Raw genomic sequence first — 144,179 nt, 5'->3', positions numbered from 1 at the left:
TGTAACTCTGCCTCACTTAAATACAATTCCCATGCAAGTCAGGACATCACCTGTGATATCACTGATCATCTTTGAATATAAAGGACATGCAACATGTTTCTTGAATTTACAGTGAGTCATTAAAGATTAATCTTCATACTGGAACTGTACAGATAGAATTAGGCTTTGCTCTAGGGTAACTACATAGAGGGTATGCTTCCTCCCCCCAACATCTTCTTATGTACTAAAAGCTCTCTATAGAGAGCTGTCCCCAAAGGATTTTGGATGAGGTAAGCTGCCTCCTCCCTCCATCTCCATGATGCAATGTATAATTGTCCCCTGCACCAACTCCCAGATTAACCAACAAACCCACTCCAACTTTCCTTACAGGAAGTTTTGGCTACTTAACAGACTCTAATCTTTCTGCAGACACATTTGGAGAGAAAAGATTCAGGTATGAAGTTAATGAAACAACCATTGTTATAATAATTTGATATATTATTTAATTTAATAATTATGATCATTTGAAAATAACTGATTGGTTGATGAAATTCAACTACTTACCTATTCCCCTAAGCCTCATTACTTTGATACAAGGAAAACCATATTTCTTCTCCCACCCTTCAATATCATATGTAAATTTCTGGGTTAAGCTAGCCTTAAAGCAGAATTTTAATGGTAACATACTCCCTCAAAGAAGAAGGAGGAGGAGGAGAAGAAAGAGGAGAAGAAGAGGAAAAAGAAAAGAAGAAAGAAGAAGAGGAAAAAGAGAAGAAGAAAGAAGAAGAAAGAAGAAGAAAGAAGAAGAAGAAGAAGAAGAAGAAGAAAGAGGAGGAGGAGGGAAAACTACAACACAACAACAATAACAAAGGCAAGAACAAGAACAAGGACAAGAAGAAAAAGAGGAAGGGGATATTATTTTGTCCCAGTACCCTGGATTTAAATTTCTCTCATTTAAAGCAATGGATATAAGCCCTGCCAGTGATTGCCAATTAAGGTACTCAGAGCTCAATGTGTCTTCAAATTAAGATGAGTGATAATGCTAAAATATTTGTGATTAAAACAATAATAAACAATGCTATGAAATAAGAAAATAAAAATAAAAATTACCTCTTCTTCATTCTCTAACCAACCTTGCCTCTCACCTTATTCTTAAGTTATTTTAGATATTTATCAAGATGAGAAATACTCTTGTCATAATCTCTTCCCTCCCTCCACACTACCAAAATGATTTTCAAAGAGTTAAGGTCCAAATGCTCTTGGGATTCTTTAAGAGCATCTCAGATTTTCAAAACTTAAAGACATGAACCTCCTAATGGTTTAATTTCAGGCATTACAACAAGCAAATAAATAGATGAGATATCTGGGGACAAAAGGGCCAGTCCAGCAAGCTACAAACTATTTGTGAAGACAACACTGAAAGAATATGGTATATAAAATTCATCAAAACTAATAACTTCTCATTACCATAGGATATTTGGATTCAGGAGAAGACTGAAAAGTATACATTGATCATTTCACTTCTAATTTCTCATAAAAGCCCCAAAGCAGGTGAACTTTTTTTTTTTTTCATCTTCCTTCTAAAACCTGCTAATCCCTTTGCCTCCACTAATTCATTCTCCCCATCACTTGCTCTCTCCCCTTACTATAATTTTTTTTAGATTCAAAATGTTCTAATTTCTTAATCACCTGGTCTGGTATGATCCCCCTTTCCTTCAGTTTTCCTTCTTTCTCCCCTGAGAGATATACAGTACATCTATTTCTGGCAGCTAGCCCATATCTTTCATTGTGAACACTGAAACAAAGAATTAGCTAGGTCTGCTGTTTCTGAGAGTGAAATTATCCTGAGTCTAAATGAGTTTTTATTCCTGAGGTCTTTGCAAAAATCTGCTACTTTCTTTCTTATTTGCAATTATTTTTTACAGCTATAATCATTACTTTTTTGAAGGTATCTGTTTTTCAATCCCATTTCCTTGATCTGCACAATTTTTAACATTCAAAAAACAGGGAAGAATTTATCACTCTGTGAACAATTAGAAACAAATGCATTTTCAGTGTCCCATGTCAAAATAACTCATTTTTTTCACTCATTCAGTAATATTTATTGGTGTAATAACACCCCATATGACTTTGTAGAAAGTACAAAATCACATTAGAAGAAACTTACTTCTCTAATTCTTTGTAGCTAATCCTTGAACTAGACTTCCTGGCCCTCTGTAAATTCCAAGAGTTTAACTATTCAGCTATTCCAAGTTTATTGTTCTTGTTGTATCTACACTAGATTGCCTTTGAATTTTAGATCCCAGAGACAGTGCTGGTTAGACTCAGAATTGCTTAGAAAACCTTCCTGGGCTTTCTTTTTGTAGTTTTCTTTCTTCTGTTAGCTGTGCTGGGGATTATTTTGTGCTAATCATTGATTAAGGGAAGTCTCTGTTCTTATTACTGACTCAACAGATTACATCAAATGCAGAAATATAGGCTTGGTTATTGTGAAAGTCTACTTTCTTTTCATCCAATCCACTTCCATAGTGCCCAAGAAGGTCAAATCAATTCCCACAACTTCTGCTCAAGAAAAGCTGCAGAAAACTTGGCGTGAAAGAAGTTTAAGCCACTAAAGTAAATGAGTTTTATCTTAGAAATGGAAAACATTTCTATTTGTTTTGGAAAGGGGGGGAAAAAGAGCATTCTTGAAGTAAATTTTGTAAATCTGTTCAATGATAATAAATTGTTAATCAGGGCCAAGAGATCACTTTCAAAAAAAACTGAGCTCTATGAAATTCATGAATATAAAACAAGAAGACAAAATTTCAAATTGCTACTGCCATCTGGAAAGCAAAATAAAGAGGTCAAGGACATCTATGGACTAGAGAAATGTAGATGAGTAGATAAGATGAATAGCTGCTCCTTTTTTTAAGGCTGTTGAGTTTTCTTAAAATCACACAATTCTGGACCTCTTATGGAATGTCTTATTGATCATTATTGATAATATCATGTGACAAAAGGCTACATATGCAAATGATTTGAAGTGTAGAAGGAAAATACTAAACTTTAAAAATATACTCTAAGCAGAAATAAATGGAATAATTTATTTAGACACACAAAACTAATAGCATACTATATATGTATATATGATAAAAGTATAAAGTCTCACAATCTCTTTTATGTAACAAATACTACCCAGATTTTGATAGTCCTAATACAATAAAACTGAAAATATGTATAATTGTTTATCCTTTATGATCAGTTGTTTATCCCGTGTTAAACAAATATTGTGGAAAGAATAGATTGGAACAGGCTTCAAAACTCTTCCTTGGATGATCATCAACAGAAACAGAGAGAGAGAGACAGCAGAGCTCAGAACTTGGACAGATAAAACCCAACAGAAAAAACCAAAAGAAACTGACTAGAATTTTAAATCTTTAACAATGAACAGCAGAGCAGTGGGATTATTTCTATAAATGCAAACCTGATGCTGCAAAAAAAAAAAAAAAAAAAAAAAAAAGCCTTAAAATTTTTCATTCCAAAAAATAAAATATATCAACCTGCCTTCTAGGGAGATCCTTAATGATACATGTGTCAGAATAATATATGCATGGATATATGCATATATATATATATATCATTCCTGTTGGAAAAAAAAAAAAAGCAAGGGGGAAAGCATGAAGAACATATAACATATGGCATTCCCTATCGCCTCAGCTGGTGTTTGCCATTTTCTGCTTGAAACTTTCTTAATTTTACATCTTCTTTTCAGTCTCAATATACTAGACATTTTAATCAGCTTTCAAGTTGGCTGTCTCGATTCCTACATTTGCTGCCTTTGCCCCCTGCTAATCCTTTTCATTATGTTACTATACTTTCTCATATTAAAGAAGAGCTAATAATGACAATATCCAGGGTGACTTCATGAATTAACAATAATGACTATATTGTGAAATATCTGACAGGGTAGTTAGGCTCAAATGCAAAAGGCAATAAAATAAAATGAAACTCTTCCTAATATTTTAATCAGGTTGATATAGACAATAGGAAAGAGAGAGAAAGAGAGTTCATTAAGTGGAATGGAGGTAGGGATATGCTGGAGCCAGCTCTAACCTACTCACCAGAGCCAATTGTTTAAATTTTCAATGTGACCATTTAGACCAGTTTTAGCAAACTCTACAAATCATGATTTCATTTATTATTTAGTTGATCGTTTAGACTTAAAATTATGGAGTAACTGTAATAATACAGAATAAACTTTTAAAATGTATTAAAGGTAAATGTTTTTAAGAGGTAATTATTTTAAGAAGAGGGAAAAATCATTCTAATTCATATAATGAATATGTTGTTTGTTATTTGAAAAAATAAAGCAGTTTTCACTTTTTTTTTTAGTACTTCAGGAAGTAGGGCTTTAGATTAGCCCTTCTCTTTCCCCTCCTTCCTCCCCCCCCCCCAACTCTAGAAGATAATAAAAAAAGTTGTTATGGTTATAATGAGCCACATAATAGTAATTACTTCCCCTTTTCAGGTTCATATGTGTTGAGCAACTTGATGATAGATAAGGTTGGATGACCTCCATAAAACTCCTTGGGTAAAGTAATGTGTTGTTCATGCTCTAAGTAATATTAACTTCTATCCTAATTCTCAATTGTAAGAGTATCAAGAGAACTACCTATAAATATGGGCAGCTAAGTGGCATAATGGATAGAGTGTTGGGTTTGGAGTTAGGAAGACCTGAATTTAAATCCAGTATTAGACACTTACTAGCTATGTGACCCTGGGTAGGTCACTTTATCCCGTTTGCTTCAGTCTCCTCATCTGTTAAATGGCCTGTAGAAGGAAATGGCAAACCATTCCAGTAGCTTTGCCAAGAAAATCTCAAATGGAATCACAAAGAATAAGAAACAATTGAACAACAATGCCTATTATACAGGCAATGTATAATATAATGTCTGTAATACCCACTATTTTAGAATCAGAATTTAAAGTGAGAAAAGAGAGTGATTTTTTTTGATATTCCTCATCCCTTCTTAGTTCATAGGAGCACTTAATCACTTACATCACTCATAATTTTTTATGTTCAGAATATCTTTTCATAAACATTAGCTCATTTTATCCTTACAACAAGCTCATGAAATAGCCAGCGTGTAGATTAAGTATTCTCATTTTGCAGATGGTTACTGAGGCCTAGAGAAGCATCCAGTCAAATTCCTTCCAGTTTAATGATATTTCAACTATCACATACTGCCCAAAACAATGTCCCTACCAAGTCCCAAGTTCAATCATTCTTCATCTCTCTGGCAGCTACTGCATAACAGGAATAATAACATATTTTAAATATGCTAATATATTAATCATCTCAGTAATAGCAAATCAATAATATACTAATTTATTAATCACATCAATAATACCATGTTAACATGACTTGTAGAATTAATGTAAATAGAAGGTAGAGCTGATTGGTCAACTCTCACAAAACAAAAAGGTTCTCCAGGGAAGCAATAAGGTTTGTTTCCATGCTCCACTAATTAGGCTGAGAATTGGAGAGCAAAGACCCCAGCATTTTTCTGGCTTCTTTAGCACATGTACTTGAAAATTCACCTTTTAGTTTCTCTTGAGCAACACCTTAAGGACATCTCTTCCAATAAGTATAGATCATTTCTCCACCTTGAAAGTACTCGGTTTCCCTATGGAGATTTTATAGACAGCAATATATTTCTTTGGAATATAAAAGAGATCCCAAGAGAGATAAAACAGACATACACATTAAGATGTACTACATGCATGTCCCCTGGCAAATCAGGCTAAGTGTTGTAATAGACAGGAGAGTAAATCAGTCACCTAGCTTTGTCACTCTAAAAGTCCTCAGGCATTGACATGCAACTCAGAAATCAACCAGGATTTCAATATGAGAGTAAAAATCCATGAGAAAGTGAGGAAGTGTCGTCTAGAGGAATGATGGAGGACATATCCAAGAACTCACAATCTAGTTTCAATTCTGTCCTTAGATCTCTTTAAAAGTCTCACTGGAAATCTTTACCAATTTACATTTATAACCTAAATATTGCCAGCATTTATTACAACTATAAATCTTCCAGCCAAGTAAATAGCATGGTGGTGAGGAAACAATCAAAGAAAGTTAAAATAGTTCTAGCTTATTTTCAAAACTATGCAATTTGTATTTTAAAAGAAAATATTCATAAGAAAAGAGCAGTCTTATTACTCATAAACTTTTGTCAATGAAAAATTCATTTTTCCACAAAAACCAATGAAGATAATATTCAAATTTGTAACAGCCGTCAGATTTGGAGGCATCAGAATAAAATCAGTAAGCATAAGAATCTGAAAGCTGTATAAATTCATTGGTATTAAGAATTCTGATTAACAAATGAAATATGCATTGTAAAGACAAAAAGTCTTTATGATGAAAAAAATGACTTGTACTCACATAAAATTCTGCCATTTTTTCTTAATTGCCATTGAGTTAAGTTGCCCCAGAGAATTATCAAGAAACCAAAATTTAAATAATTAGGGACCACAATCTGTAACACTTGACAGAAAATTATTGTAAGAGAAGTGTTTTCAAAAATCTAAGAAGGAAATTCCACGATGAAAGTCTACAGCATTGGAGTGAGGAGAGCAGAGTAGAGAAAGAAGCAGTGAAGTTAGATGTCAAAATATGTATTTTGCATTTCATAAAATTTATTGACCTTATGGAAAAGAAAGTATTTAGTAGCTAGACAGCAATCTGAATAGATGTTCGTAATCCTTGGGAACTTTACAACTCTTTTTACTATAATATTATTTAACATATATTAGGTACTATATATACTAGATTAAATTATATATATAGTATACCATAGTAATATATATTATATATAGTACAGTATAGTATAAATATAAATATACTAATAATAATAAATTATAATGTATAGTATAATATGTGATATATATTAAATAATAACTGTAAATAAATGTGTAATATAGTACTTTTACATTTAGTAGTATATTTGTGCTTATACTATATATGTCATATTACATATATTACTATACTATTCTATATTCTGCATAGTACACTATAAATATTATATATATTATTATAGTATATTATATTATTATATACATATAATATATATTATATTATTTGGTATAATAATACTATAATATGATTTCTATTCAGTATTTCCCACCAATATTATTATTATTGCTGTATTACTGATTAAAGGAATAACAATTAGAGCAGTAGGATTGGATAACTCCTATAAATATATATATAACTATAGTTGGTACCTTAAGATTTACCAGTGATACCTGGTGTTGGACCCCTTCTAGTGATAAATGTTCCCTGACCCTTTCTGTTGTAATCTAGTTAGTTCTCTTGCATCTCCTCTTATACCTCTTCCTTAAGTCACAGCCTGGCTATACCAGAGTATTCAACACAGAGGGGGAAAAAGCTGCCCACCAGTAGGTTTAAAAAGAGAAACACCTTTTGTGATTACTCTCAATCTATTAAGGATATTGAGTTTTGGGGGCTTCTCCCTAGAATTTTCATGAGGAAATTCATCCCCTTTTTCCCCTATCCTTCATCTTACCAGTTATAGCAGCTGCTCATACATGGCAGCAAAAACATTTACCTGTCTAACCAAGTCTCAGACTATAACTCAAGCCCAAGATTGTCTCTTCTATTTTGAGTTTCTTCCCCTAAGCATAGGTTACTGAAAAACAATCTTACAATGAATATTCCCACCCTTGGTAGCAAACTTCTGGTTGGAGAGGTCAGGAAAAAGAAGGTTGGCTTTCTTTGATTAAACTTCTCAGAAGAGATGACCACTACTAGGAGAATGAGTCAAAGCCATTTCCTGGTTTGCCAAAAGATATGAGTTGCTTGGACAGTGTACAGAGTTGAGGTGAGGATAAAATGCCAGCTCAGCAGCCCCAGGAGTATTTACCATTTTAATGTTTTAATTATCAACCACCTAGAAGACTAAAATGGGAGTAAGAAGCTACTGTTTCATATTTTAAGCACATTTATGAGTCTGTGTAGTATTGAGGAATAAATAGCAATCCTATACCTGATCTATATTATATAAAGTTTAAAAACATTGTTAATCCATTTCGAGAAATTCTATATATGAACCAAATTAAACTTTAAATAATTTATATCAGGATGATAGGCAAGAGGCATATTGAGTCAGAGAGTACAAAAAGAGACTGATTTTTCCCTCTTTGGGGCAAGGATTGGCCCAGAATGAAACCTGGTCCCACAGAACCCTAGGGGTAGGTTTCTTCCATGGAAAAGGATGTCTTCATCACTTAGAATTTACATGGAGATAAAAAAGAATGCTAATTTTGGGATATTCTATTTTTCCAAACCCAAATCTCAAGCCTAATCTGGGTATACCTATCAGATAGAAGGAAAATGGTTGAAAACTGCTCTGTCCTCTGTATGTATATTTCCATGAGAAAACTATCCTAGTTCAGGACCTTACTACCTCTTGCCAAAAGTATTATAATACCTTCCCTCCAAGTAATCTCTCTCATTCAATTTTAATTTTATAAACATTTAAGTCTCAATCATGTACTCACTATACACTAGGGATATTAAAATGGGAAACAATATAATCCCTGATGTAAATGAGCTCATGGCCTATTACTGAGAAATTTGACATGTACATTTAATAACTAGAATAGAAAGTAGAATGTGGCACAGGGTTAAAAGAATAGTCCAGATAAAGTACTCTAGTTAAACAGAAGGATAGAGTGAACACTTTCAACTTAGCAGAGGTAAAGGTGGGGAGAAGGTAAGTTAATAGAAGACTTCACACAATCACAGGATTGAAAGTAACTGTAGAGACCATCTAGTTCAATCTTTATCTACATAAGTATCTCTACCACAACAACCCAATTAAATTGTGATCCATCTTTTATTTAAATTCTATACATCTAGTGAAAGATCACAAAAAAGCCCAGAGGAAAAATATAATGTGATACCTTTCAAATCTAGAATTAATTGAAAACTTCATAAGGTAACAATAAACTACAAAATAATCTTATGCAAAATATAAAAGCTTTTTCACAAACAAAAATAATTCAGTCCCCTAATTGAAAAAAAAATTGCCTCAAATAACTCTAATAAAAGTTAGATATCCAAGATATATTTGGAATTCAAATAAATATATAAAATCAAGAGGCACTTTTCAATACATAAGAATTCCAAGGAAATGAATGGTTTTCAAATGAAGAGATAGAAATAACCAGTAAGCATAATAAAAAGTTCCAAATCACTAATAATACAAATAAAAATTAAAGTATATCTGTTTTCTTATTTTGTGCATCAAATTATCTAAGATAATAAAAATTTAGAAACAGTCTAGGTTAGAGAAGTGATGAAAAAGGAACATTAGTATATTAGAAGTGGGACTGGGAATTGGCCCAATCAAACTTGAAAATTATTTGGAACTATGCAGAAAAGCCACGTATTATTTATGCTCTTTGACTCCATTATCTCACTAGTGGAAGAATATGCCAAGAAAGTCAATTACAGAAAAACAGAATGAAACAGAAATGTTGACACTCTTTATAGTAGCTATAAGAAATAACAAATGTGAAAAATCAGAGAAAAAAAATTTGATAAAAGAAGAGGCAGAAGAATGCTATGAATAATGATTACTATAAAATAAGTAAATTCAATATGGAAAGAAAAACTTTGGTGAATGTGTTGGTCAGTATTGATATTGTTCTTTAAAAGTTACAGGATACACCTCTCCTTTCTATTAACAATCCATGAAGTATTTTCAAGAAGTATACTTTGTAGAAAAGTTTATTTGGGTATTGGACAAAATGTAGCAATAAATTTGAAATAAAACCAAACTAAACAAACAAAAAAAGATTCTGGAAACAGCATAATGCGCTGGAGAGAATGATATAGACCCAATTTCTAGTCTAGATTCTGCTCCTAACTCATTCATTATATGGGCAAGTCATCCAACATTGCTCAACTTCAGTTTTCATCAATTGGCAGAAGCTAGGAATTATAGACTGAAATATTTCAATATGTGGAGAAAAAAGAGGAAGTAGTTTCCAAATAGTGAGGAGAGGAAATTCATTTAGAGAATATGAAGAAGAAAAAAAAAAGAGAATATGAAGAAGAATAATGTGAAATCAGGTAGAGTGGAGACAGATTTCCATATGGCAAGACTTTCACATTAGGAAGATCACTGAAGAGGGAGAGCAGTGTTCTGTTTCTTCTTTATACCCCTGATGTCTAATCTATAGCAGATGGATATAGCATCTATAGTATGCAATAAATGCTGAATTGAATTTTCTCCTTGACAATAAAAATGAAAGAATGCAATAGGAAATAATAAAAACAAATCTTCCTTCAGCCTTTCTTTGGTTATTGCTGTTTGGTTTGGGGTTTTTTGTTTGTTTGTCTTGCTTTGTTTTAAGTGGGAAAATGCCTATGATAACAGGATAGTGTCAATACTGGGCCTCTTCCATGTAAAATGACAATGTTATATCATAATCTTGGTACACTCAAAAAGAAAATAATATCCATGTCCACTCTTCTTGTATATTCAAGGAACTGAAGAATTTTTCATAGGAAAGAAAGATCTTTCTACTACAGTTACTTGAGGTGAAGGAGCAGATTGTAATATTATACACCAGCCAGGTCTTGGAGGTGGAGAAGAACCATCTTTTGAATAGTGTAAAGAGAGTTTTAAAAAGTATGCCAGATTAACCCACCCCACAATAGTTTGTTTTGGAAGCTAATATCTTCTGTTCCACTTCCTGCCATATGTTTCATTCCCTGCTGGCTCAGCACTGAAGAAAAATTCCATCACTGTGGCCATATGAAAACTAAAGTTACCTACTCAGGTGTTCCAGCTGTTACCTGCAATATCCTATGTGATGATGGACTGAAACAGATTTTGTTTAAAAAATGATCAAATGAAAGTCAGTGCACAGAAGTGACACATTACAAATTGATGGAGAAGTACATCTGGCCCAGAAAAATGAGTCACTACAGGTGCCATTGATGAAATGACAGATCAAGAAAAACAAGAAATTACTTTATTAACTAGTAATGTCAAGTTTCCAGATAATACTAACTATATCTATAAGGGGCTAAAAATACATTCATACAATTGGTCAATCTAGAAATATAAGTTTTAAAAAATCATTATATGTAACTGACTTTTAAAAAAATAATAGCTTCTTGTTTTCAAAACATATGCAAGATAGTTTTCACCATTCATCCTTGCAAAACCTTGTGTGTCAAATTTTTCTCTCTCTCTTCCCCCACTTCCCCTAGAGAGCAAGTAATCCAAAATATATTAAACAGGTGCAGTTCTTCTATATATATTTCCATATTTATCGTGCTGCTCAAGAAAATCAGATCAAAAAGGGGAAAAAATAAGAAAGAAAACAAAAAAGCAAGCAAACAATAACAAAAAGGTGAAAATACTATGTTGTGACCTACATACTAACTTTTTTAAATTAAACCAACTAATTGAATTAATTAATACAATTATATAGAACCTTTAGTGATTATGTAATTATTAATTATAAAGTAATTAGAAATTGGGCAGGAATTATAATAATTAGTTAGAAAGGTTAATAATTATGTAATAATATCTTAAATTTATAAATATTTTTATATTTTTCAAAGAGTTTTCACATAATACCTTAAATATTAAAAATTAAAGAAAGAGGAGATATAGAAAATGATTTAGAAGAATATGACAGGATCCTTGCCATGTAGGCAGGATTAGTGTTTCCCAATGTCCTGACACATGCTGTTAGGGTTTTTTTCTTCATAGATATCAAGGAAAGACAGCAACTGATAAGCACAAAGAAAAAGAAAGAAAAGAAAGGAAGGAAGGAGAGAGGAAGAGAGGGAGAGAGGGAGAGAAGGAGGGAGGAAGAAAGGAAGAAAGGGAGAAAGGGAGAAATGGAGAGAGGGAGGGAGGAAGGGAGAAAGGAAGGAAGAAAAGAAGGGAGGGAGAAAGGAAAGGGAGGGAGGGAGGAAGGAAGGAGAAAGGAAAAGGAAGGAGGGATGGAGAAAGAAAGAAGTACATCTTAAAATACAGTGAACTTAGAAGATCTACAAACACATCTGCTCCAATTTTCCTATATTCCTATCCTACCATTTATGTAGGAAATGAAAGTCAGTGTGTTCCCACTTTAAGAAAACTCAAAATAATAAAATCCCAAGCTGTAGTATTCTTTTCTCTAAAATATATTTGTTCTCTGAGAGAAGATTTCTTGGGGGGCTTCTGGAGACAGCCTTAGTTTCAGTCCAGTTCAAAAATCACCTCAAATGCAGCCAGGAATTAAAATCCAGTCCTTTACTGTCTCTTCCAAAATAGCCCAATAAACTTTCCTTGGTTCCAAGAGCTCTTGTTGCTAGTCCTTTGCCTCTGCCAGCTTCCGCCTCCAACTCTCTCTGAATCCTGGCTCTGAATCTTCTCTAGTGAGCTCCTCCTTTTATATGCTCTTTTAGAGGTATGAACTCAAAGGTTGACTCCTCCAAGAGTGGGATTGTGGGAGCTGTGACTTATGAATCTCCTCCACTGAACTTGTGAATCTCCTGGACTTACGAATCTTGTAGAACTCCAATGAGTGCTAAATACATTAGTGAGCTAGAGACCTTGTTAAGTACCATGCTAAATTAGACAACCAACTTATCACTTTGTAAGAATCCTAACATCAAGCTATAAAACAGACATATTAATGGCTTTTTTCACCCTAAACTCTTCACTTTACAATAGGATTTAGAGTCAGTTTGTCCTAGTACATATATGATATTATTCAATGAATAAAATTTTGATTTAGGTTCATTTTGCAGGAACTATTTTTGTGAAGATTATGGTATTCTTGTATCAACAGCCTGCAGGGCAATTTTCAAAAGAAGAAATCAAAACTAACAATAGTCACATGAAAAAATATTCTAACTTACTACTGATTAGAGAAATGCAAATAAAAACAAATCTGGGAAACCACCTCGCACCTCTCAGATTGCTAATATAGAAAAGAAAAATGACAAATGCTGGAAGGAATATGGAAAAACTGGGACACTAATGAATTATTGATGGAGTTGTGAACTAATCCCACTATTCTGGAGAATAATTTGGAACTATACCCAAAGGTTTATAAAACTCTTACCTCTAACCCAGAAATACCACTAGTAGATCTGCATCTTAGGGAGATAAAAGAAAAAGGAAAAGGACATATTTGCACAAAATTATTTATGACAGCTTTTTTTGTGGTGGCAAAGAATTATAAATCAAGGGGATACCCCTCAATTGGGGAATGTCTGAACAACTTGTGGTATATGATTATGATGGAATACTAAAAGAAATGAAGAACAGGCTGATTTCAGAAAACCTTGAGAAAATATATAAACTCATGCAAAGTAAAATGAGCAGAACCAGAAAAACATTGTAATCAGTAAAAGCAATATTATAAGAATGAACTACTTTAAAAGATTTAGCTACTCTGATCAAGACAATGATCCAAGACAATCCCAAGCATCCATTATGAAAAATGTTATCTACCTCCAGAAAGAAAACTGATAAACTCTGAATACAGGTTGAAGCATTCTTATAAATTCTGTTTTTATTGTTTTATTTTGTTTGTTTCCTTTTGAAACATAACTAATATGGAAATATGTTTTGCATGACTTCTTAAGAATAAATCAATATCAAATGTGCATTCTCAAGAAGGGGAGAGGGGTGGGAAGGAGGGAGAGAATTTGGCACTGAGATTTTAAAAAAAGATTGTTTAAAAAAAAAGGTTTTTTACATATAATTGGAAAATATTTAATAAATTAAGTATAATTTTAAAATAAATACCTAATAGGATTCTTCCATTTGTATCTAGATTTCAAAATAACATTGCTCAAAAAAGGTCATTTATGTTTTTATCAAGTTTGAGGGAGCTCTTAACTCACTGGTACACTATTATCCTCAGGGATTAAGAGCCACTCCCCAAGCAGTTAGAGAAGTATCTATGTGAATAATAGGATCTGACATTTATATAGCACTTTTAAGTTGCCTATCTGCTTTGCATACATTATTTTGGCCTTCATAGCAATCCTGTGGAATAGGAAAGACAGTTATTTGGAACTCCATTTTATTAGACCAGAGAACTTTGAAGCTTAAGGAGATTTTCCCATGGTCAGTTATGTATTAGATCTCCTCTCACTCTAAGACCATCATTCTTACCATTGTGATGGTATCCACCATTATGGACTGCATTAGCCTAAGTGTATGTGCCTGATATAGTGCCTGGCACATAGCAGGTTCTTAATAAATGTTTATTTATTGATTGATTTGAATAATGACTAGAACAGTAGATCTGGAATCAAGTGACCTGGTTTCAAATCCTGCCACAGACAATTCTCATCTCTATAATTATTTAGCCTCTCAAATATTCAGTGTTTTGGTTTTGTTTAAATCTCTAAAATTGGAGACTTTATTATTGTTCTGTGGGAAATGATGAGCAGGATGCTCTCAGAAAAACCTGGAAAATCATCCATGAATTCAAAGTGAAATATATTGTGTACAAATAGTAAGGTTGATGTAATATGATTTTGTGGTTCCCTGATTTTAGGAGGGGCTTCTGTTCTGGCAGTTAATCAGGAAATCTTGAGTCTTTTGGTTTGGGAGTCTGCCTCAGGAAACTCCCATGTCCAATCTGTCTGATTCTGAATAGACTATTTCTCAGTTCATTGTTGACTGATGATCGATGATAGAAGCTGGATAAAATGACTCTCCTTGCTTCTGTTTCTTTACTGAATTACCTTACAATTCAATCTGCTTTGTAATGGCACTACCATTACTTTCAATAAAGCTTTGTCCCTTGATTAGGAGATGGATTCAAGCCTACAAATTCTTTTGAGACATCTTATGACACCAGTCTGGGACTCCAAACTTTTGGGGTCCCTCCCTTTCCCAACCTCAAAAAGGTTGTGGGATGATTAGCTGTGAATGACTGCTATTCTCAGAATACAATGATCCATGACTGCTCTGAAGGACTTATGATGAAAAATGCTATCTATATCCAGAGAAAGAACTGATTGTGTCTTATACCCAGAGAAATAACTGATTGTATCTGAGTACAGATTGAAGTATATCCTTTTTTTTAACTTTATTTTTAATAAGGGTTTTTTGGGGTGAAACAGGGGAAAAGCTATGTTTTCTTTCACAATATAATGTTTATGGAAATGTTTTGCATAATTTCACATGTATCTTCTTAAAGAGGAGTAGGGGTGGGGAGGAAGGGAGAGGATCTTGAACTCAAAGCAAATGTAAAAAAAAAAATGTTTAACATGTAACTAAGGAAAATAAAGCCATTAAATATATATATATATATAAAAAAACTGGAGATAGTTGAGCTAATTACATCACAAGACTGTTGTGGGGGAAATACTTTGCAAAAAAAAGAAAAATTTCTTCACATACAACATAAATGTGAGTTGTCACCATAAGTATTACCCCTCACTTCCCCCTGACTCTTTTTTTTTTGTAGTAAATAAAATATAAGTAGAATCCTAAATTAAAAGATACAGTTTTACTGTCAGAATTGAAATGCATGTTTTTAGTGAAGCTGGTATTATTGTAAATGAATAAGGAATAGTTTCTGTTTATCTTTAGACTTTATGGAATCCTATGGGTTTTCACTTTTGTTCTTTTGTTCAATTTATTAAATGCAAAAATATTCCTATGGGTTTTGAAAATTAGTACATGCAAGAAATCCAAACAATCAAAAAATAAAAACAAAAACAACAACAGAATATACCATGTTTCACTTGCTATTTAGATGCCTCATCATAGAATAACAAGAAGCCTGAGTTTCTATAGCATTTGGATGAAGGAGATCCCCACTTTCTCAACCTATGGCTGGTGTTGTTCTAGAGAAAAAAAAGGATACAGTTTCTGTCTATCTTTAGAGCTTGTGAATCCTATGAATATTCAGCAACATATATATAAATAGACATTATGTCAACAATACTTTTCTTATATGATTTAATTTTTGGTTTTTTTTCAACTTATTAATGCAAAAGTATTCCTGTGGCCTTCAAAACTGAACAAATCCAAGAAATGTAGCCAATAAATAGATAAAACAGAAGACTGTACTATTATTTACTAAAGTTCCTCTCAGATATTTCATCATAACATAGAAATAATCCTGGGTTCCCGGACGACACAACAGTGGAGTATATCTGACAGACCTTATCAAGATGGAAATGCTTTGAATTCAAATGCTAGAAGAGACTCATCATAAGTGTAGCGGTCTAACTAAATATGGAGGAACTCACCAGTCAGAAACTGGGCCATAAGATGATTGCCCAAGGCAGTTCATCATGAAGGGAGGGGTTGTGATTCCAATGAAATCAGATAACTTTATAGCTAAAACATGGAAATTCTGCCACAAATGAGACTATTTTATTTGTTGAAATACTAAACTCTTGCTTTAATATTAAAAAGCCCTATATGAAGCATCATTCTTGGTAAGCATTGTGATATTGCTTAAGGCTGTGTTTATTATAGACTTAAAAGAAAGATTTTTCTCTCTTTTAAAGATGGTACACTACCCCAGACACTGAGAAAGCCTGCTGAAGTTGTGTCTAATAAGGCTGGCAGCACTTCATTAAATATTTATCACTGACCAGATTTACTGCTGCTTTTTTCCCCAAAATATATTCTAATAATAGTATCTCTTCCTGATGGGCATGCTCAGGGACTCGGATTTGACCAACACATCAAAAAGAAGAATGCCATTTAAAGGACAGCTATAAAAGCACAGCCACTTTATATATCAGAACACAGTCAATTTGATAAAAAGAGAATTTTCAAACTCTAAAATGGCCTTTAAAGTTGATCAATCGGTCCTCAAGAAGGAGTTGAATACCTAACAGGGTATCCAATACTATGCTAGGTACTGAAGGGGTTACAATAGAAGTAAAAAACATAGGCCTTGACCACAAGGAATTTACAATCTAGACTATATTTATGACACCTGAGATAAAACAGCATTGTGCAGTGCTGGGTGTGTGTGGGGGGGAGGGGGGGTAGTATTAAACTTAGGATTCATGAAGTTCCTTATTTACTATATTAATAATTGTAGTTTAATAAAATTGTTTTCCCTTATAATTTTGTGTATTATATTCTATGTATTTAAAAACACCCTGAGGAATCCAAAGATTTCCCTCAACTGTCAAAGGAATATATATATATATATATATATATATATAATTTGGCAAATTCTACAGATCAGGGCTTGATTTATTAGTTTATTGATTTCTAGACAATAAATTGAGTAGAAAATGTCAGTGATGTAGATTAAACCTAAAAGTGTACCACATATACATTTTGTTTTCTGGAGAGTCAGTTGTTAAATATTTACAGCCCACCTTGGGGTCCATGGCACAGAAAAGGGATTAAGAATTCCTGATCCACAAAAAGAGAGAAGTGCTGTTGGAATCACAAGACCTGGGTTTGATATGGGAGTTCTTTTGATTTGGGACTTGTCACTTGGGACAAGTCACTTAACTCTGAGCTTCTGTTTCCTTTTCTTCCAATTAGGGATAATAATATTTCACTACTAATCTCTTAGGGGTTACATGAAGAGCAAATGAAATAATTTATATAAACTGAGAGTCCTGGCTCTGGAATGGAAGGCATAGGTTCAAATCCTATCTTTGATATTTCCCTCTTATATGATATTAACCAAGTCACAATCTCCCTGGGTGGCTTCTGAGGTCACCTTGATGAACCCCATCTAGATTCTAAGGGCTATATACACGTAAGATACTATTATTATGCCTATAGAGAGATGGTGATATGGGGTGATTAATCTGGTGACTAGTACATTTGTTTCTAGTTCCATTTTTAACCTTTTACTTAATCTTGGACAAATCTTTAACCTTTATGCCATAGTTTTCCTGATTATAAATTGTAAGTAAATAATGCCAGTCTTAGTTATCTGCTTCAGTAGGTTGCTATAAGTAGAGACAAATTGATGATAAATCTCTGTGAAGAAAAGGTGTTATTAAAATTCAAAGAACTATTATTAGGACTCCATGCAGTTTTTTCAGAGGATGGACTAAGCAACAGATGGGGCCTAAAAAACTCACATGAATTATTGTTATTTCCCTGAATTTTTCCTCCTCCCACCTCTCTTGTTTATTATTTATTAAAATTATAGCTCTAACCTACATAACAAGCACACCAGAAGGCGTCTGTGCTTGGGCTGCATTTTCTAAGAGACAATTTGATGCTGGCATTTCAGATTTTATAATCTGGCTGCTTCTGAAAACATGGTAGGTGCTTACCAACAAGGCCGTGGCTACACATGGACAGAGTCACCTGTGTGATATACTTTGAGGGACACCCAAAAATAACATCTTTTCCCCACCAACCTGCCACTACCCCTAAAATGTCTACCATATGTCCATCCTTGGAATGAAGGCATCAGTGACTACATTTAAATGCAAACATTATCTAGAAACATGAAATCTACAAATCATCATAATCCAAGTTAACACCTTATCATAAATGAGTTTATCATTAACTAATCCCCTAGCATAAAACTAACATATTTTTAAAGAAGAACAGGTCAGGAAAAGTTTGGAGAATATGGGGCGTGGGACCATGTTTTTGCCTGGGAATGGGGCGTGGACACTGGGAAAAGTAGAAGTGTGCTATAAAAATGGTAGAAAGAAGACAAGAAAGAAGGATAACAAAAGTAGGGAAAGAATTAAGAGAGTAAAAACAAGGACTATTATTTCCTGTCTTCCTGTTGCTTTATTCTTATTTCTTTAACTTTCTCAGAAAAACAATTATGTCTTCCTAGACAAAACAATTGCATTTTTCACTGTACATGTGCCTTGACAGCCAATTCACTACACTGAAGCAGTTTTACATTTAAAGAAAAAAACTTAAGATTTAAAGGAAGGGAAATGTCAAGACACTTTTACCTGAACTGGTATTCCCTAGGCCTGAGAGGGAAATGCTGCTTGCAAGGCAAATATCTGAGGAACTCACTGTTGCTGGGCAGAATGCAAGAGCCAGCCTGGAACACTTCGTGCCTGTTTGTTGCTGCTTTTGTGTTGTTCCCAAATAAATGGATGCTAATTGAGAGAGAGTGTGGTTTCATATTTTATGACACTCTGGGTACATGCTCGGAAGTCTCATGAGAGCTGCTTTAAATTAAAGCTAATGTTAAACTCTGCTTAATTAGCATTGCTGTAGCTGATTTCACTTTTTCCTGTTAGAAGGAAGAATGTGCTATGTTACAGTTTCCCTGTTTTAAAATGCTAAAATATATGATGGAGGTGAGGAAGTGATTTCGTAACTGAATGACTTGCTGGCAAGAGGGAATCAGGCAGGATGGCATTTCACTAATTAAGAAGCATTTGGGAGTAACCAGATGGGAGGAATGCATAGTAGAACACTATCTCTCTCACTCTCTCTCTCTCTCTCTCTCTCTCTCTCTCTCTCTCTCTCTCTCTCTCTCTCTCTCTTTCTCTCTCTCTCTCTCTCTCTCTCTCCCTTTTTCTCTCTTTCCCTTTCTCTCTTTCTCTCTCTGTCTCTGTCTTTCTCTCTTGCTCCCTCTCTCGCTCTTGCTCGCTCTCACTCTCTAGCTCTCTCTCTCTTTCAACTCAAGACAATGGAAAGAAATTCTCCAAAGGACACCATCTTAGGAATCTTTATAAATTAGATGAGTTGGCATTTAGTGGCAACTTTCAAAAAAGAGTGAATCAACCATTCAAACCCTCAAGGGCTCAAATTAAAGAAGGGTAAGAGCTAGAATCAGTGTGGTATGGGTTTACAGGACTGGCACTACATTGGCTCTTCTACTTGACTATGATACTATGATGGAAACTGCTGAGAGGTTTGTAGCCACTGATTTTTCTTCAACTATTTCTGATAATTAGTTGCCATGGCTGTCCATTACCAATTGGCCAGCCTTAAAGGGATAATAAGCCTTTTTCATATTCAATGAAATTGGACCTTGAACATTTTGATCAGTCAACCCATAAACATTAAATGAGTGCTTAGTGTATACCAGATTTTGTACTAAGTGCTAGGAATGAAAGAGAAGGCAAAAACATGGTCTTTGCTTTCAAGGAAGTCCCAATTTAATGTGTATGAGGTACATGCAAATTATTATGTACATGCAATCCATATATAAAGTATAAATGGAAGCCAATCTCTGAGAGAAGAAGTGTAAAGAAGAAATTTGGAAAAGTCTCCTGGAGAAGGTAGAATTGAAATGAGTATTTAAAAAAAAAACAAACAAACAAAAAAAAAAAAAAAAAAAAAAAACAGGAGACAGAGGTGTGGTGATAAGAGCATTCCAGGCACAGGGAATAAGCCAATAAAAAGAAAATGTCAAGAGATGGAGTCTCACATGCAAAGAACAGCAAAAAGACCACTGTCACTAAATTTTAAAGGGGATTAAAGTATAAAAGGACTGGAAAGATAGAAAATAAGTATGTTGTAAAAGACTTTGAATACTAAATAAAGGATTTTTATATTTGATCCTGGATTTAATAGGGAACCACTGAAGTATATCAAATAGAAGGGTTACATAGTCAGACTTAATTTAGGATACTCAGGCAGGAAGGACAATCCAAAGACTACAATAAGAGTATAAGCATAAGATGATGAAGGCCTGCACCAGATTTTTGGCTTTGTAAGCAGAGAAAAGAGGGCATATACAAAAGATGTTGTAAAGGTAAAAACCACAAGACTTGGCAATAGATCAGATAAATGGAGTTAGTAAAAGAGAGCCTGTATGACTGGAGACATGGTAGTGCCACTAACAATTTTAGGGAAATTTAGAAGAGAAAGGAAGGCTTGCCTGGGGGAGGGGGAGGAGATAATGGGGGACTGAGATGATAAGTTCTGTTTTGAACATGTTAAGTTTGATATCTAATTTGAAACATGCAAAAAGGTCATTAAAAATATAAAATTTAAAACTGGGAAAACATTTTTACAGTCAAAGGTTCTGAGAAAGGCCTCATTTCCAAAATATATAGAAAACTGACTCAAATTTATAAAAAAAAATCAAGCCATTCTCCAATTGATAAAAGGTCAAAGAATACAGACAATTTTCAAATAAAGAAATTGAAACTATTTTTACTCATATGAAAAGATGTTCCAAATCAGTATTGATCAGAGAAATACAAATTAAGACAACTCTGAGATACCACTACACACCTGTCAGATTGGCTAAAAGGACAGGAAAAGATAATGACAAATGTTGGAGGGGATGTGAGAAAACTGGTACACTGATATATTGTTGGTGGAGTTGTGAAAGGATCTAACTATTCTGGTGAGTAATTGAAAACTATGCTCAAAAAGTTGTCAAACTGTACATACCCTTTGACCTAGCAGTGTTACTACTGGGTTTATATCCCAAAGAGATCTCAAAGAAGGGAAAAGGACCCACATGTACAAAAATGTTTGTAGCAGCCCTTTTTATAGTGGCTAGAAACTGGAAACTGAATGGATGTTCATCAGTTGGAGAATGGCTGAGTAAATATGGTATATGAATGTTATGGAAAATTGATGTTCTCTAAGAAATGACCAGCAGGATGATTTCAGAGAGGCCTAAAGAGACTTATATGAACTGATGCTAAGTGAAATGAGCAGAACCAAGAGATTATTATATACTTTAACAACAATAATATATCCTGATCAATTCTGAAGAATGCAGCTTTCTTCAACAATGAGATGATTCAAATCTGTTCCAACTGTTCAGCAATGAAGAGAATCAGCTATACCCAGAAAGAGAACTATGGGAAATGAGTGAACCACAACATAGCATTCCTATTTTTCTCTTGTTGTTTGCTTGCATTTTTGTTTTCCTCCGGTTTTTTTTTTTTTTACTTTCCTTGTAGATCCTATTTTTCTTGTGCACCAAAATAATTGTATAAATATGTATACATATATGGGATTTAACATGTATGGGACTACCTGCCATCTAGGGGAGAGGGTGGGGGGAAGGAGGGGAAAAGTTGGAACAGAAGGTTTTGCAAGGATCAATGTTGAAAAATTACCAATGCATATGTTTTGCAAATAAAAAGCTATAATTTAAAAAAAAGAAAATATAAAATTGAAACTCAGAAAAGAGTTTAGGGCTAGAACAAAATAAATCAGGGTATCATCTTCAAATAAATAATAATTGAAATAGTATAGAGGGCAAAAAGGAACCAGCAGAGAATAAAGTCTTAGGGAACACAACAATTAGTGGAAATGATAAAGATGAAAATCAAGTCAAAGAGCTATTGGGAAGTTAGGTAAACAAACAGGCAAGAGTAGAGTCCTGAAAACCAGGAAAGAAGAGAGTATCTGGGAAGAGAAGGTGATCAATAATATCAAAGGGCATTATAGTAAGGTCAGAGGTGAGAATTGAAAAAAGGTCATTAGATTTGGCAATTTGCAGATTGTGGGTAATTTTTGGAGACAGCTGTTTCAATTTAATGATGAGATGAGAGATCAAATTACAGATAATGGGGGATGGGTACTGGTTTATGTTTATATTTATGTTGCACTGCATAATCTCAATTGAGAGTATATAATACAAATGTGTAGTGAACCCAGTCAATAGAGTTTCATGCCTTTTCCCTGGGCTTCATATAACAGTGTACAAATAAAAGCAAAAGTAGAAGACAAAGAGTTGGAGTTTGGCAAGGCTGGATCAGTACTAAAACAAAAGGACAAGAGAATATAGAAGATAGTTTACAATGATAGCATAAATGAGCAAATCTCATCTATATATAAAATATACATACATGTATATACATAGCAAAGATGAGCAAATATCATCTATTTATAACAATGTGAACCCCCTACTTCAAGTGGTTGAAATAAAAGAGAGAAGTTTAAGCAATACAAGAGTGATAGCCTGGAACAGCATTTATATAACATCACTGGAATCATATCCGAAGTCTTTCAATTTGGTAGTGGTTCCCAGAAGTTCTGTTTATATCCTTGAAATCCAATGTCACTTTGGAAACATGAAATATTGAAAGGTTTTGTGGATTTCATACATATGAAGGAAAAGTCCTTGATAATAATACCATACAGGATCTTCTTTGTTTCCCTTAAGCTCATGCCTTCTCCCTTAATTTTGCTTACATGCTTCCTTCCTTCCTTCCTGAGCACTGTGCCAATGTCATTCCTTTAGTGCACTCTATCTATCATTAATTCTGGTGCCATCATTTGTACCACTAGCTTGACTCCTATTCAGGAGTCTCTCAGTGTATATACAACAAACTAGTAATAACAATAACATTTACAGAGTGCTTTAAATTTTGCCTAGTATTTTACATACATCATCTCAATTAAGTCAGATAGCTTAATGCAACATTAAAAGTGTTAGATTTAGAGTCAGAGGATCTTAGTTTGAATCCTGCCTCTCAATTCGCCACTTATGTGTCTTTAGACACTACTTACCTCTCAGGGCTCAGGCTCCTCACTTATAAAATAATGGAGAACCAGATGAACTCTGAGGTCACTTCTAACTCTAAATCAGTGTTATCATGCTATCTATGCCATATCAGTTAAGATAAACCTTCTAAGGATTATTATACCCATTTTACTTCTGAAGAAACTGAGGATCAGAGAAATTATGTGACTTAATTATGATCAGAACACAGATTTCTCCTGATTCCAAGACCATATCCTTCCCTTATCTAAAACAAAAAGATAGTTTTTAGACTAGCCACCAGATACCAAAAACTCTTCATGCTCTAACACATGGCTAGATAAAGGGATAACATTATAGGTTCATACTTGTATCAGGAACACCAAAAAATAAGAAAAGAAAAACTTTACAGATAGTTTAAATAAGAGGCCATGCTCACAGACAAACACAAGAGGCTCTGAGGTTGACCATAGTTCCCCTGAATACTTCTCTCAAGCAATGTCATTGTCATCCCAGAATAATCAGAGGATTATTCAGCTCTCAGATACAAGTCAAAATATACTTGGATCTCTTACTCACAAGAAGCCAACAGAAAATGGGTACAGAGTTGGGAGAACAGGTGTGTTTTCACTTGGAGGAAGCAGCGAGGGATATGAAAATGACTTAGCAGCTGGTGAAAAGAAGATTGAAGTTGTGCCAGGCAAAGGGTGGTGTTTTTCCCCCTAATTATGCATAAGCCTTCATTTCATTGATCACGTTGTTCTCTTCTTTCTCCTGCTAACAGAATATGAAATCTCTATAACATCATTTGGGAAGTCCAGGCAGATTACCAAGGCATTTTAGTGAAGGACTATGCATGCCTCTTTAAAAGCTAATCTTGCCATTTTCTCAGATTTGTAAACCATGAGAACCTTAGGGATTTTGTTTTTGTTTTTGCTTTTTTTTAATGAAACAAAACTGAGATGAGATCATTAATGAATAATTATTATTTAAATTTTGCTCTAGTACCATTGTAATAGTCAAGTGTCTTAGACTTAAAGGTAAAATCTATATAAGTGAACAGGAGTTGAAAGACTATGTTTTATAAATGTGTTACAATAGAATAATTGGCCTAGAAGTATAACTCAGAAATTAAATTAAAGAGTTGTTGAAGGGTAGATATTGTGTAGGCCTACATAATACTAAAGTAACTTTGCACTTTTATATTATCTAAATTTATTTGCATTACTGGTCATCCTGCCATCTCGGGGAGGGGGTGGGGGGTAAGAGGTGAAAAATTGGAACAAGAGGTTTGGCAATTGTTAATGCTGTAAAGTTACCCATATATATAACCTGTAAATAAAAGGCTATTAAAAAAAAAAATTATTTGCATTACTTTGAACTTCAATTTCCCTAAAGCAAAAGTCCAAACTTCAAAAGAAAGCTGACAAAGGAGACAAATCAAATTCAAATTCCCCCTATACATCTTGGGACTTTATAGGGAAATATGCCAGGATAATTGTTCCTCTTGCCAGCATGGTGGTTTGCTTGCCTTTCTGTAACCCATTCATTGTACTCTCTGTCATAACCAAATAAGTTGTAAGGGAGAAACGAAATTTCCAATGCAAAAGAAAAAAAAGAGCAACTGTTTGAAAATATGTTAGTGATATCACTGGCCTCTCCATCAATCTCCTCCCACTCAGCAAGGCACAGACTGCTAAGTGGTGCCCCAGCCTTCAGGAAGAGAGGTTACCTTCTGACTTTGCAGTTTCTGGTTGTGAACCAACATTACACATCTTGAAACATTGTCAGAAGCTGTATCAGCACTAGGAGCTGGGAACAGCAGCAGCAGCAAGAAGCTTCCATATCTCCCTGTTTGAGTTTGAAAACGTCAATCATTGTATAGTCTCAAATACATTGACTTGCATACTGTTTGGTAACATTGCTATGACAATGTGTTTTAAATATATGCTTAGAAGGACAATTTAAACATGACAGCAGTGAGAGTCAAGACAGACCATATTTTCCTTGCTGAATTGAGTATGCAAGGAAATCCTCACACACTGCCAGTGTTTTATTGTCATTTCTGTAATCTTCTATGGCACAAGAGTTCAATGGTGTATGAAACTGACATTGCAAGCCAAGTCATTTGCTACTGAATTTGTCCTTGAGGAACATGCATCCAGGCTTGTAGCATTGCTTAAAGAATAAATCCTAGTAGCAGAAAAAGATGAGAAAGGTTATCTCCTAAATGACCAAGCAACAAACTTCTCTGTTTTGTGGTTTCCTCTCTACTATTTATTCTACCTACACTAAATGGTTCTCTTTAAATCTATTTACTCTGAAATATTATACAGAGCACCCAACTCACTTAACCAATTATCTGCTATATATACAAATATCTGCTCAATACATAATCAATAAAGATTTATTATCCCAGCTATTCCACCACCTTTGAACTATTGTATGCTCTAACCAAGATCCCACTCAGCTCCCTCCGTGATAGGTCAGCTTTTGTACATTTTGCTGGGCTCAGGCTCCCAAACTGCTTTTTTCCTTCTCTAGGCATGTCTCTCTGCAACTTATTCCACCCCCTATTCTTTCTAGTTTCCATTTCCCCTCATATGTAATCTTCATTCATTAGAATGTGAGTAACCAGAGGGCAGGGATTGTCTTGCTTGCTTCTATTTTAATCCCTAGTGTTTAGCCCTAATGTCTGTCTCATAATAAGCTCTAGTTATCTGTACCTTTCTTGTTTACCGCTCAAGTAGAGACTATTTGTACTGCTTCTTTATTTAGATATATACCACATGGCCCTGGGATATCTGAGACAAATACCAAAAGACAAAAACACTATGTTAGAGACATCACTTAACTATTACATGACCAAAGGAACATCACTTAGCTCTCTATGAAGTCTTTCGTGTGCTTATAAAATAGAAATAATAATGCTTATGTACTCCTTATTTCAGCAGCCAGATGGCATAGTAGATACAATGTTGGGCCTAAAATCAAAAAGACCTGAATTCAAATCCAGAATCCAGTATCAGACAGTCACTAGCTATGTGATTTTAGGCACTGTCTACCTTAGTTTTCTCAATTAAAAAAAAAAGGAATAATATCACCTGCTTTCTAGATCAAAAAAAAAAAAAAAAAACAGATTTCCAGATCTTGATCAAATATCCAGATATTTATAAAAGTGTCCCGCACAGTGTCCAGCATATAATTAAGCACTATATAAATACTAATTTAATCTTTTCTTCATGAAAAAATTTTGAAAATTAAAGGAAAAAGAATACTTTGAAAAATACTTTTAATTTTTAGATGATTTAGATGACTATTTAAAATATACTTTAAAAAAAATAGTGATCTTCTATGTGTTCTAAGCCTTTATTCATTGATATCTTTAGGGAGGGATCATTAGACCTACAAAAATTAAGGTATATGTTGATACTGAAATGTTGTTATGTTGAATAAAGCAATGAAACCAATTCTATCTATCTCTATCTATAGAATAATAGCACCTATATTGCTGAACTCACAGAGATGTGAGAATCAAATAAGCTAATAAATAACAAATTATGTTATAACTGTAAAAAATAATATGTAAATGTTTAAAAAAAAACCTTGATTACTAAACTTCTAGATTTGTTTAATATGGATAGTTAATGTTATTTTAAAAATAATGATCACTTTTTCACATAATCTTTGAGCAATATTTCTAAAGGAATTCAATAAAATCTGTTCATTTTGTGCCACTTATTGGATGAATGGGACCTCAATTCGTGGCTTCTTGCTTTATCTCCTCCCTCTTAGTAAGTAGTGTTAATGGGAAATAAAAAGTTTGTTCATGACTGAAAGAAAATCTTTCATTCATTACTAGCACAGTACTTGTAGCATCAAAGTTCCTTCAAAAAAAAAAATGGCCTTAACCCAGAAATGTGCTAGAGCCAGTTAGAACTACTTTTCAAGAGCTGATTGTTAAATTTTCAGTATGAGCATTTGTATTTCATAAAACTTTACAAATCAGCATTTGCTTCATTGTTTTGTTAATTGTTAACAATGAAGATTAAACCCAAAAGGGTGTGCCACATACATTTTTTCATGTAAAGCCAGTTAAACATTTGCCAGCATATCTCTTTAATAAAGAATCTATAGCAGAGCCTAGGACTGAAAATTTCTGCTCATGTGTAGCCAGTCTACTAATTAGAATTTCTATGTTATAAAAGCCAGAATTGTTAAGACAGCATGATACAACAGAAATAGTACCAGTATTGGAGTCAGAAGACCACTACCTATATGATATTGGCCTTAATTTCCTTAAGCTTCAGTTTCCTCATTTGCAAAAACAAAAGGATTGTACTAGATAATCTCTGAGGGCCCTATTGTTCTAAGAAATAAGCATTTGTTGAGAGGGATGGTTTAATTTGTACATTTGTTGTCTAGGAAGAGTGGTGGAGGAAAAGGAGGAAAAGGAGGGAGAAAATTTTGGAGCACAAGCTTTTGCAAGGTTCAATGCTGAAAACTATATTTGTATGTATTTTGGAAATAAAAAGCTATTATTAAAAAAAAAAAATAAGAATCCTCAGACAATACAGAAGGCTTGGTAATCATGTCCTTTATGATAGCCTTTTATGTTCCCTGTCTAGATCTCTATAATCTATTAAAGGTTCAATTGGATTCTCCAGTTCTGGCAACCTGTAGACCAGGGACATGCTGAGAGATTTTTAAAAGTAAGCTAGTAAGGAAGGGTAAGATGAAATGCAGCACATTTCATTTTTAGTTTAATATTCATTATTAACATTTTTGCCATCACTTCCTTATGCCTAGACAATTAAAAAAAAAATAAAGCTAGCTCTGTTTTTATCACTTTTATGGATTTCTAAGGTGTAGATGCTCACAATGAAAATTTAATGATTAACTTTGAAGGGCTGGTTTGATGGCAACATCACGTGAAGACTCTCTCTTGACAGATGTGGTGATTTAAAAAGTTCAAGAGGCAAAATTTCTGGTAATTTAATAATTTTATTAATAATGCCAGCATTTTAATCAAAAGATGATCATTTGGCAGTCTCTATTAGACCAAATACAATCATGATGGGGCTAGATCATGGCTTAAATATCCTTTTCGAAAAGGCAAATTCATCTGGGTAGATTGATGATCAGTTAATGAGCAAATGAATATTACAATGATGAACTAAGAGTGACATAACCTCTGACCTTTAGGCAGAGAGACTATCTCTACAACCAGACCACCCCCAAGCTTGGGCAATTTAGACAAAAGTATTTGACTTCATCCAAGTTTGATTGAATGGCATTCACCTTAGACTAGAAATTCCTTGTAAAGTTGGATGGGATCAAACAGAAGAGAAGATTAATTCAACCTTCAGAGACTAAGGTCTTGGGGAAAAAAATCATTCCCTATTAAATAAGTATTTCTCTCACGAGGAGAAAACATTGAGTTATTTGATCCATCTTTCATAGTCTGGATATTTGTATCTTTTTAGATTTTCATGAAAAATAGAAAAATCCTGTTTAAAACCTTAGATTAAAAGTCACATGTACACTTACCTTCTCAAACATTTTCCTCACTTATTTTTGCATAGTCAAGTTTTGTTAGATATTGAGTTTATCTGGTAAAAAAACACACAAACAAAAAAGATGCTTTTATCTCTCTGCTTTGTCTCAGAAAATGCCTTCACAAAAACATTTATTTGATTTAGTGAATAGACAATTACAATTAGCCTCCCTCTAGAGAGCTTAGTCTTACAACCTTGACTGGACAAATACAGAGAGAACTGAAGAAGAAAGGGAAGTTCTCTCCCACTTCAGACAAGTATACATTTAAGTGAAGAAATATGATACAATTTTTACTTACACCATCAAAATTAAACCTCTATTTAATGAATTCTACTGAGAGCAAAAACAGCTCTCACAAGATAAACTCCACAAAAAATTTTAAAGGTCAACAACAATTTCATCTACTGTAGATGGGACAGTTTGTGTCAATATTTTATCTGGATTTTTTTTCAGGTCAGATATAAAGAAAATAACACCATATTTGAAATGGAATATGCTGTTAATTGTATTAGTACAAGCACACACACATACATACACATGAACATACATGAACACACCTACACAAAATGTATGTTATATTCTCATTCTAATTAAGGCAATCCTATACGAAACTGATATTAGTCTAATAACACATATTCTAAGCCCAATTCTTACATAGTTATGTTTTTTTAATGATACTAGTAGCCTTGGATATGACAAAGCTCCCTCCAGAATAGAGAAAAGGGCTTCTATTAAGATAATAACAAAGCATCCTCCACCTTCCCTGTAAACTAACTTTCTCTTTCTGTTTCTCTCTGTTCCTCTCTTTTTCTCAGCTGATAAGAAAGAGTCAAGTCTGAAGTTGGAGATGAGGGAATTCCAAGATTATGAACCTAGTCTCAAACAGGCTACATCTTCTACCTGACTGCTTCCTATGTCTCTTATCCTTATCCAGCCTTAGAATGGAAAACGTAGTCAATGATAATTATATCCCTCTGGTATTTATACAGTTGTTTTATAGAAAAACATTGCCTTTTTAATTCCTAAACCTTTTGTATAAACAAATATTTTCTTTTTGCAAATGTTATTAGGAATAAACATTCAAAAACTTTCTGACCTGGTAAGGAACAGCAATTTCAGCATAATATTAATAATAGATTATATTCCCCTAGTGCTTTTATCCTTTACGTCTAATAAGGCACTTTACATATTTTGTTCCATTTGATCCTCACAACCACTTTATGAAATAGGTAGTACAAATAAATGTTCCATATCTCTTTGAACTATGGCAAAACTATGACCAAGGGGTTAGGTGACCATTAATTCTTTATTTTTCAAGTGGGCATTATTCATGATAAGGAAATAAATAAATGATTCCTAATATAAAACATACTTTTTAATGTACATGGGTTTTATTCAATCTTATTGTTCAAGAAACTTTTCTTCTTGTTGACATAACATGATATTCAGCTGGTAATTTCCAAGTAATTACATGAACAACCTTCTTAATATTATATAGTTATTGTTTCCATAAATTCCCTTCAAATAATACATAATTCTTTATTTAAGAGGGAAACAGCAGTGTAATGGAAACACAGACAACTTGGGTCTAACTTCTGGTTCCACAAATTACTAGAGATATGAATCATGGGCAAGTCATTTGGTTTCTCAGGGCCATGGTTATTAAACAAAAGGCTAATGATGCTTCAGTTTCTTAAATCATGGTTTTTGTCTCTCTTCATAGTAGTTGCATCACTGACATCATTTGATTATCTTACTATCATCTATTACCTATTTACCCAACCAGTGAAATTAGCTACCCAAGACTTTGATGCCAATTGGAAAGGGAAACTCTATGTCCTATAACTCTGCTGAAATCCAGTCTTTTCCTTCAAGCAAAAGCTTAGGCCTGAAGTCTTACCAATTCCTTCAAATGATTATAATCTCTCCTTCCCCAGATTTTCTTTTGGTATTTTATGCAGATCCTTCCTTTGCTCTAAGTCTTATAATAATCTATCTTGTATCCTAGTCATTTATGTATATGTTTTACCTCTCTTATTAAATTGTAATCATCCTGAGTGCAGGAACCATATTATTTTTCATAAGAAAAAATGTAAGAACATATGATGGAAAGAAATACATAATTAACAATAATGGTGGGGAAGATAAGTGGAAATAACTCAGCAATACATAAGTTAGTAGAATGATAGAAAGCAGAATCCAACCATATGATGTTTATAAGAAACACACTAAAAACATTAAAATTCACATAGAGTTAAAATGAGGGATACTGTAGAATTGATTGTGCTTCATGTAAACTCAAAAACACAAGAGTTAGCAATCATCTCAGATAAAGAAAGTATAAAAATTGTCATGGTTACCAAAAATCAATAAGGAAACAACATTATACTTCAAGGTACTATAACAATGAAATTATATCAGTATTTAATATATTTGCATCAAGTGGCATAGTAACTAAGATGTTGAAGGAAAATTTTAATTGAATTACAGGAATAGGGTAGCTAGACTATAATATTTGAAGACATCAATGTGTCTTTCTGATTTACAGAAATATAAAAAATAATAGTAATAAGTTAAAGATCCAAATAGAATTTTAGAAAAGCTAAATATGACAAATCTCTGGTGATTTCAGTGTATGAAAAGAAATAAATAAACATATTTTTCAACAACACATGTCACCTTTACAAAAATTGACCATATGTTATGGTATAAAAAGCCCACAAATAAGTAAAGAAAAAAAAATATTAAAGACATTCCTTACTGACCATTGCACATTAAAAATTATACACAGTAAAGCATCTTTGAAGGAAGGATTCAAACTTAAATCAATGGATTTAAAGTGATTTCTATCAAATATTCAAGGAATAATTATCCAATTTTATATGGATATTTGTTAAAATAAGAAAAAAATATCTGAGCTTCTTCTGTGAAATAAATATTGTCTTGGTACTTAAATTGGGGAAAGAAATGTCAGAACAAGAAAATCATAAGTTCAATATATCTGAAATATTTTAATGCAAAAATGTTTTTAAAATATTAACAAAAAGGCTATGACAACACATTATAAATATTACACGAAATGATCAGGCTGGATTCATACCAGAATTGTACAGATGATTCAATATTAGGAAAATTATAAACATAATAGGCCATGTTACAAATAATCACCGTCAAAATGAAATATCAATCGATATAAAAAAAAACTTTTTAACAAAATACAGCAAACTTTTATATTCTAAAAACAGAAAACATAAGTATAAATAAGCCTTTTCTTAAAATGACAATATCTATATAAAACCAAGAGTTAGCATCAACTTTTCTTGATGGAAATGGAAATTCCATTAACTATCCTTTCAGTAAGGTCACTGGTATAACAAAAATATTTTGCTATTATTTAATGTAATTCTAGCCGCAATGATATGAGAACAACAAAATTATTAGTTTTATAAATATGACTTTATTTAGTGAACCCTAATAATTCAACTTAAAACACTTAATAACTTCAGTAAAATAGGAAAAAATAAAACAAACTTACCAAAAAAAAAAATCTCCTGTATTTATACATATTAACAGTAAACCCAGCAAAAATATATAGAAGAGTAGTACATCTTCAAAATTATTATAGAATACATAAGGTACCTCAAAGTCTACTTATCAAAATATATAGAAATTATATGTATACAACCATAAAATTCTATTTATAGAAATTAAGGAAAACAAATAGGAATTATTTGCTCATACCCAAGATGTGCCAATGTAATAAAAATGGTAATACTATTCAAATTAATTTTCAGATTAAATGCCATAACAATCAAACTACCAAAATATTACTTTAAAGAAATAAACAAAATAATAATAAAAAATTAACTGAAGAGACAAAAGGTCAAGAATCTCAAGACAAATGATGAAAAAAGGAGAAAGGACAGGTATGTAGAAGTAACATAGCTCAACTGTGCAGTAATTATCATAAAATAGTAATCAGGAAAACTATTTGATGCTGTTTTTTTAAAAAGAGATAAATTTATCAACAGAACAGATTAGGTATCTAAGAATCAGAAGTAGTTGAGCATAGTAGAACAAATGGAATAAAGACTCACCACTCAACAAAGATTGCTCAGAAAATTGGAAACCACTGTGGGAGAAATTGAACTTGAATCAATAATTTATGCAATATGTCACACTAAGTTCAATATATATATATATATATGTGTTCTAAATATTAAAAAGTTATAGCATAAACAAATTAGGAACATTTAAAGAGTTATCTTTCACAACTATGGATGTAGGAAGAGTTGTTGATCAGCATGGGATAAAGAAATAGACATTTCAAATGGATAGGTTTCCTCTAGGAATATGGATACTATACCACTAGGTTTATATATGTTTAGCATTGATATTACTTCATTATCTATGGTATCCTTTAACAAGATGTAGTTTCCTTAGTATCTCTTTTAATTAGATCTGTTTTTGCTTTTACACTTGAAACAGATCTTTTCTGAAGTCCATCTAAGATATCTTAAGCTGGAAAATTATTACACCCCCAAAATTTGTGGGTTCTGTCACTCCAATATTCGTTCAGAGACTCAATATAGTGTTGATTCTGAGGGAAGTTGGGGAGAGCTCAGGCAATATCCTGTCTACTCTCTACCATCTTGGCTCCACCCCCAAATAGTTTTTAATAACCTGACTTGGTAAGGTTTTTATGCAAACAAAAGCAAAATGGTTAGAATTAGAAGGGAAACAATTAGCTGGGTAAAAAAATCTTTTCAGCAAAATTCTCTGATAAAGGTAGGGATATCAGAGTTATACAAGGACAGTAGTTCAATATAATAACAGCAACAACAACTATAGAAATTCTTCAATAGATAACTGGCCAAAGGATATAACTAAGTATTTCCAAGAAAAAGAAATTTAAGATGGGGGAAAATTAAGGTGGCAGATTAGAGACAACCTATCTGAATTCTCTTAACAATTCCCTCTAAACAAATTTAAAATAATTTAAAATAATGCTTCAAATCAAATTTTAGAGCAACAGAGTCAATAAAAGATTGAGGTGAGAATTTTTTTCCAGATTAAGAAAAGTTAAGAATTTTGCAGGACAAGTTTGTGGCCCCAGGATAGAAGAAAAGAATCCACATATGCAACAACAGCAGCAGCTTTAGGAGCTCTCAATCTACAAAGAGTAAAAGAATCAGAAGACTAGTCAGACAAAGAATATAGGGGATCTTTTGTAAGCACTGGATATAGCTGGCTCTGACTGCCAACTGCACTGCACATTGGCAGTTTGGGGTTGCAATTCCAGAGAGGAGAGAAGTGCTAAGAACCAATAACAATGGAGCAGGGGCCTTGATCAAAGTTCCAAGGCAAAGAGAATGCTAGCATTTGCAGCTTCAGGGGACCAGGTATTCTTCGTGGGTAAAGACCAGATTGCAGACCATATGGACCATAGATAACTTTTATGGAGACAGAGAAGAATACACTTAAACTCTGAGGACTCTTGGCAAGTCATCTCCAGATGATGCCCCAAAGGGTGATATAAGTTGGTCTCCATCTCACAAGGCTCTCATGGAAGAATTCAAAAAGAATCTTTAAAAAGAATTAGAAGAAAAGTGGGAAAAGGAAATGAGAACTTTGCAGGAGGGTTTGGAAAAGGAAACACAGAAATTACCTGAAGAAAATTCCTTACAAAATAGATTTAGAAAAATAGAAAAAAGAAACCAATTTGTTAAAAAACAGAATTTGTGAAATGGGGAAAAAAATTAATGAACAAAGTAATTTAATGTTTAAAATAAATTAATAATATATTGAAGAAAAGATTTTAAAAGAAAAGCAATCCAAGCTATTACAACACAGAAAATGTTCCATGCTGTAATATTAGAGAAATGAAAAATTATTTTAATTTTCAAAGTTCATGGTTTTACTTCATACTCATCAAGTTGATAAAGATGACAAAAAAGAAAAAAAAATATATATATATAATTGTTGGGAGTATTATGAGAAGACAGGTACAATAAAACATTGCTGGAGCTGAAAATTGGCAAAGCCATTTTGGAAAGCAATTACTATACCTCAGCCAATCACTGAACTGTGTAATATCTTTTGACCCAGTGATAACACTACTGGACATATATCCCCAAACAGGTTAAGACCCATTTGCAAAAATATATTTATAGCAGGTATTTTTTATTACAGCAAAGAACTGTCTCCCTCCTCAAATAATCCACACACATACACACACACACGTATGTATGTATATATATGTATATATTTATCTATTTCCATATAAGTCTCATAAAATTGTGATCCTTAAGAACAAAGTATGCTTATCATTTTGTCTTGTTTATATTGTAAAACCTTGCTGAATTGAATTGAATTTGGTTAATCTTGTATGAATATATTAATCTAACCTAAAAGCATAAAAAAAGTAATTCAAATACTTTTTCTAACATCCCTGAATGAGTACTTTACCTCCTTTTCTGTCTGTTATATAAATGCTAGGCTACAGACAAATGGAGCTTTAAATTTATTCCACTAGTCATTCTAGCATTTGGACAGGTAGCTTTCCATTAGGTTGGCACATCCAGTTTTAAATTGCTCAGATTGCCTTTATAGACCTGTATCCAGCAACTAAAATAGATATCGGTTTTTAAAGTCTCTGTAAAGAATTTTATTCTTCCATCATTTTGTAAGAAATTATGTTGTTGACTTTTGACAGAGTGCAAAAATATGGTTTACTCCATGCTTTTAAAATTGGCTGTATTGTCAGTGCTGATAAAATCAGAGGAAAGGGCTTGGGAAGTAAGTTGTACACTGATTGGCTCCTGAATCTTTGATTGTCTAAGAGCTACAGTAGGTCTTTTGAAAGACGAAAATATTTCAGGTAGGAAGTATTTCAAGTTCAGTCCCTTCTGCAGTTACTATGACTGGGGTAGTCTTAATCTTTGTCTAGGTTCAAGAATGTCAAAACTCAAATATCAAGCAAGGGTTCAATCAGGAATTAGAATCAGGTTATCCAACTGAGATTAGAAACATAAAAACCAGGTTCTAAAGTGAAACAGAGGTAATAAGCACAAAGTCAGAAGCACAAGAAAGAAAGAGGAAGGAAATATGCATTATATAACTTCTACTGTATGCCAGGTCCTGTGTTAAATGCTTTAAATATTATCTCATTTTATCCTTACAACAGCTCTAGGAGATAGTTGCTATTATTATCTTCCTTTTACAGTTGAGAAGATCATACAGTTATTAAATATCTGAAGCTAAATTTGAATTCAGGTCAAACTCAGAAAAAAGGTCTGAGTCAGTTTGCTAAACTACAATCTGAATCATAAGATCATAGATTTGGAACTGGAAGTAAGCACTGAGGATATCTATTCCAACACCCTCATTTAACAGATGAAAGAACTAAGGCCCAGGTAGCTTATATAACTTGCCTGATATCAGACAGATAATAGTAACTAATTGAGCTAGATTTTAAACCCAGGTTTTCTGACTTCCAAAACAGTGATTTTCTCACTATATGAACCACACTGCCCCTCAAAAAACAAAGTCTATAGGTTAAGGTCTAGAAGGCAGTGTACCTGGGCAGTCCAAAATACCCAGTGATAGCTGGTGCTACTTGCTCTTCCTAAAAGGGTCTTGATAGGATATTAAAATATAGGACTATTTTTCTTTTATTATTACCCACCCACATAACTGATTCAATTACTTGACTGTATTATTTGATTTATTAGGAAAATTAATAGACAAATCAATCTATAACTTGATTGACAAAAGTTTTAAATTCAGAGACAACCTGAATATAGTTGTTGGATTATTTTATGTAACTAGTGTACTAGTACCAGTGTAACTAGAAATTACAATAAAAGCTTTCATGCAAAAAATAAAATATATCAGAGGAAATGAAATTCTAATTAAGTTTTGTGATTTCAAAATGGAATATCTTATTGTTCCTAAAAGATTCTTTAAACAAAATTGTGTTTAATGTATTTCTATACATGCACATGTACATACACACATATACATAGCATAAAAGAAACAGTTAATAAATCATTCATTCATTCATTTCCAGCTGAGTGATTTTTTTCATTCTTAATCCCATTTCTTAGCATGAGAAATTCAAAGGAAAAATAAGGTCCCCAAATTAGGAGATTAGGAAAAACTGGTGATCTTTTAAATTTCAATTTCCACTGTGTGGTGTGGGTCGCCATGGATTAAGGAATAAATAACTACTGAGGAAATGGAGATATAAGGCACAGAACATTTAAGAATTTTGTCAGTAAAGAAGTCAGGTGGTTCTCTACCTCTTTTCTTACCTAGTCTTAATCACTGATTGCTGTTGCCCTGGACAAACTGAGACCTATTAAAGACCTTAGCTTAAAAAGGTTAAGGTATTCCACTACATAGATGGCTATGTCCTGTTACCCTAATCTACATCTTGTCACTGAACCCAGCGCTTTGGAGGAGTAAAAAAGTCTGATGACTTTGGACAGCTCTTCCTTACACAAATCCAATTCATTGCATGTCATAGTATCACTTCCCAGATGTCATGGTACTCACAGAAAATGAAGGAGAAACAATTCTTTTATAATAATCCTTCTTTTATCTACCATCCCTCTAACTTCCTTTCTTCCTTCTTCCCTTTTCCTTCCTATTTCCCTGTTGAGTAAAATGTATTCCTATGCCCTAACGCAAGCTAAAATCCTATCTGGGATAGTAAATGTAGTAACCATTATTACAGTTTTTAAGGAAGATTGCTGACTTGTAGGTAATATAATTTCCTATATGCTCTGATATAATCTCTTTTAATGTTATTTAACTTGTAAATAAATTACTCAATTCCTTTGTTCTTTAAACTATATGTTTGCAAGGGGAAGTGTTTAAAACACAATGGGTTATAGCAGACAGGAAACTTTCAGATTCTCAGAGTGATGGCAGTATATTAAAAAAAAAAAAAGTAAGAAGTCCCCAAAATTGTACCTAAGCCCTTCATAGCAAGAGAAAGATTATGATACAAGGGTAATATTTGACTTGGGACAAGTTGATTGGGTTTATTCAAATTACCTAGGGGGGTACATGCAAAGCCACTAGGTGACATGTATCAAACAAGTCAAACCCAGTTTCTGGATATTACTTCAGAATGGAGTTTTATATGTAATATCTACTACATATAAAAGGGCCAGTTTCAATATGGAAAAGTCTAAAGGTAGAGGAAAATTTTTTCAAAACATTAGTTTCTGAAACCAAAGTAGTCAGAAGAACTAAAGAGATGCTTTGACTTTCTGCCAAGATAAACAATTGCCAATGAGCCTGATGTCTTAGTTGCAATCAAATGAGACAGGAAAAAGCAGTAAATGCTCAAATTCTAGAGAAACAGATTTTCATTTTGAATCTGCTTCAAATAAACCTCAAAGAACCTAAAAATTCAAAAGTAGATTTGTTGGAGCTGTAATCAACAAGCAAATTCCAACACAGTTGTGCACAAGCTAATGTGCCCAATGAAGGTTTATGTTTTAGTTTTCTAACTCAAGAAGTAAGTTTGTCTTGAGAAAGGGAATAAAGACAAAGGGTGGGTGAAGTTCCTTGTCTATTATTCACAAGGGTTCTGATAAAGGCCTTATTTCTAAAATATATAGAGAATTGACTCAAATTTATAAGAATACAAGCCATTCCATTGATCCACACTTAACACCGTACACCAAGATAAGGTCAAAATGGGTTCACGACCTAGGCATAAAGAATGAAATTATTAATAAATTAGAGGAACACAGGATAGTTTACCTCTCAGACCTGTGGAAGGGGAAGGACTTTATGACCAAAGCAGAACTAGAGATCATTACTGATCACAAAATAGAAAATTTCGATTATACCAAACTGAAAAGTTTTTGTACAAACAAAACTAATGCAGACAAGATTAGAAGGGAAGCAATAAACTGGGAAAATATTTTTACAGTCAAGTTCTGATAAAGGCCTCATTTCCAAAATATATAGAGAATTAACTCTAATTTATAAAAAATCAAGCCATTCTCCAATTGAAAAATGGTCAAAGGATATGAACAGACAATTCTCAGATGAAGAAATTGAAACTATTTCTAGTCATATGAAAAGATGCTCCAAGTCATTATTAATCAGAGAAATGCAAATTAAGACAACTCTAAGATACCACTACACACCTGTCAGATTGGCTAAGATGACAGGAAAAAATAATGATGATTGTTGGAGGGGATGCGGGAAAACTGGGACATTGATGCATTGTTGGTGGAGTTGTGAACGAATCCAACCATTTTGGAGAGTAGTTTGGAACTATGCTCAAAAAGTTATCAAACTGTGCATACCCTTTGATCCAGCAGTGTTACTACTGGGATTATATCCCAAAGAGATTATAAAGAAGGGAAAGGGACCTGTATGTGCACGAATGTTTGTGGCAGCCCTTTTTGTAGTGGCTAGAAACTGGAAACTGAATGGATGTCCATCAGTTGGAGAATGGCTGAATAAATTGTGGTATATGAATACTATGGAATATTACGGTTCTGTAAGAAATGACCAACAGGATGATTTCAGAAAGGCCTGGAGAGACTTACACGAACTGATGCTGAGTGAAATGAGCAGAACCAGGACATCATTATATACTTCAACAACGATATTATATGATGACCAGTACTGATGGACCTGGCCATCCTCAGCAACGAGATCAACCAAATCATTTCCAATGGAGCAGTAATGAACTGAACCAGCTACGCCCAGAGAAAGAACTCTGGGAGATGACTAAAAACCATTACATTGAATTCCCAATCCCTATATCTATGCCCACCTGCATTTTTGATTTCCTTCACAAGCTAATTGTACAATATCTCAAAGTCTGATTCTTTTTGTACAGCAAAATAATGTTTTGGTCATGTATACTTATTGTGTATCTAATTTATATTTTAATGTATTTAACATCTACTGGTCATCCTGCCATCTAGGGGAGGGGGTGGGGGGGTAAGAGGTGAAAAATTGGAACAAGAGGTTTGGCAATTGTTAATGCTGTAAAGTTACCCATGCATATAACCTGTAAATAAAAGGCTATAAAATAAAAAAAAAAAAAATGACAACATAGAATACAAAAAAAAAATAATGTTACTATATTCCATCTGTTGATTCTCTCCAATTTATCCTTCATAAATCTTGTTGGATGTGGTTGTTTACATGTTGTTTCCCACATTAGACTGTAAGCTCTTTGAAAGCAGGGACTGATTTTTGTCCTTTTTTGTATCCCCATTGCTTAGCATAATATGTGACACATAGTAGGTACTTAATAAAAGCTGTGTGACCAATTGGTGGTTAGGGATAAAAAAAAAAAAAAAAAAGAATACAAGCCATTCTCCAACTGATAAATCGTCAAAAGATATGAACAGACAATTTTCAGACAAAGAAATTAAAACCATTTCTAGTAATACGAAAAAATGCTCTAAATTATTATTGATCAGAGAAATGTAAATTAAGACAACTCTGAGATAGATACTACTACATACCTCCCAGACTGACTGAGATGATAGGAAAAGATAATGGTGAATGTTGGAGAGGATATAGGAAAACTAGGACAATAATACATTGTTAGTGGAATTGTAAACTGATCCAACCATTCTGTTAAGCAATATGGAACTATGTCCAAAGAACTATCAAACTGTGCATACCCTTTGATCCAGCAGTGTCTCTACTGGATCTGTATCCCAAAGAGATCATAAAAAAGGAAAAAGGAGTCACATGTTCAAAAATGTTTGTGGCAGCCCTTTTTGTAGTATCAATGAACTAGAAACAGAGTGGATGTCCATCAGTTGGAAAATGGCTAAGTTATGGTATATGAATATAATGGAATAGTATTATTCTATAAGAAACGATCACCAGGATGATTTCAGAAAGGTTTGACTTATATGAACTGATGCTAAGTGAAGTGAGCAGAACCAAGAGAACAGGAGAGATCATGGAGATTCTGCATCTATCCAATTCACTTCTACCCATAAAGACCAAGGACTTTTGCTTATCCTGACTCTGCTGATCCCAAGGTATCCAGAGTGCTAACTCGGTCTTTACTCTTATGATGGACTGATCCATCTGCATCCAGACAGAGGATTGTAGGGATTGAAGGTGTATCACTGTTATGGGCCAGAACTCTGAACTTGAAACAAAGGGTTCTTACAAGGCACTAACTCAGTGGAATTGATAAAATGGTTTAGCATGGTGCTTAAAAGTTCTCTAGTCCAGTACATGTATTAGTATTTAGTTCTACAAGATTCACACCAGGCAGAGATGACAAGAGAACTGGAGGCAGGAGGTTAAGTTCTCAGAACCAAGGAGAGAGATTCACTTCGATCTTCAGTCAGGCTCCTGGTGGCAGGCTCTTCTCCTTCATTTTCTCCACTGAAACCAAGACTCTGGAAGGCCTCTAAAAAAGTTGCCCAGCCCCAAGCATGGAGATAATAAAGGATTTTATTTAATACCTGGCTGTTCTTGTGGTGATTACTGAGCTGAAACGAAGGCTGCTCCCAAGACCTTCAGAAACCTCAAGAAAACCGAACAGAGAACATTACATATCACAACATAGTGTTTTTTACCTTTTCGTTGTTGTTTGCTTGCTTTTTGTTTTCTTTCTTGTTTTTTTTTTCCTTTTTGATTTTTCTTGTGCAGCATGATAATTGTGGAAATATGTATAAAAGAATTGCATATGCTTAACATATAGTGGATTACTTGCCGTCTAAGGGAAGAGGTAGGCATAAGGGAGGGGGAGAAATTGAAACATGAGATTTTATAAGGGTAAATGCTGAAAACTATGCATATATTTTGAAAATAAAAAGCTTATAAAAATAAAAGATTATTCTCAGTTTTATGGATAGATCATTTTTGGTTGTAATACTATCTTCTTTGATCTCTGGAATATAGTATAAGCTCTATACTCTTTTAATATGGAAGGCACTAAATCTTTGATAATCCTGACCTGTATCTACACAATGATATATTTTTTTCTTTCTGTCTATTTGCAATATTTTCTTTGTCATGGGAGCTCTAGAATTTGACCAAATATTCTTGGGAGATTTCATTTGAGGATCTCTTTCAGGAGGTGATTGGTAGATCCTTTCAATGTCTATTTTACCTCTGGACCTAAAATATAGGAGCATTTTTGCTTGATAATTTATTGAAATATGCTTAGGCTCTTTCTTTGATCATGACTTTCGGATAGCTCAATAATTCTTAAATTATCCCTTTGGTCTATATTCCAGCCAGTTTTTCCAGTGAGATATTTCATATTTTCTTCTTCCTTTTTTCATTCTTTTGATTTTGCTTTGGTATTGTGACAAACCTTTCTTTGTGAACAACATTCAGCACTTCTCTCCATCCTAGAACTGCAAGTGGACAATAGAGTTGCCAATCAGTGCTAGCTATACCCAGAGCTAGCAAAAGGTCCCCTGCAATCTCTTTCTGACCAGTTGTCTGAGCCCCTGAAGATCTCCAGGGTTAGAGCTCCCAAAGCTGTTGATGCAGCTATTGTTGCTGCTAGATATATGAGATCAGTACAGATGTATAAACTAGTACCACAAACCTCCTGCTGACCTCTTAAGTTTCTTAAACCAGAAAAATGTTTTATCTCAACTGTATGCTGGCTTTTTTACTCCAAAGTTTTATTTGAGTGTTATTTTTAAATTGTTTGAAGGGAATGTTGGGAGAGATCAGTTAGATAACTGTTCCTAATTGATCATCTTGGCTTGAATCTAGCGATAATTATCAAGGCATGCGAAAGTTAGATTTAGCCAATTAGCAATTTGTTTCCATAAAATCACTCTATACCATGTGCAAATTATTTTTTTTCAAAACTTAAACAAGGAAACTCTGTTTCTTTTAGAGTCTAGTCCTACACTGTGGAATTTTAGGTACTGAAATTTGGAATGTAAACAATCCCCTATCTGTAAGTTCCCAGAGCTATCTCTGTATTTGCTATAAGAAAAGAGAAAAATTTTCAGCCATCATCAAGAAGGGAACAACAAAGAATAGGGTTATGATGTCACCTAAGAGCAATCTTCCCCTGTTTTGAAAGAAACCTTATTCCCGCTCCTTGGCAGCTGAGTTTCTTGTGGAAATGTTTGTCATTAACAAATATAGAAAAGAACCTGTGGATTACCAAACAGTAATTTGTCCAGGATTTTAGGCTAGTAATAAAAATGAACAATCATAGAATATCTATTGCATCTTTTCTGCTCAGAAGGAAACATTGGAGGCTATAATCCCTGACTCCCTATTCTCCCAACTTCTAACAGGTCTTGGAGAATCTGTCTTCAAAAGGGATAAGAAATGGGGCAGTATAAGCTGTCAGAAGCATATCCCTATTGGAGCCACAAGGATGATCTTCCATTATTCAAGATATCGCCATATGAAGAAAAATGTAAGGTTCGGTGAGATTAAACAATTTACTCAAGGTTACATAGTCAGTTAAGTGTCAGTAAACTTCAAGCCAAAACCTCTCAATCTAAAATTCAATTTTGTTTTCATTCTATAGCACTGGGTCAGAGTAGGTAATTAATATTTGGTGAACAATAAATGTAATGCCCTATTGTTCTGATCTTCCTTCAGCTTTAGGGTAAGAAAGATGTCAAATATTATATTTCCACATGCTGTTAAGGCTTAAATAGGATCATAGATTTAGATCTTTGAAGAGATTTTGAAGATCATGGAGTCCAACCCCCCTATTTTACAGGGAAAGAAAAAAAGAATCTTAGAAGAGATAAAAGTGATACCCTCCAGATCACATACATGGCAGAGACTAAATTTGAGTTCAGGTCTTCTAACTCCAAATCAAGAGTTATATAGATAATAATCTTTAAAGTACCTCTCAACTCTAAGATGCTATGATTCTAAGAAGAGAATTAAAGTCACCATATTTTCCCCCGACCTGTTATTTGAGAAATTCAAAATGATTGCTATCTATATCCAATTTTATCCTCATAGATTTCTGATAGAAAGATAATGGACTAGAATAATGTTTTATAAAATATTCATTCTAAAGATTTCTTCTTCTTCTTCTTCTTTCTTCTTCTTCTTTCTTCTTCTTCTTCTTCTTATTATTATTATTACTATTACTATTACTATTATTACTATTAGTTGCTATGGAATGGAATTGCAAAAACAATGTCCTTGGTAAAAACCATCCAATGTCACTCTGAATAAAGTTCCTAAAGTGAAAAGACTGACAAAGTGACAACACTGACAAAGTTGGTGCCTAAAATCTAAAGGATTTCACAACTTTTGGTATGAGGGGAAGATTATTGTACAATACCCCTCCTGCCAAATAATTTATGAGGAAAGTATAAATAGAAGGAATCCAGGAAGAAACAAGTTCTCAGCAAACTGACAATGCCCTCTGTAAAACTGTTTTTGCACTCTCAGGAGAATTGTATCATCAATGAAAACAGAGGCTATACATGAGATATATCCCCAGAAATTCTGTTCTTGTCACAGTGGATAGAATGCTGAGTCTGAAGTCAAAAAGTTCTGAGTTTGAGTCCTGCCTCAGATACTTCTTAAACAGACAAATTCTTTAACCTCTGTCTACTTCAATTTCCTCTTTTGTAAAATATCATCTACATCCTTCTTCCTTTTCCCCCCATTACTGGGATAATAAAATGAGACAATTATGAAATGCTTTACAAATCTTAAAATGCATATAAATGCTAGTCATTATTATTATTCAGCCAAAGAAAGTACCCACTCTCCTAAAGTCCTGAAAATTCACTAATATGCTTGACATATCATCAGAACTTGGCAAAAATATTCATTCCTTGACTGACTAAATAACAAGATGAAAAGGAAAGTCAGAACTGAGAGTTTTTTTCTCTGGTTCAGCAATGATATGAAACCTCTATCAAATAAAATAGGAAGAAAAAGAAGGGGAGCATAAATTGTTGTCTCATACACAGTCATTAGACATTTCATTACTCTTATCTAGCCTGCAAAACCTAACATTCTCTGTGCCCCAACACAGACCTATACATACACAAATACTCATCTAATACTACTTGAATTCATTCACTCCTATAAAAAGCAAATTGTGATTTAATTTGGGATCCATGACAAAGAGAAATTCTTCATGTGTTCTGGTTTTTGAGTCTACTGAATCTTATCTTACCCTTGAGTTGGGCTTTTCTGGCATATTCTAAAAAGTGATCCAATTAAAGACTTAGCTGCTGAATCTATGACAAATAGAATACCTGCAAGCCTTAACAATTCTCTTAAAAAACATAATTAAACTAGAACTAAACTGAGCAGTTTCCATTAGAATTAACATGGCCAAAATATTCAACAATCTTCCCAACATTCCAGAAAAAAAAGTTGATTTCAAAGCCAAGATTAGGAATGAACTATTTCTCCAAATCATCTTCTCTTCCCTCTCCCTTCCCCCACACCAATTTCTTCTCTCAGATTTCTCTATCTTGCTTTCATTGTCTCTAAAAGGTAAGGGGTAAAGCTAATTTTGTTTCTCGTTCTTTCATTCCTAGAGAATTATATAGCCACTTTACTAATCCTGCTAATATTAAAAACTGTGCCAGCACTAAGTCACAGTGTCCTGTTTTTCTTTCTGAGACAGGAAATGATTGCGTCTCACAGCAGTTTGAGTTTCAAAAACTTGCTGTGCTGAAATAAATATCTCCCAACTATTGCAGATCTGTTTTCAACCACATAAAAATTGTGGAGTACCATGAAAGAAGGCAGATCATTTCTATTTCCCTCATGTGAGATCCAAACCACTTTGTTGGATCTCAGAGTTCAGAGAGAATATATATGTCTGCCAGACTCATTCTTTTGGTTAGTGCTTCTCATTAACCTGAAGACAGAAGGAATTTCCAGTACATAAATCAAAGTAAGAGGATTATTTGGCAGTAAATTAAATGTATTGCTACCTTAACCTCCACACAAAAAAAGAAAGTAATATATATAATGCCCAAATGTACTTTTTCTATGGGTACAAAAAAATCTACCTTTCTATGGTAGATTGAACTCATCCCCTGATGAATTCTTTCACCTTAAAAAAGTTTTATAAGGAATTAGATGGTTCACCTTGCATCCTAAAGAAAAATAGCAAGAATAATCGTATGAGATACATTATAAATGACAAAAAAAAGAAAATTTGAAAGATGAGAAAATTAGAAGGAAATGAAATATGCAGTCATCCTTCTTTAAATAATAGTAGAGAATAAGGTACAAGATCAGACTTTCCCCCCACTTCATTCTTAAGACAGAAAATAAACCATGCTTACATTTCTAATTCTATTTCTTCTACTTCCCATAAGAGAAAATTTCTTTTCTCCCTCTTTCCTCCCCTTCACTCCTATAATTCTTTTAGTTGGCCCCATCTCCTTGACACACACAATTAAATTAGTAAAAGGGAAGAATGGGACCCAAAGTATGGGGTGAGGATATAACAAAAAAAGATATAGTTGGGGAAGCACCACAATGGAGGGGGGTTAGAAAATGGGTTAAGAAAAGTAATCTTTGAATCTTCCCTTTCTCTCAGATCCCATAATCCATCAATTCCAAAATTTGTCCTTCTTAACTTCACAATATCTAGTCCATCAGCCCTTTTCACTTCTTGTACACTGCCATGACCCTGATTCAGGCTTCCATAACTTTTTTACCTGGACTATCACCTCCTAATTGATGTTCCTGCCTCCAATCTCTCCCATTTTCAATCTATCCTGCAAATGTCTTTTCTGGCAAATTATCTCATAACTACACATCAAAAGGATTTAAGAAAATATCTTCAAATCAGTATTATCAGGTAAGATATAAAATATGAAGCCACATATTTACTAAAGGTATGTGTTACTATAATAAAGAAAATGTAGCACATAGTCCAAATTGAAGAGGGATTATTTTGTGTATATTGAAGCTTTATAGAGGCTTCTGTTTGAAGATGATTTTGCTTCTTGCTTTAAACCCTGAAATATTGCAGAGCTTCTGGAAGACATATATAATCACTAGGAAAAGTTGGTTTAACCATTCATAAGATAAAACAAATGACAAATACATACCTAATATTCATATTTATTAGTTGTGTGACCCTGGTCAAGTCACTTAACTGTTTACCTTAGTTTTCTCATCTGCAAAATGAACTGGAGAAGTAAACAGCAAGCCACTCCAACATCTTTACCAAAAAATCTCAAAGGGGGTCACAAAGAGTTGTTTAGTCATAAAAGTTGTTTACAACTGAAAAATGAGTGAACAACTTCCAAAATTGTTGTGAAGATCAAATAAGTATTTTTTTTTTGTATTTCTAAAATAAAAATATTTGTAAAGTGTTTAGCACAGACCTGACAAATAAGAGGCTTAATAAATATGTGTTTCCTTCCTTTCTTTTTTCCATACTTCATAAATGCTTGTTGACTGAGAAATGATACCAAGGATGTATGAGGAAGAGTCTCAGATTTTATTAATATCAAAAAAGGCAAATACATGGACATTAACAACTACCAACTCATATACTGCTTTCCCCACTTATATATAATATTTTATGAAAATAATTTATTGAAGGCATCATCAAGGCATTATCTCACAATAGGCAAGCTTTTTAAAGCAACATTATAAAACAGACCACATGTTCATCATCACATAACTCATCAAAAGATATAGAGAATAAAAGATCTCACTGTCCTTATTTTTCAGTTGATTATAAAGAAGCATTCAATCTGGTAAAGGAAAATAATGCCTTGTTGATTCTTTTCTGACAAATTATCTCATAACTATATATCAAAAGTAATGAAGATAATACCCTCCAATCATTACTATTGGGCAAGATATTAAAAATGAAGCCACATATTTACTAAAGTATGTGCTACCATAATAGAGAAAATCTAGCACATAGTCCAAATTGAAGAGGGATTATTTTGTGTATATTGGGGCCTTACAGAGGTTTCTGATTTTGCTTCTTGCTTTAAGTTCTGGAATACTGCAGAGCTTCCTGGAAGACATACATAATCACCTGAAAAAGGTTGGTTTAACCATTCATAGGATAAAACAAATGACAAATATATACCTAATGTTCACATTATGACATGTAACTAAAAGAACAATTTATAGAAAAAGTCTATGTGTATGTGTGTGCGTGTGTGTTTGCCATCAAAAACAGGGCTCCTACAATCAATCAACTAACATTTATTAAATATTTACCATATGAAAGTTATTGTATTTGGCACTGGCATACAGAGAAGAAAATAATCTCTACATGCTGGCAGCTTACATTCAAATGGAGAATTATAAACTGATATGTGTAACAGGAAGACTGGTCAACGACACCTGGGTCCTTAAAGCATGTTCAGATGTTCTCTACAAAGGTTCAGTCCTTAAGTCATGTGCAGATATTTTTCTGCCTAGTTTTAACATAAGCAGCCTTGTGGAAGATTGGGAAGAATCTATTTCCAGTCATGTGTAATTGAGAAGCCAGTACCATGTCCTGCTGAAGAGGCTAATTAGCTGAGGAATAGGAAGAATGACTCAGAAAGTGCTGAGTTGGAACTGATTTCTCATACAGAAGGAATAACCTAAATTATCTCTCTTTTCCTTCCTTGTGGCAAGAGCTGCCAGGTTGGGGGTTGGGAAGAGAGGAGGGGGCTGCCTCCTTCCTCTAACTACAGTGTGTCTGTGAGTATATGCAAGCTCTATTTCTTTTATTTGTTGTACCTGAACTTTTGTAAATAACTATACTGAGATTAAATTATCCAGGCAACAACCTCTAAGTTCAAGAGATCCTGAAGTTCTACCAGAGATTCTAGAGTTGATCAGAGTTAGCAGAAGAGAGTAATAGTGACTGATATACCGAGGAATCATCTACAGAAGAATATGGAAAGACCTAGTCCCCGGAGCACAGTGACTTCAAGGACCGTGATCTGTTGTGACAGAGAAAAGTGTCAGCTATGGACTCTAGAAAGGTGCTGAGCCACAGAGCCCAGCAGAGAGCTACACTAAAGGGAGTCCTTCTATAAAGGAAAGAAAAAGATTCCTGGTAAAAGGGAGTATTACCCAAATGTGTGCCTCAATATCTTTGTACTTTAGGTTTGAACCCTACTCCCTTCTTTGGGATATTATGTTACAAATGGAAAGGTACACTTTAAAATAAGGGACCCATGGCACACTTTTAAATTTATTTTGTATTGTTATTATTTTCAGTTGTCACTTTAAGTGTGGACAATGAGCATATCAAGCCCTGAGTTGTAGTGTTTACCAGTTTCTAAGGGGAATATGTTCACACTGAAAATCTAACAATCAATTTCAGCTGAGCAATTATAAGCAGGCTCTAGCACATGTAAATCTTTATATCAGTCTTTGTGTATACATGTAAAGTGTGTCCAAAAGTTTTATGTGCAATTTAAAGATTTAACATTTTAAAACTGCACTAAGACTTTTGGAATGTCCCATATATATGTACTTATGTATTATACATATAGAATCTTGTACAAGCACTGAATACACTTTGAACCCAGAATCAGGAGGAAAGCAAGATTGTACTGCAGAAATTGTGGTTCCTTTAGTTTCTCCTAACTTGTCTTTCTTTTTAATAACAGTATTCCACTGGTATTATTATATAGTCCTCAAACATGGACCACTAAAGTCTTTGAGGAATAACTGTTCAGAGGACAATAGAGAAGTAAATACTAAATGTGAAAAGTCTGTAAGGCAAATTACATAGAACTAAAAAATGCCAACAACAAAAAAATCTATAATTGAAAATAAAGATGAGCTGGTGTCTGAGGAGTTAGCCAGGAGACAATCTTGATGCTACACAAGGTTTTCTTAATGTCAGTAGAAAGTAAGGAAGACATGAAACCTAGAAAATGAAAACAAGAGGAGAACAAGATGCCCAGTGACCTACATCATTGAAGGGAACATCTACATCAGAAAGCTCAGTTGAATAGTTGAATTCAAAGTTATAGTCCAGATTTTGGTAATAAATCCCATAGTCATTCTTAAAGTGTGTGCCAGTAGGACAAGAGAAGGCAAAGTCAGCTTACTCCTCTTCAAGGAGACATTAATGTCCTAATAAAGTCTCAAAAGAAAGTTTATTCTCTGGGTAGGCAGGCATCTCCAATGCCAAAAGAAAGATCAACTAAACTTTTAATGCCTCTTAAGAAACTAATCTTTACTAGGCTTTCAATGGATATATTTTCAACATCAAGGATAAAGGAATAAAAGTTCAAGACAATTTTTATTAATATTTCAATCATTGCTAATTAGTTTTTTTCTGTTTTGAATGCTGAATTCACTATTTCTCAGATTAAATGGTTTAGAACTGATTGAAAATAGTATTTAATTTTAAAATGTTTTGATTTGCAACTTTTTTGAAATTTTGTGAAATGTCCTAATTATACAAAAATACATTTTATTCATGATAAGTGTCTTTTGAATTGAAGAAGGAAGTCAGCTAGAGCTACAGGCAGGGTGGTTTGCAAAATATCTTCTGGTAGACTTTGTTCATTTCAATATTTTGCAGGGATTGGCTGTTGGTAGCTGCAAATAAGGAAGTCTTCAAGTTAGGGGATTTCTCGGTGGAAGTTCCCAGATAAGAGACTTAGACTCAGGGCAGTTTCACTGTGGGCTGCATTTTGAAAACCTGGTGACAAAGTTTTCAGACTACATAATTACCTAAATATTTAAAGAAGAATAATCTATGACTCAGAAGTAATCAAGAGGTTTCTAATAAGGTAATGAAAAGCTTTTGTGCCTGTTGATTGTCAATTAATAAATTAGTATATACAATTAAATTACAGTATATCCATTTTTAACCCCTCTCTCTCTCTCTCTCTCTCTCTCTCTCTCTCTCTCTCTCTCTTTCTCTCATTAAAAGCATAATGTATAGCCTAAATCTATAATCCTTCATTTTTGACAGATTTCCTTGCCATCGAAGGGAATTTGGCTAGTATAAGGAATTAAAGATGAAAATTAAGAGAGATTATTTTTTTAAAACAGTTCTTTCTAGCTTTCTGAGGAGTAAAACCATGAGATCTATGATCCTATTTAAAACTATTTCTCTTTAGCTCAGCTTTGGAATTTAGGCCTTTTCTAGTGTTAAAATTTATTATAAAATATCTCAGGACAAAAATCCAAATACACATAAGATTTGTACATAAGTTTATTAGACTGATGTTTTTTCTTGAGATAATAAACTCTGTATGGTTTGCAGTTTTTCTTTTCTTTTCTGTTTTTTGTTTTTATTTTTGTTTTTTACTGAAATTTGATGGATTAATTCTAAACTGATGTAGAATTACCATTACATTTTGAGCTTGGTTTTGGTAGTTTCCATTTTATAAGCTTGTCACTTTTACTTTACAGGATTAACACAATAGTCAGCCAAACTCTTTTTAATTTTTGTTTTAGATTATTTTAATTTACTTCATTGTAGTACACTAGCCTGATTCTGGTAAAGTTCACCTTTAAGTCTTCATTTATGCCACAGGTTATACTAGAAACTTGGAAATAATGCTGGGACAAGTTGATGGATCAGGAAAGGAAGTATTAGATGTAGGCCACCTAGTGCTTGAAGATATGGCTACCATAAGAGGTTAGAAATATTTGCCTTTTTTTTAAGTATCGCTCATTATTTTATTCTAACAAGTGATTATAGAAGTGAGGCACACTAATTATTACAGACTTGCTGATTTTAACATTACCTTTTCTAAACGACTTACAGCTTTAAAGCATGAATGGTTTTGATATTTTATTATTTAGTACTTTACTATATATAGTACTACATTATCCACAAAGAGCTCAAAATAGATTGATTGATGATGAATGACCAAAAGGCTTAGTTAACACTTCTTTATCTTCTTTTTATACAATTAAATTTCCCCTAGACATTTCTGGGAAAGATTAGCAGGGGTTGGATTAATAGTACAAATTACATGCTACTGATATCTAGAAGACAATATAAAGATGAAATTGGTAAATAATAGTTCAACAAAGAATAGAGGGTTTTTCTTAGAGAATATGGTATGTGCTTGCTTTGGCAGCACATGACATTGGAGAAACAGATGTTTATCACAGGAAGGCAGAGTTGGTTAATGAAGAGAGGAGAGAATGATACAAAGGAGCTTTGGAAAAGCAAGACACTCAAACAAGAATCCTGTTTTTCCTGTATCCCCTAAAATAAGTTCACCTGAAGCTTTGATAGCAAATCATAAGCAATAAACAAGTGTATGATTTGCTAAAGCATTCACTGTGAATAATAAGTGAAAATGAGAGGACTTTAAATTACACAGGGGCAATTGTCTCATTTTTTAGAACAAGGGATAGAAATCTGAATTTAGAAAACAACAGCCAAAAAAACAAAATAATATAAAAACTAGGGAAGTGGGTACTCATTCATATAATAAAAGGAATCTTCACTTTAGGAAATTAGTTATCAGAGCATTACTGTGTCTTGATCTATCTACATATATATATATATATATATATATATATATATATATGTATGTATATGTGGACATCATCTATCTATCTATTTATATATATATATATATATATATATATATATATATATATATAAACACACAAACATACACAAAACAACAACAAAAAAAAGGTACCCAAACAAAAAACAAAAAAGAAAATATTCCCACTTAAGGGGATGGGGAAAGAAGATTGAAGGAGATCAAAAAACTTGGAAGCCTTTGCTTTAAAAAAAACAAAACAGAACAGAACTTAGGCTAAAACATCAACTGAAATTATAATGAAAGTAATAGTCAAACATATAATTTCACTTGCAAAAAAAAATAGCAAATACCATTTTTTCAGGAGAATAAATAGAATATATAGATCCCTTGAAGATGGTATTTTACACATGACAATTGGGCTGTAAGAACCAATGCTTCATTCATATTCCTTCCCATTCTGCAACTATAGAAGATGTTTGTGAACTGATTTCTCCTTGTCTCCAAATTTACCTTGAAATTACTAAATAATCAATTAATCTTGTAAATGAGTATCTTCCCCAAAAATTATCAGCCCAAGTATTATTTTAAAAGGCCTGAAGTTATTGCAGAAAACATAGTAATTCTATTCACTAACCTGATTAGGACTGTATAGTGGAAACTAGATATATTTCTAAGTCATCATTAATGTCTTCAGGTAAGAAAGAACTCATAATCCAATTCTGTGATACAACATCAATTATGAGAAAGCTGGATTTTTAATTGTAACCTTTTTATGAAGGAGTCTTTTTAAAAAATGTTTTAAAATACTGGCTCCCAGATGATGACCTCACTAGCCGTAAGGAATAACATCTATGAATATCCCATGAAGGGGTCAACTCCATTTTTTAAAGGGATTGATTAAACTGAAAATATCCATACTTGAAAGACCTCTGAAGATCTGTGGAGGAGTTGATTTTAGGCTTAAGACATTTTTTAAAACTGTTGTATAATATATTACATCATCATGGAAGGAGAAGGGAAATTTTGTTTGAGAATAATTTCCACTACTCCAATATTACTTAATATTCTACAATTACTCAAGAGCAAAGGTGTGTTGGTAAATGTTTAATAACCAGATGTGGGAGATGAGAAAGGAAAGAGAACCATAAACCCAAAACACTTTTAATCTGCATTGTTAACACTTTCTTAAGTCTAGAACTAATAAACAAACAAGGAATCAAGGCCTAGTTTGTAGCAATTTGTGGATTTCTGAAGTGTAAATACTCACCAAAAAATAACAACTGATTTGCAGTTCTCTGGAACTAGCTAGAACTGGCTTCAGCATAACCATGCACAAAAAGTTTGCTTTGCCTAACGATGATCCATTTAAATAGGTCACCTAATAATAGAGATAGAAGAAAGCTGTTATTTTACATTCTGTAGATAAAATATAAAATCTTTAAGAGGACTTCATCAGAACCTAATGCAGTGTCAAACACATAATTCTTTATATGGCTTGAATTGTTCAAAATATATATATATATATATATATATGTATGTATGTATAAAATGTCAAATTTAAGATACCTTTAATTTTTTTTTTCAAGTTTTGCCTGATTTTAGGCAAAGGATTAAAAAAAAAATAGACTCAAATGAAACTCAAATAACCAAACGAGAAATGATGGGAAAAGTTGTAGACAGGATTGCATAGAATTAAGTAAAGAAAACTGAAAAATAAAGAGATAGGAGGCAATTTCTAGCAAAGTCATTCTCATTTTATTGAGAAAAAGTTGTTATGGAAAAAAAAGAGTCTGGGCTGTCTCCTACAAGAATCACTATCGCTGATCCCAGAGAGGCCAACTTGGCCCAAGGATCAAACAACTAATAAAAGAAGATGGGCAGGAGCTTTGCATTCTGAAGAGTTAAACAAAAACATTGCTTTAGTGCCTCTTCAGATATCCTCAGCAAAAGAGGGGGATTTGTAGCTTAAAATAGGACTTTTTGCATTGGAGTGCTAACCACTAAGAATTTGGCCCTATTTACACTGAACAATATGAGTGAATGTTGCTCTGAAAATGAAAAGTCGCATTTTTTACGTGATGAAACTGAAACCTAGCAAAGTTAAGGGACTTGCGAATGTCACATAAGAAAGATGTAAGTAGTTGAGTGATAATTTGACCCCAGATCTCTGAGGAGGGGGAAGTAATACACTTTAGGATTGCACTTAAACTGAGAAAGGGAAACTCCAAAAATTCAGTAAACAAAGGAAAGGCTAAATTTTCAGACAAGTCCTTCCAGTTAGAGTTTCCAGCTATATTGATCAAAATTCTTTCTTAATGTGACCATTATATCAATTTAAACACTAAGTAACCTCTTAACCCATTTGGTATTTATCCTTTTTTTTCAACAGAGAAATAAAAGGTGGTACCAAGATAATTTCCAGAGGTGTAAAAACTATTTCTACTACTTAGCAAAATGAAAAGTAGATGAATGTCTCCTATATGCTTTCTGTAATAATCTTTTGGCTCTTCCCCATAATTTATCAAATTTTTCCATTTTAGTGCTCACCCTGGCACTACCCTTCCCAAACCACTCCAGATTCCAAATCACCTCACTATCCTCACATACACATACACACACACACACACACACACACACACACACACACACACTGCCACCACCACCTCCTACTACCCAGTTTTCTAAATAAGCTAATTTTTATTTTTGTCCCTGAACAATAACTTAAGCTTCTCAATGTCTTTTTATTTTAAAAGAAATTGTTAATCTGAATGAATTTCTAATTGCTCTAACAGAAAGAGTAAACTGGGAGCCAAAAATTCCAAGTTCTAGTCCCAACTCTGTCACTAACCAGCTTTGTGACTGTGGTAAATCATAAAATTTCTTTGGGCCTCAATTGAATCATAAGTGAAATGAAGGAGTTAAACTAGATAAAGGGTTCTTAGTCTTTTAGCATGTCATGGATTCCACTGGCAGTCTAGTGAAAGTCCATGGATTATAGAATGTTTTTAATTACACAAAATGAAATATGTGAGAGTACAAAAGAAACCAATTACATTGAAATGTAGTTAATCAAACTTTTTAAAAAGTTCATGGACCTTATATTAATAATCCTGGTTGTTGTTTAGTCATGTCCAAATCTTCATGGCCATATTTAGAGTTTTCTTGGCAAAGGTAGGTACTGCAGTGATTTGCCATTTCCTTCTCTAGCTCATTTTGTAGATAAGGAAATTGAAGCAAAGGGAGTTTTAGTGACTTATTCAAAAAGCTAAGAAGTATCTGAGGCTGGATTTATAAATTTGTAAATAATAGTAAATTTGTAAATTTTCCCTGATTCAAGGTCCATTACACTATCTACTTCACCTTCTAATTGCCTCCAATAACCCTGATAGATGATTTCTAAGGCTTCTTGAAACTGTACATTCAATAATATTTTGAATGTGATGGTCATCAAAGCCTTTTGTATATATTTTGTTATTTTACTTTGTACTTCTAAGGTCACAGGATAGGATATGACTAGCAGTCATCTAGCCTAAATCTCATTTTATAATTAAAGAGACCAAGTTTCAGAAGGGGTATCTTACCTAATGTTACATGGATGATATGTGACAAGGAATGGAATACAAAACTCAGATCCTTGACTCCAATTGTTTTTTTGGTTTCTTTCCCTCTTTCCACCATACCATGCTGCCTCTCTCCAGAGAGGGAATTAAAAAGAGAGAGAGAGAGAGAGAGAGAGAGAGAGAGAGAGAGAGAGAGAGAGTTCACAAGAAGAGGCTCCTCTACTACTTAGAGTTCTAGACAATTTCTAGACAACATTATTAAAAAGCCTTTTTTCTATACCTGCTCACATTGATTTCTATCCTCCTTTCTGTCCTGATGCTTCTGCTCTAATTTTGAATAAATGTTTTCACAAGATTATTAAATTCCATCACAGTTGCTCCATTTGAGGGAGGGCCCAAACCAATCTCACTCCTTCAATCAATCTTCTCTCAGGTCTGCTCTGGATTCTCAGGATATCTTCACTCTAAGTCTCAGACTTTTCTGCTCTCTTTTATGTGCTGTATTCTCCCATTATAAAAGCCTCTTAAAGTCAAAGTCTATCTCTCCTTTTGTTTGTACAGTGTTTAATTTCAAAAGCCTTAAAAGCTTAATAACCAATGTTCAATCTACAATACTTTGTACATAAGGAGCTATTTTTTAAGGAATAAAAATCTTGATCATTAAGTCCCCTATGCTCAAAATTTATATAAAGTATATTAAGTGAGATAATTCAGTTTTCCTAGTGTTTTTCAATATGGTCTGCTTTGTAGCACAATGTACTTATGAGAAAATAATCTTAAAATGATTTGATATAATTAATACTTACCATAATCAATTAATATATATTTATATATCAAGACACTGATGCCCAGTAATTTAAGGAAGAAAAAGTAGAATTTCTCATTTCTTTCCACCCTACTCTTCCAACAATTTCATTTAGTTTTACACAAAAATAGCTACAAAACTATCTAGATTTCTTGTTGTTGTTGATCAAATACAATAAGAATTTTTTTTCGGGGGGGGGGAGTGCTGAATGGATCAACAAAACTTTTTGGAGAAAATGGAATTTGAAATGAGTCTTGAAGAATCAGCAGGATTTGAATAAGCAAAAAAGAACAAGGAACTTTTAAAGTCATAAGACATTTACATTTTAAAAACAGCCAGCACTACATAATCTCTTTGAAGGCATAATAGTCTCTACAAATAACAAGTAGTTTTTGTGTGAAGTGTATGTTTAGTAAAAAGAACTCATTTTAGCAACAACAGAGAAGAAAGTAATTTCCCTTTGTAACACCAGACGACCCACTAGTTTTTCCATTTTCCTGAAGCAATCTAAGGCAAAAAAAGAAAGTGGGCCTAGTTGGGAGTAATCTGGATAGAATGCAGTATCTATTGCTTAGCCAGTTTAGAATTAAAGACATAAGACCCATCTTCCTCAAGGGAATGAATCCCTCTCTTCATAACTCCAAACTCCAAAAAAATTCACATTTATTTGATAATGTATGGCTTACAAAGTATTTTTCACACATCTGTTCATTTAATCTTTCTGCTTACATTGACATTGTGAGATAAGTAGTATAGATAATATTATCTCCATTTCTGGGATGAGAAATCTCAAAAAGTTTCTGCTTTTAATTAATATTAATAATATTCCATTACATTTGTATACCATAACTTATTCAGCCATTCCCCAACTGATAGGCATCCACTCAGTTTCCAGTTCCTGCCCACTACAAAAAAAGTTGCTACAAAGATTTCTACACTTGTGAGTTCTTTTCCCTTTTTTATGATCCAGTAATGGCACTGCTGGCTCAAAGGGTATGCACAGTTTTATAGCCCTTTGGGCATAGTTTCAAATTGCTTTCCAGAATGGTTGGATCATTTCACAACTCCATCAACAATGTACTAGTCTCCCAATTTTCCCACATCCCCTCCAACAAGGTCACATAACTAGCTAGAATTTACATCTCTTCTTTATATTCCAATTTTCCTTCCACCTTGGCTCTTATAGCCTATAGAATGATCAAGAGATGAAGTCAGTTGCCTCCCATTCTCACTATAAATGTTTTGAATGTATATATTTATTTGAATTTCTGCCTCTGCCTTCAGATCCTTGTCAGCAAAAGCACACTCTTTGCATTTCTTTGAATCCTCAGGGCTTCCGCAAATGTGGCACATAGTGATTAGTAAAGGCTTTTTGACCTTCTACAGGTAATTGACACCCTGTCTTCACCAGAGTAAAAACCATTCTGCTTATGAAAACTGTTCTAGTCAGAGTCATAGAGGTCAAAACTGTTTTATCATCAAAAGTATTACAGGCTGCAAAGATACCAAGTAACTTCAAAATGCCCTAACTTGGGATATTTTCTTTTTCTTTGTTAATAATAATAGCTTTTTATGCCCAGAGAAAGAATTCTGGGAGATGACTAAAAACCATTACATTGAATTCCTAATCCCTATATTTATGCCCACCTGCATTTTTGATTTCCTTCACAAGCTAATTGTACAATATTTCAGAGTCTGATTCTTTTTGTACAGCAAAATAACGGTTTGGTCATGTATACTTATTGTGTTTCTAATTTATATTTTAATATATTTAACATCTACTGGTCATCCTGCCATCTAGGGGAGGGGGTGGGGAGTAAGAGGTGAAAAATTGGAACAAGAGGCTTGGCAATTGTTAACGCTGTAAAGTTACCCATGCATATATCCTGTAAATTAAAGGCTATTAAATAAAAAAAAAATAATAATAATAATAATAGCTTTTAATTTTTCAAAATACATGCAATGGTGATAAATTCACCATTTATCCTTTCAATACCTTGTGTTCCAAATTTTTCTCCCTCATCTAGACAGCGAATAATCTAATATTGCTTAAACTTAAGCAAGTCTAAACATATTTCCATATCTGTCATGCTGTGAGAGAAAAATCATATGAAAAGGGGAAAAAAGCAAACTTTAACAGTAAAAGGCGAAAATACTAAGCTTTTATCCACATTTAATCTCCATAATCCTGTCTCTGAATTGAATCACTTCATTTTTTGAAAAGAGTTAAGTCTATCACAGTTGATCATCAGATAATCTTTTTGTTGTTGTGTACAATGTTTTCTTGGTTTTACTCACTCACTTAGCATCAGTTCATGCAAGTCTTTCCAGGCTTTTCTGAAATAAATCTACTCATCATTTTGTAAGGAACAATAACATTCTATAACATTCATATACCGTAACTTATTCAGCCATTCCCCAACTGATGGGCATCCACTCAGTTTCCGGTTCCTGGCCGCTACAAAAAAAAGTTGCTACAAAGATTTTTACACCTGTGAGTCCTTTTCCATTTTTTATGATCCGGTAGAGGCACTGCTGGCTCAAAGGGTGAGGATAGTTTGATAGCCCTTTGGGCATAGTTCCAGACTGCTCTCCAGAAGGGTTGGTTCATTTCACAGCTCCACCAACAATGTATCAGTGTCCCAGTTTTCCCACAATCCCCTCCAACATCTATCATCGTCTCTTCAGAGTTGTCTTTAATTTGTATTTTTCTATTCAATAGTGAATCAGAGCGTTTTTTTCATATGACTAAAAATGGTTTCAGTTTCTCTGAATATCGTTCATATTCTTTTGACTATTTATCAATTGGGGAATGGCTTGTATGGGATATTTTTCCATAACTCTACAAAGACCTTTAAGAATGCTAAAAAAAGGGTCTTAGTTTGTATCTCTCCTTAGTTTGAAATTCTCCTTTGCCATTTACAACTTGGGTGAACTTGAACAAATTAGTAAAAGAAAACCTGACCGGGCCTCTACTTCCCTTCACTGTAAAACGAGGTGCGTTGGACTCTGCAGTCCCTCTGGGCCTACATCTTTGGGCCTAGCAAACTTTGGGCTTGGGGGGACCGCTGCTTCGTTCGCCCCTCATCCACCAGAAAGGCTGTGTTAGCGAGAGAAGAGAAGGGCTCACAAGGGGTTAATGATTCCGCTCGCAGGAGTTGCCCTCTGAACTGGAACCGAAAGCCACTTCCGGTTATCGTCCCGGGTTGGGTGCTGCCAAGCTGAGAAAGTTGGGGCTCACAATTCCTGGACTGTGAGTAACCGGAGGCGTTCCTCCCAGAATGGTGGGCCGGCCGGCCGTCGCTGCGGCGGGGCCGGGGGTCCGGGCTAGCGTGATGGGGGATGGGCTCGGGCCGGGGGCCTCGGAAAGAGGAGAGGGCTGGGGCGGAGCCCGAGGGGAGCCTGGAGTTTGTCTACAAGTCAGCGCAGCTTGCCCTTGCTCTGCGTGGGGAAGAGCCGAGCGGGCGCACCTCCCGGGCGGCGAGCGCGCGCGCGCGCACGCGCACGTGCACGCGCACGCACAACCGCACCATTACGGCGCGCACGTCCTCTCACTTTTCTCACACATACTTTCAAATACTTATTCTCACACACTAACGTCTCGCTGCTACTCCACTCTTACATATACTGCCTCTCAATCCTCTGTCGCACACTTTCTTGCACACTTAGTGCATTCCCGCACCATCTCATTCACTGACACTGCACCACGTTCCGCACGTTACTTTCGCACTAACAGCATCGCTTTACACACTCACTTTCTTGCACTCTGATGCAGTCACTGACTTTCCCACAATACATCATTCTGTCGCGTACACACTAACTCCTGCCTGCTCACACAGCATCATAGTCTTTCACACGCTGTTTCTCGCACCCACGGAGCAAGAAAGGGGAAGGGACTTTCCAATTAAGCTTGAAGCAGATCACTCTCCTAACCGCTCCTCCTTAGTTTTTCATCTGGGCAATGGACGTAAGAATGACGTATAAGAACAAGAAGGCCCGACACTCGTTACTTCTCCTGGCTTCCTTTAGTGACAATGGAGGCATAAGAATAGCAAATGATTGTCGAAATAGAGATGCGTTTTAATAATTTAGTGTCTGATTTTATTTAATAGCCCCTACCTCACAGAATCGTTCTGATGGTGAAATGAGATAGTATTTGTAAAAATACTTAGCACAGTCCCTGGTACGTAGCGGTGCGATGTAAATACTTCTTTCTCCCATCCAGCCTTTAATATTAAATGTGATTTAAAGAAATTGCTGTTAACAGAAGATTTCAGATATGAGTACACAAGTTTCCAAGTATTCTGGGGAGCAGTTAAGGGTAGGAGATAAACCTGTGATTTCACTGATCTAGGAAATTCGCTGATGAAGAACTCTCTACCAAGGGCACGCAGCGTGAAGACAATTTAGTCTAAGAGAATTGCCTAGAGTAGAGATGTAAAGCGTGTTGAAAAAACAGATTAAAGCGTGACTGAGAAATAGTTAACAAAATAAATAATAGATAATGAAGAAATAGATTTATCTATTTCTATCTATTATATTCTATTAGGTTTATAGATAGATCTAAACATATCAATAGAAAATAGATAATGTTAATATATAATTTTCTAAATTAATATATTCAGTCCACAGGCGTCTTTATGGATTGAATTTAGTGATCCCCATTTTTATTTGAGTTTGAATCCACTAGCCATTCAGTGAAAGATCATTATAGAGTTATTCTTTGTCAGCGTTGGGAACTTGAACAGAGATTCCTGACTCCTAGGAAAGCTCTTTATCCACTACACCTTGCCAATCCTCTGCAGTTAATATACTCTGAATCTTAATAGACTTTAAGATACTGTAAATAGGAAACCACTAGAATCTCAAAACATCAGTGTTAATGTTCCATAATATTGCCAACTTGGTTCTGTTAGCCTAGAATTTAACCTTTTTAATTTAACTTTAATTTAACTTAATTTAATTTAACTGTAAAAGCAGTACTAGTCAAGGTTTAAAAAAAATCTGTGAATATAATTAAGCTGAAGAAAAATTAACTGCTCCTATAATGGCATATTTTAATTACCAAAAAGTACAAAAACACTTACACTACTTAAAAGTTTCTTTTATCTCATAGGAGATTTTGACAGTATGTCACATGTAAGGAAGTAATAAATGCCAAATAAAATTTACAGTGAGGAAGAATAAGATGGTTCCCCTCAGCACAGATTAGAGATTTCAAGGGTGAAACGATAAGATAGAATTCTCATTAAGACACAGAAAAATTATTTATCAAAAACATGAACGCTGTTTTTAAAAAGGACATAAAATTCTCTTGAATAAATCCAAATTAATGAGGAAATGATTCTCATGGTGCAGTGATAGTGGACTAACAGAAAGAAATATGTCAAAGTCTGGGTCATTTTCATTCCTCTTGAAGATGACAGGGAAAGAATATGTTATTGAGAAAGAAGATAATTCTTGCTAAATAGTCTTTCTTTTCTTTCTTTAGCAACATTATAAAGGTATAGCTTCTGCCAAGAATCGTTCTTCTATGTTACAGTATGACCCAAAAAAACCCAAGAATGAAACTTCTGGTGAAAACATGAGTTTCATTCTTTTGTCACTTGCTTCACAATATTATAAGGGAAATTTTATCATAGAAATCATTGCTAAGACTTTCCACCCTAGCAGTAAATTACCATAGTGGATTCAAAATGTATGGTAGAGAAACACCTTATAAAGGCCACACATTATCTTACATCCTCCATAGCATCTTAACATTATTCAGAAACATTAAGGTAGAACTGGGAATTGAACAAAAGTATCCAATTAGGGCAATTTTTCTTCATTCAAAAGAATGAAAACTTATTGAGGACAGAAACTAGATGCTATTCTTTCCATATTCCCTCCCCCAAGGACATAATAAAGGCTTACTAAAAGCTTGATTGATTAAACAATCAACTAACATTTATAAAGCAATTGCATTGTACCAGTCGTGCTGAGAGTTGTCTTCAAGAAGCTCCCATTAGAACTTTTTGAACTTTAATTTGGTTTTGTATTGGAGGAAAACATATTTTGGGAAGAAGAAATTTGTGAGAAAATTTCCTTTTGACTTTTACAGATGATTAATCCAACAATTTTTGCATACTTTGAAACTGATGTCCTGAAACAGGTTCCATAATTCAGCAAATAATATCTCCAATGAATTGTGGAGTATAATATAAAATGATGTCAGAATGAAGTATTGACTACAGAAAATGAATAGCTATTATTATTCATGTGACTGAATATTAACTAAAAGAAGTTGAGTTTGACTAGGCAGACTGTTTGGATAGTTTTCTTTATGGTATAGCAATATAATGCATAGCTTTTGGTGACATGACTGAATGGCTATGCTCTTATAAAAAAGAAACATCTATTTTTCTTTTATTTTCACCACAGGTATTAATCACAATTGAATGTAAAGATGGATGTGCATAGTAAAAAAACCTATTATCCAAGCTTGACTTATAAAACCTCTCACTTGTTCCCATTCTAATTCCTTCCATGTGGATTTATTGGGAATGACTTTTGTTTTTGCTTTTGTTTTCTAACTTAAACTTGAAGAATTCAGAGCTGGAAGGGACCTTAGAAATCATTTCTTTTATAGATGAGGAAACTGAGATAACACTCAAAACTATTTAGTGCTTTGTTAAAGCACTAAATGAAAGTGAGTTGTCTTTGTTACCTGGATTAGTTGTCAAAGGACTAAATTCAGTATCCTCTTTATCTGCTTAGATACTTTTTGAATAAATACCTTTTTGAAGGTGGTTTTAAAGAGTGTTAGTTGTAGAAGAAATCTAGTTCTTCACCAACAGTTGACTTAATTGCTTCTCATAAAGGAAATGTTTCTTGGTAAAAGTTGAAGTGATGGCATATGTTTGATTTTGCATACTAAGTTCCACAGAAAGTAGTAATCATATTTCCAGCCAACCAGTTGGCTTTTTGATAAGGAGTGAAGTTTAGGAAGATCTTCCATAAAGAGGGAAATAAGTTTTGGGAAAGGTATGATGTAGTAGCAGGTCAATAGGCATTAAGCATCTACTATGTGCCAGGTACTATGAGTGAATGAATTACTTATTTAGCATAGCGATAGGTAAAACATGGTATTAAATTTGGGGGTGAAAGAAATGTAACACACAACCTCAAGTAGCTCACGGTCTAATAGAAAAGAGAATTTATAGAAGATTCAGCAAGTCAGATAGAAAAGTCCCATGATCCTTAGAATACAATGACAAAAGAGATGGTTGGTTGTTGTCTTTTTGTTCTCCAAGAGGATCAAAATGACATCACTATGTTAGAGTTAAGTTACAGTGAGTCCACCTATGTCTGGTCAGACTACCAATACAAGCTCGGCGCACTCTGCTACAGGTTGGACACAAATAGTCCATATGAACATTTGGAGTAGCTTCTCTAATTTTGCACATCTTATGTTTTCTTTGAGCTAATTGAATTAATGTGATTTACTCATAGAGCATAGTACTTTCTCTGATGAGGGCACGCCATGCTGGGTGGTCCTGTGCCAGTGTCTCCCATGTCATACAATCGATTCTGAAGTTCTTAAGAGATACCTTGAGAGTGTCCTTGTATTGCTTTTTCTGACACCCTTGTGAGTGCTTGCCTGTGTGAGTTACTCACAAAATAATTTCTTTTGGCAAGTGTACATATGGTCTTTGAAGAGTGTGGCCAGCTCAATGGAGTTGTGCTCTCTGCAGTAGAGTTGAAGTGCTTGGCAGTTATTTTGAGAAAGGACCTCAGTGTCTGGCATCTTGTCCTGCCAGTTGATCTTCAGAATCTTTTTTGAGTGAAAGCAGATGGTAATGCCTTCTTAATGTCATTTCCACTGATAAAATCAGTTCAGTTTCTAATGCTGAACCAATTGACAGTGTCAAAAGACTTCAGTGGCATCTCTACAGATATAGTCTGGCAATACTACTCTACTCTGTACCTTCCTTTTCCCCACTAAGTTTTATGTCTTTTGTTTTAAATATTTTATGCATTTATATATTACTCTCACTTCATGAGGAATCTTTTGTAACATAAAACAGTTAAATAAAACTAATGATACAGTGACCTCATTTGAAACTTCACTCCCCCTCACACACATACCTATTTATTTTTAAAAGTTAACAGAACTCTTCCCTTCCAAGAAAAGGAAAACTAATTTCTTTTTAATAATTTCCACAGTTACTGCACACAGAAATATATATGTCTCATTCTATACCCTAAATCTGTTACATCTTTATAATAGATGGCATATTTCATCATTGGTTCCCTGCAGTCATGAATGGTCAATCTATTGATCATAGTTCTTGTCCTGGTTCTGCTTATTTCATTCTTAAATAGTTTATAAAAGTCCTCTACGTTATAATATATTTCACATATACAAATATATATCACAAAAATACATACACATACACACACACGCATATATATGCATAAATATACGTATACATGGTGAGGTAGTGGTGGTGGTATTCAGCCAAGTCCAACTCTTCCTGCCAACAATGTTAAGAGATTTGCTTGGGTCTTTTTGATTCCAGACCCAGTTGATCTTCAGAATCTTTTTTGAGTGAAAGCAGATGGTAATGCCTTCTTAATGTCATTTCCACTGATAAAATCAGTTCAGTTTCTAATGCTAAATCAATTGACAGTGTCAAAAGACTTCAGTAGCATCTCCACAGATATAGTCTGGCAATACTACTCTGCACCTTCCTTTTCCATTACAACAGCAACAACAACAACCACAACACACACACACACACACACACACACACTTTTACTATAATCTGTTTTAGTTGTGGGACAAGCTACTTCCTGAAGCAAAAAGAGAGGAGCACTGATTATCTTGACCTTTTGGTTTTATTTGGACCTATTGTTGCCTTTCTGGAACTTTCTTTAAAGTTCCCACACCCTTGATTAAGGCTTCTGGTTGAATTCTTAGCCAATTCTTTGCATTGATAAAAACATCATAACTATGCAGTTACGGAATCCAATCAGAAAACCAAGATATATGATGCCAACTCCTAAGATTATTTACTTCCTATAAAAACCCTCTCTGTATCCTCTTTCCTTGCCAAAAACCCTGTAAGAATCTACCTTGCTGCTTAGCAGCTTTGTCTCTTGGAGATCTGAGCCTAAAAATTATTTTGAGATACCTCAAGACATTGATCTGGAACCGCATTATACCTTTGGGGCCAACAGGAACTCTTGAACCCCAACAGGAGATTGTCTAAATGTGGTCTAATTGGGTCAAAGGGCACATAACTTAGTAACTTTCTCTATATAATTCCAAATTACTTTCCACATGGAAAAGGTCCATTCTCAGGTCCACCAACAGTTTATCAATGTGGCTGTTTTCCCACAGTCTCTCTAACATTTATAATTTTCTTAACTTGTCATTTTTTTTTTTTCTTTTTGGGTATGAGGTAGAATTTCAGAATTGTTAATTTGCATTTTTCTAATCAGTAGTGATTTGGAACGTTTTTTTTTTTTTTTTTCATGATAATAGATAGGCTGAATTTCTTCCCTTGAGAACTATATGTTTTTGTCCTTATATCACTTATTAATTGGATAATAGCCCTTTGCTTGTAAATTTGTTTCATTCCTTATTTATCATTCCTAGCAGTTTTTTTTTTTTTTTAAACAAATAACAAATCCTTATCCCAGTAACTACAATCTTTGTTTTTTTGCAGAGGCAATTGGGGTTAAGGGACTTGCCCAGGGTCTTGCAGCTGGGAAGTGTTAAGTGTCTGAGGTCAAATTTGAACTGAGGTCCTCCTGATCCTGCCTTCAGGGCTGGTGCTCTATCCACTGCGCCACTAGCTGCCCTTACAATCTTTGTTTTTATCAAATATTATACTACTCTTTACTTCTAGCTACATTTGCTTCTATATGTTCCATTGATCAATCTATTTTTTTAAACCAATATCAAAATGGTTTTTAAAAATTACAACTTTGAAATCTAGTTTGAGCTCTGGCACTTGAGTCCCTTTTGTCCAATATCTTTTCATTTTTTCTTTTGAAATTCCTGATCATTTTTTTCCTCCATGTAAATTATATTTTTGGTAGTATTATGAAATATAATTCTTTGGTAGTTTGGTATGGTATTGAAAATTAAATTAATTTAAATAGCATTGTCATTTTATTATATTGGTTTTAGCATAAGCAGTTAATGGTCTTTCAGTTATTTCTGTTTCTGAAAAGTTATATATAATTGTATTTATATAGTTTTGTGTCTCTTGAAATGAAGATCCCAAATATTTTAACATTTTGTAGTAATTTCAAATACAGTTTCTCTTTTTGTTTCTTCTTGTTAGGTTTTTATTGGTATTATATATAAGTATTGGTGATTTGTGGATTAATTTTAAATCCTGCAAGTTTATTGTTATTGTTGCACTTGATTTTTAATTGAATTCTTAGAATTCTTTACGTATACCATCATATAGTCTGGAAGAAATGATAATTTTGTTTCTTCTTTACCTATATTTACCTAAGGATGATGCCAGAATGCATTTGTTTGGAAACCTTGTTATTTCCAAGACTCTTAAATTCATGGTCCTGGGCTCTTTCTGTTGGGGTCAGAAAAGAAATGGTAGTCAAGGTTGGAGAGGTGACTTGAGCTGCCCAGTACCATATCTTCCCAGACATATCTTGCTGTTTAAGTTAGTTTGGCTTCTCTGCCCCTTGAGTGACAGTTAGTAGGCAGTTGGTAAAGTTGGCTAACTCCCTTCTATGTATGAGCCAGGGATACAAGGAAAGGCAGGAAAAGGCCCTGTCCTAACAGAACTTAAAATCTAGTGGAAGGAGACAACATGCAAACAACTGTGCACAAGTTGTGTGTCTGTGTATTTGGAAAGAGCAACAGTAACTGATGTGTGTGTGTGTGTGTGTGTGTGTGTGTGTGTAAAGAGTAATACTAACTGATACATATATATTTATACATATATATATATATATATATATGTACATACACACATATGTATATATAGAATACCAGAATTCTTTGGTGTGGTGCTTGAGAAGATTCTTAAGAGAGCAGGTGGAATTAGTAATTTCTCATGCCCCTAACTGTCATTGGTTTCTTAGCTCTTGTTGCTTACAGTGACTTTCCCCACCTACACAGCAGGTGTTCTTTGCAACCCCTTCCTACTTGGACCACCAGTCTGTTTTTCAGATACATAAAGAAAAAAGCCAAGATGCTGATTCTTCTCAGAACAATATAAGCAGCTACTAAAATGAGCCTTCATTAGACCTTAAAATTTATGTTAATTTTACACAATATAGAACTCATTTTAAAAAATAAAGTATGATTATTCCATAGAGGGAAGTCCTATATTTGTATAGGTCAGTCATGCATAATAGAAATTATAATATCTTGTTCCGGGGTATCTGGGAGAAATTAATAAAAGACACATTTTTACATAGTAATCACAGAAAAAAAATACATTTTTTAGATTGAACCCTACTCTACTATAGTATTTTTTTAGTCCTTTTCTCCTCAAAATAATCTTACAAGTGAACTAACCTATCAGCAAAGTGAAGAAAATCTACCTGCTCCAAATCAGTAAAATTCCCATTTGTTTTCATTTACATCTGATTTCAACTATTGTAATAATGTCTTAAATGGTCTCTCCATTCCAATCTTCAATCCACCCTAAACTCAGATGCAAAAAAAAAAAAAAAAATTTATGGTTCAGAAATGGTGAGGGAGCACCATTTAATAATAATAAAAAAAAACAAGCTGGAGAGATCTCTAGAAGCAAAGCAAAGTTTATTATACATTCTTGTGAGAAGGGTGTCCCGCCCTTCGAGCAGACCCCCTCCCACCACTGACCCTCATCCTTATTGGCTGAGGATCTTAAATTCTAAATGTGGGAACTACCCAAGAAATTGAACTTCACCAATAAGTACATAGTTGCCCATATTTGACTGAAATAGGGAGACACTGATGTCATGGGAGGATAGCAGGAAGGGGACTTAGGTATGCCCATGACTCAATCTTCAATCCTTCAGGCCTACTCCAACTCTGAAGTCGATGAAGCCTTACTCAATTTTCACAACTGTCTTGAAAGATCTCACCTCATCTCGTTCAAAAACAAACAAACAAAAGAAACCTTCCTACAGCACAGGAATTACTGTGTCATGTACCTTTTACAATGTTTTCCTATTAGTAGATGTTTAATAAATTTTATGGACAGAATTGAATAAAGAGAAATCGTGAGTAAGATTTGAAGACCTAGGACTAGAGCCTCCTGGAAGATTCAGTGACCAATGACAGACTCTTAAAGAAACAATCTGTAATATGAATAGTTGAAGTAAGAGCCAGAAAAGGGAATCTCTGCAGAGGGATTAAGAAAAAAATTCACAGGATCATTTACATTTATTTATATGTACCTGCACCCTGTCCTTCCAGCTTTCCAAATTCCTACTTTCTTTCCCCGCCCCCACACCACTTCCTCCTGTAAATTCTTTATGGACGTAAGTGCCATTTTTGTATCCATGTCTCTCTCTTCCTAGATACTAACACAGTCTTACACATAATAAATGTTTCATTACTGTTAGATGAAGAACCAGATTCAAGGGAGGAACACTAGCACAGTTACTAATGGAGATAACTGTGTTACAGTTTTATCCAAAAATCAAAGAAAGTGTGTCTGGGACCCCAAAGAAAAGGATCTCAGAAACTAAAGGAGAAACAGTAAGGGCAAAAAACCAGATTGGTTTTGTGCAGACTATATGTTAGAAATAGAGTGGATCAACTAGGAATTGGTGCCAATTTTTCTTTTTCAAGGTTTAAGAACTGAAGGAAGAGTCTGCTGAAGGATATGGAATTGGGAGGGGGGGGGGGGGGGGGACAACAATTCCGGATAAGTGAGAACAGAGGTCAACAGCACAGTTCTGCCTATATTTTAAGAGGAACTCATAGTGAAGAATACTAACTACTTCCTGAAAAAAAGAGGTGATGGGTTTGGAGTGCAGAATAAGATATATATATATATATATAGGACATAGTGCATTTCTTTTGCTTGACTAAGAATATTTGTAACAAGACTTTGATTGGGGTTTTTTGTTTGTTTCTAGCCCATTAGCATAGGAATTGGAAAGCAAATTGATTTGTTTAATAAATTTTTTTTAAAATTTAAAAAGTAAATGAGGTCCATATGTGTAATGGGCTGAGGCTTGAGTTGATGCACTGAGGTCCCAAACACATGAGGCTAAATAGTAATTGGACTATACTCTATTAATATACATGCTTGGATAAAGAATGGCCCCCGCCCACTCTCTGTGCAAGTCCTGATGTGTTGTATAGGAAGTGACGATTTTGGTGGGTGGAAGCAGAGAGACAGGAAGAGAGGCTGGGAGAGATTGAGCCTGGGTTCTATGCTTGTAGCTGCTGGTCTTGTGGCTGCTGGTCTAGCTAGCTTCTTGACTCAGCTGCACACATTGCTATTGCCTATTCCCTTCCACCTCCAATCTTTCTTCACTGAGAATAAAGAGTGACGATTTTCCCCTAACCTGAATTCCTGACTCTGGCTGATTTTAAAATACGTGGTCTTCACACATATGTGTAGAATGCTATATGTAATATATCTTTCTAATATGTTAGTTTTGTGAAACCTTTTTTTCTTTTTGCCTCTTAAAAATTTTTTATCATAAAGGATCTTTTTGATTATAAAGCTTTCTTAGAGGGAGTAGGAGAAAGGATATGTGGAAAATGTGATATGAAAACAGATGTCAATAAAATTTATTTTTAAATATAACTATACCTGGAAGACACTGTCTGATGTTTCAGACTTCTTCCATGCTAACTGTGCAGCACAAGACTGCTATTATAATTGTCCTCAATTACATATACATTAATAAATAGATCCTCCAAATGCTTTTCAAATCTAGCAATATTTCTATGTCTGCTGTTGTTATGCCACAGTTCTCAGTTTCCATAATTATCATGATCTTGTCCTGACTCAGTTTTCCTGCTTCTCAAAGCTCAGTCCTGCAAAACCTCCCCTCCCTCCTTATCAGAATATTTGATAAGGTCTTATGTTTAGAATATCAGAATGCCTCTCCCCATTCCAAGCTATTGGAATTCCAAGCTGTCTTATCAAGATGCCTCTCTCTATGTCTGGGGTGCCTCCCCTCACCCTGTCAGAACCAGATTATCAGAGCCCTATTCCCGCTCTCAGCGCCCTGACTCCACCCCCACCTCAGTCTACCCCTGAGTCTGAGCAGTGTTTATATATGTCATTGAGAACTCTCATTGTTTTCTGGATTCTTGGAGACGATAGTCTTATTCAACCCTGGGACCAAACCATGGATCCATTTGGTCCCAGTATATCTCTCCCATTTAACAAATTATTAAATACTCTCTAAAGTCTATTTTGCTCAGTTTCTCTGGCATTACACTATAGATGTCAGAGTGAGAGAAAAGAATACTGTTGCAGAATAGTAGGAAGTCAGGCAAGGTTACTATCCTGAATTTGTTCTCTGATGGAGGGTATTTTTCCTCCTTTTAATCTTTTGGTACTAGCACAGAGAAGCTAATTCCTCCAGTAATCCAGGGAGTAGAAAAGCTTTTAATCCATACTAGTGGTTCTCAAACTTTTGTTCTTACTGTTTTTATACTGTTAAAAATTACTGGCGATCCGTCTAAAGAGTTTTTGTATATGTTGGCTAAATTTTATAGCTATTTATTTATTAGAAATAAAAACTAATTTTGAATTTGTAGACTGTGTGAAAGAGTTTCAGACACCCCTAGAATTCTCTGGACCACACTTTGAGAACCACTTGTCTATGCCATCATTTTCCTGTGTTGTGACATAACCTATAAGAATTCTAATCCACACATTGTTTGATCTTTTATTTTAAAAGTCCTGTTATTATGTATATCAGACCAGGACACACTCAGTACAGAATGAAATACAACTTTTCTGTTTCTTCATTCTCGGTGGAAGATGCAGCTAGAAAAAGTGGAACATAAAATGCTGAGCCTGGAATCAGAAAGGCTTGAATTCAAATCTGCCCTCAGATGTTGTCTAATCTCTGTCTGCTTCAATTTGCTTATCTCTAAAATGGGGTAATAATAGGACCTACTATGCAGAGTTGTTGTAAGAATCAAATGAAATCATATTTACAAAGTGCATAGCACATGCCTAGCATATAGTTGGCACTTAATAACACTTGTTCCCTTCCTCCCTCCACTATCCTAAAAATTAAAGTATTGGCTGTCATTTTAGAGAGTTAGTTAGTTGTGTCAGAGAACACTTAAGAACAGATGATGACATATACATGGTGGAGAAATGGAAGAATACAGGTGCAGTCTGTTGCCAATGTTACCGGCTGCAGTGGCTATATCAGTATGAGGAGAGAGAGATCAGGAAATGACTGGTGTAAAATTCAAAATGCATTGGTAAAAAAAAAAAAATCGAAACTAGCTTGCTTTGGTGATTAAAAAAAAAATTATTCTCCAAAGTAGAAGTTGATCAGAAGTAAGTGTTCAAAATGACTCTACTGTCCATTTTCTGTTCATAAATAAGAAAAAAAAGTTGCTGTTGTTTTAATTTGTCTCTGCAAGAATGAGAGAGGGGTGTGTCTTTCAAAACTGGGACAGAGTTTGAAAATCCAGCATGAACTGGAATTATATTGAAAACAGCATTCAGTTTGTTTGGTCATTTGGACTTTTGTCTCTTGAGAAGTAATCAGAACCTACTACTACTTATAGTAATTTAATAATAATAATAATGGACATTTGAAAGGCAGTGTCTTTCAAACAAAGGATTGTTGATAAATGACTGGCTTAGCCCCCTGAAACTATAAGTTATTGATAGGATGATGATCTGTATTGTTAGGGGAGTTTCTTTACTGGGAGTTCCTTACAGAAATGAATTTATGAGTTAGAACCAACTTACTTCCCTCCTTAAAAAAAAAAAAAATCATTGTCACTATATGTGTAGATATACATTATATATTATGATGCTTTAAGGTTTAAAGTTTTACATTTATTATCTCATTTGAACTACATAATAACCCTGTGAAATAGATACAAGTATTATTCCCATTTTATAGATGAAGAAATGGAGATTCAGAGATATTGAATTTGCTCATTGTCACATAACTAGTACAAGGTGACAGGATTTGAATCAGTGTCTTTATGATCAAATTTAGTCTCATTCATAACAAGCACTCATAAGAGAGTAAGAAAAAGCAATACAAGGACACTCTCAAGGTCTCTCTTAAGAACTTTAGAATTGATTTTATGATTTGGGAGCCACTGGCACATGATTACCCAGTATTGTGTGCTCTCAGAGAAGGGCCTGGACTCTATAAGTAAAGCAGAATTGAATTAGTTCAGAATGTAATGCCAGAGAAACTGAGGCAAGATAGAGATTAGAGAATTTTTAATTTATTTGAAAAGGAGAGATTTACTGGGACCAAATGGATACATGGTTTGGTCCCAGGGCTGAATGAGACTATTGTCTCTAAGAATCCAGCAAACAATGTGAGTTCTTAATGATATATATATAATATGGCTCCATATACAGGGGTAGACTGAGGCAGGGATGGAATCAGAGTGCTAAGAGCAGGAACGGGACTCTGACAGGGTCAGGGGGAGGCACTGGACATTCTGGGATTGGGAGAGGCATTATGATAAGTAGGGAAGGGCTGGGGTCATGATGTCTAAGACAGAAGGTCTTTCTCCTTATCTGGATAATCATGGTTAGGAGGGAGGGGTGGTTTTGCATGATTGAGCAGAACAATTAGAAACCGAGGCAATATAATTCAGGGAAACTGAGTCAGGACAATAAAAAAGAACTGTGCCACACTCTCTCTTCTGAATATTCAAGTCATTGAATTACCTTCCTCTAGGTGCCTAGGAAAGTCTTAGCACCATAATTTTGACCAACCCTATGTAAAACAAATAAACCAAAATAAAACTAGAAAAATGCAAAGACTTATGGCAAGGACACGTCTCTCTCTGATAACCCCAGAGTTAATCAGCAAAACCCAGGCTCCCTGTTGCAAGCATGTCAGGTCCTCTGCAGTTGGGGCATTTCAGCCAGAGAATGCAGTTTGAAATGAACAGTTCACTATGAGTTAGGTCTGTAGTCATTTGTGCATTTATCTCAGCCTCTGCTTATATAGTCTCAGGACAGTCCTGCTGCCCATCCTAAGAGGGCCGCCCCAAGTCTATCAGGGACTCCAAAAGGGGAAAAAATGGGGCCTGGAACAGTTCCACCTGTCTCTTCTCGATAGAACAGGAGCTGCCTACTAGGATCCAGGTTTCTGAGCAGATTATGCATAGTTAGACCAAGATAGGCAACCCCAAATTCTTAGAGGCCTGATACCAAACTACAAGGTCCTTTCAGAATGCTGAAATACTAATTAAGGAACTGGGGTTACAGGAGTAGAGAAACAGATCAGAGAGACAGCCAGTCCAAGATAGGTGTTTGATTTCTGGTTATTTCTAAAAAATTAACCCTCCAAACTGAGTCTGCCAGGGCAATTCCAACAGAATAAGGGATTTCAAAGTTAAAGCATAACCAGCAAATCATAGTCCAGTAAATTTAAGGAAGGAGTAAAAAACGAAAAGGACTGTTTAAAGAATTTCTAATTTAATCTGAACTAGTGATATAAGGAATGGGGCAGAAGTGCCTAAGGCAAAGTGAATAGGAATTGTTCCCATTCTTTCAGGTATTTTGAGAAAAATACACCAGTTTCCCCAATTTCCTATCTCTTCCTCCCCCTTTTTTTTTCTCATGGAAAGGAATTATCAAATAACCATTCCACTTATAAATCCCAAGAGTGAATCAAAATTCCTATACATAATAGACTAGTACAGTTTTAACAATTTCCATCCCAAATCTTCCCAAAACAGTGAACTTAAGCAGTCCAAAGTACAGTAGGAGCAGGGACAATGGTCTCTCAAAAACTCTTTCATGCTGAGGATGGGTCGAGATGCTCAGTCCAGGGAGGGGTGGGGTGTGACCATGCTGCCTGCTACCAAAGCTTCAGATGGGCTGATCCATGTCTCAGAAGCGGTTCAGTAATCTATAATTTGACCAAAATCTAGAACAACAACAAAAAAAAAACCCACAAATCTAACAAATAAATGTTAGAACACTCTGAGATAGAAAGACTTGGTTCACCAGATTGCTGCAAAATGTGAAGAGCCAGAAGCTTCCTATGTGAAGAGACGAGTTTGCTTAACAGGATAGCCAAATGGCTGTCAGCTATAGTCCCAAATAAATAGCAGTTAGGTCTCACTGTGCTAATTGTCCTCTCATTATTTGGAAACCTTTAAAAACCTGAATATCCACAGACACAATATCCAGTAACAGATAGATGACCAGACTAAATATTTATTTGCCGAAGTATTTAGGATATAATGATTACATATAACCAGATTGGAAACAGCAAGATATGATATAATTGAGTTGCATTAATAGTTTCTATTGACCATTGCTTTGATCATAGAAATTAGTCACAAAAGGAAAAAAAATGCAGAGACACAACTATAACATAATATAAGTGGTTAAAACTCAACTTTCAGCACATACAGGATAAAATAACTTTAATTCATTTTTACTCCAGTTAATTGTCCCACTGTCAGAGGGTGGAGCTTTAAAACTCCCAAATAGCATTAACTATAAGCCCAAGAAATTTTATTTCCAATAACAAATCCCATTAACCAAAGTTTCAGATATATCCTAAACAGATATTTACTATAACCTTATATTGATAACAGTAAGAAATTTGTCTCAGTAAGTTCACTTCTGTCATATTTAAGTAGACAGTTTCATAAGTGAACATTATACATACAAATCAGTTTGCTTCTAAAATACCCAATACATAGACAAATATCCCAAATTGCATATTGTCCATAGCAGAAACATTTTCAAAAGGACAAAGGAAAAAAAAACTATTATTTTCAGAGGCTCTTTAAATGATGGGCATAACCTCAGGATATAATCAATACAATCACATAAAATTTATACAGAATATCCTAATTCCACATAAAAGAATCCAAGAGATTCTTAAAAATATTAAACTTTTAGAAATAATCCTACCTAAGTATGAATCACATTTATGATTCCTTAACCAAGGAAATCATTATATATCAAAAGAAAGAAGTATTCAGTCAATTAACTTAAAAGCGGGCCTATCTCTTGAAATCATTTGCCAGAACATACTTAGTGGGGAGAGGGGGAGAGGGAGGAAGTAGGATTCTACATGGCCATCCCTCCATAATTAGAAGAAGGGGATTTCACATGGCCTCCCTTCTGCCTTTCCACATTCTACGTGGCATTTCCCCTAATTCCACCATGCTTCCCAACCCTCTATTCAACTTCCTCTTTCCTTCTTGCTACATACTTTAACCAATTTCCAACCCTACAACCTTTAAAATAGCAGAAAGCAATTTGAGGACAAATTTCACCTTTGAAGACAAAAGTTCCCATTTCTCCCTACCCCACCCAACCTTTTTTTCCACATGCAAATTTTCTTTCTAGTCTCTCCTAAATCTCCTTCATTCTCTTTTCCTTCAAAACTTAAGATTAAAACAATACAGTGAATAGCTAAATGATTACATAAAACCCACATGTCCAGCAGAGCTGGATTCAAAGCATAACGTATAATGTTATATAACATGTTTATAATATAACATATGTAATATAATATAACAAATTATCCAATATATTTTAGAAGGTAATATTTTCTCCTGTCTGAGTTTCAATCAGATAAGGTTTTATTGCCCTTTACTCTAGCAGGCTTTGAAAATTTGCTCCAAAGAAAAAAACATCAGCCAGTTTAAAATACTTACAAATTAGTGCAACAAATTAAAAGTTTAAAATCACAAGCAAATTTTATACCAAGTACAGTTGCAACATTGAAATAACCAATTCCCAAATTTCTTAATCATTGTTCTTAAACCTTTACCAGAGCTCTTAATCAACAGAAAAAACAAACAAGTCATATAGAACACAAATTACAGACATAGACTGCACAAAAACATTTAACACATATAATCAAGTAGTGCCCAAAAAGGCGCTCAGAATCAGATCAGACCAGATGTGTCTTAGAAGACAACCAAACCAGAGGCAATTATCCAGTGTCCTGGAATGATACCCTTCTCCGGACATTCTGGGATTGGGAGAGGCATTCTGATAAGTAGGGAAGGTCTGGGGGTCATGATGTCTAAGATAGAAGGTCTTTCTCCTTATCTGGATCATCATGATTAGGAGGGAGGGGTGATTTTGCAGGATTGAGCAGAATAATTAGAAATTGAGGCAGGACAATTTAGGGAAACTGAGTCAGGACAATACAAGAGAACTGTGGCACAACAAGAAGAAATGCAAGGTTCGCAAAGTTAGAGAAACCACCCCAAATGTGCATAGAGACTCTTTGTGTCTGATCTGTGGCAGAGCATTCTAAGCTGTAACTCGACTCTAACATAATGATGTCATTTTTAGCCCCCTTTGAGAACAAAGACCAACAACCAATGACCAAGTCTAGCCAACACCACTCTTCCTTTTTACCTTGCAATAAATTAATACCTAAGAAAAGTTTTATAGTGAAAATTTGTTTAAAATAACAAAAATATTTTTTTTTCTTTCCTTAATTCCCCTGGAAGGGGTGAGGGGGTGGGGAATCTTGCAACATATTCATAATGATAGTAAGTTCCTATGCTGACTATGTTTTTTTTTTTTAAAAGACTCATTCACCATATTGTTCTTTCAGGAAGTAGGTAACATTCATTATAAATACTCTGGAATCATGGTTAGTCATTGTCTTGATCAGATTTCTTAAGTCTTTACAATGATACTGTTCTTGTGTAAATTGTTCTCTTAGTTCTGCTCACTTGATTAACTCTGTATCTGTATTCATACAAATCTTCCAAGATATCTTTAAACCACCCTTTTCCTGGTCTCTTACAGCACAATAGTATTCCATGATATTGATATACGATAATTTATTCAGCCATTTCCTAATGAATATTTCCTTAGTTTAGAGTTCTTTTCCACCACTATCATCACCCCTACCAGTACCAAAAAAAAAAAAAAGATGCTACAATTTTTTAAAGTACTCCTTCCTTTCTTTCTTTCTTCCTTTTTCTTTTTTCTTCCTTTCTTCCTTTGTTCATTCCTTTCCTTCCTACATTCCTTCTTTCCTTCCTTCTTTTCTTTTTTCCTTTCCTCCTCTTTCTTTCTTCCTTTCCTTCTTTCTTTCTTTTTTCTTTCTCTCTCTTTGTCTTTCTGTCTCATTACCTTTCTCTCTCTCTCTCTCTCTCTCTCTCTCTCTCTCTCTCTCTCTTTTTCTGTGTATGTGTGTGTCTCTGTCTCTCTCCCTCCTTACCTCCCTCCCTCTCTGTTTCCTTCCCTCCTTTTCATACACTTAGCCCTACCAGTGGTATAGCTTAGTCAAAGAACATGCACAATTTCGTAACTTTAGGACACAGTTGCAAATTGCTCTCCAGAATGACTGGAGTTCATAATTTCACTTACAGTATCAATATGCCTATTTTCCCACATCCCTCTAACCTTTGCCATTTTTCTATTGTCAGCTTTGTCAGTCTAATGAATATGAAGTAGAAACTCAAAGTGAAATTAATTTTATTTCTATAATTATTAGTGATTTGGAACATTGTTTCATGTAACTAATGATTAGGAAGTAGCTCTTATTCTTACAAATTTGAATTGGTTCCTTAGATATCTTGGAAAATAGATATTTTTAGAGAAATTTGCTACAAAGTTTCATTGGTATACAGCATTCCCGTTGTTAAAACTTCCTCTAAAAATGCAGATCAGCATCTTGTCCATAACTTAAAGTTTTAGAGAATTTGAAAGGCATTTATTCACTATACCACATTGTCTTTCAAGTGTTATATTATTAAGATACTAAAAATAGCAGTGAGTCCTGATTAATTCCCCAAAGACAAAATTCTCACATAATATTATTATCTTGTTAAAGTTAACTCTGATCATATTATTAGGTAAAGCATAAAACAGGGAGATGTCTATTTGTTGGAGATGCTCTTCACTGTCATAGAAAAGATTTAGTGCAATGTCCAAGTTAAAGTGACATTTTATATAGTTAGTGAGATGCAGATAACATGCTAATTACATAAAGCTCTGAAATTCTTCAGAATCTCCTGGATAAAATCTTTATCTATCTGTATATAATAAATGATTATCTATAATCTAGACCATCATATGAAACTAGATAATCTACAGGGTGCATTATTAGAGATATTCTGAAATATTACTGCAAATAGTTGGTGAGTGGCTCAAAACTGGACAAAGAAAGAAATCAACTTGGATTCTTTTTTTTTTTTTTTTGGAGATACTGCAAAGTTATTTTGGAAATAAATACTTATCTTGGAAATAAAGGCATGTCTTTTTTCATACCAATATTTTATGAACCTAACACATAGAACACTACAGTCTCTGAAAAATTAAAAGTAAGGAACAATCAGAAGGCAGTAAAGACCCATATGGTCAATGGGAACAGAGACTAAAAGATGCCATCACAGATGTATGTTCAAAAAATATGTCATCATAACGAGGAAAGTTTTAGTGTTCCAATGGTATCTTTATTGAAAGCCTCTGACACAGTAAATGGGTATCCATTTACCTCTACAGAACTATGGATTATAATCTGCATTTCTAAAGAGTATTCATATTATCCAAATGACAGATTCTTGAGAGTATGAGTCCTTCTGCCATTGATGTTTCAAGATGTTGGGCAAGTTAATTCACCACTCTGGGCCTCAGTACTTGGTACTTGGGAATTGGAAGGGATGACAATGAGATTCTTTCCAGTCCTAACATTCCCTTTTTGTTTAATTTTCATGTTAATATGTGTTTGTAAAAAACTTAATATATATCAGGTCAAGGCTGATACTTAGAGTCTCTTAATACAATAACCTAGAGTGTAGTAGTATAAAAAATGTAGTAATATCTGGGAAGCCAGTGCTTTGGAGAAAGCATGTTTTCAATGGAAACACTGAACAGTGGGTCAATCAGGCAGTAGACTCTTATTTAGTGCCTACTATTAGATGATGATGATTGAGAAAAGACTATAGAATTTGGCAATTAAAAGCTCATTGGTAACTTGGAGAGGGCAGTTTCAGTGGAATGATGAGGTTGGAAATTGGGCTGTAAGAGATTAAGAAGAGAATAAGAGGAGAGAAAGGCATGACATGTATGGTATGGTATCTGACCTTTAAAAGGAGTTTAACCACTAAAGGCAGAAGTGATATAGGGTCATAGGAAGGATGGAAGGATCAACATAGGGTTTGTTGAGGATGTGGAAGATATGGGCATGTTTGTACACAGTAGGGAAGGAGCCAGTAGAGAGAAATTTAAGCATGGTTATAATAGAAGGTCAATCTGTAGGAAAAGATTTGTTGTGCAGCAGCAGAGTTAAGCTTTGTTACCTCTTTGTATGTGAATTGGGGTAAAAAAAGAGATAGTGGCATAAAGCATCTGAGTAATATGAAATGAAGAAGAGGGAGGAGGAAGCTCAAGGCAAATGACCTCAATGTTTTCTATGAAACGTACTCACTTTGAGAAAAGCCATTGTGAAGAATGGGATAGAGAGTTGATAAGGAAGGTGTTGGAGGATTCACTACCTAAAGGTAGTGAAGGCCTACTTGATAGTACAACATAAATTTGTTGTGGACCAAATCAGAATGGTTGCATGATTTTCTCTACTTTGTTTCAACAATACATGTATAATGGGCAGCTAGATGGCACAGTGGATGCAGAGAACTAGTTCTGGAGTCAAGAGGACCTGAGTTCAAATTTGGCCTCAGTTACTCATTAGCTATGTGACTCTGGCAAGCCACTTTAACACTGATTATCTATCCTCCCAAAAAAACAAACAAAAATATACGTGTGTTGGAGCAAAAGTGACAGAATTGAGAGTGATTCAGAACTGAGTAGGGCAAAATTATGTATATGTAATAGGGAGGAGGACCCAAGAAAAGAGGATACCATAAAGTTGAACTGGTTCACCAAAGGATACAGGGGTCCTCAAACTACGGCCCACGGCCAGATGCAGCAACTGAGGACATTTATCCCCCTCACCCAGGGCTATGAAGTTTCTTTATTTAAAGGCCCACAAAACAAAGTTTTTGTTTTTACCATAGTCCGGCCCTCCAACAGTCTGAGGGACAGTGAACTGGCCCTCTATTTAAAAAGTTTGAGGACCCCTGATTAAGATAAGTAAAGAGTGGCTGTGCAGGGGTGATGGCCTAAGAAAAAACTGAAGTGTTGAGGGATTAAAGTTCTAGGTGTAAATAAAGAGTAGGATTTGGTAAGAAATAGAAGAAGGAAAAGCAAAAAGCCAGTACAGTATATTATTGGTTAGATAAGGGGATTTCGAAATTCTTCCGCATGGAGGTGATGCATTTGGGGTGGTTATCATTTTTGTCTATGCCTGAGGTTGAGTGGAGGAGTAGAGCATGGGAAGTTAGTAGGTGGAGGAAGTGAGTGGGTAGGGTGTTTGAGAGACAATTAATATGTGTGTTAAAGTTCGTGGTATGAGAGCAGGAGTTGTGAGGAGGAGAGAAAATTATGAGCCATGTATTTAACTCAGTGAGAAAAGATAGAAAGTGACATGGAGGTCTTTAGATAACACCTACCAGAATTAATTGGGTGGAAAATATGAATAATATGAAACTCAAAGGTGTCACCTCAAAAGTGACTGAGGCAGGAGGAAATCCTGGAAATGGCAATGGAAGCATTGCTCTCACCTCCACTCACCTCCCTCACCTCCACCAGTAGCTGAGGAAAGTGAGTGAAGATGCAGCCAGTACAATAAAGGATGCCAAAGGAGGCCACAGTGAGAGCCCAGGTCTCAGTGACTACTAGAAGATGTAGGAAATGAAAAGATTTAGGATGAAGGAACTTTTTTTTTTTTTGGTCTGTGGAACCAGTATTCCAGAGGGTACAGTGAAAGGGCTGTGTGGTATTTGCTGTGGACTTTGGGATGGGAAGCTTGAGGGGAATAGGAATTATGAATCAGCTGGTGGGATTAGGAGGTGGGGAATGGGGTTTAGATGATGACCTACAAAGTTTCAGAATCACTAGGGTGTGTAAGATAGGAACTAGATGTTCATCTGTGAGCAGAAGGAGATACTTTTCTTTCCAGAGGAGTCTGGAGATCATACAGGAAACAGCTAAGCACAAGGTGGAAGTCACAGAGTCAGATGTCAGGGCGTATTTCATTCATCTTCCCTCCAAAACCTGGAGACGGAATTATAACCTCACTTCTGGAGAAGGAAGTCCTGCTCTTTACCAGTCTTCCTCTTCCCTCAGGGCCCAGGTATAGTGCACAAGTGGAAAGCCTAAAGTCATAGGCAGATTAATAAAAGGAAAACAAAAACAGTTCCTATCCTCTGCCCTGACTCAAAAAGGGTGACCTTTTACATCTTAACTTCTTTAAGAAACCAAGAATGGTTATTATTTTGAGGTAGAAGAAGTCCCTTGAACAGCTTCCAGAATCAGGCCCTGAGTATAATTTATATCTCCATTTATATAGTCTTACTACTTTCTGGCTTTTAAGCCTTATTATAATTCAAATCATCTTAAACTGAAAGTTTTTATCTTAATGAAGAGATCTATTATTGGCATAATGCTGTAAGGGCAGCAAGATGGTTTCATAGGTAGAGGACCAGGCTTGGAGTCAGGAAGACTGAAAGTTCAGATCTGGCTTCTGACATTTCCTAGCTGTATGACTGGGCAAGGCCCCTGCCTGCCTCAGTTTCCTCATCTGTAAAATCAGCTGGATAGGGAAATGGCAAATCACTCTAGTTTGTTTGCTAAGAAAATCTCAAATAGAATCACAAAAAGTCAGAAATGACTGAATAAGAGCAATGAAAGTATAGAAGTGGGGAGGTGTGGTCAAAGGTAATAGAAGGAAAGGAAAAGGGGCCTGTGTTGGGAGAACATTGATGACAGATTTTAACTTGTTTTCACCTTTGCTAAGGGCCACTAGTATCAATTAGCTAATATCTAGAATACTGCCAGACTCCCCTTCTGTCAAAATACTCTTAATGTCTTCTTGAATTTTGTTTTAGTGGTTAGTGTAGTAAAGAAGTAAAGTGGGCTTACTCTTTCAAACTGGACTTCACTGGCCATCTGCCTTTAATTAAGAGTCTTATCCTTTGGCTTTGAAAACTGAGCTTTCTCCCTCCCTACCTCCCTTCCTTCTTTTTTTCCTTCCTTCCTTCTCTTCTCTCTCTTCCTCCACAGGTGATAAAACTCTGGAAGTATAGTTAGATTAGTCAAATTCACTGGAGACTTACAAACAAGAATGCCAGTTTGCTCTCTTATGACAGATCCCATTTTTGATCTACACTTGGACCAGTAATCTGTACAGCAGATTCCAACCTGGGAAAGGGTCAGCTTAAGACCACATAATAGAACCAAAGGGGGCATGCTAATTGAGTACAGAATTAGAGCTAAGAGAGCTGGCTCTTACCAAAGACTGTTTCTGTCAAACTGCTATATCTTGAACTGGCCCTTTCCCCTCCAGGCATAGAAATTTTTTAGTCATTTGGAACTGTTGTACCCTTCTCTTATGGGATGCCTCGTTCTTTAGCAGACACATTTTCTTCAGCTGCCCTTTTGGACTCAGAAACTGAAAGGTGACAGTCTGATTTGTCATTTAAGTATTCAAAATTTCCATCATTTGATCACCAAGCATTTATTAACCATTTACTGTGTGTCAAACAATAAGTTAGTCTAAATGCAAAGAATGAAACAATACTTTCTTACAAGGAGGTTACATTCTAATGGGGGGGGGGGACAATACATACACACACAAATATATATGATATGAACATATATAACAATAGCTAACATTTACATAATACTTATTCTGTACCAAGCACTGTGCTAAGTGCTTTATAGTTATTATCATTTTTCATCCTTATAACAACCCTGGAGATGGGTGCTATCATTATTATCCCCATTTTACAGATGAGGAAATTGAGTTGCTCAGGTTCATACATTTAGGAAGTATCTGAGGCCACACTTGAATTTAGGTCTTCTTGATTCCAAGTCCAATGCTCACCATCACCAAGTAGATAAACAAAAGATAATTTGGGAGCAGCACTGGCAGAGAGTTCAAAAGAGACTTCATGCAGATGATACTTGAGCTAAGTCTTGAAGAAGGACTCTCTTCAAGTGAGGTGAGGAGGAAGTGTAATAATACAGTTATAATTTGGGGTAGTGGCTTCCTGAAGTGGCTTTGGATTCTTATCTCCAAAGGAAGTTGTTCTTTTGAGTCTCTTTTGAGTCCTAATACTCAAGACTTAAGTTTTACTGTATGGTGTGTATAGAAGTCCCAAGAGTCTTAAGAAGGATGGAGATGATTGGGAAAGTTGGATTGAGGAAATTGCTGCTTTTCTGAGGATACAAGTAAATTGTGTTAACTAAAAATATTTTTCATAAAAAGAATGAGTGTGTTCCATAGACAAATTGAAGACAAATATTTTGTATCAGATGATAAATTGTATATCATTCATTATAACTAGACCAACAAGACACAATTACTGTGGGCCATCTGCTGGGATATGAAAATAGCTTTCTTTTAGTGATATTTTTTCTGGGCAATATAATGGATATCATGGTTTCTAACTTCTGTGTGCTACTTTAGTAACAATGCAAGATTTTACTTCTTTGTCATAGTATATTATGATATTAAAAGAATTTTTTTAGTTTGTTTTCTAATTTTGACATTTACTTTTATAAGATTTTGATTTCCATTTTTTTCTACCTTTACCCAGACCCTAAATGACAGTCGGTCTTATATAAATGATACATGTATGGTGATATTACACATCTCCACATTAGTCATGCTGTGAAAGAAGAATCAAGGCAAAAGGAAAAAAATATCTATAAGGAAGAAAACAATAACAAAAAAAGAATAGTATGCTTCAGTCTGGATTAGACTCATAATTCTTTCTCTGGATGTGGATAGCATTTTCCATTACGAGTTAAAAGAAACTCTTCTTTTTGGCATTAGCAAAGGTAGACAACTTGCCACCCCTATGAAGTTCACATTAAATATTCTTTTATACCTCCTGTTGTGTCCTATGATTGAAGTGCCCTCCTAAAAATTCTTACATATTTGTAGTCCCATACAAATGCCATTTCATTTCATTTTGGCCTTATTATTCTGTACTACAATTTATAGGATCATAGTTTTAGGTCAGGAAGAAATCAGAGAGGTCATTCTATGCATGAGGAAACTGGGAAGTTTAGTGAGATAGCTAGGTGGCACAGTTGATAAACCTTTGGACTTGGGAGGAAGCCTTCAGTTAAAATAATGCCTCAAGTCAAACAAAATAATACTTTTAAAAATGCTTTGCATTTTTACATATTACATTATTACATAAATCACTAAAGATTCTATTTTCCTAGTACTTCTAGCAGATAGCATTTAATAAATATTAGTTGATTTGAATTGTTAGTGATAAGAGCAAGAACTTTCTTTAAAATAATAGTTAACATACACATTGTACTTTAAGGTTCACAAAGTAAATCTTAGCACAATGTCTGGCATAGCTCTTAATATTTTTTGATGGATTATTTGAATTCATTTTACATTTAATCTCATTTAATCACCATCACAACTTAGTGAAGTAGATCTATTATTGGATAATAAGTTTACAAATAAGAAAGGTGAGAAAGGATAAGGGACTTACCTTGAATCACAGTAATTTAAAAATTTGAGTCAGGATTCAAACTTGGATCTTCTTATTGTCTTTGTGCAGTTGATTTTCATACTTATCTGTCCAACTCTTAACATTTGTCCTGACTTTCAGTCTTTCATTTCCAACTGCATATTAGGCATTTCATATTAGATATCTGGTAGTCATCTTAAATTTAACATGTTGAAAGCTAAACTCATTGTCTATTCCCTGAGTCCTTCTTCCTGACTTCCCTGTTATTGTTGAGGGGTACCACCATGCTCACAGCCATCTAAGTTCAATACCTTAGATGTCATGCTAGATTCTTTACTCTCCTCCTCTAATCATTTGTCAAGTCTTGTCATTTCTACCTTAAGAACATATGCCAGATATATCCTTTTCTCTTCTAACCCTGCTGCCACCTTGGTATAGGGAGGCCCTTATCATCTTATCACTTTATCTTATTTCAGTAGCTAGCTGGTTGGTCTCCCCGGCCTCAAGTCTCTTCCAATTCCAGTTCATCCTCCATTTAGTTCTCAGAATGATGTTACTAAAGTGCACTTGTAGTTATTTCACCACCACTATCCCCATTCAAAAAAATTCCTCCACGATCAAATATAAAATCCTGTTTGTTTGTTTTTTTTTAAAGCCCTTTATAACCTGGTCACTACCCCTCTTTCCAGTCTTCTTATTCTGTACTCTTCACCCCAGTAACACTGACTTCCTTGCTGTTTCTCACACAAAATACTTCATGTCTCCACTCCTTAGGGATTTTCACTGACTTGTCTTGTATGCTTGGAATTCTTTCCTTCATTATTTCTGCCACCACCTTCTCTGGCTTTCTTTATGTCTCAGCTAAAGGCTGACTTTCTTCCTTCCTTCTAAAATTATCTCTTATTTAATCCTGTATGTATCTTGTTTGTGAGCAGCTAAATGATACAGCGGATAGAGGAATGTTGAGTCTAGAGACAAGAAGACTTAAGTTCAAATCCAGCCTCTAACACTTACTTACTGTGTGACCCTGGGCAAGTCACTTAACCCTGTTTGCCTTAGTTCTTCATTTGTAAAATGAAGTAGAGAAGGAAATGGCAAATCATTCCAATATCTTTGTCAAGAAAACCCCAAATGGGGTCATGAAGAATCAGGTAAGGCTGAAATGACACAGTAACAATATCTTCTTTGTACATAGTTGTTCTCATGTCGTTTCCCTTTTCTATTTGTGAATTCCTTAAGAACAAGAATGGTTGAAGGGTTTGGTTTGGTTTGGTTTTGGTTTTGCCTTTCTTTATATCTCCAGTGCTTAGCAGTGCCTGGCACATAGTAGGCATGTAATAAATGTTTGTTAATGACTTCCAGATTTCAAAAGCACTGAACCATCTACTATACCAGCTTTCTCTTTTTAAATATCATTTTAATAGTTCAGGGATATGTTAAAATATAAAAGGAACTCTTAATGCCAAATTCCCTTTGAAGACTGAGTAAAATTCAACGAATCTCTAAGTTTAAGAAACTCTCCAATTTCCACTGTTAAAAGGGATAATTGCTATATGCTAGAAGAACAATAGAACTATGACTAGCTAAGCTTGAATTTTCATAGCTTTTTGTCATAATAATAGATATGAATTAGAGAATGATTTTGGCCTTTGATATAGGCCTCCTAGGAAGAAATATCTACCATGTTATTTCAAATGTTTAATACTATAAGTAACTTTATTTAGCATAGCAGTAAAATTATATCTGATTTTTGAAATTTTGTTAAAAACAAAGTTTGTTAAATATTAAACATCTTTGTTGGAAATGGAGCTGTGGATGTCTTGGAAACTTCATTTAGTCTCTCATTGGACTCGTCACAATTACTTTTAATGAAACGAGTTGTAACTTGAAAACATTTTCCTAACAGCCTATAGGTGTCCTCAGGGAAATTAAAAACAGGACTATAAGAAACAACTTCACAGTACTATGCCAGCGGATCAGAGTACACAGTACATCTTCATAATTATGCAGGATTTTGCTGGTTCCCATTTATAGCTGGAAAGATTCACAAGGCTAAATGACTGCTCAGCAATTTTAAACTGTAACTTAAAGCTGTTCTGTGGAAATCTCCCCCTGGCTTCTGTCTGTCCCTCTTCCTCTCTCTCATCAGCTTCTCTTTACAAACACACTTTTTTTCTCCTCTAGTATCTATTGCCTCTGAGAGGTTAAAAAAAAAAAAAAAAAAAAAAAAAAAAAACCTGCTAGGATGTCAAGGGGAGGAATGAGCCTAGTAAGTGAGAGGACAAAAATTACAGCTACTTTAATTTCAGTATCAGGGTTTCACAAGTTAAGAGCTGACAAGACTTTAAAAGGTCATGTAATCCAACCTCTCATTTTACTCATAAAGAAACTGAGGTCATCTACTCCAGGATTTAAAAAACAACATAAAGAACATTTTTGATAAATGCTTATACCATTTCCAGCACTACTTTTCTTCTGTCCCCCAAATTATAAGAAGGCCTAGCCCTTTGTGTGATTTCTGATATCCGAAAAATAAAAGGGAAGGACACCCTGTGACAGTGGATAGTGAGAAAATGAGAATTTAATTTCCTTTTTTAAGTGGCATGTTTTAGCATTTATTATAGCTGAAAGATTTGGAGGAATTTTGCTAGAGTTAAAGATCCTCTTGAATTCATTCAGTGTTAGTAATAATAAATAGCTAACATTTATATAGTGCCTACTTTATGGTGTGCTAAGTGCTTTACAATTATTATCTCTCATGATCTTCACTATCATCCTAGAAGACAGGTGCTAATTATTACCTACATTTTACACCAGAGGAAACTGAGGCAAACAATTTTTAAGTAACTTGTCCAGGCTCACATAGCCAGATTGCAACCCAGGTCTTTCTGACTCCAGGTTCACTGCTTTATCTACTGCTTCACCTAGTTGCTCAGCATATGCTATTCCCTCTAGTTCTTTCTTTTTATCTTCCCAACTAGACCATATACTATTGGAGCATAGAGTCTAAATGTCATGCCTCTTTGTATACCAGGGCTTAAGAAAACATATTGTCTATACAGTGCTCAATAAATATTTGATTATTGTGAATTTAGCCCATTGGTAGAATCTGCAAGAAAAAGTAGCAGTATTAAGGATACCTTGTGATCCATGTTTTGCCTATGAATTGTAAACTACTTCCTACACTAAGATTAGAATCTCTAACCAGGGGTCCTCAAACTTTTTAAATAGGGAGCCAGTTCACTGTCCCTCAGACTGTTGGAGGGCTGGACTATAGTAAAAACAAAAACTTTGTTTTGTGGGCCTTTAAATAAAGAAACTTCATAGCCCTGGGTGAGGGGGATAATCGTCCTCACCTGTCGTATCTGGCCCGTGGGCCGTAGTTTGAGGACCCCTGCAACCCTAGTTGACCATCTATCTGGATCAGCTTCTTACAAATAAGCTGTCACTATTAGTTTCTATGTCCATAAATAGACTACTTGAAATGAAATCCTAACCTCCCTACAGTCACCATAAATCTGTACTATGCAGGAGTGGGAAAATAACTCTGAAATGCCCATCAGTGTATTTGACCCAGTGTGAGAAGAGAGCAGCAGTATATTTATCAGTAGTGTTTCAAATAGAAATGGTGGCCACTAATCCATACATGAGGATTCTTGTAGGCCACTTATTGTCTTAGATATAAAATCCAACACCATCTGTATTTTGTTATATTTTATTAAATATTTTCTAATTACATTTTAATTTGGTTCCAGTCACACCCAGGAATGTTGTGGACTCTGAGCCCTGGAAGCTGCATTCAAACGTTGGTTTTGCCATTTTCTACTTCCCAGTCTTACCTTTTGGGATCTCAATTTCCTTGACTATAAAAGGAGAGAGGTTGAACCAGATGATCTTTAAAGCTCCTTTCAGTTTCAAATTTATGCTCCCATGTTTCTAAGGAAATTCTTCTGAACCCTACCCTCTCATCTTCTTTGAAGATCTTCTGTTGTTCCCTTTCAATTGGGAAAAGACAAAGTAATTTTGAAGATGAAACTTAATAAAAAGAAGTGAAAATGAGTTATTAATCTTCCTATGAATTGTTATGGGAAATGATGCATCTTCACCATTTGTAAAACAAGAATGCACCTTACATTTCTTTTTAGAGATTCCACATTAGATTGTTTTTTTAGACATAGCCACTGGTCTTATTATCTAATTATTTCTATAGCAACCATAATTGTTGTTGTTAAGTATTTTCACATTGCTAGCTTGTCATGAACGATAAAATCGAGGATACTATATATTCATACTTTGTCTAGTATGTAAGACACTCGTTGTCCCCCCCCACTCCACCCCCCTCCCCAGATCCTAGGCTCCAGTCCCCACGAGGGGAATATTTGAAAGACCTGGATTTGATGTGACTTTCTAAAAAAATTTTTCTTCCCCTGTGGTAAATATGTTCTTAAGTTTATTCATAATATAACAAATTATTGCTGTCTGTAAGGAAATTACACTTAGTCTTTAGTTCTAGTCTATTTATCCCTCCACTTAAAAATCAGACACTTCAAATTCAAAAAATAGACAATTTTGACTAGAACTGTGTAGTTGTAGAGAATAGAAAGAGTAGTTGCACTGGGAATTAGGAAACCTGGGTTCAGTTCCCCACTCTGTCACTTATTACATGAATGAATTTCAGCAGGTTACTTCATCTCTCTGGGCTGAAACCTGTTCTGTAAAAAAATTATTCCATGTCCTTTCTTTAATAAAACTTTAAGGTGTTGGCATAGTAGGACTTAATATACTAACAATAATAGGTAGCACTTATATAATGCTTTAAGGCTAACAAAGATCCATACAAAAATTATTTTCATAACAACCTTGTGAAGTAGATGCTATTATTATCAAGATTTAACAGATGAAAAAGGAGAGGCAGAGTTTTAGTGATTTTCTCAGGGTCACATTGCTGATTTGTGACTGATGTGAAATCCTCTGACATTGGTGTCTTCCTTAGATTAAAAATATACTTTTAATGGCCTGTGGAATTTAACCCAAATTTCTCCGTCAGATGTAGTAATATAGCAATGATTTGGTGATCAAGAGAATTAGGATTAGTTGGTTTCTCAATGGGCTTGTGTAAAATTGGGCATTGAAATGTTGCTTTTCTGGGATTCCAGTTCTTTATCTGATACAAGAAGGAGATTGGCCCTTCCCAGGTCATAGAGATAATAGCAAAGGGGAAGTTTTTCATTAATTTTAGCAGCTTCTTGCTAGTCGTGTCATTGCAGTAATATCCAATGCCAGATAAGGGGCAGAAAATTCCACTTTGTATTTAGAATTAAAGATCTTTACTCTTCACTTTGGGGGAGACAGAGTAGTGCTGTCAATGGCAGGCACTCAGGATTTAGATGTGGAGGATCCCAATTGATTCTGAGTTTGGGCAAGCCCCTCACTATCTTCTCTGGACCGAATTTTTTTCTCTTCTATAAAATTAAGGGATTGCACAATAGGATCTCTGAGGTCTCTTCTTGCTCTAAATCTGTGATCTCATGCCAGTGTTTTTGTGGCATAAATCAAGAGCATCTTGCTATTTAGAGTCATACTGTAACTTAGAGACGTCTAGTGCAAATCTCCACCCACCCTATCTCAGAGGTCAGGAAAGGAAAGCCCAGATATCTTTCCTCAAATCTCAGGCATAGGGGCGCTCTGTCTACTTATGAAAGACCTTCAGTCTGAAATGATAAATGAGAATGAGCTCCTGCACCATTGAATTTTTGCTTCAAAAATAAAACACTAAATGAAGGAGCACCAACACCCCGGGTCAGGAGAAATACGGGGAGAGGCTGGCCCAGAGAGCTGACAGACCTGGTTTAATGTGTCTAGAAAACCTTGCAGAAGAGGATCGAGTAATGGGATGGGGCTGGCTTCCTCTGCAGAGAGGGCCAAACGTAGAATGGGGAGAGAAGTTCCATTCTTCTACTCCCTCTCGGAATACTGAATTGCAGGCTTCAATGCCTCTCCTCAACTTCGCTGGGTTTCCTTTTAAAGCTGGTGTAGGGGAAGCGGAAGCCCCCGAGTGACCGGAGGCGGGTAGATCGGAGGCGGGTATTTTCCTTGAGCTTCCTCTCGGCTCACCTGTTGCTGCTGGGGAAACCGAGCGGGCTGGCGGCCTCCCGCCGCATCCTCCCCTGGGCGACCGGGCTCCGCGCCAGCTGGCCCAGATCCAGAGTCCGCCCTTCCCCGCGCTGCTGGAGGTTGGGGAAGCCCAACCGGCCACCCCAGAGTCCGCAGCCCTCACTGCGCTCTCTTCCTCCCCCCTCGAGTCAGAGAAGCCGCCACAGCCTGAGAGAGACGGGGCCCGGATGGGAAGAGAGGGGTCACCGCTTCTGTCGGGCCCCAGGCTCCGGATCTAGGGCCCGAAAGCGCGGCTCCAACCTAAAGCCAGTTTCGCTTTTTTCGTGCTTGGGCCCGGTCTCAGTCAGGCACTGCTCGCCGGTTCCCAGTAAAAATTAAAGCCTCCGAGCATCTGCTTTCTAGGGGAGAAGGGAGAACCAGCAAACCGCGAACGTGTGAATGTGAACAGCAAGTAACTCTTTAAAGAAAAGATGATTTAAGAAAGAGTAAAGCCATATTCTGACCTGTGACTCGCAGAGCATCTTTATCTGGCGAAGGAAACAAGAGTTCAATCTTCCTGGGCATTGAAAGGCAAATGCCTGATTGAGCCTTCCAAAGTGTGGGGAAAACTGACTTAAAATGCAATGGAAATATATTTCTTAAATGGTGAAATTAGTTTTACACTTAGCAAATGCAAAACCCAAACGGAAAAAAAAAAAAAAGGAGGAACCCGTGCCATTAAAGTTCAGGGTGTTAATATTTGAAATCTGTCCAATTTAATTAGCTACATCCTGGAGACAGTTTCTTTTTTCATATGGTCAGTGTCATTGCTATAAGAACCAGTTCTTATCTCTGGAATGAGATAGGGATTAAATATATAATTTGTTTAGTTGCATTAACCTGAAGTTTGTGTTTACAGCATTCTCCCCTCCCCCTCATTTGGAGAAATGGGATGCATCCATGAAGAAATTGTTTTTTCTTGAAGTGGCATTTGATTGATAAAGTTCAAAGACTACCTATCCCAAACCCCCCTAGAATATTCTTATGGAGAATTTGTTAGTTTTAGTACAGTACTTTGACTTTTATAGTGAATGTGAACTTTACTTAAGAGGTGACTAAAGTTTTTAGTTTGATATGTAACTTTGAAACATATGTATTTAAATCAATATCACATTTTTAGACCAAACAGTAGATATTTGTTTTTCACATGCAACTTGTCACTCCTTTATTATGTTGTAGGACATGTAATAAATACTAAGGGGCTCTTTAGAATAATCATCACAGATTTTGCTTTAGAAACACATTCATATAGATAAAAATAGCTAACATTCCATAGTGCTTTAAAGTTTGCAAAATTTACAAATATTTTCTTACTTTATTCTCAGCGCTATCATAAGAGGCAGATGTTACTATTATCTCCATTTTACCAATGAGAAAAGTAAGACACAGGTTTAGTGATATATTGGAGATCACACACTGTGTAGGATTAGAACTTGGATTTGCAGAATTCTAGGAACAGCAGTCATCCACTGTGAAACCAATAGATGTTTTAAGATTTTAAAAAAATACAGCCTGACTCTGCTAAAGACAATCATTCTTGAAATGTTTGTTAAAAAATAGCTACTTTCTGTGAATCATTAGATAAACAGGATAAATTAGTTGATATTAAGGAGCCTTTAATTACTTGGGTGGAGAATGAAATCATAATAAGGCCTTAATCTTATTTCTGTTTTGAAATAGCTGATTGGTCACTTAACTGTTTTTGATACTTTTGATATCCTGAAGTAAGATAATTTTTTTTTTCCCTAGGACTGAAAAGTATTTACAGAGGACTGATATTAGGATAAAATAGAAATTCTTGAAGCCTATCAGAACCTGAGATAATGCAAGGTTTCTAAAGAAGGAAAAGAATTTGATAATGACAGGAATGATTAACAGAGGCCTCCTTCCTCCTCATTGTGCTCTTCCCAACTAGAAAGGAGAATCCCAATCATTAGATGGGCCTTTACCAAGAAAGGTAGACCGATGGAGCTGTTGTACAGAGTTATAGTACAAAACAAGGCCATTCTCAAATTACCTCTACTAACCACATAACCTATAGTTCAGAAGCAGCAGGGAGGTTGGAGAGCTAGTGTGGGAAGAGGACTGAAAAGATGTGTTGTTTTTTTTTTTTTTTTTAATGTACTATCTGACAACAGCCCTCCCTAGGTTTTGTGCTAAAATAAGAGCATTTTCACACATTTTAATTGCTCTGAGATAACAACAGTATGAACTCCCATCTACAAACATTTATTATCTATTTAATTTTGCTCCAATTTCAATGTAGCAGGAATTCACCTTGTAAGTGGAAGTAACTGTCCGTTTAGTAAAAGATATCCCTCCCCACATTGCTACTACTGTTGTGCTTTTTTTTTTTCCACTTCTATTGGAAAGCACAGTGTAGAGCAATATGAATAAAATTAGCCCAACACATTTCTTTAGGTTCAGGTGGCCTGGTCAGTTACCATTTTAAAAGTGATATCTTTGGGAATTTAGATGTCCCTGGTTTCTTAGACTTTTGTGAAAAATGTTAGGAAATTGTGAAAATTCATGGTTTCTTAAGTACCCTTAGCCAGATTTCTAGATCATTACTACATACTACTGAATACTCAATAAGCCTTATTAGAGAGGTTTATAAAGTACACAGTAAGATTGTGTTTATTTAATAATGATGCAATTCTTTCTTGATTTGCTCCTTCTAGGTCTTTGTCATTGACATTATCCTTTTCAGTGATGCTACAAGACAGAGAGGAATGGATAAAAACATGGGAGAGCAGCTCAATAAAGCTTATGAAGCTTTCCGTCAGGCATGCATGGACAGAGATTTCGCTGTAAAAGAACTACAACAAAAGGTATGTAATGCTAGTTTGGAAATTTACCTTTTAGAAATCGTGGTCTCCTATTTGCGGCTGACTTATTGGTACAAATGGCAATGACTGGGAAGTATAGTTTGAAATATCAGAGGTACATTAATTAATCAAGGCATAATATTTGACATACTTTTTCATGGTATATTAAAAAAAAAAAAAAACTGAATCATGTGGAATGTTTGTGGGTTAATAAGGGTTACATGTTTGTGAATGACCAAAAATATGGACTCTCTTAAATCTAGGAATAAAAATGTCAGTATTCCCATCTTATATGCAACATAGATGAATTGTAAAACAAGAGGATTTTTTTAAAACGAGAAAGTCAAGAAGTATTGGTGCCTTAACTGACTTTTTATTTGTTTACATTGTTGTTTGTTTGCCAGAAAGACCATACAAACCTTAAAATAACATGTTGCTTAATTTATTATGAGTATAATAATCAGTTGGAAACAAGTTCTATACCAGTGACAATATAATCAGGGTAAACTGCTTAAATTTATTATGAATTTCTTTTTATAGAAAGATACACAATCACTTTCCAACAAGTAGGGTAATCTGCTTAAGGGGACACTTCAATAATTAATGAAAGTTTAGGTGTTTTAGCTTCTCTCAAGTATTCTACTAAGAGTTTGGGAGGTCACATTCTTCAAAACATTTACCAAAAAGGCATTGTGTTGTTGTGGAAGAAGCTTTTAAACAATAGGGACAAAAGATCTAGGTTCTAGCTTAAAACTGTCAAACAAACTATTTTTAGTGGCTTGAAGGCCAATTCACCTCCCAGGACCTCAGTTTTGCTATCTGTCTAATGAAGGATATATGAAAACCGGTTCCTTCCAACTCTGATAAATATTTCTTTCTCCTGATATATTTTCACTATAAAATGGAGTGCTATTCGAGTACTCTAGTCTGCTGCCTATCACCCATTAGTAATCTTTGAAATGAACAGTCAGTAGCAAAATTAATTGGAATTAACATCTTATAACATTTCTTCAGTATCTTAGCAATTTCCCTCATTCTTGGGTGCCATATAAGAAGGAAAACGTGGGCTCTAAGAGAAAGAAAAAAGGAGATTATTTGTAAAATGATTGAAAGATGATACTTAAACTGAAGTTTATATTTTAAATTTGCATCTTAAACACTTTTGCTTTTAGGAATGAATATCCCACCTATTGTCACACCCACTCACACATTCCACCCCCTTCTTGCTTTTGACTTGCACTAAAGTTGTATGGATTTTAAGAAATCTGATAGCCTGGTCTTGATTTGGTAAAGTGAGCAGAAGAAAAAATGAGAAGGGAGGGTAAAGTTGGATCAGGTGGAGGAGTTAGTTTTCAGGACTTTCCTTGCCTGGTAAACAGTGATAAGCAATCCTTTATTCCTTTAATTTATTCCCTTACTCACCCAGAAATAAGCTTGTAATAACATCAACATTAAGTTTTAGTCCGAAAAAGTTCTGAACTTTAAGTCAAGAGGCTATTTTTGAATACTGGCTTCTGCACTTAAAACTTACATAACTACCAATAAACCTCTTTGAGTGTTATTTTCCTGTATATAAAATAGAAATATTTTCATTGCCTCAAAGTGCTGTTATAAGCAATTTGTAAGTGTTTCATAAACCTTAAAGTATAAAAGTGAGCTGCTTTCAGTAGATACTGTTTCAGAAAGGGAAGGAGGAAGATAAAATAAATGGAAAAAAAGTTTCTTTTTTTCAGATTTTTCTCTGAAAACTGGGGTGGTATCAAATATTCAAATTTGTAATAAAGAAAAATTAAGTAAATTTAATATTATTCATTATTTTTTATCATCTTACAGAACTAGCATTTAAAATACCTGCTAACATATTTGGTAGTATTATAGCTTTCAACATATTGCCTATGTTAATTTTCAGGCTTTCACCTAACAAAATTTCTCTCATTGCTTTTCATGTGTTATGCCCTCATAGTCATTAGGCATTCTTACGGAATTTTTTATTCTGTTGTAAAAAGGAAAAGATTTTTTTAAGGTCTCTTTTTTGTTGTATTTTCTTAGATTTTGATTTTAATCAATACACGTCTGTTGCTGCAGTAATAGAACTGAAGTAACTGAATTTTAATCACTGAGTTTTCCTTAAAACTTTGGAAAATAAATAAAGCATTGACTGAGAAATATCAAAATCAATACTTCTTTCACTGTAGATAACCTTTAAAAAAAAACAGGATAGGAAAGAGGAGAATGTGTAATAACTCACATTTGTAGAGTTGATGAAATCTTCTGTACCACTTTCTGTCTTGAATCAGAACCACATGTTCTTTTTATCCCTCTCTGAGATATACTTATTTTCAATAAGTAAAAAAAAAAAAAACTTATATAAATCCAGAGACCATTATGTTGTTTTCTCCAATCTGGTAAAGAATGTTTTCTTTATTGGTTTTTTTCTTGCTTGAATTGTTAACTTTGAAAAATTATTACTGTCTCTAAGACTGAATTTTTAAAAGTTTTATAATTATATATTACTAGTTGAGAACTTAAAAAAAGAAGCATAAGCAAGTTTATTTAGTTACTGATTCTTAGCCTTTTGTGTGTGACTGGACTTTTTCAGCAATGAAGGCTTTGGATCCTATTTTCAAAAGCATCAAATACAGTTTATAGAATTGCAAAAGAAGCAAATATTGAAATACAATTATCAAATAAAAAAAAAAAAAAAGAATTCACAGACCCATCGAACTCTGGTTATGACCATTGAGAGTCCATGGAACTCAGATTAAGAATCCCTGCTAATGAGAAATGCAAATTAAGACAACTCTAAGATACCACTACACACCTGTCAGATTGGCTAAGATGACAGAAAAAAATAATGATGATTGTTGGAGGGGATGCGGGAAAACTGGGACATTGATGCATTGTTGATGGAGTTGTGAACGAATCCAACCATTCTGGAGAGTAGTTTGGAACTATGCTCAAAAAGTTATCAAACTGTGCATACCCTTTGATCCAGCAGTGTTACTACTGGGCTTATATCCCAAAGAGATACTAAAGAAGGGAAAAGGGTCTGTATGTGCACAAATGTTTGTGGCAGCCCTTTTTGTAGTGGCTAGAAACTGGAAACTGAATGGATGCCCATCAGTTGGAGAATGGCTGAATAAATTGTGGTATATGAATATTATGGAATATTACTGTTCTGTAAGAAATGACCAACAGGATAATTTCAGAAAGGCCTGGAGAGACTTACACGAACTGATGCTGAGTGAAATGAGCAGGACCAGGAGATCATTATATACTTCAACAACAATACTATATGATGACCAGTTCTGATGGACCTGGCCATCCTCAGCAACGAGATCAACCAAATCATTTCCAATGGAGCAGTAATGAACTGAACCAGCTACACCCAGAGAAAGAACTCTGGGTGATGACTAAAAACCATTACATTGAACTCTCAATCCCTATATTTATGCCCACCTGCATTTTTGATTTCCTTCACAAGCTAATTGTACAATATTTCACAGTCTGATTCTTTTTGTACAGCAAAATAACAGTTTGGTCATGTATACTTATTGCGTATCTAATTTCTATTTTAATATATTTAACATCTACTGGTCATCCTGCCATCTGGGGAGGGGGTGGGGGGTAAGAGGTGAAAAATTGGAACAAGAGGTTTGGCAATTGTTAATGCTGTAAAATTACCCATGCATATAACCTGTAAATAAAAGGATATATATATATATATATATATATATCTTTGCATGGATTTTGAAAATAAAAAGCTATTATCAAAAAAAAAAAGAATCCCTGCTAATATCTGCCTCAATTACTACAAAGCCCTATGGCTTAGTCAGCTTCCTATGCCAGAGGCAATGCTGAAATATCTTGTTGAAAATAAGGCAAGTGTAATAGAAAGCAAGCTAAACTAAATCAGGAGACCCAAATTCAAATCTAACATCCAAAAATTTAATAGCATTAACCCTAAAACCTGAGTCTCTGTTTCCTTATCTGTCAAATGGGGGTAACATTCCCTATTACACTTGATTGTGGTAGGAAGAGCATTTTGAAAATGTTAAGGAACAATAAAAATGTAAATTATTAATGATATTAGATTGATATCTTATCTAAAAGTGATTAATAACTGTATGTGGAACTTTATTAGTAGTCCTGTCCACTGGATATGCCCGAGAACCTTATTTTCTTGATTTGTCAAATAGGTTGAACTAAATCAATTAACAAGAGTTTATTAAAGTACTTACTATGTGGCAAGCACTATTCTAAAAAATGACAATGGAAATGTAAAATAAAATAATCTCTACCCTTAAAGAATTTAGATCTTGTAAGTATAGAAAAATATATACAAAACGCATCCAAAGTAATTTTGGAGGGGACACATGAGGAAATCAAGAAAGGCCTCATGTAGGGTTAGGCAATGTAAATTGAAATTCGAAGGAAACTAAAAATTCTAAGAGGCAGGGATAAGGTGGATTCTGAGAGGACAGCTTATATACAAATTCATAAAGATAGAAGCTAGAATATCCTATGTAAAGAATAAAAAGAAGGCCAGTTTGGTGGCTAATGTCTATCAAGGAGCAAAGTAATAATCATAAAGTCCCCATCCAGCTCTAAATCTATGATACCGTGACCTCTGTTCTATGTGTTGTGGCATTAATTAGTATGAATCAAAAAAAGTAGGGATATGTGTTGGCCAGCATATTGGCCAAATGAACCAGGCTTAGAGTATCTGAAATATTGCCAGGAGGATTGATTCTGAATTCCATTTGATAATACAACTGATTCAGAAGACAAATCGCAATGTCTCTGGGCTTCAGTTTCCTCATTTCTAAGACTCCTAGTTTTTTTTAGTTGTCTTATTATACTGTGACGTGTTTTATTTCACAGAGAATAGGATTTGGAATCCTGTACTAAATTCATTTTCTTTCATCCAAACTTTTAGCTCTTCCTAACTTCCCTATTTCTCTTGAGTACCTCTGTCTTTCCAGTCACACTGGCTTACAAATTTGGTATCCTTGATTTCTCATTTCTCATTCCTTATCATATCCAATGATTTGCCAAGTCTTGCCATCTCTATTTTCATATCTTTCTTTTTTCTCCTGATACTATTACTATCTTGGTACAAGCACTCTTTAAATCTGGCTGGAGAGTTGCAATAGTTGGTCCCTGCCTCTCCCTCTTTATTCCTTCTCCCTACTCCACCCTACCCTACCTCTCTCCTACTCAGCTGTCAAACTTATCTTCCTAAAGTTTAGATATGACAATGTCACCTCCTTAGTCTGTAAACTCCTTATTACATCAAATATAAAATCCTCTCAGCTTGCAATCCTAGTGTTTTCCCTCTGAGATTACCCCTAATTTATTCTGTTTATGTCTTGTTTGTACATAGTTGTTTGCACATAGTTGTTTGCATATTGTGTCTCTTCCCTCTCATTAGAATGTGAGTTCCTTGGGAAGAAGGCCTGCTTTATTTCTTGTCTTTGTGTCCCTAGTGTAGCACAGTGCCTGGTGCAAAGTTAATGCCAATTGTCTTGATTTGGCAGACCTCTGATGCTTGCCAGCTGTGAGATCTTGAGAAAGTCATTTAATCTCACTAGTCTCAGTTCCTCATCAGTAAAAGTGGGAATTGGAATAGTTGTTCTCTAAGGGTTCTTTCTAACTCCAGAAATGTGACACTGTGACTCCTAGTGAGCTTTCCCAAATCTTTTACAGATGAACTGCAATCCAGCCATGGCTTCACCATCTTGACTCAATTAGTGCATTCTCCAGAGACCTTCTAAGCTGACATTTAATCATTAATTTTTATTCTTTTGGACGCACCACTTAACCAATCCCAAATCTACTTATTGTACTATTGACTAGCCCGTGTCTGTAGAAGGGCATATTTGCTCTGATTTTTTGCAACCTTGGGGGACAGGAGCATTTTGTTTCCTCGTAATAACCTGGATTGGGAAGATAGTGGCAAGAGCAACTGTAATAGAGAAGACAGAAAGAAGGGATGGCTTGGGGAGGGGGAGATAACCTTTTGGACATTTTGAGTTTAAAATGTCTTTGGGGTATCCAGTTTGAGGAAGTCCAGAAAGCATTTGGAAATGCAAGCCTATGGTCTAGGAAAAAAGGTTAGATATATGAAAATGATCTGTATTTGGACTTCTGAATATGTGAGAACTGATAAGATCATCAAGTGAGAAGGCACAGAGGGAAAAGAGAAGAAAGCTCAAGATAAGACCTTAGACTCTATTGCGGGTAGGAGAAAGAGACAGCAAGAGACTGAGAAGAAATGATTGGTGTCAGGAAGAGAGGAGGAGAATAAGGAGAGAGAAGTTATATGAAACCCTAGAGAGGAAAGAATATCTAGAAGAGGGTGATGGATTAGCATCAAAGACTGTAGAGAGTTCCAAGATGAGGATTGAGATGAGGTCATCAGATTTGATATTAAAAAGCTATTGTTAACTTTGGAGAGAACAGAGTTAGTTAAATGATAATGACAAAAACCAGATTGTTGAAGGTTTAGAACCAAGCAGGAGAGAAAGTGAAGGCAGTGAATATGAATCAGAGAAGAGGAGGAGAAATGATAGATAATGTGGATAGAACAAGTGAATATTTTTAATGATGGGGAAACATTCATATTCTGTTTGCAAAAAGGAAATAGTTATTAGGAAGAAATTGAATATTGATAAGAGAGTAAAATTGATAGGGTAATTTGCCGGACAAAACAGGATAGAATGTGACCGTAATGTAGATAGCTTGGCCTTGGAAAGATGGTCACTTCTTCCTGTAAGAGAAGGATGAAAGTGGAGATAAAGAAGGATGTAAGCAGAAGGCTTAATAACATAAAACGTAAGAATTCTTGCTTTTTTCCTATGTTTCTTGCTTGGTAAAGCAAAAAAGGCTGTATTTTTTAAAAAATAGAACAGTTTGACAATTTACGGAGAGATACTCATAGCTATTTCTCTCTCTCTCTCTCTCTCTCTCTCTCTCTCACACACACACACACACACACATACACATACCACACAATTGCCCCAATGACCTTCCTTATAATAAAGATAAAACCAAAGAACTAGTTTTGTCAAGTTTTCTAACGTAGCTTTAGTTAGCCATATTATTCTATATATTCAGTTCTCAATCCTATTTGACTCCTTTCTCCAAGCTTTGAATTCCACATTTTTTTTTGATGGAACATTCTTGGTTAAGTGAAGGGTATCACACGTTAAACAAAGACTAATAGATCTCAAATTTCACTAAACTAGAGAGAGGTGGACTAGGAAAAGATAAGGTATAAAGTGGGGACAATCTGAAAGTGGGAAACTAGAGGGACTTTATCTGTATTCAATGGGTAGTAATCAATTTTTGTTGAGCACTCATAACATTTATTATCTAGAATAGACATGATAATTGATGCTACATGAATAATAAAATTATTAAAATTAATTATTGAAATTAACTGAAACTAATTAAATTATTGAAACTTAGAATGAATTAGAAACTTATTTATAAAATAAAAATAGTTTGTCAGAATACCAATTTGGCATGCTGAGAAAGTGTAATCACTGTAATATTATAAAAGGTAGTTTGTGATCAAATTTCAGGTATTTTATCAAGTAATTTCCCGAACTATCTTCCATACAGCTTCCATCGTGAATTTTCTAAAGCACAGGACTGGCCTTGTTACTTCCCTGTTCAAAAAACTTTAGCAGCTTCTAGTTACTGCTAAAATCAAATATGGACAACTCTATTTGACATTTAAAACCTTTTTTAACCTAGCTCCAGCCTCCCTTTCCAACCTTATACTCTCCTTCTTCACACTCTCTGTAGTCCAGCCAAAATAACATTCTTGCTGTTGCTGCTCGATGCCATCCCACCTTCTATTCCCATGCCTTGATATAGTTGCTCCCTGCCCCTTTTGATTCTCAGAATCCCCAATTTACCTCAAAGTTCAGTTAGAGTTATTTTCTATATGAAACCTTTTTTGATTACCCTAGCTGCTAGTACACCCTCCAAAAAATATAATCTTATGCTTATTGTATGTATACGTGTGTGTGTGTGTGTGTGTGTGTGTGTGTGTGTGTGTGTGTAAATATAGGTGTTCAATCTTTGAAATGGATTATTTAATTTTTATTTTTAATCTTTTATCCATAGCACCTGGCACTTTTTAAAAAATCAGACTTGTATTGATCCAGGGATCTTCCACTGAGGATACTGCCTCTACCAATGAAAATCAGTATCTGCTATGCAACTTAGTCTTAGAGAAGTAGTTGCCTAGTAGATTGAGAGAAGTTAAGTGTGTTGCCTGGGGTTATGGGGGTAGTAACTATCAAAAACAGTACTTGAATGTAGGTTTTCCTAATTCTGAATCTAGCTCATTATCTGTTATAAAACACTGCCTCTCATCTCTCAAATAGAAGGGACTTAATAAATGCTTATTGATTTACTAAGGATACGTTGGTGATGCAGTGGTTAGAATGCCCAACCTAGAGTTGGGAGAACTCATCTTCCTGAGTTCAAATCTAGCCTCAGATACTTATTAACTGTGTGACCCCTAGGCAAGTCACTTAATCCTGTTTGCCTCAGTTTCCTCATCTACAGCATTATCTAAAGAAAGAAATGACAACTCCAATATCCAATATTAGGAGAAAACTCCTAATAAGGCCACAAAGAGTTGGACATGATTGAAAAATGACTGAATAACAACTGACATTGATGTTTTGAGTAATAGGAGAGGAGCATAATAAGAAGCTGAAAATAATTGTCTTTTGTAGACCTGGATAGCCAAAAGCACTAGAGTAATAATTCTAGTTTGGACAAACCCTTACCATTTTTCTTCTCTGCAGTTTGCTCATCTGTAAAATTGAACATGATGCTTAGCTCACTGAAGTGTCACGATGAGAGTTAGTTAATTAGTTGATATGTCTTAACGTGCTATACAATAAGATAATTACTATTTAATTATGTTCCTTCATGAACCATCAAGCTTCATATTGTAGGGCTCTGTAATAGCTAAACAAATCTTATTCACCTCCCTTTGTTAATGGGTAGTCAGATTTGTAATAATTTAAAGGATTCTGAAATTTAATATCAGTTTTGAGAGGGGAGGAATAAAGAAGAGAAATTGTTTGACTTGCGATACGGTTTCTTTTAAAATATTGAAGATCTTGTATCTTTCAAAAATAAAATTTTAAAATACAAATTTTAAAGTTTTTGTTTTAGAGAGGATAAAAAAATGAAAGCTGGTTCGTTATCCCAGAGAGGAAACTTTTCACTTTGTAGAACATGCCATTGGTTTAATTTTATTTGTATTCAGCAGTGCTTGTGCAGCTGTGAATCCAAAATTATGTGGCAGTTTGGAGTATTCCTAGAATCTTGGATGTGAGCTAGAACCTCTTATTAAGATAAGCTTTTTGGTCCATTTAGGAAAGCTTAGTTTATGTGTAAAATATTGTCATTATGGAATTTGAGACATGTCTACTGTTCCTTGTCATTGAGAATTACCCCTAAACTTTGTATACAATGCAGTATTCATTATGACTTTAGCATATAAATCCATTCTCCCCCTTAAAAAAATTAAAAAAAAAAACAGTTTTGAAAAATTTTAAACAGAAATAAAGTAAGAAGCAAGTTCATAACCACATAAGAATGATTTGCTTTTTCAGTCTACTTTGTAAGAAACCAATAACAGTAACTTATTGATTCAAATCTCTCCTACATCTGTATGCATATAAAGTTTTTTATATTTCTTTTTATAATCATAGTAAATATATGTGCTTTTCTTCTACTTCTGGTTTTTTTGCATAATTTCATATGTTTTTCCATATTTCTTTATATTCCTCAAGCTTGTCATTTTGAATGGTACAGTAATATTCCATCACACTGTTGTGCCAGTCACCCAAATCCATTTTGTACCAAGACTTTGTAATACCTGTTTACTTCTTCAGCTGCGGGTGGACCACTTGTTTTGCTAGTCTTCAGCATTGGGAGGCGTGTCAAATACACAGAAGCCGGAGTCATCTTGGCCAGATGGTGTTTGATACAGATGGATGGTTAGTTGTCATGCAGATCTTCTAGTTGGTAACTTGTTGCTGCCATCTGACTCAAAGAATCATTCACACACCCTGGCTGTCAAAAGCATCTTCTCTTCTGTCTGTTTTAGCTGTCATGTCTGTGCTCTGTACAGAAGTGTTGACAAGACATTGCTGTTACATTTTCAATTTGGTTTAGTGATTTTTCTGCTTCATGGGGTCTTTGATAGTTGCTGGAGTATACTTACTCTAGGATTGCATTTTTTTAAAAATATGTACTGACAGTGCAACAATTATTTGACCTGAGTAATATTTTCAGGGTTTGTGTATGTTTTTTTAATCCATATAATAAGCATACTCATATAAATGGCAACTTTTGTTGTTTTCCTCCAAATCATTTCTGTTTCATTGTTTCCAAATGTAGCAGAAGAGCTAAATTTCTACTTATGATTTTCCATTTAGGAATATTTTTGTGGCCTCTCCTCCTCCCAAATTCATGTCATCAGTCATCTTGTTTTTTTTTTTTTTTTTTTCTGAATCTTCCTCCCTCCTCTTGAATCTGTATTCAAGTATTCAAGTATCAATACTGTATTATTAAGTATCTTGTTTTCTTCTTCAAAAAGCTTGATAATTGTATTTATACTTCAATTCTTATTTCACCAAACTTAATCATCTTCATTCAGTCCTTGTGACTTTGCATTTTTTTTTTCCTGCTTCCTTTTAGCAAATGAATTTCACTTTTACTTTTTCTTCAAATTTCTTTTGAAAATCTATTTTGTTGGCACATTCTGACTTCATCTAATACTTTTGTATCTTAAAAATGTTGGAAGAAGAATATTGTCCCAAAATTTTTATGTGATTATTCAGACCACCAAAACAAAATAGTAAGATTCTTCAGTTTGTAGCACTCATTGACCTCTTTAACATTCTTCATTAAAACTTCATGTGTTTATATGTACATGTTATATATTTACATCCTGGAGAGTATTTTGTGTCAAAGGCCAGAAAACTAAAATTATTTGATAAAGGCTTAGTTTTCTGCTTACTTAATGAAAGAAAGTTAACTGTAATATTGATTCTCTCTCTTATTATGGTAGATTAATATTGACAGAGAAAAGTTTTAACAATTAAAAGATTAACAATTGGCCAAGACAGTCCTGTTTGTAGTGTCCAGAAACTAGAAACTGAGGAGATGCCCATCTGTTGGAGAATGGCTGAATAAATTGTAGTATATGAATATTATGGAATATTATTGTTCTGTAAGAAATGACCAACAGGATGATTTCAGAGAGGCCTGGAGAGACTTACATGAACTGATGCTGAGTGAAATGAGCAGGGCCAGGAGATCATTATATACTTCAGCAACAATACTATATGGTGATCAATTCTGATGGACGTGGCCCTCTTCAGCAATGAGATGAACCAAATCAGTTCCAATGGAGCAGTAAGGAACTGACCCAGCTACACTCAGCGAAAGAACTCTGAGAGATGACAAGAACCATTACATTGAATTCCCAATCCCTATATTTTTGCCTGTCTGCATCTTTGATTTCCTTCACAGGCTAATTGTACAATATTTCTGAGTCCGATTCTTTTTTTTTACAGCAAAATAACGGTTGGACATGTATACTTATTTTGTATTTAATTTATACTTTAATATATTTAACATGTATTGGTCATCCTGACATCTAGGTGAGGGGAAGGAGGGGAAAAATTGGAACAAAAGGTTTGGCAATTGTCAATGCTGTAAAATTACCCATGCATATAACTTGTAAATAAAAAGCTATTAAAAATAAAAAAAAAAAAAGAATTGGCCAAGATTTGAAAATATTTTGAGTCTTGGCCATTATTATTGACCAAACTGAATTATTGTTTAACAAATCATTCAATGAATAACCATTTTTTGAAGTAGACACTATGTGCCAGAAAATTTAAGGCTCTAAGGGTACAGATACAAAGAATAAAATAATCCTTGTTCTTAAAATGTTAAAAAAAAAAAAAAAAAAAAAAAAAAAAAGAATAGTATTTAGAGTTGTATAGGCCCCTAGGGATAATCTCCTTACTTTACAAAAGAATGTGAGAAATAGATGGTGCTAAATAGCAAGTGCAGGTCTTCTTTCTTCAAATTATGCCTTTCTACCTTAAACCTATTGGCAGCTTTCTTATTAATATGCATATTTTCTTATCCTTTTAAGAAATAACTGCTTAGAATTTCAAACTCCTTTTAAAAAAGGTTCAATTTAATGTGGAACCTACTATTCTTTAAGCAGGAATAGAGTTGAAGATACAAGCTACTGATTTTCCAGATGATAATGGCTCCATATATTTTTAGTGCTTTCAAAAAGATGGTCACTTCCTCTAGTTTACAGTTTCAGAACTCATACCTGTTCTGAGACCCACTGTGATATGAATCTAGGTATCATTGGATAGTTTGGCCTTGAGTTTGACTAGATCATTTCTTAGGTTTAGACTTGGAGAAAACAAGCTGTTGGACAAACCAAATGGTCTCATGAATTTATTCCAGTATTCACCAGAATGAAAACTGCTTGAATGTTTTTGTGCCCTTTCATGCATTTAGTAAATATTTACTCAATGCTTTCTATGTGTAAGGCACTGTGCTAGGCACTTGGAAGAAAATAAAGATGTATGATACAGTCTAGGATTAGATTCCTAAAGTAATATGCCACCAGTGTAAAAACCATAAATTATATCTTTGTAAAAAAACACAGAATCTCAGGCTCATGGGTCTCAGAATATTAAAGCTTTGTTCAGTTTAGAGCTTAATTAGTAGGTATGTTTACTATCTTTATAAAGATAGAATGGGCAATGATCAAAAGTACATATTTACAATGATGACAATAACCCTTTTGAAATAAATTCCATTATAATGTCATAGAAAAGACTGTGCCATTCATCCAGCCTCCAATATATGTCATGAGATCACTGACAATCCAAATGACAACTCAAAACTTTTGTAACTAATTCTCATCCTGTCAGTTTGTTCACGTTTACCATCTTATCTCTTGTTCACAAATAAAGATGGTTTTCTTGTAGAATTATATTATTTTTTACCTCATGGTGTAATTTCTTATACCAATCAACATTGTTAACTTGAGTTTGCCAGTATATCTTTCCCAATTAGTTTTTAAGATTTTGTCCAAAATTGATGGCTCTGATGCAGTAGGGGAAGGATTTTAGAACCTCCCATAAAGCAATGATTATATGTTTAATTTTCCATTGCTATTAAAAGGCAACAGGATTAATGAAAGTAAAACTATAGGGGAATATTAATGAAGGTATCATATGAATAACATAGTAAATAGAATAACAGAGATTAGCAATGACTTTAATGACTTTCCCTTGAAACCTGAATTCCTTTAGAAAAATTATGTGTTTAAATCAAATTTTACTTTGTTAATTTGCTTTTTCACAACTTCTTAATTGTGCCTCTTGTATTTTGAAATTTTGCTTTGCATTTTTAGTCTTTTTGTAAATACTAAGTAGATAGTAAATAGAAAAGGTCAAAGGGGCTTTTGCTAAAGCAGGGTTTTGTTTTGTTTTTAATTAACTTTGTATTATGTTAAAAACTACTATAGAGAATTTTTAGAAGTTATTTCTAATTTGATAGTTCATGACTTCATATGGAAGGAGATTTATCAATAGAAAACTCACCAGGAGGATATAAATATGTGTACTGTTATTCAAAAATATGTTGAATTTGTAGTTAGTTCAAATTCTGGTCCTGCCATTTGCCACCTCTGTAATTTTAGAGAAACAGAAATCCTTTTTTTTTTCCATTTCTCATCTACAAAATTTAAGGGATTGAACTAAGTGACCTCAGTGGCCCAGAATTATGTCAATTGAGTAGTAGATTTAGAACTTGTATCCAGTCCAAACCTTTTATTTTGTAGATTAAGCCCCAGAGAAACAATCTGTTCCAGGTCATACCAAACCAATGTGAATGAAGATTTCTGTCAAGCTCAGTCCCATCCTCCTTCCCTCATGTCACGCCCCTTCCCTAGGAACTATTAGTAGAATTTAGTCAGTCAGTCCACCAGCATTTCTCATTTTTGCTGCTCCTTTGGGCTTAAATAGTAATGAATCTAAGGTAATTCTCTCCTCTTCTCCATATTATTTTGTATCTAATTTAATTTTCTGTATATATGTTGTTTACCCACAAAAGAATAGAAGCTCTGAAAACAAAGACTGCTTCATTTTTGCTTCATAGTCACAATACCTAGCACAGTGCCTGGCAAGCAGTATGGACTAGATAAATACTTGAAGAGTGAGAGGAATGAATAAATGAATGAAGAAAAATGAATGAACTTCCAGTTCTAAATCAAGGATCCTAATTCCATGAAGTTATGGTTTTGTTTTGTTTTGTGTGTGTGTGTGTGTGTATATTTGTGTGTGTATGTGGTTATTTCTTTTATAGAGGTGGGAATAAGGAAGGGGATGGAGTGGACATAGCAAGTCACATAAAATACTTGCTAAGAAAGAGAAGTACTACAATCTGATTTGGTAAAGTATTCCCACATTAATGAAAATAAGAATTCTTGAAGTAAATGAAAGCTTTGAATAGATCCTTATCACTAAGGAATAAATTTAGGCATTTCCAAATGTCTAGGACCAACTTTAAAGTACCAGTGAACCTTGTTTTGAACTTATCATGACTAAACTTTATTTGAAATACTCTCATTCCTTTAAATGTGGGTGACTTGCAATAACTTAGTCACAATTATGGGTGATGATTTCAGAGATGAGAGCAAGTGCTAGCTAGAAATATTAAATAAAATTCTAGGAAAATAAAAATTCAAAAAAGTAGACCATATCTAACTTCAAAGTATTTGAGTGGACTCAGACCATTATATATGTTTTATTTAGCTGTCAGTAAATATCAGGCTAACTTTTTTTTATGTCAGCAGACTGAAAACTATGAACAGAGAATACGTGAGCAACAGGAACAGCTGTCACTTCAACAAAGTATTATTGACAAGCTAAAATCACAGTTACTTCTTGTGAATTCCAGCAGAGGTATGTCAATGCTAATTGTTTTTATCTTTTTTGGATTCCTTAGAGAAAATAAAGGTGGAAGTTGTGATTTTTTTTTTATCTTAGCTTGTTACAAAGTTTTGATGACTATGATACAAAATCTCCATATTTTTATTATTGTTAATTACATTAAGAACAGAAGATCTGAAGCTATGATAGTGGATTTACCCAATCCACTATAAGTACGTGTACTTATATATTTATATAAATCTGTTATACATATATGGTACATTCTCTGTCTCTTTTATGTTTTGAAACATTCATCTCCTTTTACTTGTCCAACCACTTTTCCCAGTCTTCTTTGGTGAATCATCATCTATGTTCCATTATTTCCCTTCTTTCTCTCTATACTCTCTGGATGATCTCATAAGCTCCCAAAGCTTTTACATCTGTATGCAAATCTCTTGGTGTGGATTATGTATGTATATGAGTGTATATATATATATATATATATATGTGTGTGTGTGTGTGTGTGTGTGTGTATGTGCATATATATTTTTATATATGTAGAGATATAGATATACATATGTATAAGGATACAGATATATACATGTGTATATATATACATATATGTAGAGGTATAGATATAGATATATAAGGATATAGATATATACACACAAATGTTTATATATATGTATATACATGAAGACATGAATCTTTGCTATTCTAAATGAAGTGAAAGTAAATGGCTATTTTAATATACATGCATATATTTAATATAGATTGATATATACATATTTAAAGTAAAAATATTAAATATATGTGTATGTATATGTATAGCTTAGCATTTCAAGCCTAACATTAGATCTATTTCTCATCATGCCAGACAGACTGGCCTTCTTGCTATTCCCCAAACTCAGTGTTTCATCTCCTATCTCTGAACCTTAGCCCAGGCTGTCCCTCATACCAGGAATTTACTCCTTGTCCACCTTCTTCTTTTCCAATATTTAACTTCATTCAAGGCTCAGCTCAGGATCCCCTTCTTATGGGGATCCATTTCTGTTCCTCCTTGTTGTTAGTGCACTCTCTCTCTCTCATCAAATTATCTTGCATTTACTTTTATGACTATATCTTATGTCATATACTCTTTCCAGCTCCCCTCCAGTATAAATTTTCTGAGGGCAAAAACTAGATTTTATTTTGGTTTTTTGTGAGTCCATAAGTTATAAACAAATGCTTATTGGAATGGGTTGTTTCTATATAAACTGGGTCTTTAAGTGATTACATTAATTTTTAACAACTTCTATAAAAATAAAAATCTCCAAAATGTAATTAATTCATTTAAATGTTTTATAAATATCTTACAATTTTAAAGTGTTTTTTCTAATCTAGTCAGAATTATTTTGATTTTTTTTTTTTTTTTTGGTTTTTTGGTTTCAGGATTTTACCCTTTCATACAATTTTATGCTAATACCTGAGAGGTTATTTTTGTTTTTCAGATAATGTCCATGGCTATGTTCCTATGCTGGAAGAAAGTGAAAAAAGGAAAAATGACATACCTCTTAATGTTACCTTTGATCACCCCCATGACAAAGTGAAATCAGGAATATCAAGAGAAAAACATTCAAAGGTAGTTTTCCCTGCCTTCATGTGGAATTTTAGGTTTATGCCCTAATAGAAACTTAAAAAGAGAAATCCAGTTTGACAGTCTTCTAGAATGGTTCACTTAAAAAAAAGAAAACAACAAAAGAAATCCTTATGTAGTGATTTGAAATTTCTTCCAATCTCCAAATTACTTCAGCAAAAAGCTGAAAGTCAAGTACAGCTGTGTAATAAGTATGTCGGTGTATTTTTTTTTAATGAATACTATTCACCCAAGAATAGTAAGGAGGTCTTTGCATGCATTTTCATCTTATTTATATGTTCTTATCTTCGCTAAATTCTATTGTCCTGAAGCTTTCAAATTAAATTATTATTGTTAAGATTAATATTTCACATCCTCCAACTTTATTTTCACTGTCATTTATCTAGGTGTATATATTAGAAACTACATAAGAGAAGGTAAAGATGAAGTCAAGTTAAGAATGGTGCTATTAAATAACAGACAGCAAAATGTTTGCCTGCCAGAGTTGGTTATTAGACTATTAAAAAAATTGTTCTAGCTTTTTTTTTTCCTATGACCGCCTTGACTTTTAAAATTTTTTTTTTCAGTAAATTAGTCAGTAAGGAACCTGAGCATAAATATTTTCTTTTTCATATTTTCAAGTCCCCTATATTAAGGTACTATTTACAGAATCACAATCAGTTTTTTAAAGATTTCATTTCAATTATTTGCTAATTACAATTAAATTATTCTCCCATATTCCAGTTTTCTTTTTAGCAGAACCAGTGGAAAACTTTTTTTCTGGGGGAATGGAAAGGTTATTTCCATGATTCTATCTATCCAATTTGAAAGATCTTTTTGGATTGATTTTTCTTACAGAGAACTATAACAATTAACTTATTAGAAGAATCACAGAGTTTATTTGTATGAATTTGTAAGGCCCTTATCACTTATCACTGCTATAATAGAAGGAAAGTATTAAGGGACATATGTTATTTTGGATAACTGAATATTGAGTGTTATTTGGTGGTGGGGTTTTTTTTTTTCATTAAATCTGTAATACTTCTATGATCAAGGTCTTGTACATCAGAGATATTGACATTTAAAGATGGCCTCCTGATTCAGGTTTTAACAAATCACAAAAGTTCATAATTCTTAAAACTTTATTCCTGTATTTATTCAATTATTGCTAAATTTGAACCATGAATTCAGTTGTCTTGCATTTCTCTGAACTAAGTAAATTATATACAGAAGTGTTAATTTGAAATTGATTTAATCAAATTAGTGACAAATGCTAATTACCTTGAAGAAACCCAGTTTGGAGCTTTAAATTCTCTGTACACATCTATAACTTATTTATATGAGAAAATTTAAGAAGAAATAATCCTTTGGTAGTTTGCAGGATTTTCTCCCCTAATAAAACATTCATTGAAATCTCCCCTCCTCTGAGTTTCCATTAATTGTGTTTTCTAGTTCTGTCTAACTCTTCCTGACCCATTTGGAGTTTTCTTGGCAAAAATACTGAGTGGTTTGCCATTTCCTTCTCCAGCTTATTTTATGGATAGGAAATGGAGGCAAATAGGGTTAAATGACTTGCCTAGTCATACTACCACTAAGTAGTTAGGTAGTAAGATAGGTAGCACTTTTAGATTGAAAAGCTATATATATATATATATAGTCATTCAATTATCAGAACAATTCTGCAAGAGAGATGTTATTGTTATTTCCATATTATAGACAAGGAAACCAAAACAGAGTAGTGTCAATAGCTTGCCCACAGTCACATAGTATTAACTATCTGTTGCAGTCCTGATTCGAGGCCCAGTGCTATCCACTGGACTATCTAGCTGCTACAAATAATGTGCTAGTAATTAACTGCTAGTAATTATATGAGTGCAAAATGAGGAGATGCAATGTGGCATAAAGGACAAAGTACTGCCTCTGCACTCAGAGGATCTGGTTTCCTATTTGGTATGAATATGGACATCATCTAATTTCTCGTCTCAATTTCATTAGTAAAATGAAGTCCCTTCTGGCTTTTATTAAATTGGTTTTCATAAAAAAGAATTTAACAACAATGATCCTTCTAGAATGAAGTTCTTTGTGACTGTTTCATATGTTTGTATTTTAAAGCCTATGATGATGTCTGTAGAATGCCCTTTTTTATACTTGTTCCTTGAATAAATCATGGGTGGAAATTAGATATTGAAATAGAATACTGCCCTTACAGCAGCTGGGTGGTACAGTGGATAAAGTGCTGGGGTTAGAATTAGGGAGATTCATCTTTCTGAGTTTAAATATGGCCTCAGACACTTACTAGCTGTGTGACCCAGGGCATTTCCCCTAATCTCTGCCCTAATCCACTGGAGAAGGAAATGGCAAACCATTCCAATATCTTTGCCAAGAAAACTCCTTACAGGTCACGAAGAGTCAAACATAGCCAAATGACTGAACAATAAAAAGCTGTCCTCATGTTATCTGAATAATTACAAATGCTCTTATTTGTTATTAGATAGCAGTTTGCAAAATTCTCTCTCCTTAGTTGCAGTATCTCTTTGAATAAACTCCTCAGGTAAGGGGAGAAAATTCAGCCAGCTTGAGGTGTCAAGGAACATTTGAGGGAATGAGAATTTGGCTTAGAACCAAAATGGAATATGTTCAGTCACTGAAGAGCCAAGCTAAATGTTCTATGTTATCTTCACCAGCTCAACTTGATTTAAAAAAAAAAAAAAAAAAGAAGAAGTTTGTAAAATTATTAGGTTACCCATGCAAGCTTTATGGTTTATTTTTTCTTCAAAAGAAAATATTTAAAAGGATACATATACAATGCTGTAAAAATCTTCTATTATATATATATTTAAATACTGTTTAATATGTTAGCATAAACAATATGTTCCTTTTGGGGAGATCTAAGGAAAATATTTTTTTTCCTACTTAATGGTATGTTTTTTCCTATTACATGTAAATATAGTTTTCAACATTAATCTTTATGACATTTTGACCTCCAAATTTTTCTCCTTCTTTCCCTTCCCTCACCTCTCCCCAAGAAAGAAAAAATCTGAAAAAGGTTATACACATATAATCATGTTAAACATATTTCCACAGTAGTCATGTTGCAAAAGAAAACTTAGAATAAAAGGGAAAATCCATGAGAAAAACAAACAAACAAACAAAAATAAGTGAGAACAATATGCTTCAATTTGCATTCAGACTCCATAATTCTTTCTGTGGCTGTGATCAGTATTTTCTATCATGAGTCTCTTGGAATTGTCTTGGATCCTTGCATTGTTGAGAAGAACTAAATCTATCATTGTGGAGCACAATATTGCTTAAAACAATATTTTCTTTTAACTTTCAAAAATTAGTAACAGCATCTCTACACTGAGAATAACACTCTCTGAAAGGTAATTATAAGTACCATGTCTCCAAATTGAAATTATTTTATAAATTATAACTAAAAGTAAGAGTAGTTAATAAGAAAAGCTTAGGAAAAAGATAAAGATTTTCCAATTGAGCCAACTTTTGTAATCATCTTTATCACTAGTGAAAAGACTGGTATAGAAAGAATGACTTATTTACTTTCCATATAGATTAGGATTATTAGATGAGAAGAGCCAGATTTTATGCTGGTAGTCCTAGATTCTGGTGTTATCTCCTCTTAGTGATCATTTTTGGAAAGCAAATTCCACAATCTTAGAAACAAGCTTAGGATTGAAAAGTTAATAAGGAAGCATCAAATCTGAGAATATGTTCTGATCATCAAAAAAATGAATGTAGAAACTTAATAAATAATCATTTATAATGAAGAAGTGATCAAGACTATGTCTCCATATTTCATCTCATCTGGGGATGTATATGTTAGATATACTGGCTTATATTTATAATATGGACATAATCATGTCTACAAGTTTTACAGTCAAGTATTTTGTAGTTATAGTAATATATAATCCCAAACTGCATTGTAGAATTCACTTTTTAAAAGAAGTAACTTTTTGCTTGTTCTATGAAAATAATAAGTATGCTCTCTTACTATAAAATAAGAATTGCAGTAATAATTTTGTCAGGATAAATTTAATCATTCACACTGAAAGCCAGCTTTTATACTTAGAGCCTAACTAATATATATATATATATATATATATATATGTTCATCTATACCTTCATGGGCCATTTTTATTAGACTCTTTGTTTATGTAGGATATTGCTAAATATATTTGGATAGCATATCTTTATTATTCATTTCCCCAGGTTTAGTTGGCTCTTTTGGAAATACAGTAAAAATAACAATAATAATAAGAGCTAGCATTTATATAATGTGTTAAAATTTGCAAAGATCTTTACAAATATCTCATTTGATCCTCACAACACTCTTAGATAGGGTGAGGATAGATCCTCATTTTACGGGTGAAGAAACTGAAGTTAGTAGAAATTAAGTGGATTACTCAATGTAAAACCAGTCAAAAGTGTCTGAGGCTAGATTTAAACTTACTCCTTTTTGACTCCATTGTGCCACCTAGCTGATTTACAGATTCATGGCCCAAGTCACTTTTTAATCCATTCTCTTTTGCCACATAAGAGATAGAAAAACATTTAATTAAGACACAAAGCAACGAGGAAGGAGGTCCAAGAGGTAAATAATTCTCTCTATATATAAATAGATGCCATTTATTACAATTCCAAGGGAATTTCTATTTTGTACATATTCCCCAATAAGTTCCCAGCATAGCATAGAAGGAAGACATGGTCACTTCAGAACTATCACATGATAATAAACTTAAGGTTCAGTACCTTTTGCCTCTGAAGTTTTGTATTTGTTCACCTATTGGGTGTGACCCTCCCCCACCCGAGGGGTTCACCCTCCATCCCCACCCCCACCCGAGAAATCTCCTAGGGGCAGATGAAAGTTGACATTGTAGCTGGATATAATGCTTTTCAAGAAATGTAGTCCATTTAATTTTTCCCAGTAAGCAGTGTGCTCAAGGCTCCCAGGCATTGTGGGAAATGAAGTCCAAGTCATGCCCCCTGTATTCAGATCAGACAAATATTTAAGAATAATATGGGGAATTATAAAAGAAGATAGTGAATAGTGGAGGCTAAAAGAATGGGATTCATAATTGTGGGTAAAGTCAATGAAATTTAGCAGAGAGATTTTTTAATATTATAAAGAAACTTAAATTATACAAAATAAACGCTGAATGAGTTCTACTATCTTTAGTATCATTTAAACAAACTTTTAATTAGATTAATACAATTATATTATTTCATGCATTTTCCTCTTTTTTGATTTATTTAGAACTTCTTTCTTTCTTTTTTTTTTTTTTTAAACTGAGGCAATTGCCCAAGGCCACACAGTTAAGAAGTGTTAAGGTTAGATTTGAACTCAGGTCCTCCTGACTTCAGGGCTGGTACTCTATCCACTGCACCACCTCGCTGCCTCTAGAATTTCTTGAATCTGTTCCTTCTGTGTGCATTTTGTCTGCTTAAACTTTTTTTTAATTTGGTTGTACTAAAATTCTAAAAATGGAAAGAATCTGTATGAAAATATATAATTGAATTGCTAAAGGAGAAGAATTGGACAGTTTGCAAACATCCATTATAATAATAGTGGCATTGCTAGTAGGGAATTTAGAAACATAGCTCACTACCATATTACCTAGAGCTTCAACATAGCATATAAGATTTGGACCCATTGTTATGACTTCAGACCTTGCCCAGTGTCTTAGATGCTGTAATGCAAGTAGTGTTGAATTTATTTGACTTCAGGAAGAGCAAGTTCAAAATCTGCCTCAGATACTTGGAAAAAACAAAGCTATTCATTTAACTTCTATCATCCTCCATTTCCTTAAATCTAAAAAAAGGAGGATGATAATAGCACCTTCTTCCAAGGGTGGTTGTGGAGATCAAATAAAACAAAATATGTGAAGTACTTTGCAGACCTTAAAGCACCATATAATTGTCAGCTATTATGTCATAGACAAAACCTAATCCTTCACCAGAATTCTTTCAAATGAGTATCTTTGGGTTCAGAGGGAATGAAGCAAAATGAATGACCAGTTTTAGTGTTCAAGGTTTTGGCAAATTGCATGGTAGCCCAAAATATCAAAAATCACTATATCTTAAAGAAATGGTCTGGCTCAAAACAGATCTTTATTAAGTGCCACAAAACCTTCAAGAGTTGAAAGTCAGTTGAGGACAATCTAATCTAAATTTCATATCTCCCTAGAAACTAGTTCAATGCTTGCAGGGTCTTAGTAGATTGAGGTTTCCCAAAAAAAACTTAAGTATACTGTTAAGCATTAAGTATACTGTAGCTTTAAATTACACTAAGACTTTAGGATACCTTGTATCTAAATGAATGAATGAATGAATAATACTTAGGGGCAACTCTCTGCCTAGAAATATTAAAAAGTTATTTTTATCTTTTTAAGCCTTCAGGCTGTATTCTCATTGGTTTTGTTATTTTTGCTAAATCATGTGACCTCCATAAACCTCAATATTCTTACCTGGGAAATGAAGGGATTGGACTATTTGAGCTGCAAGGTTCTTTACAGACAATCTAGAAGGGGCCCGAAGGATTTTATTTGAACCAGAAAACATCAGATGCCTGTAGGGCTACTATATAGACACACAGAGTAAAAAAAATGTGCTGTGCTTTCCATTTATACTAAATATAAAAACTGGATGCATTTGAAGAATCTGATATCTAAAAACTTACTAATCAGTCAGTTCATATTTATTGAATACCAATGATATACCCATATTTGTTAGATCCTACAAGGGAGATAAAAAGTTTCCATATCCTAAAGAGAAAGATGGTGATGTCCAAAATACACTTAAAACTTTGTTGATGACTTTTTTTGTTTGCTTTTCAATTACTACTCTCTTATATTTTGAGTATTTTTCTACTATGGGTCTATTTCTTGTATTATTAAGGATATTAGTTTTAATCATTTGCCTTGTGATTTTGCTGTTAAGAGCATTTGAGATGAAAGTAGCTAGGTGGCGCAGTGGATAGAGCACCAGCCCTGAAGTCAGGAGAATCTGAGTTCAAATGTGGTCTCAGACACTTAACACTTCCTAGCTGTGTGACTCTGGGGAAGTCAGTTAACTCCATTTGCCTCAACAAAAAAAAAAAAAAAAAAAAAAAAAAAAAAATGTATTTGAGATGGGAGAAAATCATGGAGTGGTGCTGATTTTGTGGCCTTAATTTCACTTTCTTCCTATGTAAGAACATAGTGCTATTTAAAATTGCAGAGATTTCATTTTCATGTACATTCTAGAATACTTATAGTCATTAAATGTAAGAACTAGTTGAGTCTCACCTAGTAATTTTAATGATGAAGAAACTGATACCTTCCTACCACCTTTTTTTTTCTTTTCTTTGCCTCATGTCTTCTTTTTTATTTCCTCCTGCTTTCTATTAAAAGTCAACATGTTATATTGAGTATTTTTAGTGAAGGGACTACATGGGGAGAGTAAGTTTAAGCAACCAATGGCCAGGTTTGGAAAGAGTATTTATCCATTTAATCTAATATTCTAGGATTTGATGAATAATTGATTCTCCATTTGATAGATTTTTGGCCATTACCTTTCTAAGCCATGATCTTTCTATACTAGAATTCTAATCTTTTCAGTCCCCTCTCCTCTTGATGAATATATTTGCTTTTTTTTTTTTTATTCTAGATTGCCTTTTTCCAGATGTTACCCTGCATTTAGTAGGCCTTTCTAGCCACTAGAATGCATATGGCTATTGCCTTCAGACAATCTACAGTGACTCCCAAGTCTCTTTTCTGTGTCCTGGATATATAATTTAGTCTACTTTTTCACTTATATCTTTAAAAACAGCCCCATTGAGGCTCATTTACAGTTTTTCTAGTCAGTCACTTAACCTTAAAAGATCTTGGCATTTCATTAATTGTAAGAACTTAGTGTTATTTAAAACCTTGAGATTTTATTATGTATTCTCCCTTCTAGATTATTGATTAAATTTTATATATCATAAACAATTTATGTTTCACTTTGTTATTGTTCAACTGTGTCTGGGGATCACAGCTAGTACATGTCTAAGGCCAGATTTGAACTCAGGAAAAAGAATCTTCCTGATTCTAATCTCGCCAGTCTATCCACTGTATCACCTAGCTGCCTTACTATTTCATCATTATCCCTCCTAGCTGACCTGTTAATTCATATACACACATATACACAAACCCACATACACATAAATATGTGTTATCTATATTTGTATCTATATTTCTTTCTTATTAAATATAATGTCAGCAAGGCAAAAAAGCATATACTGACTAGTTACTCTTTGACAATTCCTCTGAGAGGAGTACACCAGAATGATAGGATTTTATTCCTATCCTCAAAGAGTTTGCAGTCTTCTTGGGGAGACAAAATTTTTAAAAAATGAAAGATTACCAAATACTATACATTATAAATTGTGTACCATCAATAATGTACACATAAGAAGTCTTTCAAAGAATTATATTAAACTATGATTAGTTCATTTAGAAAGCCTTCTCCCAAAAGGTTATACTTAATTATTCAATTATTTTCCCCTTTTATCATTGATTCTACCACTTTATACTATGTGGATTATATCATTATAGTGCTTTGAGAATTACAAGCAGTAATTCTCAGATTTCTCTCTTGAATCCTTTATATGATAATATAATTTACCAGTAGCTTCAGGTATAGTGACCATGTGTTATTATTCATTTGATGTATTACATTGTAGAATATTCACTTCAAAAACCACTATTTTGATCAAATGCTTCCACTATTCTACGTCAGAAGACTTTTTAATAAGCATTGGTTAAATATTGATTTGGTACCAGAAACTGCTAACTACCAAGAATCCAAAGAAAGATTCCAGGGGATCCCTAAATTTAAAAGTGTACCCACCTTTTTTTTAATGAGGACCCACTTCAATATGTGTATATTTACTTATTTATTTGCATGTTATACTATACTAATAATTACGTTGTGTTTGTTTTTTTATTATGGCTTTTTATGTACAAGTTATATGCATGGGTAATTTTTCAGCATTGACAATTGCAAAATCTTTTGTTCCAATTTTTCACCTCCTTCCTCCCACCCCATGCCCCAGATGGCAGGTTGACCAATACATGTTAAACATGTTAAAGTATAAGTTAAATACAATATATGTATATATGTCTATACAGTTATTTTGCTGTATAAAAAGAATCAGACTTTGAAATAGTGTACAATTAACCTGTGAAGGAAATCCATAAATGCAGGTGGACAAAAATAGAGGGATTGGGAATTCTATGTAGTGGTTCATACTCGTTTCCCAGAGTTTTTTCGCTGGGTGTAGCTGGTTCAATTCATTACTGCACTATTGGAACCGATTTGATTCATCTCATTGTTGAAGAGAGCCACATCCATTAGGATTGATCATCATATAGTATTGTTGTTGAAGTATATAATGATCAAGAGTCATCTCAGAGTTGTCTTAATTTGCATTTCTCTGATTATTAATGACTTGGAGCATCTTTTCATATGGTTAGAAATAGTTTCAATTTCTTCATCTGAGAATTGTCTGTTCGTATCCTTTGACCATTTATCAATTGGAGAATGGCTTGATTTCTTATAAATTAGAGTCAATTCTCTATATGTTTTGCAAGTGAGGCCTTTATCAGAACCTTTGTAAAAATGTTTTCCCAGTTTATTGCTTCCCTTCTAATCTTGTCTGCATTCGTTTTGTTTGTACAAAAACTTTTCAATTTGATATAATCAAAATTTTCTATTTTGTGATCAATAATGATCTCTAGTTCTTCTTTGGTCATAAATTTCTTCTTCTTCCACAGGTCTGAGAGGTAAACTATCCTCTTTCTTCTAATTTATTCATAATCTCATTCTTTTTATCTAGGTCATAAACCCATTTTGACCTTATCTTGGTGTGCGGTGTTAAGTGTGGGTCAATGCCTAGTTTCTGCCATACTAATTTCCAATTTTCCCAGCAGTTTTTGTCAAACAGTGGGTTCTTATCCCAAAAGCTGGGGTCTTTGGATTTGTCAAACACTAGACTAATAATTAAGTTATGTAATTTTTTGATCCTAGAGTGAACATGTAACTAATTAATATTGTTGAATAGGAAGTGACATAAATCTGTATTTTGACATCTGTTTGGAGAATGAATTGAGGAGAGAGACATTTGAAGCAGGGAAATAAATTAAGAAGTTATTTGCACCAGTAATATGTGAGTGATGATGGGGGGGGCCTAAACCAAGATGCTATGTGAGTAGCAAGAAGGGGACAGATGTAAGAGATGTTGTGGATGTAGAAGTGATTACATTTGGCAACTCATTGTTTACTTGGAGTGAGAGTGAAAAAGCAAAAGTGATACTGAGGTTGTGACCCTAGTGACTGGGAGGGCAGTAGTATCTTCAGCAGATTCAGAGTTCAGAAGAAAAAGAGTTTGGGGGAAAGATAAATGAAGTGACATCTTGTCACAACCATCTATTTTTGCTCATTCTGGGGAGGCTAACTAAATTCTATCTAAAATGGAAAAAAAAAAAAAAAAAAAAAAAAAAAAAAAAAAAAGGATGGGACGCTGGGAAGGGCCCTTACACACTAGGCCATGCCCTGGATGCTTCCTGCTGAAGGGCAGCTACTGGCTAATCTGTGGGACAGGGCATAGGTCTGCTGTGCTATTGAAGGAGGGGATTTTTCTAATGGCGCCTGTAAAGCTACTTCTCTGGGTTGCCTGTGCTGAGAGGGAGATGTCCAAGTAGAGAGGAGTGACAAAGTGAGGGCAGCACTGGGTTAGATATCATTAGAATTTCAGAACATATAAAGGGGTAGGATATATTAGAGAGAAGCCCCCACAACTGGAAAGGTTTGTATAATTGACTGAATGTGTCCTTAAACTCTAAAGCTATAAAGAAAGCAAAGTAAGCTGCTAGTATGGTTCCTGGCACATAATAAGCTCTTGACGAATTGATTTGAAAAGACAATAGGGATATGGAAGTGATTTCATGGGAGAATAACATCTTGAATACCATGTTTGAAGAAAGTTAATCTGCCTGTGTGCATGATGATAGTACACTGATTGGAAAGGAATAGTTGGAGAGGGGCAGCTAGATGGTGTGATGGATTGAGCCCTGGTCCAGCGTTCAAATCTGCCCTCAAATACTGACAAGCTTTGTGACCCTGGGCAAGTTGCATGACTGCCTTCAAAAAGCAAACAAGCCAGTTGTAGCAAAATGATGTAGGCCTGGATTAGAGTAAAATCAGGAGGAAGCAACACTGAATTGAGGGGAGGAAAAAACTATACTGGTGACAGCAGTTTTAAGCCTAGCTAAATGGGAGAAAAAGCCTAGCTAAGAATTAATTAAGGAATTTGGGAGAAGTGAGGAATTTATTGACTTTTGGTTTTAGCATGTTTCAGTTGAAATAAAATCATTTCAAGTAAGTTAGTTGAATGTGAAAGTCTAAATTTTTTTTAAAGTTACAGATTTGTGAAATTTCCACATAATAGAAATAAATGATAGTTGAAGTTGTGATCATGGATAAAGTCTCTCAGATTAAAAGAGAGAGTAAGATATGTCAAGAATCAAACTTTGAACAATGCCTGTTTTAGGAATGAGAATGATAATATTATTGGCATTTAGATAACAATTTTGTTACAAATAAGTGTGTATCATATTAAATCTTCACAATAATCCTGTGAGGTAAATGTTACAAGTACTATTTTTTATGATGAGAAAACTGAAGTTTTGTAGAGATTATGTTATATGTACACAGCCACACAGAAAATCAGTTTGGGGAATGAGAGTCACACCTCACTCTCTCCTATTTTTAAACCTTTTACTCTTTCCATTATCCCATGATGCTGTTAGCAAAAGAGACAGAGAAGATATGGTCAAGGAGGATGAAGAGCAGGATAATTTAGTGTGTCATGAATACCAAGAAAGAAGTGTTTCAAGGAGAGTGCTCCTGTCTTTAGAAAGGGCCATAAAATTTTGGTGATTATGTCACTAGCAACAGAGGGCACATTTTCACTATGAAAGTAAAAATCAGATCATAGGAACCTCAATACTGAATAGGCTATAAGGAAATGGAGGCAGCCAATTTAAACAATTTGTTTTCAAATATTATTTTTAAAATGGTTAGAATTCTGGCATGGAAGTAATGACCAAATTTCCCTTTGACTGTAATTTCAAATATGGTAGTATCAACATTGAATTGATTTCTACAGCATATGAATAGATTTACGTTGGATATTTTGGAGTTAAATTTTCTGCTTGATTATAATAAACCACAAAAAAGCTTACTAATTAATTAGTGAGAAGTCTGTAAATATCAAGCTTTGTATTGATCACTAATTCTAATCTCATAAATAATCATTTTTTCAGGTTCAGTGATAAACCAGAAAGTTTTAGACATTGGAAAATTTTAAATTAATGCATATTGGCATGATCAATAAATTGTACTCTTTCTGTGACCTTCCTTATTGGATTGGCATGTATACATCCACAAATCTGTTGTTGTCTGACCTTATTAATATTTTTGTTTGCTTTTATTTTGGAGCAGGAGAGGAAAGGCTTATGATTTAAACAGTGTAAGGAATTTCTATTGTAGAAACTCCCTCTTCCCTTGCATTCTTGGCAACTCTAAGGCTGACTGTCTTCTATATCAAATGCTCTATTAAAATCATATCCAAACAAACAGCCATAACGGGGAGAAATAATCTTTTTTCCAAGTGATTTCATTGAAGTAGTTGCCAAAGAGCAAAATGTTACTTGTTAAATTGGGCATGTAAGTTACCATATTTTCATTTGGTATGAAAAGACTTCTTAAAAAATGAAATCCAAGAAAATACATATTAAATATCCTTTGCTGCAAAGTATTATATTCTAAAACTAATGTTCTTAACACCCACTAGAAAGTAATAAACACTATAATTTGGTTAACTATGAAAGGCTTAGAAAATTATTTGTAGCTTTAATTTTTAATCTCAGTATTATACTAATACAGACTTTTTTTTTTTTAAAGTCAAATCATCCCTCTGTAAAGAACTTGGAAGTAATTGGGGTGTTTAATTTTATTTCCTTATTGTTTATTTTCTTGCCACTTCCTTCAGAACTCTGGGATGTATCCCATTTTGTCCTGGAGTTGTTCCCACACTGACAGTAGGTTTGCCTAGCACACTGCTTTTGAGACAGTGCTCCTGTGATTTGTGTTCCTCTTGCTTTGCTAGATTTTCAGGAATAGCAAGGAGCCTGTAATGAGACCTACAGATTGTATATGGTCTGAAATTCCTATAGATTAAATATAGCTTCCTAGTAACTTTTTTATTCAGCCTTCTGTTCTTTACTCTTTTGCTTTGCTTCGTCTTTGTGTTTACTCTTATCAAATCTCTCTGTAATTTTTCCAAGTGTGCTTTCTTCTACTTTATTCTCTCCAATGTTGCAGCCCTTTCTACATTTTCTCCCTAATTCAACTGTTTCTACTTTCTGGCTTCACAATAATGTCTTTGGTCTCAACCTATCTAGCACTGGTAGGAATATATTCAATCTTGGTTCTTTTATTTATTTATTTGTTGCTTTTTATTCTTAAATGTCAAAAATTTAATTGATAAATTAATCCAGATTCTATTTTTGTCTTATACTATGCCCATTTTTCCATAACCTACCCAGCATTATTGAGTAATCCATATCCTTCCTTCCTTCCTTCTTTCCTTCCTTCCTTTCTTCCTTCCTTCCTTCCTTCCTTCCTTCACTTCCTTCCTTCCTTCCTTCCCTTCCTTTCTTTCTTCCTTCCTTCACTTCCTTCCTTCCTTCATTCACTTCCTTCCTTCCTTCCTTCCTTCCTTCCTTCCTTCCTTCACTTCCTCTTCCTTCCTTCCTTCCTTCCTTCCTTCCTTCCTTCCTTCCTTCCTTCCTTCCATCCATCCTTCCTTCCTTCCTTCCTTCCTTCCTTCTTTCCTTTTTTCCTTCCTTCCTCCCTTTCTCCCTTCTTTCCTTCCTTCTTTCCTTCTTTCATGCCTTCCTTCTTCCTACTTCCTTCCCTTCATCTGATTCTGACTCTCTGTCTATATAGGCATTATTGAGTAACCATTCCACAAGTGATATTTTCTATGTTTTCCATTCCATTTTCACACACACACACACATTTTCTTCCTTAATCTAAATGAGAGTATTAATACCTTTCAATACTTTTTTCATATGACTTCTCTTTATGCACTTCACATAGCTCTGAAACTGATCCACTGATTATTGCCTGAATTGAGTATACTAAATCCCATATCTAAAACTTTATGCAGGTTTAGTGCCTACACCATCTCCAAAACTTAACTCCCTCCTCATCTTGGCCTTTTAGAACCTTCAAGCTCAGGTATTGCCTCTAATGGGAATTCTTTCTTGACTACCCCATGACCACCACCATTGTTAGTATGCTCCCTCAACTGAAATGACCTTGTATTTACAGAGTCAATGTTTTGCTTGCTATTTAATGAAGCTGGGTTTTTAGAAATGGACCTTAAAGTTATTGAATAATAGCAATAGCAATAATAGCAAAATTAGTATTTTAAAGAAAAAATTTAAATAACCCTGTTTGGACTTCTACAAAGAAAAATTCTATGATAATAGTACAACCTTTTCTTATTTCTTCTCCCTCCTGATCCACCAACAAACACATATAACTTCCCACCTCCAAATCAAATTTTGATTACTCTCCTGAAGTTACTCAAGCTAGTCATTTTAGCTAGCTATGGATCGGGAATAAAAAAGATTTAGGAAATACAGGCTGTGCCAAAGTCTTCATGCAGCTTTCTGCATGAAATTTTAAATTGCTTGGATTTCTAGGGGATACTACTGGGCTCGTTAGTTTAATTAAAATTAGCCAGACAAAATTGTATAGTTCTGTTGAACTTCAAAAAAAGTAAGAGATAACTAGAGTATTTCAAAAATAAGACCAAAAAAATTTATCTTTTTTTTTGTTCTTTTCAGTTATCTTGACTGGTACTTCAAAATAATGTAAGAACCACTTCTCTTTGGTTCTTTTTATTTTTCATAGCACTTTTTCCCTAACAATGAGATAAACCACATAGTTGTTTGTTTGTTCGTTTGTTTGTTTTAAACCAAGGGGCAGATGAACACAGTTCATTCTGTTTTAGTTATAGCACCAAACTTCCAAATGTTTTCTTATGTTTTCGTAATTCATTCTTCTCATCTTTGTTTACAACCTTTAAAAATAAAAGAAAACATATTAGGATTTTCAGTTGAAGTCCATTTGTTGTTTGTATTTGTGACTTTTTGAATGGGTAGCTTACTTTTAAATTATAACTACTAATTTCCAGATCATTTCACTTTCTCTGATTTCCAAAGTATGTCTTTGCAAATGATTACATTGTGATCAAGAAACTTTCTCTTCTAATCCACTCTAAAATCTGTTTGATGATCATTGTCTTATAACCAAAGAAAAACACTGTCTACCGCTGTTAGAAACAAACATAATGAAAAAGATTTTTCAGTCTGTTTTTTTTTGGTTGTTAATAAATTCAGCTGAAGCTTTTGAGTAATTGTATATAAGCAAATAATCTTGATAAATATGTTTTACTAAGATAAATGTGTATCAGGCAGACAGCACTGAAGAGCAAATGGTTTTTATTTCACCTCCAGCTGATAATAATGTACTATATAAAGTTGAAATCACTTGAGTTGCCAAGATTTAATTCAACCTATCCATAACGTTTGCATAATGATATTCCTCCTCATTTAGAAGTGTTCAACAATTCCTGTGTTATTTAAGGAACAGTTGGAAAATGGAAGCAGTAAATTAGAACAAATTGAAGAGAGTTATCTAAAGAAAGAGGAACTTGAGTCAATTCCTGCCTTTAGGAAGAAATAAGACTTTTAAAAAATCAAGATTTAACAAAAAAAAAAAGCAAGATTACATACATATGCTTTCAAATGATAAGAGGATAAGAAATGAATTAAAATTTCCTGTTTAAAAGCACTTAATAGCATACCTAAATGATGATTAGCATGCAGAGATCTTTAAATATGTTGCCTATTTGTTTGAAAGCATGTTTGGTTTTTTATAACTATTGTCTTCATATATTAAACTTTACTTAAATAGTACTAGATATGTGCTGTTCACTCTAGATTTCTAAGTTGTAGCATTTAATTGCCCTAGTTCGTGGAAAAAGTTTTCAACTGATCTTTAGAACATAATCAACTTTTGGAAGTAATGTTCAAAATCTGTGTAATACCAATATAAGCCACAAGGTGGTAGTGAAAGGTAAGAACTGGTATGGAAGTAGTTTAAATACATAATGGGGCTATTTTTACAAATCTTTCAAATGCTTGTTAAATGCTAAGGAATCAGCTGCTTGGTTTTGTGGGTTTTCCCCTCTTCCCTTCCACAGCTGCATTTTTCAGCAAAGAAGTTGTAACTTAATACTCTAAGGGATTGATTTACATGTTTCATCTAACATTAGTGAGCACTAAAATAGAGAAAAAATTTCACAGGCAAGATGTCTGGTTCATTCAATAGCATTGCAATCAGAATTGGAATCTTGATCCGTAAAGGCTCACAATTCAAGCTTCATGACTCCTTGAATTATCAAAGAAAAGAATACACAGAGTTTTTAATATATAGCTCACGTTTTATTAGCTTCATCTTATTGAAAATTAGAAGTACATTTAAGTAAAAATCACCATCTTTTTGTATCTTCTTTAAGGTAAAAAGGCCAGAGTCTTCACCTAGACAGGAAAATCCTCCAGGGCATCCAAGTTTTTCTTTATTCAGTAAAAGGTACATCTGCATTTAAAATTTTTTTTTCTCCAAATATTTACAATTGCTAAGAAATAGAATCATAGAGCAAGAGAATGATGCAGAAGTTTAGCAGTCATCTAGCATTATGTCTTTATTTTTAACAATGAGGAAACTGAGTCCCAGAGAAAGATTTGGTTATTTGTTTTATGACAGGCATAGTAAATTCCCAAACTGGGAAAAATTATTTCTCATCCTAAGCTCTTTCCATTGCAAATAATATATAGAGTTATTCTATAAAACATGAAAAAGTTAATTTTGCCCACATGTTAAATAAAGACTTGCATTTTTTTCTTTTACATAATTTTGTGGAAAAGTAATATATACTTATGCTTCCCCTAACAGAAAGGTAAGAACCAGTCTAACAACTTTAATATTCTGTATGAGTAAGTGGGAGATTGACATCCGTAATCCCAATACAAAACTGAGACTAATTTTGAAAGAGAACTTTTAATAAATTCCCTGCTTTGATATTAGTTCTCAAACTAGCTTTAAAAAAAACAGATTTGAATCATTTCTTTGGTACATGAAAACATGAAATACATATTGGAAATGTTATATTAAATGTTATGTGCTGAAAGATCAGAATAATAGGTTTATATTCAACACACTGCACTTCCAGAGAAGAAATAGAGAAGATTTTCTATGAAATGAAAGAAGAATTCCGTAGGATATGCATGTTAGCAAGAGCACAAAGAGACTACTTAAACAGACTTAACATTCAAGAACCTATACCTGGTAAGATTAAATTTATTTTGCTACAATATTAATGCTTCAGGATTTAGAATTTTTTTTTCTTAACAGTATATATCTTATTCCATATAACGTAGTTTCTCACTTAAATATCCAAATGCATAGAGTGTTAGTACAATTTCATCTTCCTTCATATCATACTAATATTATCTATATACATAAAATTTAGTTGTATAAATACTTAGTGAATGCTTATTAGTCATTAGGGAACATAGCCTTAAATTATAATTTTGTTTTGGGTGTTGCATAAATTACTAGCTTAATAGATCACTAAACTTCAGTGAAATTCCATCTACTATATAAGTGGAAAAAATATCAGATGCATGAATTTTGTACTTCTGTCTCTAAGATAAAGAAGAATTATTTAATACAAAAAATTCAGAGAAAATATCTGCTTTATATAGCTGTGACAATGTGATCAAAAAGTCCCATCCATTCTGAAGACTCAGTTCTCAACACTCCTGTACTGCCTCACTTATTCTAACATGACTCCTCTGTAGCACAGTGCTAATGGCAAAGTATAGGGGATGGAAACTGCCACTCAGGTACTACAAGGGGACAAAAGGATGGAAATTGATAGTAACTTAGCATGCTAAATAAGAAACCTTTGTGATTTGGACATTCCAAAATGTCTTTCCAAAAAATGTGATTTTCTTATCTCCTTTTGGAATTTACTAAAACAGTGCTCTAGTATTTAACTCTATATGTAATAAATTATATAAAGGTCATTTGCCAATTCTAAATTTTATGTCCTGATTATTTATATTTAAATGATTTCATAGTTAGACTTCATTTCAGAATTTTAATTATTTTATTTTCCAAAAAGTCATAGATGAATTATCTGAAGTATTAGTGAGAAAAGCAACTTTAGTAATCAGTGGTGCTTCCAAAAATAATTTTCTCTAGATCAGCCTTTTTCAAATGTTTTTGGAGAGGTAACCTTTAATGTTTACCAGTTATGCGTAGATATTTATAAACTAGAAATAAATACATTCATTTATAATTCAGTAGCCGCAAATATGTGCTACCTAGAATCCATCGGCATTTTCTCCCAAATATCAGCATCCTGTTGAAACATTATAATGGTGTGATAATCTTTGTTACACAGAGAATTTACCTCCATTATCAATGGCCTAATACTTTGACTATTTAAAAATTGCTTAGGTCTAAATCTGAGTATACATCTGTCAATCAGAATGCTGATTGTTTAACTTTATTTTTGCCCACAAAACTGCTTTTTAATACTACTTTCTTGCAGTGTTCTAACTCTGCCACAAACAACAAACAACATTTTTTTTTTTTAAGATAGAGGATAACCCTTGTACAAAGTACAGTTTATAGAGTGTAAACAATAAACTGTGTATTGAATATTCTGCTTCTGGAACTAATGAATCAAATGAAAACTACCAGAAATTTTGGAACAGATGCATAGCATTTATCAGATTAAGACTTCTAATCATTCGTATTATATTCTGAAAACTTGTGATGAAAATATTTAACATGCTATGTAAAGAATTACAAAAAAAAAATTATACACAACATGAGAATTTCACCAGTATTTCTTGATTGTAATGTTATATAAACTTTAAAATTTTGTTATTTTCAAACAAAGTAGTTGCTATCCCAGAATAATTTGTAGATTGCTAAAGTTTTGGTCTTCCCACATGTGATTTCTTCATTATGGAGAACTCAGGTGTGGAAACTCCCTCTATAGAGTTTAGCAGCTTGTCTATACCTAAGTCTATATTTAGAAAGTTCCTTGGAGAACTAAAATATTAAGTGACTTGCCCATGATCAGATGCTTGGGAGGGAAGGACTCCCATCTCTCATGCAGGCAGAACTTGAGCTTAGGTATTATCAACTACAGGATTGTAATGAGGCTACCAGTTCTCAGAGCTTCCTGCCAATATCATGTCCACTGCCAGAAGAAAGGGACATATTCTTGGAAGTCACTGGCCTTTGAGAGCTGCGTAGTTCAGAAAATTTTAGTTCAGTCCACTTTGTCTTGCTACCTCTAGAATTGTATGTATTCTCTCTCTTTTTCATTATTGCATATCTTCACCTTTCTCATTTCCCAAATGTGCTGTCATTTAAGGGAACATGCACATATGAGTAAATATGACAATAATAGCTGTCTTAATAAAATTAGCATCAGTTCTGTAAAAGTAAGGAAAGAGACCTAGGGTCAATAGCATGTAAATATTGAGGGTGTCTTTTTTCCTTTTTAGATATAAACAGATAGTAAAATGAAAAATAATTTGAACTTTCACCTGATTCTTATAGTTTGTTCTAATGTTCAAAAGTATTTGTTCATCGTATCTCTCCTTGCTTTCCAAAGTCAGGAAATTTTTACTGACTTGAAGAATGCAACTAAATATGGTATGAGCATAGTCAAATTATGTGATGGACCAGATTTGTCTCCTCATCTCGTCCAACCTCTTCATTTGATCAGTAAAGAAACTGAAGCTCTAATATGGTTAAATGACTTGCTATGGTCTCAAAAGAATTTAGTAGAAGAGCATGAATTTGAACTCAGATTCCCCCAGTGGGCAATTATATACTACCATTCTCTCTCATAACATTCAGTGCCACAGGTATGCTTGAGAGTTAGTGACTTTTAGGAGTTTCAAAGTTGTGAAAAATTAAGTAGAAAAATTTAGTATATGGCTAGACCATTGTGGCTATATTAACAAACTTATAGAATATCTGTACCATGCAGTCTACTAACAAAAGAGAAGTGATTCTCACCATTAAGATTATAGTCTGATTGAGAATATTTCCAAGCCACTTTAAATCTCAAATTTTGAAGCAAATTTTAGTTAGATCCAGCAAACATATATTAACCATAATGCATAATGCTAGGCACTAGGTTTACAAAGAGAAAAACAATGTAAATGCCCTCATGAGACTTAAATTCTACTAGAAGAATGGAAAAAGAGAAAAAGATTAATATATGCATAATAATCTGAGCTGAGAGCACTAATAACCAGAATTAGGAAAGACTTCCTGTAGGAATTGATTCATGACTTACTGAGTTTTGAAAGAAATAAGAATTTCAGATCCAATACTTACTCTTAAAATTTAATCCTAAATTGTACTTCTAGCCATCTATAAATAGAAATTACTAAAAGTTTGTAAAGTACAAGTGTGAACTCTGCTTTGTGGTGGCATAAGAGATTAAAACTAAAGTACCATATAGCTTCATTTGTCTGAGATTTTAAGAAAATGAAGATTCTGTTAGTGGGATTTCAAGATTACTAAAACCCTTTGAAGTGTCAATTTTTTAAAAAGTAACTATTTTTGATGGAAATGTTATCTAAAATGAATGGTACTTTGCTCTATTAAAGCCTACCCAAAACCATTTAATTCTTATTGAGGTTTGGGGAGAAGGAGTGTCATAATTATAGAAATCTTTTATTCTGCAATGCTATATACATAATTAATTCCCAATATTGAAATGGGTAGGACTATTGGACTCTTATGGAATTATCTCAAAATGTCGGACTTTGAGTTCTTATTTTTAATTCTTACAATTTTTCTATTTTTTCATTTAAGTCATCATTTCTTAATTGCTATGAGGATTTCTGCTACTACCCATACTCCTGTAATTTTCTGTTTTTATTGACTATACCTTGGAAAATCAGATAAAGGAAAGCCAAATATTAGTTTTGCCTAAAATAAGACAAGAAAATTAATCAGAGTCTGAAGAGCTCTCCTGAATTAAGTTTAACAACTTTAGTTCATGGGCTTTGTAGCATTTGTTTTGTCTGCCCAGAAGCTCAGGCATACCTAGAGCAGAGTCCTTACAGTGCTCAAAACACAAGCTTCTTCTTGACTCTCAAGTGGCTTCAAGATAGGTAAGGTGACAGAATAAATGACCTAAGTATAAGTGAAGTTTCTGTTACTGAGCTTAAAGATCTGTAAGGGCAAGAACTATGTCCTATATAAATGCTAATAGAATGACCTGCACACAATAGGCATTTAACAAATATTTGTTGAATTTAAATAACTTTAAATGTCTTTCCTCCTATAGTATTCTGGATGAAATACAACTATCTATACACTTTTGACAATATTTTCAACTGATAACAATAGACTTATTTTTAATTTTTTTTTAAATCTGAAGCTTGTAAATAATCCACAGTAACTAAAGATCATAATCCATGTGAAATCTTACTTTCTGGTTCAATTCAATCAACATGAACAGTTGTTGATAGTAGTACATTATAAAATTCAGTATCTCCTGTATTTTTATTCTATTGTGGAACATGCATCACAGTAGAGGACCCTTTAAGCAAAAAATACTCAATTTGATTCAAGGAAATTGTCTTAAAATCAGGTTTTTTTTTTTTTTTTAATCAGTTTATTTTAGGTTGCCTGACATTTTTGGAGCAGAACTAAAGATTGGACTGCTTTCTAAATCTTCCTAAGTAAGGTCTTCACAGGGTAGAATATTTTATTTTGTCATGTGAATTCCAAAATAAAACATGGGAATATAGGTATGTTTCATTTTGGAATTCACATGACAAAATAAAATATTCTACCCTCTGAAGAACTAATTTGGGGAGATTTAGGAAGAAGTATTAGAAATCCTAAATCTTTTTCAACTGTTTTGGGTTGTCACTGTATCTGCCTGTCAATTACCATTATAATTGAGAAATGACTGTCAGTAACTTAGTAACACCTGGGAATAAGGCCATTAGTATGTATAGGTCTTTGACATATATATATATATATATATACACCCTTTTGTGTTTTCTTCTAATGAATTTTTTTAGTAAACATATCAATAGTTGCTGCTTTGCTTACTGACAAAATGTTTCAAGTACATGTAAGGTCAGTGTTTTATGATGGTGTGGAGCACCATAATTAAACAAAACTGTGACTAGTGATCCTACAAATAATGGATATTGTAATGTCTGTTGAATAAACACAAGAATATTAGGTGAAAATGCAAGGGATGATAAAAGTTGTACAATAAGGTAGGCTACCTTTTAATTCACTTCCAGAAATGGGTTAATATTCCTGAGTAATGACAGTAGTAATTACAAACATTAAAAAAAAAATTGTCATGTCCTACCATCTTAAAAAGGACTAAAACCTTGAGAGAACTCAGGATTTACTTGATTAAACAAAAATTTCAAAAATGAACTGAACTTGAATGTGATCCTTTTCCCCTGCAGAAATACAGTTCTCTATGCCTATTCAATGTACTGATAAAACTGATGAGCAACAACCAGAAGAACCTTTTAAGCCTCAAGTTAAGGATGTTATAAATAGAGGGTCATCACACATCACATCTGTTACACCGAGAGGACTGGGCCAAGAGGAGGAAGACAACTCTTTAGAGTCACTTTCCAAATTTAATGTCAAGTTTCCACCTACAGATAATGACTCTACTTTCTTGCATAGCACCCCAGACAAACCCCAAGTTATGGGTCTGGCCAGAACTGAGGCTGTGGGTCAGGATAAGTTTGAGAAGGACCTTAGGGACGATTCAATGACTTTTGTGAAACCAGAAGGTGCTCTGTTCGAGCCTCATAGAATTGACCTCATAACTTCAGCAATGCAAAATATCACAACTTCTGACAAGACAAAACCTTCAAACTCTATCAATACATGTACCAAGACAGCTCTGGATAAAGCAGTGTGTCTGCCAGCTGGAGACCATGATATCATATATGTAAATAAGTTCCTTCAAGTTCAGGACAACCCAGCAGTACTATTTGCATCACCAGATTCCCCAGGAAGAGCTGTCCGAGGACCACAGCAGGTAGTTGATTTTCATTGGTCAATATTGCATTATGTTTTGATACATTGATAATCGTATAATGGCATACCTTTCTAATATTAAGTGAGTAATTAACCAAAAATAAGACTTGGTGCAGAAAATACAGCTATTTCTACAATAATGCATAATTCATGTTTTTAAAATAGCCCCACATATCTTGACATTTTGTATGTAGACATTTGTATATATTAACCTCTGTGGAATCTCTCTCTTGCTATAACTTCAAAAATTCATAATGTGATTATTATCTCATTAGGTACTACTATTTGTAAACTGGGTTGTGTTTCAGTTTCAAGTATGATCTTGGAAATGTCATTGTACTTCTTCATCTGTAAAATGAGGGACCTGAACTAAAGGATTTTGAAGAGTCCCAAATCTAAGTTTGTGGCATTTTTTTAAAATATTTTTTTTTTTTTAAAGAAAATCCAAATTCAGTGTGTTGACCCCATTCATTAATTATAATGTATTTTATGGTAAGTAGTTACAGTATTTATATTTATTGTAATACTGAAAATCTCTTTTTTAAACTATGCCAGTTCTCAGGTACATAGGACTAGGCATTGTAGTGTTGTGGGATTTGAGGGGTTAGGGAGCAGTAAGGGAGCTTTCATTATTTCATATTCAATCATTAACTATGTATTTCCATTCTTTTTAAGTAGTTCCTGCACGTTTGAGATTTTAATCTCATGTTTCATTTAAATCTTTTAAAAAGCCTACATACATACTACTTAAACCCCTTTTCACCCTCCCTTTCAAATTTAGGTTCAGTCACAGAATGTTTCTTTTTTAAAAAAAAATATTCTAAAACTGCCTGGAGGCTATGACAATCTATAATTTCAAAAATAATAATAAACAGAAGCTCATGAAAATACAGATTGATGTGAATCTCTTTTAGAATGCAGGCATTTGTTTAGTAAAATGGAGCTTAGTTTCTGTTTTCTGCTTTAAGAAATTTATTTTCAGAAAAGCTTGGCTAATGAATAAACCTCTGGCTTTACAGAACTTTAATGTTAGTGTATAAATTAGATTATGGTACTGTAAAATATTCAGAAAGTTATGATGTATTTTACTTTCACAAGAATATTGCATTTAGCTGACTGATACTAATTACAAACTCACTTTAGTTCTCTCCTTGTTCTATATTTTAGATCATATCTCAGTTAATAGTTGTGACAGAGTGAAATAAATTAAACAATTCCATTTATTACTAGTAGATTTCCTGTGGAGCTGTGAAGCACATCCATTCTAATCCTTGTTACTTTTCCCTTTTTCTCCATTATCTCGTCTGCTTGTTCTTTTACTAGTTAGTCTGTGCATTCATTTTTTCAGTAGATGGCACCCTGCATTGTGCATTTGCTTTCTATACTACAGCAAGTGAAACAGCTGGTATGTGATTACAAGTTGATGGGAAAGTATGCAGCTTTAAAAAAATGTAGGAGAATTGGTGTTGAGCTGTCACAAGACATGGGGCATAAGGTTAGATAATTGATATTTTGGCAGGAAAGTAAGGAAATTATTTTTTTTGAGAGCCACATTAGAATATTTGAGTAAAATAATATTTCATCTCAATCAATATATTAAAAATTAATTATTGCATTTGTACATAGGGAAATAATATTAGTCTATTTAAGTTGTATCTCTAAGCAGCAACCAATTTCTCTAAATCTTTTCAAAAATTAATTTTACAGTGAATAATGTAACTTAAGTTAGGCATTTTTATTGGCTAAATACTGTCAGAATACCAAATATTTGTACATATTGTTCCAGTAAATGAATTTGTTTTCTTTATCTTATTCCTAGTGAGTCAAAAATATAGCTTCAAAAATGAGTTTAATGTTAAAATGAATCCAACTTGTAGCTTCCTTAGCTTAGAGTACAATAACAAATTAGTATTTTGAGAGCAAAGTAAAAATCTAAGTTTGTTTCAGCATGTCAATCAGTTATAATTTGTTAAGTGCCTACTATGTGCCAGACATTGTGTCAGGCACTAATAATATAATTCCAAAAGTAAGATAGTCTTTATTCTCAAGGCATTTACATTATATAATTTCTAAGTCCTTCATTTTTTTCAGAGATCTGAATACACACACCAAATTTTAAAGTCTAATCCTTTTTTCCTTCTAAACCCCTGTATTTTACTTTTAAATATTTTAATCAGTTACTCTTTTGAATTAAACTTGCATAATAAAGAACATGTACATTTTGCCAAGTAGAATTAACCAAGTTTTTCCACTTGTGTGTCATATAATCATAACAACTTTTCTCACAAAGAGAAATTTATTTTTAAAAATATTTTATCAAGGTAACTAAATAGTAACTTAGAAATTTGTGTCTCACTTCCTAGATAGACTTCATTTATTTATACTAATTGTTAGTAGAGGAGGATGCAGTAATATATAAAATTATCAATTAGTTCCTGAGAACTTAATTATGGGTATAGATTGCTGGCTAGACAAGGAGGACTGTGATTGTAAATCAGTTAAGGTCTTATGACACTCTAAACAAAGGTTGGTAATAAGGCATAAATGATCTATTTAAATTGACTACCCTAACATCTTGGTAAATAGCATATAATTCTCTCCTCAAAGTACATGAGTTTAGGAATAATAAGCCCCCTCATATTGATAAAAAGAAAAGAAAAAAAAAACTGATGAAAACCTAACACAGAGATTCTGAAAATAAATTAATTTGTTACCCTTTATGAGAGTCACAGTATTTCTTCCCCTCCTAGTTACAAGAAGGATCTGTGTATTATTTATAGATATGACTGTATTTAAAAATAATCATTTTGAGAATATTACCTGCATTTCTTCAATTGGACAGTTAGTCATAGAAAAACTTTAAATTTTATTCTGGGCCAACTAAAGGTGAAAGAACAAGTGTGCTTTGTATATTAGTAAGGAAATAGAGAAGCATTAATTACATTTAACAAAATCAAACCAAGGCAGAATGAAGAGTGGCAGAAATATATATACTTTTATATAATGGATTTCAGCTTTTGCTGGATGATTGATTTAAATAGTTTATATTACAAAATGAAAAGCCATTGACCAATGAGATTTTTAAAAATCTAATTTAACTAGGGGAAAAAAAGATTAGATGGATTATTTTAAATTAGACTATTTTTTATAAACTTGCTATTTAATTATTAAAGATAAATTGATTTACAATTTGCCTTTGATGCCCTAGAAAAATGTGTTTATGTCCAGTTTACCCAAATAATATTAAAAGAATTGTAGCTTAAGAAATGTTAAATTTCTAGAAAATTCCAAAATAACAGATTATCATCATTCGTCAAAAACTGATGCAATTATTTATAATAATAGGTGTGTTTTAAAAAGATTACTAGTAAATCTAAGATTTCTAAATATATAAAGATAGGAATGAATATATATATATTTCTTAAATATTGTTGTCAATGTTTAGTTGTGTTTTTTGTTTGTTTGTTTTTTTTTTTAAGAAAATACAAGTTCAGATTTAATTCTTGTGCCTATTTTAACCCAAGAATAATTTGATTTTAGGACTGGTTTGAAACGTGCAATTAATTTTATTCAAAATATGTCAGATTAATTTTTCAAAAAAAATAAAATAACTTTTTGTTTTCCTTACAGCCCTTCTGGAAGCCTTACCCTAATCAAGAGAATGACTTATTTGCACTAAGTAGTACAGACTCAGAACTGCACATACCTCAAGTATGTGAATTCTGTCAAGCAGTTTTCCCACCATCAATTACTTCCACAGGGGATTTCCTTCGGCATCTTAATTCACACTTTAATGGAGAGTCTTAAGACATTTTTAAGACAGACTTGGATGTGGGATTTTATGCAATGATTTTTGGTTTGTAATCCAATAAATACTTGATTGTAAATTTTTTATAATGGATGTTTATAATACAATTCTTGCTCTAGGTGTTTAGATTGTTTTTCTAAACTTTATGTTATAATCATTTAAAAGATCATCTCATTAAAGAAAACCCTGTAACTTAGTATATTCATATTTAAGGTGTCATTACTAGAAGTCACTAATATTAAATTACATATTTAAAGAGTGGTATAATAATAACCAAATGTAACCTCAAATATCTAAGCATATTGCTTGGATTACTAATTAGATATTTTTCATTTGAAAATGTCAGATATTTATAAGAAATTCCATTTTTGTTAAAATACCTAAAATATTTATATTTATGGAATGTCCTTTTCAGATAGACCTACAGTAGACAAATAGGCATTATAAAAATCCAGAGTAAAAAGCCAAATTTAGACATTTGTTGGCTGGTGGTGAAAAATTTTACTTTGGTCTACTTGTACTATTATTTGATACATTTTTTTTTTCTAATAGAAGTAATAACTTGATTAACTTTATTTTGGTAATCTGTAATTTATCTATACAGATTAATTTTATGATGCATATATATTCTTGGTAGAAGTATGTTTTTAAATATTAAATTTGTTACTTATACAATCCTTTATATTAACAAAAGAAATATGCATTTTGTTTCTGTAGGAAACACTATTTGTAATGAAAGATTTTAGCTTTATCGTGAAGTTCTAAATACTTGTTTTCTTTCTGTTAACCAAATGAAGGGGTAATGATGAGTCCGGGAAAATATCATCAATGCTATCCATTGCATTTTATTATGGTTTTTATTACTTGACATTTTAAAGATCACATTCATGCTAAAGGAATCTGAACTATTTTGAGTTTGATTTATTCTCAAAAGGACTGCCATAGCTTTCAGTATTTTAACTGAAAATATTAACTATTATATCCAAAGCATTCTCTCTGTATGGGTTTTGCAGCCTGATTCTTTGTCAATTTTGAGACTTTCAGGGGAAAAACATGCATTACAGCACTTTAAAATGAAACGTCCCTTAAGTTTACCTTCTCTAAAGTTTACCTTCTCTAACACACTGGCCATTTTAACTTAATCTCCCTGCTCTCTTGTTTTAAGAGCTACATGGAGGATCTTTTCCCATTTTATCAAGTGAAAAAATAGATTTATATCATGTAAGAAGAGGAGTTTCTTTGGCGACCTTGAAGCTAGATATCTTATGAAAATATTTTAATTCTTTAATTTTGATTTTGAGGAATCAGTGTCAACCTGGCGCTGTGAATATAACAATAGAGAGTCTCATCTATATGATAGAATGGGAGATCTCCTTTACTACTGAGAGGTGCCAATGAGATTGAATTGACATTTCCCTCACCTACATCAATTTAGGTTGATTATTACAGTATTTATGATGGAGGGTTTCAGATATTTATTTCATTGCCAAAGGAATTGTGGAAATGCCTGGCTGTGGTTATTATGGTTATTATCCATTTCCCCACTTTCTCTGACATTCACCACTCTCCATGCTTTTCTTTCCAGCAAGAGTAAACTGCCTTGTCTGCTTCCGAGCTAACTTGTTCCAGAAAGAAAGAATGGCATTACTAATACACAGCTGACCCCCTACACACATACCTGCCTTTTCCTCAGAAGAGCAAAGACTTGGAGGTTGTTAACCTCATTAGACTGTTTTTTACCTTTTAGAGAAATTTTGCCCACTTTTTTGGGTCATAATAAATTGATTCCCCAACTACCCCCTTCTTGTCCCATCCCTTCAGAGATCCCAGTAAAAGAGTAGGGAAAGGAGGCTGAAAGGCAACTTTTTATTGACTCTTGTTCTGGGGCCCTGCAAGTGCACATTTACGCGGCACGAAGACCCACGCTTCCAAGGCGGGCTGGAAGCTCTGCATCTGCAGGGAGGTTAGTTGCAGGGTTTGGGGAGCAGCACGCTTGAGCAGAGGTGGCGGTGGCAGGAGCAGCAGCAGCAAGAGCAGCGTCGGGAAGGGGAGGAGTGGGTAACGTTCCAGATCTCTTCCTTCCTAACTGAGTCGTGCAGGGGATGCATCTTGGCATCTGCTGAGCGTGGCCGGGTAACAACCGCTCCCAGGTAAAAAAGATGCACTCGCCAAACGCTGAGTCTGAAAAAACCACCCCCGCCAAGGCGAGGTAATTGTGAGCGGGAAGCCTGGGAAGTAGGAGGTGAATGTCCTCGGGAGGCACCCCCTCCCCCGACAGCTTTCCCTGGAGGCTAAGGCTGCTGCCAGCGGGGACATCTGCTTTCTTACACTTGAGCCTGGCTCACCCCGCCTCCTCAACCCTGGGTTGGGTGGTTATTTTACCAACACGGGGGGTGGGGAGGGTGGGAGGTGGGGACAGGGGGTCGAGGTAGGGAAGAGGGGTGGCTCAAGAGAATTTCCCACTCTCCCGCACCTCCCCTCCTTTTTTCTTCACGTCTTTTAACCTTCAAGGTAAGGAATTTTTAAAAAAATAAAATAAAGTAAACCCGGCTGCTGCCTATGTCAGGTCCGCCTTGGTGGTCTCCGAAGCTTTCCTGACCCCCCCGGGTCTGGGCCTTTCTTTCTCTCCACCCCGAAGTCCAGCCAGTCGGGCAGCCTTTGGCAGCTCATTCCGCTGGGTGCAGGGGCTGGCGGTGGGGCCGGGCACAGCCCGTGGCGCCTTCTCTCCCTGGCTGCTGCCTCGACAGCTGCTTGTAGCTACGGTAATTAGACTGTCAATGCTCGTTAGAGGAGAGAGGGGAAAACACGCCTCTGACAGATTCCGAGACTCCCCAGTTTGTTAATTTCTAAGAGATCTTTAAAGCATTAATTGAGGTCTCTCCCCGGCTCTCCTCCGCTCCAGCCCCTCCTTTTCCCCCCCTCAAATCTCCTCGGCGGGAGAGGAGGGAAGTTCTCTCTTGAAAAACAAACTCTTACCCACCCCCCATCACCATCAGCATCGCCACACTTACTACCCACCCATCGCCCCATTTTCTGTATCCTCTGTGTATTATCCATACATACACAGATAAATATATACAAGAAGGTTAACTCAGTGGAGGCTCCGACCAAATGGGAGCTCGGATTGCATTTAAAATAATAATAAATAATAAAAAAAAAAAATCTAAGAAGGGAAAGGGGGGAGGAAGCAGAAGTCGGGAAAGAAAAGAGAAAAGCAGCAGGCTGATTACGAGGTGTCAAAACTGCCAGGAGCAAGAAGGTGATAGCAATCAGGGGTGAGAAGAGTGCGGCATTCGTGCGGGGCAACTAATTATCCGTCTCATTTGAGAAGAGCAGCATTTGAGGCAGCAGCGTTCGCCTGCTGAACGGTGACAGATTGGCGCGGAGGAGAGGGGAGGTGTTAAAACAATGGAGCCGGGCTTGCGAGCGCTGCTGCATGCTAATCAGCCCTCCCTCTGCCTGCCTACCGCGCTCCTTCCTTTCTCTCTCTCCTCTCTCTCTCCTCCCTCTCTCTCTCTCGCTCTCTCTCTCTCTCTCTCGCTCTCTTTCGTTTTCTTGTTCTCTCTTTCTCTCGTTCTCTCTCGTTCTTTCCTGTTCTCTCTCTCTCTCTCTTTCTCTCTCTCTCTCTCTCTCTCTCTCTCTCTCTCTCTCTCTCTCTCTCTTCCTTTCTCCCTCCCTCCTTCTCTCCCTCTCTCCCTCCCTCCCTCTCTTTCTCTCCCCCCTTTCCCTCTCCTCCCTGTCCCTCTCCCCTCTCTCTCCTTTCTCTCCCTCTTCCTCCCCTTTCTCTCCCTCTCTCTCTCCCTCTCCCTCCCTCCCTCCCTTCTTCTCTCCCTCTCAGCCTGTGATGCTCTCTCCTTCTCCCCCCACAGCCACCCTCTCATTTTTCCATCTCTCCTCCCCTTCACCATTCTTCCAGCGGATGGCAAAGGCGAACCCAAAGACCACTACCCATCTCTTTGGCCAGAATGCGCGCTCGCGCGCGCACACACACACGCACACAGTCACTATTGCCCTCTTCTAGCACACCCCACATATTTGGCACCACCGCTGCGCCTCCCGACCACCTAGAGTTGGAGTTCCGTTCACAAGCAGCCCGAAAGGAGAAAGGTGCCAGCGGACCCCGCGCATTTCCATGGGAGGGGGAACCTTCACTGTTTCCCCTTGCACAATCTGAATTAGGTTTTTTTTTTTTTTTTTTGAGGATTTTTTTGGGGGGGCGGGAGGAGAAGAGATAGTGGTCATGTGAAGGATACTAGTAACTAAATGTAATCTGAAAAAAACAAGCTAAGATTCCTTTTTTCCTTCTACTCTACTGTTCCACTGCTGTTGAACACTTTCTTAGGACATATTGGGTAGAAAAGGTTCATAAACGAATTTGCATTACAGCCAGTATTGGGAGATGGGACTGCATTGGATCCAAAGGCCTTTTTTTTTTTCTACAAGTAGTGAAAGTGCATTATCCTTGGATTCATTGCTAACCAATTCTAGCCCCACCTCTGAATCTGTAGAAACATCCAGACTCTGGTGGCCTCTAATCTTGCTGTGGTGACAAATAATTTTTAGGAATGGGGTGAGAGTGGAGCATCATATAGATTCTAGGTAGTATTGGGACAAGATTCTACACAATACTTTTGTACTAGATGTTCTTCTGAAATAACTTTCTGAAGGACAGCCAAAAATATAAATAACCTGATGATGAATAAGAGATACCTCTCTTCTAGGGCCCCAGGGATCAACAGGGTCTGACCCCCAAACCCTGAGGGAAGTGGGGTTCCAGCAGCACACTTTCTCCCCTCCCCTCATCTCTAAGGGAAAAACTTTAAGGCTCTTTCATACCTTCAAAAAGGCCTTTGCCCTAAAGGGTTGGCTTATACAGATTTTGCTCTTCAACTTCAAATCTCACCAGTATAGTGGGAACCTTGGAAAGGGGCCATGATAATGTAATTATGAAAGAAAGGAACTTTAAAGAAGTCTCTGCCTTCACCCTCCCAGGTTCATTCACTCCCTCGATATCTTTTGCCCAGGGCAATATAGAACAGCTTCGAGAATGTGGACAGCTCTCTAGGAGAAGCAGGTCAAAAGACTGGGACTCTCAGCTGCCAGACAGCTAAAACTCTAAATCATCTAACCTTCAAAAGTAGGATTTAACCAAGAAATCTTCAACTTTCACCTCTATAATGTTACATGTTCCTCTTGTGAAGCGGGAAGCAGAGCTCTAGTCTGTTTACTGTCAAATATTTCTCAGCTATTATCCCATTATTGCCCTTAAAGCTTTTTATTACTATGTATTCTTCCCATTAATGTTTAAATGTTGTTTAGTACTTTAAATTTACATAAGCTGTCTTTAAGTTAAGAAAATCACTTATTGGCTCTGTTGACTTAAATGCATTATCAGAACTAAATGTCCAACAAGTTCAGGCCATAAAGTATGTAGAGCAAAAAATGAAATTCCCAATTCCCTGTTCAGATCTATTCATAGTTGCTCGCTGTTCCCTGGACAGATCAATTTCAAATTAAACAGTCAGATGGTATTTAGATAAGCAGGTGTCTAAATTAGCATAACAAAACTATCTTCTCCTTTCCCCTTCCCCAACACTATCCTCTAACCCCATGCCAAGACTGAACATGGAAAAAACAATTTTTATTCTTCTGATTTTCTTATCAATCCCAGAAAAAAAAAGTCAATAAAATTTGGACTGAGATTTTGACAATAATCTTTAATATGTGAAAAGCTATCCAATAAGAGGAGTGAATTCTTAATACTTTAAATATACCAATATATTGTGAACATTTATAAAATATATAACAAACATGAGACTCACAAGTGGAAGGAAGGTTGCAAAACTATAAAATCTGCTACAATAATGCAGAATGTAAGTCTCTTTAAATTTTGGGTGTCTCCACAGGAATTTTTTTTTTTGCTTAAATATATACTAATAAGTTTCCATTTTTTTATT

At 34.3% G+C, this 144,179-nt stretch overlaps 1 protein-coding gene across 5 annotated transcripts; it reads left to right on the top strand.

The window, feature by feature from the left end:
* Window positions 1–50,550: 50,550 nt before the first annotated feature.
* TANK (TRAF family member associated NFKB activator) lies at window positions 50,551–139,221 on the top strand. Of its 5 annotated transcripts, none has more exons than XM_012544759.3 (8): window positions 50,551–50,684; window positions 94,326–94,475; window positions 109,411–109,522; window positions 110,980–111,110; window positions 127,798–127,871; window positions 128,512–128,627; window positions 133,826–134,415; window positions 138,045–139,221. In XM_012544759.3, the coding sequence occupies exons 2-8, from the start codon at window positions 94,377–94,379 to the stop codon at window positions 138,219–138,221; spliced, it is 1,299 nt and encodes a 432-aa protein (XP_012400213.1). In that variant the 5' UTR covers window positions 50,551–50,684; window positions 94,326–94,376; the 3' UTR covers window positions 138,222–139,221. The 5 variants fall into 5 exon arrangements, with proteins under 5 accessions (XP_012400213.1, XP_023355009.1, XP_031816443.1 ...); XM_023499241.2 differs by having other exon boundaries at window positions 50,552–50,684; window positions 109,414–109,522; XM_031960583.1 differs by lacking the exon at window positions 50,551–50,684 and adding an exon at window positions 59,654–60,030.
* Window positions 139,222–144,179: the final 4,958 nt, after the last annotated feature.

The sequence above is a fragment of the Sarcophilus harrisii genome, chromosome 3 (assembly GCF_902635505.1).
Source record: "Sarcophilus harrisii chromosome 3, mSarHar1.11, whole genome shotgun sequence".
NCBI lineage: Eukaryota > Metazoa > Chordata > Mammalia > Dasyuromorphia > Dasyuridae > Sarcophilus > Sarcophilus harrisii.
The sequence above is the reverse complement of the archived record's forward strand: the minus strand, read 5'-3'. Positions and strand labels throughout refer to the sequence as shown.

Excerpts from the sequence above, each read along its gene's own strand:
- TANK (XM_012544759.3), top strand. The coding sequence starts at position 94,377 with ATGGATAAAAACATGGGAGAGCAGCTCAATAAAGCTTATGAAGCTTTC. Across the intron at positions 109,523-110,979 it reads TCTTGTGAATTCCAGCAGAG|ATAATGTCCATGGCTATGTT; the intron begins GTATGTCAATGC and ends TTTGTTTTTCAG. Across the intron at positions 111,111-127,797 it reads CAAGAGAAAAACATTCAAAG|GTAAAAAGGCCAGAGTCTTC; the intron begins GTAGTTTTCCCT and ends ATCTTCTTTAAG.